Source organism: Gobius niger, assembly GCF_951799975.1.
Source record: "Gobius niger genome assembly, chromosome: 20".
NCBI classification, from domain to species: Eukaryota; Metazoa; Chordata; class Actinopteri; order Gobiiformes; family Gobiidae; genus Gobius; species Gobius niger.
Window position 1 is genome coordinate 24,885,035 of NC_136871.1, and position 121,896 is coordinate 25,006,930.

The 121,896-nt window shown below is 41.6% G+C and overlaps 2 protein-coding genes across 5 annotated transcripts; one reads left to right on the plus strand and one right to left on the minus strand.

Moving 5' to 3' along the window:
* Positions 1–17,112: 17,112 nt before the first annotated feature.
* mrps16 (mitochondrial ribosomal protein S16) lies at positions 17,113–20,852 on the minus strand. Its single transcript, XM_079578314.1, has 4 exons — positions 20,740–20,852; positions 19,754–19,789; positions 17,801–18,067; positions 17,113–17,511 (listed from the first exon to the last, which is right to left on the minus strand). The coding sequence occupies exons 2-4, from the start codon at positions 19,764–19,766 to the stop codon at positions 17,399–17,401; spliced, it is 393 nt and encodes a 130-aa protein (XP_079434440.1). The 5' UTR covers positions 19,767–19,789; positions 20,740–20,852; the 3' UTR covers positions 17,113–17,398.
* A 23,033-nt stretch (positions 20,853–43,885) lies between these two features.
* pax7a (paired box 7a) lies at positions 43,886–102,819 on the plus strand. Of its 4 annotated transcripts, none has more exons than XM_079578300.1 (9): positions 43,886–44,064; positions 45,131–45,366; positions 45,970–46,114; positions 46,338–46,466; positions 71,709–71,908; positions 83,821–83,986; positions 85,379–85,572; positions 99,117–99,366; positions 101,622–102,819. In XM_079578300.1, exons 1-9 carry the CDS (start codon positions 43,980–43,982, stop codon positions 101,735–101,737), a joined length of 1,521 nt encoding a protein of 506 aa, XP_079434426.1. In that variant the 5' UTR covers positions 43,886–43,979; the 3' UTR covers positions 101,738–102,819. The 4 variants fall into 4 exon arrangements, with proteins under 4 accessions (XP_079434426.1, XP_079434427.1, XP_079434428.1 ...); XM_079578301.1 differs by having other exon boundaries at positions 45,970–46,099; XM_079578302.1 differs by lacking the exon at positions 46,338–46,466.
* The last annotated feature ends 19,077 nt before the right edge of the window (positions 102,820–121,896 follow it).

A 121,896-nucleotide genomic window follows, 5' to 3' on the forward strand; every position in this document is an offset into this window, starting at 1 on the left:
AGCTATTGTAGTAACTGGTCCAGGAGTTGTTTGAGGAGTTGTTGGTCCAACAAGTGTGGATGCCGAAATAGTGGTTGGAGAAGACTGAGTGGTCATTGATGTTGATAGTGGACTGGAGGAAGTCTTTCCTGTTGAATATGTGTTCATATTTTTTGTCGATGGATTAATTGTTGGTGTTGACGTCACTTCATTGGTTGTGAATCTGCTTGTTGGAACTTTTGTTGTAGTTGCTGTGCCTGATGTCCCTGATGTGATTGCTGATGAAAGTGGCCCAGTTGTTGCCGTTGCGACAGGCGAAGATGATCCATGAAGAGTTGTTTTTTGAGGAGTTGTTGGTCCAACAAGTGTGGATGCTGAAATAGTTGTTGGAGATGACTGAGTGGTCATTGATGTGGGTAATTGACTTGAGGAAGTCTCTCCCGTTGAAGATGTGTTCATTTTTTGTGTTGATGGAGGAATTGTTGGTGTGGACGTCACTTCATTGGTTGAAAATGAGCTTGTTGGAACAGATGATTCAGTTGCAGTGCCAGATATCATTGATGGGACTGTTGAGGACAGTTGTCCAGTTGTTGTTGTAACAAAAGCTGAAGATGATCCATGATGTGAGGTGTAAGGAGTTGTTGTGCTGACTTGTGTGTTGGCTGAAATCGATGTTGGGGAAGAGTGAGTGGTCATGGTTGTGGAAATTGGACTTGAAGAAACACGTTCAGTTGGAGATGTGTTTATAAATGTTGTGGATGGGTGATTTGTTGGTGTTGAAGTTACTTCAAGAGTTGAAACTTTGGAAGTTAGAACCGTTGACTTTGATGTTTGACCAGATGTCACTGATGTAATTGTGGATGACAGTGGTCCAGCTATTGTAGTAACTGGTCGTGAAGATGGTCCAGGAGCTGTTTGAAGAGTTGTTGGTCCAACAAGTGTGGATGCTGAAATAGTGGTTGGAGAAGACAGAGTGGTCATTGATGTTGATAATGGACTAGAGGAAGTCTCTCCCGTTGAAGATGTGTTCATTTGTGTGGATGGAGGAATTGTTGGTGCGGATGTCACTTCATTGGTTGAAAATGAGCTTGTTGGAACAGATGATTCAGTTGCAGTGCCAGATATCATTGATGGGATTGTTGAGGACAGTTGCCCAGTTGTTGTTGTAACAAAAGCTGAAGATGATCCATGACGTGAGGTGTAAGGAGTTGTTGTGCTGACTTGTGTGTTGGCTGAAATCGATGTTGGGGAAGAGTGAGTGGTCATTGTTGTGGAAATTGGACTTGAAGAAACACGTTCAGTTGGAGATGTGTTTATAAATGTTGTGGATGGGTGAATTGTTGGTGTTGAAGTTACTTCAAGAGTTGAAACTTTGGAAGTTAGAACCGTTGACTTTGATGTTTGACCAGATGTCACTGATGTAATTGTGGATGACTGTGGTCCAGTTATTGTAGTAACTGGTCGTGAAGATGGTCCAGGTGTTGTTTGAGGAGTTGTTGGTCCAACAAGTGTGGATGCTGAAATAGTGCCTGGAGCAGACTGAGTGGTCATTGATGTTGATAATGGACTGGAGGAAGTCTCTCCTGTTGAATATGTGTTCATCATTTTTGTAGATGGATTAATTGTTGGTGTTGACGTTACTTCATTGGTTGTGAATCTGCTTGTTGGAACTTTTGTTGTAGTTGCTGTGCCTGATGTTGCTGATGTGATTGCTGATGAAAGTGGCCCAGTTGTTGTACGGATAGGCGGAGATGATCCATGAGGAGTTGTTGTTTGAGGAGTTGTTGGTCCAACAAGTGTGGATGCTGAAATAGTGGTTGGAGAAGACAGAGTGGTCATTGATGTTGATAATGGCCTAGAGGAAGTCTCTCCCGTTGAAGATGTGTTCATTTGTGTGGATGGAGGAATTGTTGGTGTGGACGTCACTTTATTGGTTGAAAATGAGCTTGTTGGAACAGATGATTCAGTTGCAGTGCCAGATATCATTGATGGGATTGTTGAGGACAGCTGCCCAGTTGTTGTTGTAACATAAGCTGAAGATGATCCATGATGTGAGGTGTAAGGAGTTGTTGTGCTGACTTGTGTGTTGGCTGAAATCGATGTTGGGGAAGAGTGAGTGGTCATTGTTGTGGAAATTGGACTTGAAGAAACACGTTCAGTTGGAGATGTGTTTATAAATGTTGTGGATGGGTGAATTGTTGGTGTTGAAGTTACTTCAAGAGTTGAAACTTTGGAAGTTAGAACCGTTGACTTTGATGTTTGACCGGATGTCACTAATGTAATTGTGGATGACAGTGGTCCAGCTATTGTAGTAACTGGTCCAGGAGTTGTTTGAGAAGTTGTTGGTCCAACAAGTGTGGATGCTGAAATAATGGTTGGAGAAGACTGAGTGGTCAGTGATGTTGATAATGGACTGGAGGAAGTCTCTCCTGTTGAATATGTGTTAATATTTTTTGTTGATGGATTAATTGTTAGTGTTGACGTCACTTCATTGGTTGATAATCCGCTTGTTGGAACTTTTGTTGCGGTTACTGTGCCTGATGTTGCTGATGTGATTTCTGATGAAAGTGGCTCAGTTGTTGTACGGATAGGCGGAGATGATCCATGAGGAGTTGTTGTTTGAGGAGTTGTTGGTCTGATAGGTGTGGTTGCTGAAATATGCGTTGAAGAAGACTGCGTGGTCAGTGATGTTGATAATGGACTGGAGGAAGTCTCTCCTGTTGAATATGTGTTCATAATTTTTGTGGATGGATGAACTGTTGGTGTTGACGTCACTTCATGGGTTGTAAATGTGCTAGTTTGAACTGTTAATTTAGTTGTTGTTCCTGATGAAAGAGTTGATGACTGCTGCCTAGCGGTTGTTGGATAAGAGGCTGAAGATGGTCCATAGGTTGTTCCAGGCGTTGTGCCCATATTTATTGTTTGCTCACATTGTTTGCCGAAGTACTCCTCAGTGCTCGAGTTATAGCACCTATAGTGAAACAGATAGACAATGGAAACACAGGGTTATTCACACTGGCTTTTTCTATTGTCAATTATTCATAAAAGAAATACTTAATGACAGTTTTGATAATAAGAAATATTTGTAAAATTATTAACTTAAATTAAAGGGTTTAATTTTTGTAAACATAAATATACACAGGTAACCTTTACTTAATATTGATCATACAACCAATTGTACTTCAGTTCGTATTAATAAGCTCTGGATTTACTTTGAGGATATTAAAATTTAAAACTGGAGAAGGGTCAGAAATTGCAGCTCCTTACATGAATCAGTCTTTGTCAGGGGCCCATACCACAGACTGTTATATTATTCTTAACTTTGATATTTTTAACTTTATTTATATATTTGTGGGTTTTACAGTCAACATTTTTTTTTTGGATTTGTTTATTTGGTTGGGGCAGGGCATGTTACTGAACACACATGATGCACATGCATGGAAACACGCCACCCACTCGTTCTCACAAATGCTCATTCTGGCCTATTGTATATGTTTTAGTGATAGAGGAATCTGAAGTACCAACATAAAATGAAAATGTTAAACATGATGGTGTTTAGTGTAATAATTGGAAAGTGATGAAGTCTACCTTGATTGGTTTCTGATTCACCAAAATCGGACATTAAAAAAATATACAAATATCACGTAAAAGCAGAGAATGTATGTTTGTTTGTTTTTCAAAAGGCTGAAAAAAATAAATATATATATACATTCAACTCGTGAGTTCCCTGTGCCAGGCTTTTTCTGTACTTTTGTGATCCAAATGATTTCTTCAACATGTTTAAAGTAACAACCATTGGCTGAAGTACATAACACCAATGGTCACCAAGAACAAAAAAGGAAAAAAGCACTAAGAAACTGAAATGGTGGGTCTATTAATCTTTATAATGGTGTTTCAGCTAATGTCCAATTACTTTTTAGCTCTGGAAAAGAGATTGTTTTTTTATGGAGCAGTAATTCCTGAACCCTTACAATAATTTAGATGTGAATACCCTCAAACTAAAGCTGAGAGGTTACACTTCAAGAACAATTTAAAAACTATAAGTTTCATTAATTCTGATGCACAGAAAAAGTTAAAAATGTGGGTCACTCTCCACATGCTTCTAGACCGAACTGTACCTGTGTGTTTAGAGGGTTTCGGAAAGTTGCATATAGTGGACTGCAAACAACTCAAGGAAAAATAATTTCCAAATGCATATTATTTTACCAATTTCTATATTAATGGTCGTTATGATTTTAAGTATATTTTATGAGCAAGAAGCGAATAGTGATCCTGAAGTAAAGCACTGTCTTAATGTGTAACTTACAAACAAATTGGTCCAGTGGAAAGATGGTTGTAGCAGTCCCCGTGGTGATTACAGTAGTTTGGATTAGTCACGCATGGCCCAATGCACTCCCAGCTCCCATTAACAACTTCAGGAGAGTAGTCAGCAAATTTTGTGCAGTTGATGTAGAGCTCCAGCTGAGTGATATCTTTAAAACAGAAATCAGGCAATTACACTTTTTTTCTATATTTAAAAAACTGACAGTCAAATAATACTTACTTGTGACAGAGGGCGACTGCAAAGTGACATCTTTTAACTGAGCACTTGAACTATTAAATGCTTCAGCAATGTTGTTGAGGTTTGCCGTATCATTTAAAATTGATGTCAGGACGGACTGTAACTGCTTGTTGATGTACTGTATTTGGGATTCGTTGTTGCGATAGGTATATTGTGCCTCAGTCTCTGCAACCACGCTCCCATTTCTTAAGTAAAAGAACACACACAAAGAATGGTGATATGATCGATAGCAAACTCAAAATTAATTTCAATGTGAATTAATAACTCACAATAGTCTTTTTACTTGTACTTGTTTAAAAGCGAGCAGATCTGCTTTTTTGCATAACGGTTCAAGCTGAAATGAAACAGAGAAAGGTGAATATGCAATCATTGGAAAACAAATAGGGATCTGTATGTTTTTACCTTTGATAATAGTATATTGATGAAAGAGATTGAATCAGGAGAATTTAAATTTGAATAGGTGCTTAAAAAAGTGGTGCTGATGGCCAAAGTAATAGTGAATTTGCCAGTTGGTAATCCTTTGGAGTCTGAAAAATAAGAGCATATGTGTGATTTAAATTGCTGTGTGGAATGGAAATATTTTAAATATTATTGTGTATTTGTATAGAACACTCACCAATAATAGGCTGGGTGTTGTTAGTACCATAAGCGCAGTTGGGACCGTATACAGATTCTTGACAACTGCATACGCATTGTTGAAGAGTTGAATTAAAAATACAAACTCCGGAAAGGCAATTGGAGCAATTTTCTTTCTGACATTGGGGAGTAATGGTCGGTGCAACTAAAGATAAAAAGGAATATTTTAATGAAGAAACAAAACAAAATGAAAAACAAAGAGTAGAAAAACAAATTTAAGCACCTTCATGAGTTGTTGGCAAAGGCGTCATTGTTGTAAAAGTTGAAGATTGTTCCACAGTTGTTGGGGTAAGGAATGTGGAAGATGGTCCAGGAGTTGTGTGAGGAGTTGTTGGTCCAACAAATGTTGATGTTGAAATAGTGGTTGTGGAAGACTGAGTGGTCATTGATGTTGATAATGGACGAGAGGAAGTCTCTCCTGTTGAATATGTGTTTATTATTTTTGTAGATGGATGAATTGTTTGTGATGACGTCACTTCATGGGTTGTGAATCTGCTTGTTGTGCTTGCTTGAACTGTTGATTTAAGTGATGTACCATTTGTTACTGGGGGGATTATTGATGACTGTGGCTTTGGTGAAGAAGTAACAAAAGTGGAAGATGGTACATGCGTTGTCGGTCTGATAAGTGTGGTTGCTGAAATATGCGTTGAAGAAGACTGCGTGGTCAGTGATGTTGATAATGGACTGGAGGAAGTCTCTCCTGTTGAATATGTGTTCATCATTTTTGTCGATGGATTCATTGTTAGTGTTGACGTCACTTCATTGGTTGTGAATCTGCTTGTTGGAACCTTTGTTGTAGTTGCTTTGCCTGATGTTGCTGATGTGATTGCTGATGAAAGTGACCCAGTTGTTGTTGTAACGACAGGCGAAGATGATCTATGAGGAGTTGTTGTTTGAGGAGCTGTTGGTCTGATAAGTGTGGTTGCTGAAATATGCGTTGAAGAAGACTGCGTCGTCAGTGATGTTGATAATGGACTAGAGGAAGTCTCTCCCGTTGAAGATGTGTTCATCATTTGTGTGGATGGAGGAATTGTTGGTGTGGACGTCACTTTATTGGTTAAAAATGAGCTTGTTGGAACAGATGATTCAGTTGCAGTGCCAGATATCATTGATGGGATTGTTGAGGACAGTTGCCCAGTTGTTGTTGTAACAAAAGCTGAAGATGATCCATGATGTGAGGTGTAAGGAGTTGTTGTGCTGACTTGTGTGTTGGCTGAAATCGATGTTGGGGAAGAGTGAGTGGTCATTGTTGTGGAAATTGGAATTGAAGAAACACGTTCAGTTGGAGATGTGTTTATAAATGTTGTGGATGGGTGATTTGTTGGTGTTGAAGTTACTTCAAGAGTCGAAACTTTGGAAGTTAGAACCGTTGACTTTGATGTTTGACCAGATGTCCCTGATGTGATTGCTGATGAAAGTGGACCAGTTGTTGTACGGATAGGCGGAGATGATCCATGAGGAGTTGTTGTTTGAGGAGTTGTTGGTCCAACAAGTGTGGATAATGAAATGGTTGTTGGAGATGACTGAGTGGTCATTGATGTGGGTAATGGACTCGAGGAAGTCTCTCCCGTTGAAGATGTGTTCATCATTTGTGTGGATGGAGGAATTGTTGGTGTGGACGTCACTTCATTGGTTGAAAATGAGCTTGTTGGAACAAATGATTTAGTTGCAGTGCCAGATATCATTGATGGGATTGTTGAGGACAGTTGCCCAGTTGTTGTTGTACCAAAAGCTGAAGATGATCCAAGATGGGAGGTGTAAGGAGTTGTTGTGCTGACTTGTGTGTTGGCTGAATTAGAAGTTGGAGAAGAGTCAGTAGCCATTGTTGTAGAAATTGAACTTGAAGAAACAGGTTCAGTTGGAGATGTGTTTATAAATGCTGTGGATGGGTGAATTGTTGGTGTTGAAGTTAATTCAAGAGTTGAAACTTTGGAAGTTAGAACCATTGACTTTGATGTTTGACCAGACGTCACTGATGTAACTGTGGATGACAGTGGTCCAGTAATTGTAGTAACAGGAGTTGAAGATGGTCCATGAGTTGTTTGAGGAGTAGTTGGTCCAACAAATGTTGCTGAAATAGATGATGAAGAACTCTGAGTCATCACTGATGTGGGTAACGGACTTGAGGAAGTCCCTCTTGTTGAGTATGTGTTTATAATTTTTGTGGATAGATTTATTGTTGGAGTTGACATCACTTCATGGGTTGTGAATCTGCTTGTTGGAACTTTTGTTGTTCTTGCTGTGCCTGACGTTGCTGATGTGATTGCTGATGAGAGTGCCCCAGTTGTAGTTGTAACGAAATGCAAAGATGATCCATGAGTTGTTGTATGAGGAGTTGTAATTTGAGGAGTTGTTGGACCAACAAGTGTGGATGTTGAAATAGTGGTTGGAGGAGAGTGAGTGGTCATTGATTTTGGTAATGGATTCGAGGAAGTCTCTCCTGTTAATGATGTGTTCATCATTTGTGTGGATGGATGAATTGTTTGTGTTGATGTCTCTTCACTGGTTGAAAATGTGCTTGTTGGAGTTGCTTCAGTTGCAGTGCCAGATATCATTGATGTGATTGTTGAGGACAGTTGCCCAGTTGTTTGAGTAATCAAAGCCGAAGATGATCCATGATTTGAGGTATAGGAAGTTATGCTGCCAACATGTGTGTTGGCTGAAATAGATGTCGAAGATGAGTGAGAGGTCATTGTTTTGGAAATTGGACTTGAAGAAGTATGATGAGTTGGAGATGTTTTTATAATGTTTGTGGATGGATTAATTGTTGGTGTGGACGTCACTTTGTGGGTTGAAAATGTGCTTGTTGGAACAGATGATTCAGTTGCAGTGCCAGATATCATTGATGGGATTGTTGAGGACAGTTGCCCAGTTGTTGTTGTAACAAAAGCTGAAGATGATCCATGATGTGAGGTGTAAGGAGTGGTTGTGCCGACTTGTGTGTTGGCTGAAATCGATGTTGGGGAAGAATGAGTGATTTTTGTTGTGGAAATTTGATTTGAAGAAAATTTTTCAGCTGCAGATGTTTTGATCATTTTCGTGGATCGGTGAATTGTTGCTTTTGAAGTTTCTTCAAGATTTGTATCTTTGGAAGTTGTAACTGTTGATTTTGATGGTGATGATGACTGTCCCCCAGTTTTCTTTGTGACAGGACTAAAAGATTGTCCAGGATTTGTTGTGTGGGGATTTTTTGGTCCAATAAGTTTGGAAGTTGAAATAGATTTTGAAGAAGTCTGAATGGCTATTGATGTGGATAATGGACTAGAGGAAGCCTCTCCTGTTGGGGATGAATTTCCATTTTTTGTTGATAAATTAATTGTTGGTGTTGAAATCACTTCATTGGTTGATGGGCTTGTTGGAACTGTTGATGTAGTTACTTTTTCAGATGTCACTGATGTGATTGTTGATAACGGTTGCCCATTTGTAGTAGAAACAAAAGAAGAATGTGATATATAAGTTGTTGTATGAGGAGATGTGGGGCTATAGTGTGTATTTGCTAAAGTAGATGTAGGAGAAGACTGAGAGGTCGTTGTGGAAAATACAGTTGAATACATCTTTTTGGTTGGAGATATATTGATAAGTTTTGTGGATGGGTGAATTGTTTGTGTTGAAGTTACTTCAAGATTTGAAACTTTGGAAGTTAGAACTGTTGATTTTGATGTTTGATCAGATGTCACTGATGTAATTGTGGATGACAGTGGTCCAGTTATTGTAGTAACAGGACTCGAAGATTTAGCAATGCTTGTTGTTGAAGCTCGTTCTGTTGTCGCAGATGAAGAATGTTGCTTTGTTGTTGAAAGATTTGTGCTGAATTCGTCTCGTTTTAAATTGTTGCGCTTGATTCTTTTCAAAATGTTGTGTTGAGTCCTTTTTTCACCTGACTTCATATCCATATATAATTTTGTAAAACCTTTTAATTTTTCTCCACCAAGATGTTTTCTTGCTTCCATTTTTCTCTCTTGGCCTCCTGAAAATCAAAATTAAAAAATTAAAGTCACACGTTTTGTTCTTATTTCCAGCACAGGAATGATAATGACACTTTTTTTTAAGCTGAATGCTATTTCTCTCTCTACTGCACAAATGGACGCAGCGAGTGCGGCGCTCCAGCCGACATGTTTGAGAAAGTGCAAATAAGACAAATAAACTTTAATCTTCGACTAAGCTTGTTTTAGTATTCACCTTATTCCACCCCGCCCAATTTCACCTCTTTTTGCTTTGGATCTGCACTTTCTTTGTCCAGACACTTCCGGTAGAGCGCGAAGTCCGTTCATTAAATAGAGAACGAGGGAAAACATTTGCCGCTAACATATGATGGTCAGTAGACGGATTTGTGTAAACTGGTCAATGTTCATTTGGACCAACAAGTCAACACTAGTCTGTTTCTGTGTGCGTTCTGAAAATGGCTTTGTGTCTGTGTAGAACTGATTTTCTCTTGACTTCTCCTGTCCTGTGTAAACTAACACGAGTGAAGGGGCAGGCACAATTCAGATGTAGATGACTACTTCAGGATTTAATGCAGGATGTCAATACGATGTGTTTACCAACGTATGCCCATTTGTCTTGAAGCTAAAGGATGTGCATTATAAATGTTAAAGTAATGCTGTGAATACTAATTTTAAGTTAATAGCTATCTAACTAGTATGCATAGAAACGTTTGTGTTTCCCATAGTTTTTATTAGGCTCGAGCGAGGATGATGTTCCTCTTTTTTTTTATTGTTTTTTTCCCCTCTAGGATAGCTGTTTGATGATTTGGATGAAACTTTGTAAATATATTGAACACAGTAAATAGCCATAAGTGCCACTGATCAAGAAATACATTCAGACTTATTTTGAATGGTTCAGTCTGTGGAGCAACATCTCCTATCACTATGGCAAAACACAGTACTTTTAAAATTTGGCCTGAAAGTTCTTTAAACCACAGCAATCAAATAAGTCAGTCAGGCCTATACTGTATCATGTTCAGGAGTGTCTGCCCTTTTTGCTAGCTGAATATATTGACAAACTAGTCCAAGATCTTTTTTAATTTACAGAATAGGCTTAAACGTGTTCAGTACCATCTAGAGACATGGATAACATAACATTAATAACCCATTTTGAAGGTTTTCCAGTTTTTATGTAATCCACATTTTTTTTAAACTGTTTTTAGACATTTTCTGGAGAAATATAGGCCTAAACTTATTTATCACATACAAATAAAGTCAAGTCTAAATCGGGTCCATATGGATGTTTATTCACAGCAGATTGTTCATGAAGCATCATGTTAGCATTCTCTGTTATTTATGTATTTATGGGCTGTTGAACCACTTTGCTCCTCTCCATGTCTTTTTATCTTTATTGAGTAGAAAACTATATTCATAATTCAGCATTTGTAGAAGTAGTTTTTCAATAATTAGAGAAAGTTTAGATTTTTCTCCAAATTGTTTCCCCCTCAATTTACAACATTTTGAATTACATTAACTAATTAATTCACAGTCACATCAGGAAGGGAGACTGTTTCTTGAAAATTGCAGTCATGATTTGCAGGCAATAGCATGCAATTCTCCCCATTAAAACTAAACAAAAACTATATTACAGTGATATCATATTTTGAATGATGTGAGCAGGCCAGGGAAACCTTCTTGCTGATGAATGCCGGCCAGGCCACTGTGATTGAAACTGGAGATGGATTTGTGAAGCCAAGGCCAGGGCAGCCGTGAGAGAGGTATGACAGGGCAAAGGCCGTTTGCAGCCTTCATTTTATTTAGCTCTTAATTTCCTTTCTTTTATTTCTTTTCTCATTAGCCTTTAGCTTTATAATAAACTGGCCTATCTTACAGACGTGTCATACGTCCGACGCAAAAGTATGCTTACCATTATTATAAACAGAAATCATGAATTAGGCTAAGATGAGAACTGATTCAATCATCTGTACCATTCCAGTCTTAAATTGCCAAGACAAACAACTAAAAGAACTGACTCGAACTAAAACTAATCATTAAGTTGCATTCATGTTCTAGAATTCTATTTCAGTTGGAGGGCAGGTGCCAATACAACTCTATGTGAGAGAAACAGCTTTGTAAGACATTTCCAAAAAGAAAATGTCCAAATGTTTCCCCTGATCAATATTTGGCAGAGACTGGATTCACAAACCTGCTACATTATTCTTATGACTGAAAGCCCTTTCTACTGACCATCATCATGCACATTTTATCCAAAATAGTCGCATTGCAGCTTCAAAAATATAAAGTTCTGAATTCAAAATACTCATTGCATTTATGTCTGATCTTCTCTCTCTTTTTTTTAAATGAGCAATTATATTATCCTTGCATTGAAGACAAGCATTTATACTGCAGATCACAACAAAAAATAAAATCTAAAGAATATACATTGAGATAAATAAGTAAATAGTAACAGGTCTCTGAGCTAACAGCTCCATTCAGTATTCAGTATTCAATATTAGCGCAGTTCGGTTAGTCCTCTCTAATTTAATTGAACTCAAACTGGAAAGACAACACTGAAGATAAAGACCCCAAAACAAAGTCTTAATTTAACATTACCAAACTAGTACGTAAATGAAAGTCAGTGACTGTGCTGTGTTGGTATGACAAGCACAACAGCAAACTGGCTTATCACAATGCGCTCGATTTCAGTTGTGACTATCTGCTCAGCATGTGTACCTGTCCAAACGGAAAAACCTTTCCATTTTTACAATAGTTGTACACACACACACACACATATATATATATATACATATATATATACATATATACACACACACACACACACACGTATATATATATATACATATATATATACATATATACACACACACACACACACACACACACATGTATATATATATATATACATATATATATACATATATACACACACACACACACACACACACACACACACACATGTATATATATATATATATATATACATATACAACTACAAAACATAACTGTAGTAAGTATACAGTTTTTCAATATGTAACAAAGTTTACTTAGATACTGACCATCTCTGTCTACAAGCACAGGATAAGGTCAAACATGGACAGGAAAATGACCTACCTTGTTCTTGTTCTTGAGCAAAAGCCAGTGCAATAAAGATAATACATGTCGATATAAATACAATAAATATCTTCCTCCATTTTGTTGATTCATTAGTCCAGCATTTCATTTTCACGTGTCTTGAAAAAAAAAGTAAAAAAAAGTTTTTTCACAATTATTGTCCAAATGAGTTCAATGCTGTCTCATCCACATGGATGCTCGCAATAAAGCCGACTTGTATTTCTCTCGTGCGCTTGTCAACCATATAAACATGTTTTCCTTGTACTGTATTGAAAGCCTTTTTAAGCATCATCAATGATCAACCAGTGAAGTGAGGCCGTCACAGCAGGACGCGCCTCCCTTGGCAAACCTTTGATGCTCAGCTGACGCCCAGCTCATGTGCCTTTAAGAAAAGACCCACATCATAGTGACGTTGAAGCTTAGAACTCCAAAAGCAGTGGGCAGAAACACTCACCAGCCACATTATTATTTACACCTCTTTGTATGCTCCTAAATACAACCCTAATCCACAAGCCGCATGTGTTTCTCAGCAGATCAAATATCCTAACGACATAATCCTCCTTACTCTCTGTAGGCTCACCTGGAGCGTCAGGGTTAAGACATTGCAACAACTTGGCAGAACGAGGTGTGGACAAGGTTTTCAGGAGAAGTCATTAATCATCCCCCTTTATGCTCCATTTTATTTCCTTTGGGCCTTAGACGGACAGGCACCTACGAGCCTGACCTAGACATTCACTCATGTCGCTGCCTTTTAACATGATGCATTTGGGGGTGGCAGTGGCTGTTTCACTAACCCAAAGGTTGGTGATTCCATTGCACCTCTGACCAGTGCATACTTGTTGTGTCCTTGGGCAAGACACCTCGTCCACGATACATAAATGTCTTCACAATTATGATCAATTTGTGTCAAAGTTCATGGCCTGGAAGGCGGTCACAGTCGAAAACGAAGATGAAAATGAAACAAAAATGTGACCAAAAAGTAAGAAAAACATGACCAAAAAAAGCAACAATAATGTGACGAAAGAGCAACAAAAATGATGACAACATGAAGATGAAGGTGAAAACATGTCAAAAACAGTTCAGAAATGTGACAAAACCACATTAAAAAATAACAATCAGTTTTCTTTCTAATGAGGCATTACACCCTCCAGTCGAGAGTTAGATTTGGGTAAGGCTGAACTGGGGAAAATGCACTCAGTTAAGGCGGGGGGTAAGGGGTTTAGACTGTGGTAAGGAAGCTCTCTGGATGGAGAGTGTAGCAAAAATATATCCGTTTAGTTGTTGTGTTTTGACCTTTTTTTTCTTCCTAAATTTAGGTCCATTGTTGAGAGATTTTTGCATTTGGACATCACCCCACCCCTGTACATAATAATAATGATAATGAATCTTTATTTATAGAGCTCTTTTAAAAAGGTGTTTTCAAGCCACACAAGTCAGAGCATAGTACATCAAGATACAAATGAGATTGCGTAAATAAAAACAAAATTTAAAAAAACATCATAAAAAGGCCTTTTTTGACGATTTTAGCTCGGCCTTTAACACAATCTGGCCGTTTCAACTCCGAGCCAAACTGCACCATCTTGGTTTCAACAACTCGCTGTGCAATTGAATTGTGGACTTTGACTAACTGAACTCAGAGTGTTAGAGTAGGCAAGCACATGTCCACACGACTGCTCTGCTTCTCTAGCTTCTAATCTCATTGTTTAATTTGCTGATGACATCTCTGAGCTCGAACTCATCAACAGCAATGAGGCAGAAAACCGACTGAAGTGCAACATCTAGCGTCATGGTGTGTCAGTAAAAACCTGTTTCTCAACATCAAGAAGACCAAGGAGATCATTGTGGACTTTCACAAGAGGAGACTCAATCAGTCTCCACTCTCTATTGGCAACGCGGTGGTAGAGAGGGTGCCACATTTCAAATTAATGAAATATCTTTAACCAAGGACCTGTCCTGGGGAATCAACACCGCCTCAGTTGCCTCAGGTAGTAAAGGCCCCGCAATGCCTCTAACGCCTGAGCAGGGGCGGATCTAGAAAAAAAGTCACAATCATTTCTGGGGTGAATTTAACATTTTACAATGTCAAATGTTTATAGTGGGGGTATGCAAGTTTTGCTTGATCGCATGGCAACTTTTCCGTTTAGATTTCCTCCCAGAATTATATACAAATAGTTGCATTGTCCATAATATAAGCAGGGGGTTTCTAACTCATGGAAAATGTAAACTTTTGTGCCACAGGAGTTTGCACCCGACTCCTTATTTAGCTATAAAGTTGTTATAATTCTTTGTCCTGTCAACAAAGTACTAACTATGAGTGAGCCTCTGTAAGCACCCAAGTAGCTTCTTGAGCACATGTGAGACATTACATGACATCGCTGGGGTGGCAAGACCTTTACTAAGGGTGGCAGCTGCCACTCTAAAACCGCCCCTGCGCCTGAGGCAACTGAGGAGTGCCATGATCCCCAAACAGGTATGGTAAACTTTTACAACTGTGCCATCAGCAGTGTTTTGACATATGTTTTTTTTAGTGTGGTACCCCAGCTGCACTAAGGCCCATCAGCAGGCACTCTAGTGGGTGGTAAAAACAGCGGGGAAAATCGTTGGGACCACTCTTTCAGAGATCAGGACCATCTACAACACACACTGCATTGCTGGATTAATTACATCTATATCCAATTCTGACCATATTCTCCCTTTCTGACGCCTTTTTGTTTTTGTAATGCCTCTTTGCTGTTGCCAAGAAAGAATGTGACTGTATTTTTGCGCCTGGAGCTACGATACTCTTGATGTGCATGTTTACACAGTGGGTATTTATTAATGGGATCTGCACACAGTTATTATGAACTTTCACAACATACTGTGTAATGTTCTAATGCACCAAAGAAATGTCACTGTTGTTTTTAAATGACAATGAAGTGTTTGAATTGATTGAGTGATGCGCTGGTGTCTGATAAAACCGGACCTGATGTGTTTTGAACACGTTGGAGGCGAGAGAGTGATTATTATATCTATTAATACTGAGGGAAGGGAGTTGCAATGATCGCTACTGAACTGTGTCATCGTGATAAAAATATGTCCAAAGATCCACAATAGTAGTTAATTAAACCACCAAGGTTAACATTCAAGTCATAAAACTTTCCAGTGATCCACACCTGTGTTTACTTTTGATTATTTCTATTTAAAAAGGAAGGCCACAATGGCAGGCTTATGGATTTGCTTGTAATAAAGACAAAAATAAAAGGCATATCAAGTGTTATATGAAGCAGAACACACCTTATGAAGTATTTGTTTTTTTATGCGCTTCACGTGACATTGCCCTGTAAGACTGCAGAGGCTACTTGAGATGCTAATGACGGTGTTAACAAAAATCTACAGATAAGATTGAAGTGTCTAATTTCCATTGGTGGGTTTGGCTGACCTTTTTGCGTTTGTGACCAAACACGGATTGATTGTTTCTTTTCTTTTTTGTTCAAATTGAAGGGTGTTGTCAAGTGTGACTTGGCTCAGATAAGTAGCTTTTATCAATACCTGCATGACACACACACACATGCACACACGCGCACGCACACACCACAATTATTGATGTTTGAAATGAGACTCCTAGAATATTCCACAAAGTTACACAAGAAATGTATGTGTTTTTTCCCTATTAAAGCTGAAAATCTGGCATTAATCTGGTCATGAGTGTTTTATTATTATTATTAATTTAAGCCAATTATACAAATATTACACGACTAACATTTAGATTACTTGCAGTAAAAATGTAAGTAAATGTTAGCTCAGCATACAGTAGGAACTAGTTGAAAATTTAAGATTGGTGGAGCTACCTTTCAATACAAAAGCCTAACCAATTATGACTTTTTATTTCCTTCTCTTATTTCCTGATGAGAAATGTGTGCGCACATAAAGGCATGGCATTGTGGAGATAAGAGCGCAGGGATGGAGGATTGAAACCAGTGAAACAATGTTTAGTTAGAATTTACAAAAGGTTACAGCAGCAATTCTACAGATTTTCATGTACCTTTTCCACGAGCCCATTTTGACTTTAAGTGCTGTTAAAGCCGTTTGAAAGAGAATTTTAGAAATGTTGAGTTATGACTGGAGGCATGGTTTTTGTTTTATTTTTTACCTTTAAAGCAGAACTAAGTAACTAAGTAACACAATGGAGATCTTTTTTTTATGTGTTAACTTCTTCTTTGTGATTCCATTTGTGTGTATTGGGTCTCCGGGTAGGAGCAGGGAAAGTTGCAAGTGTGGTTTTCGGGCCAGAGACACCAGGGGGAGATGAAAGGCCCACCCAATCATCCCACACTTTGTATTACCCCCAGAGGGAACACGAAAAGGATTTATTATGGTAAGCAAGTTACTTAGTACTGCTTAAAAAAACTAATTTGCATTGCATTTCAAACCCTTTTAGCTTCTTTATTCATGAGGCATGCTGGAATAATTTACTGCTTATGGACAATGTGAACAAAAAAAAAGACTTATATGTGGTGCTTTATACATAGTGTGTTTTAAATTGATTTGAAGAATGGGGTTGTTTAGCTCATAGTTTGTCCAAGCATGTCCAGAAGATATGTCAAGCCCTCATGGATAAATATCAGTCACAAGACTTTTTCCTGTTATGAATGTCATTTTGAGGACTTCATGTAGTTAAAATATGAAATGCTATGGCATCGAGCACCGGCCCCATAGGCTCTATGCACCCAAGTGACCCGTGACAAAAATCAACGAATAGTTCAAGGAAACATCATGGCCCTTGAGAAGTCACTGGCTACGTGTTAAAAAGACTACGTTGGATGTAAATTCTTGACTGCAGGAAACGTCTGAGCTCATTGAGGTATGACTTTTTATTTAGACAAAAAACACTTACATAGATTAACACCAAAATATCCTCCAGTGATTTCTTTGCTCCTGACGCAATGTTTTTAACATGATGTTTGACTGTCCCATCAGCAACTCACTGCCTGCCATGTAATCCTGAGCTATTTATTTATTTGGACAAGACATTGCTACTAACTAAATAACGGCACAGGAAGGGCAGCGCGGCCTGAGGATTCGCTCATGTGCATATAGCCCATTATGCAAGCACTCTATGCCCATGTATTATCTGCGATCTTCTACAGTAACAGTCCCACAAGAAGATGTCCGAGATGAGCTGCCCGTCTCATCCCTGTTCTTCATCTTTTGTTATTGACGCATCCATCTGTGCAGCTTGAGCTCTTAGGCGCTCTGCTCCTGTCACCGTCATTGGATGTAGAGGAAAGAATCCAGCTAAACCTGGAGCCAACACAACACAAAAGACATCAATCAATCTGCAGACACGTCATTGGAATACTTATCTCATTCAGGTCAGCGGCCTCATTATTCAAAGGGTGTGGGTCAGTTGTTGAGGCTTATTACATACGCAACAAGTACTTATCATGTTTTGTCTTAAAAGGTGTAACTAAAACACACATTTATGGACCTTCACCTTTGATAAACACACTGAATTGAACAACACACTTCATTTAAAAGCAAGGCAATAAAGTTGTGCAATAGTGACATTATCATGTTTAAGAGCACGAACCGAGCAGCTTGGCCACAGGTTTGGTTGGGTGTGCGCCGCAGCCGACCCAGTACTTGATCCGGTCGAAGTTGAAGCTGACGAGTTTCTCATTGTGGACATTGGGCAGAGGGTCGTAGGTCCCCAGCTGTTCGATATATTTGCCATCTCTTGCTCTTTTGTTGAATGCAGCCACAATGCGGTAGAAGGGTCTGTTTGCCTGCAGGTGACCAGCACGAGCCAGACGGAGGACAACGTAACCGCCGTGGTACTTCTTAAGGAGGAGAGATGCTGGGGGAAAATGCCAAAATGCATAATATTCATGAATTCTGACCATTTACATTTTTTTCACCAGTGTTTATCCATGCCATGAACACCTCCTTTAGCAAGTTAAGAAGGACTCAGGTTCTGATAAAGATAGATTTAAAAAATTAAAACGCACATGATTTTATTATTTACTGTGTTTACTTTAACTTCTTAACCCCTGCCTTAACCAAGTGAATTTCCTCCCATTCAGCGTTACCCAAATCTAAAAGTCTACAGCCTATAAGCCAGTGTATCGCCTCACTTGAAAGCTAAGACCCATCTAAACTCACGTTGCATTAAATTGTCACGTTAAATTGTACTACAATGTTTAGCATTTACTTTTAAAGGAATAGGCCACCGTTTTTACATACTGAGATAGGTTCTTACCTGAGCTTTGACGAGTTCTTTAGGACCTGTCTGGTCTTCACCCGTGCCTTCAGTCACGTAAACACAGCGCAGACGGCGTTAGCATTTAGCCTCTCCCTCTCTCCTCTATAGCTCCACAACAGGTCAAGATAGAAGCTACCAAGCTCTTCCACGTTTTCCCTATTTAAATATGGTTACGTGAAGTGTAACACTACAAAGTATAATTACACAAAATTAAACAATGTGGATTTTCTAAGCGGATAAAAGGGGGGAGTATATTGTAAGGCGTAATAATACCAGGAGTAGTTCGAAATCTGCGCAGTAATCTTCACTTTACTGTGCGGATGCCAAATTACTCCTATAATTAATTATACTTTGTAGTGTAACACTTCACGTAACCATATTTAAATAGGGAAAACGTGGAAGAGCTTGGTAGCTTCTATCTTGACCTGTTTTGGAGCTATAGAGGAGAGAGGGAGAGGCTAAATGCTAACGCCGTCTGCGCTGTGTTTACGTGACTGAAGGCACGGGGGAAGATCAGACAGGTTCTAAATAACTCGTCAAAGCTAAGGTAAGAACATATCTCAGTATGTAAAAACGGTGGCCAATTCCTTTAATATAGATCCCAAGATTTACATCAAGATATTCCACTTTATGTCTTGACTCGACAATTGTCTCTTTCTTTCCAAATAAGCAATATATCATAACTCTATCATAACTCTATCTTAACTCTATCAAAACTCTCTTAACTCTATCATAACTCTATCATCATGGTCCAAGGCTTCAATTTTAATTTCTGGATATTTGGGAGTCGAGCCAGGACGGACTGAAGAGCTTCCATTTCTTTCGTATCCGCCGCCATTGCCAAACTACAACCAGCAAATCGGCGCAAATGCTTGACGTCACCTACAAGCCCCGCCTCCCCCGCTCGCTGAATGGTCGGTAGAAAGTCAACCGATGTAACGCAGCCAATGAGATCAAGCCCAGACGTACACGTAGGGAAATGATAATTGACTGGAGTTTACGGATGGCTAAGGCCAGGCTACCTGAGAGCCAATAAATAAAACATTTCTCAACTGTTGGTGGTTCATAATTATTACTGAGAAAATAATATAATGTGCATTCGCTTTCAATACAGTATTGCAAGTCATTCAAATCATTTCTGCAATTATGTCTGACTTTGACCTGTGCTACATCACAGTGTGTGTAGACTACAGACAAAATACATAAATAAACACATACATGGGCCTATAGCAGATAGAGATATAAAAAAAGATATGGAAGGTCCAAACGAAATCTACTTACATAAATGAACCATGATTCTTGAATTCTTCAACAGTCCTGTGGAGGAAGAGGAAAAGTATTCACAAGCATCCGTACTGTAAAAGGTTCACATTTACTAAAACACAGTATGGACAGTGAGTTAGTAGGTGATTTGCAATGCAACTTCTGCATTTCCCCCACATTTTAAATTTGTATTATTATGAAACGCCCAATATCAATGTCATGAAATCTCTAAACTACTTTGAGGTTTCAAGCTAAGATTTATATCATTAATACATATCTATTGATGCTATGGTTTAGTTTCTCGGCTAAGAGATTGACTTGTGACATCAACCTCTTAACCCTCCTTTACTCAAATCTGAAAGCTTCATGACTGGATCTTACAGCCTAGAGGCCAGTCTAACGCCTCATTTGGAAGCTACAAAACTGATCTAAACAGATATTTTTCCTTGCGTTGCTGCCGTCACGTTAGTTTCCTCCATATTTTTTTCTCTTATTTGCCACTTTTTTATTGTGTTTTGTCACATTTTTGTTGCTCTTTTGTGGCTTTATTTTGCTGCGTTTTCATGCTCATATTCTTCTCGTTTTTGTAGCTATTTTGACGCTTTGTTCAAGAAGCTTTTAGATTGCCAAACTGGAGTTCAGTTCAGGTGAAGGTTAAGAAGTTAAAAGTTGTACATTTCGTTTTACTTCGTCACCTATCCATTATCACAGTGAATTATACATACTCAAGTGACATGTTTAGAGTTTAGAGAATCTCTACGGTGTTTGAGGTCATTACATTTAACAAATATGCGCACAACTCTCCTGAGTCCTGGCACAACATTAAAGATGACACAAATAAATGTCCCTCAAACTATAGAGATGATAGCACGGCGTGGGGCAAACAGGACATGCAGCAAACAGGACATGCAGCAAACAGGACATGCAGCTAGCAAAGAACGACAAAACAAAAGTCTCGTGACGCTAGGCAAGAAAAACAAAGACAACAGAAGAAACAAACTGACCTCTGTGATTTCGGAAGACCGTGTGCGTAAATTAAAGTTGAATATTCGAGTATCTTTGCACTAATGTCACTCGCTTGCAGCTAGTGCGCCGCCATGTTGACACAGGAAGTGACGTAGGAGGGTCAGAGCAGTCTCCAGCACTGCGGCGTCCGGACACTAGAGGGCGCTGTTGGTCCGCTCTGCATCGCGCTCTGAACCATGGCGCGGTGTTGTCAAGAACATCTCACACATGAGGAACAATCATGCAGTCAAAGTACGTACAAGCCATGCAGGGTAAGATCAGGTCTTTACTGGTGGTTTAAATGGAATTAATGTTTCTGTTTCAAATTGATGCATGCATTAACATAATGCGCTGTGAGAGCTTCTGGTATGGATTTAGAACGAAGTCCTCCTTCATCTACTTCGTCTAAAGTCTGAATAAGTTAACAGGTTGGCATAGCACGGAGAGGTAACACATGTTTTCATTAAAATTCTCAACCGCTGCTGCAGAAAATATAATGCTTTCCTTCCATTTATTAATACTTATTAATAGTATTTAACGATATCTAACTGTCTGGTTGACAAAGTGAAAACATAAATGTAATAAACTATACATATTCATGATGAATTAAACAGGCTTGAGGTGTATAATGGATTATGATAATAGAATAAATGAAGAGTTCATTTGCAAAAACAGATAAGTGCCATTGAAAAAACTCAACGTATGCTTCAACATTTCTCTTTACATAGCAGTCTTTTTCATTCCCAGATTTGTTTCAGTGCCATAACAATATAAAGTCACTTGTTCTTTAATTAAATTCACACAACTTTAGCTTCATAAGTGGCATCTGTTGCGTGCAATAACAAATATCCAAAACGATTTTGAAAAAAATCCAAAACGGAGATATCTGCTTTTGCAAATGAACTCTTCAAATATTAAATATGAAAAAAAAAATCCTATTTCAAGCCCAAGTTACTTTTCACATAGGGAGAGAAAACATATGAATTGATAATATTGTACAAAGCACAACAAATAGGACAAATACTGCAATTGTTCATCACACGATGCTTGAATAATGACTTTCAGCATCACCAAATGCTCTATCGGGTTTCAATCGACAGACATTTGGCCTCTGCAACATCAAGATATTGTTTCAGCTTGAAGTAAATATTTTGTGTCTTGGTCAGAGACACCTCAACTCCATGAAAGCAGCACATAAGCCTCAACCACGGCCCACTCTCCTCTTCCACTGTTGGAACATGGCGATTTCACACTCCAGCTGTGTAAAGCTAATTGTGGAATCAAATTAGACTAATGCCAAAATATGACCAAGTGCTTATATTTGTTCTTTACACACAAGAAGTGTATTGAAATTGTGAATCAGATGAAAGATTTGTCCTGAACCACTTTGGGCCAACGTGACCCACATGTTTTTTAAATGGAGCTGTAAGAAGGTTATAGCATCAGGCAGTTTGCTATTAAGGCTGAGTGAAATACGTTTGTTCACTGTGTATTAAGAGGAAAATGTTTTTTGCAGAACTACTGGCTGCATGAGGTAGGACCTCTTTGAATAGGCCTATTTACTGTTTGTGCTATATTATATTTGACCTAAATGTTTGTTAGGGTAAAACAATTCAGATCTTTATGTATTGAATACAGCTGTAGCATGTGAATTTGGGTCCTCCTAGCACCCACTTCTTGTTGCAAGAAATCAGTTACAATCTTAACATAAATGGTTCATAAAATTGAGCCACAAATCATAGGGTTAGTCCATGTCATGTCTATACCATTGACTGAATCAATGGTCTATACAAAAGAAAAGTAAAAGTTAAGTTTCCCTTATCAAGCATCCATCTCCCCTATTTGTGTTGGCAGGTTGGTTGCACCTCAACTTTGGCATCGTCAACTTTGGCATCGTCCCAGCAACGGATCAAACTTCTAGACTTGTACTCAGGGTCAGCAACAGTGAGCACGCAGAGCCCAAGCTGAGGTCTGGACTCCCCCACCGCTGTTGGAACATGGTGATTTCACACTCCTGTTGAGTAAAGCTTGTTTTTCCCGGGTTTGTGTGTGTGTGTGTGTGCCTATGTGTGACGAACACATGGTTTTCTGCTACGAGAGGTCACTGAAGACGCACAAAAGAGACAGGGCCTTGTTTTAGGCTTTGAAAATATCTCAGTGTCCCTGTGTGACTGCAGATAGACAGAGAGGATTTTTGACTGATTATGGGCAGATAACCTTCCAAAGCATTCCTCCAATTAAGGCTGTGGGGCGTTTACTACTGTTTTAATGGTGGCTTTCAGCATTAGTGTTCTTGTTTCCTAAGATGATTAATCAATCCAAAGTGTATATCCAGTTTTAAACTAGTTATATGATATTATATTAGCTATATAGATTTTTAAAAAAAAACTTGAATAATGAACAATTCTCTATCCTTCACTTCTGTTGCTTATTTATGATGTTAGGGTTTGGTTGAAACCATGTTCACTTGTAATGGGCCTTAAATGAGCCACACCCAGGACAAAAGGCACTTTCTGTCATACACTCGACACATTAAAAAGGTTAGTTTGGTAAATGGTTTAAATAATTATTGCCCTGTTATTTTGTGGTATAACCTTTGGACTTATATTGGTCACATTTTAAATAATGTTATGCGCTATTATATTCCAAAAATATATGAATAATGTGACAAACACTGCTATACATTTTAATGTTTATGAATGAAATAATGAATTTATCCAGAACTTGTTGATACAATGCTTTCTTACCGGCATAAAAGTCATACTAAAAACGTGTATATACATGTAAACTGACATGTATACGTACATACATACTAGAAACGATCTGCATAAGTGATGCATGCACTGCTGGAGCTGGACGAACACGGTAATGTTTGTCCATTGGGAATTTCCATGTGGGTTATTAAAAAAAAACTCAACTTCCCATTGGCTTTCATAAACCACATTTCATTAGAGGCTGTCATTGAAAAGAACAATGCTGAAAATAAAGCCATGACCAAAATAGCATACTTTGCGAAAACAAGATAGAAACTGTGACATACATATTGTGTTTTTTTTGTTGTTTCTTTTTTTGGGGGTTTCCAGTAAAACATTAAAAATTGCTTTTACCCATACCCGTTCACCCATTTGCTTTCATAAATACTCATGTTACAGGCTCATGAACACTGGAGACTTAGGCTATCTTCCTACATGTCTGAGCCACTGTACACTTATATAGAATAAAGCTGAATTTTCAGGCATAGCATAATCACATAATGCCATCAAACAATATGATACCCATGTTAACCTTAGATAATTGGCAAACAAAAAATCGCTGCATCTTGTATACACACATACAGTACATGTTGCACACATGTTTACTATTAGTTTTAGGTTAGTTAGTTAGTTCATTAGTTTTATGTCTTCAGATTATGTTTGAGAACTTAATAAATATCGGAAAGAAACCCACCAAGAGAGACAGAACATGTGAATCTAACATTGAACCTTCTTGATGACAGATGACAGAGCTCACTTTTCTCACTATACTTCCTGGAGACATTAGAGAATGTCCAGAATTTGGTTGATTACATTTAAACAGGTCAATATATGTAATAAATTTGAGTATATTGTGTAGTTTAGTCGGTCAAGTCTTTTCAAATCTTTGTAATGCATTGCTTCTCACAGACAGAAACGAAAGCTGAGCTCTCTAATCTAATTTCGTGTCATATGAGGTGATAAGGTGCAGTATTTGATGAATAAAAAGAGGAAATGACATGTTGAAATGTTTGCAAAATCAAAATGAGCGTTCAGATAACTTCATTCATAGATTGAAGCTAATCTAAATCAAATCTAAGTGACTTATTGAATACCACAATCCAAACACATACTCGCGAGTTTAATTGAACAGAATAACTGGATTACTTGGATGTTAGCCGAAGGGATTTGTGCATTACTTTCATGTTGGTGGATCTCCTTTTGGGTAACCAGACCGACTGCAAGATCGCAACTCTCTGGACAAAGGACTTTCTTCTCGAGATGCAACTCGGGGAGGAGGAGAGAAGCGTCAATGCGATGTTATGACCACGCTTTCTGTGGAAAACATCTCAAAATGAATAGAGGCCTTACACACTTAGGCAGCAGACCGAATTCATCTTACATGGTTAATCAGCAATGCGTGATTATGTGAACGGTAACATTGATTCCGCTTGTGGGCTAGGCTCTCGTGAGGACCCCATGCTCCACGGGATAGCAAGACAAGTTGTTCCTCTCCTAATCTTCTGTGACAGTTGAGTTAGAGACGCTCAGATGACCAGAGATTAGGGTGCTTCCTCGTACTATGTAAAAAAAAGTTTTTTTAAATCTGCTTTCCTCCAACCCTGCATTACATGATGCTTGTTACAGAGAAGCTGTAAAAAAAGTTTTAGCTGAAAATATTGATATTTAGGACTTGCTCAACTCTATTGAAGTTTTTACCTTTTAAGTCAAATGGCGCCAATCCAAGATTCAGACATTTTTATTACTTTCAATTAAATCAAAACAAGCTCAACTATATATGGTCTAAAAAGACTACAGTTTTGGTGTCAGGTGGTAAAACCGATGTAAATATTGGAAAATATTACTTTAGTTTAAAAGTCTTCAGTTGTTTTAAAAGAAAATGTTTACCCATGCTAACAAATGCTAAGGCTAATGCAAGAGTCCACATAAAAGCCAATTTAATTTGAAATTAGTTGCTAATGTCAGGTGGTGCAACTGCAAAAAACAGCAAATTACCATCTGAAAAATATAGGGATGCACCGATCCAACACTGGTATAAGTTATCAGAGTCAAAACTAGAAAAAAAAATCAGATATTGGTTTAAAACATCCGATACTGAACCGATCACTGTTTTGGGCTGACACCGAGCACTCTGTCCGTGGTCCTCTGGCTTTATTGCTGATTCCAGCATCAGTCAGTTACAAATTACTGATGAAATGTTCAGAGGAGAAAGGCTGTCTAAGATACACTTGGCAAAGATTTGACTTTGTACAATTTTTTTGGAAACTATTTAAATTTTAGAGAAAACTCCACCTGACACTTTTTATACAGAGAAGCTACAAATACATCAAAATACATTTAGATACTTGTTAAATGTTATTTAACAAATATAACTTGTTTAAACACAAAATTATCGACTCAAAAATATGCATGCCATCAGTTTTGAAAAAACTTTTTGAAAATATGCTTTTAGACCCTAATACAACATATCCATCCATTTTCTTCCACTTTTCCGTTGCCGGATTGTGGGGGCAGCTGTTGGAGCTGCACCAGCCCCTATGGCTCCTCCTGCAGGTGGTGGTGGGTCCACAGAAGGACGGCCTCATGGTTCTGACCGGGCCTGCTGGTCTCTCATAAGGGGCTTCTGACCCGCTCTTTGTCTGACCCGTCACCTAGGACCAGTTTGCCCTGGGAGACCCTACTGGGGCACGAAGCCTGTGACAACAGAGCTCCAGGATCATTCGATTCTATTATTTATATTTTTGAACATTATATCGCATTGAGCTAGTTCTAAATATTCTTTGAATTAAATAATATTTTGGCTACTGAATCTTTATATGACCCATAGGTGCATCCCTATATTCTTTAAATGGTAATTTGGTGTTTTTTGCAGTTGCACCACCTGACATTAGCAACTAATTTCAAATTAAATTGGCTTTTATGTGGACTCTTGCATTAGCGTTAGCATTTGTTAGCATGGGTAAGACTTTTAAACTAAAGTAATATTTTCCAATATTTACATCGGTTTTACCACCTGACACCAAAACTGTAGTCTTTTTAGACCATACATAGTTGAGCTTGTTTTGATTTAATTGAAAGTAATAAAAATGTCTGAATCTTGGATTGGCGCCATTTGACTTAAAAGGTAAAAACTTCAATAGAGTTGAGCAAGTCCTAAATATCAATATTTTCAGCTAAAACTTTTTTTTACAGCTTCTCTATAACAAGCATCATGTAATGCAGGGTTGGAGAACACTGCCCTGAAACTTTCATTTTTTAGAAGCACCCTACCAGAGATATATATTTTTACTGAGGAAAAAAAAAAAAAAGAAATCCCCACTTTGACATCAGCAAGCCTTCTTCGCATAGAGTGAGCTACAAGATGTCTGAATTTAATTGAATTATGTGGAAGATGACCACTAATGCCTTAAACACACTTTGCTTTCACTTGCATTATGTAGGTTCTCTACCTTTATTAGTCAGACAATTTTGCGGTCATGGCTAGTCTAGTTGTTACAGTAATACCATCAGTACATTTGTTTTGGTATCACATGGAATTGTGGAGAGTATACATAGGTGCTTGTATGTTCAGGTAATTAATCTTCAGAGCCTTTTCATGAAGAGTTACTATTTACGAATATGTGTGCAGCCGTACCTATTACATGCTGAAAATAATTTCCCAAACCTAGGGCTGGGTACCGTTTAAACGATACTAGTATGACATCGGAAAAAAAGTTTCGGTACTACCGGTATCAAAAAATGAAAGTATCAAATATCTTTTGATCCAAGTTCTGATGCACATATTCCCTATTTCTCCCCATTTTTTCCTCATGTGTTACCCAATTTATTCCCCTTTTCCCCTCCATTTTCCCCCAAATATTATATTTTAGTATAGGTATCGGAAAAAAGTATTGTTCGTGTATCGGTATTGTAAACCAAGTATCATTATAGTACTGGTATCGAAGAGAAAAAAAAAGTACGATACCCAGCCCTACCCAAACCTTAAGCCGAGAGTGTAAGTATTCCACGCAACCTTTGTCTATACACATTTGTTTGGCAACACAATAATGCATATTTTATTTGAATATATGTAAAGAGAAGAAAAGTAAAGTATCTTCTTGCAGTGGTTTTAGCAACAGAAGCGGAGCACAAGTACAACTTTAGTAGTACTATTTGTGGTAATGGCGTAGTATAGTTGTATTGTATGTATGTGTATTTGAGTATATCTTCATAATTAGACCCTTAGTTGAGATTTTCAAACACTGATGGGGAATTCCTGGATGACTGAGCGCCATAGCTATAATTAAGGCTGTAGTTTTGCTTGCACACGGATATTGAATACCTACCCCCCCTGATTATTAAAGTAGAAAATTCTATCCAGGATTTTTACATTACCCGCCAAATTACAGATCTAAGTGAATTTCTTGAGTCGGAGAAATGCAAACGCTTCAGAAACATTGGAAATTGAATCCGGTGTCTGTGTTAACCGCTCAATTACAACAGCCTCTTTAACGGCTTAAAACGTTTTCTGCCACTTACTTTTGACCACCATTGCTCCATCATGTAATACATTTTGTAAGGTAGATTAACGGGGGGGAGAGCTGACCGATGTGTTTGCTTAGACTAAAAAGGATTCACTATCAAGCTCCATTTGTGAAACCGTAGCTCATCATATACCAAACACTTTTAATTTTCTGAGCTAACAGTCGTGTTCCAGCGCTGGGGTATAATTCTCACATGTCTCGCATAACACAGTGGTTTGCAGGCCTTTTTGAATGAACTGAATGAACAAGTGACAAATGGGCGGTTTCCACATAATTGCGAGCAGAAGCATATAGATTTATTAGCTGGACATCTCGAAAAGAAAGTCAATGTTGTGACTGTTTAATGCCAAAGGATTTAGAAGATGTTCCGACATAGTTGAATTAGTTTAGCACTTGTGCCTCACAGCAAAAAGGCTCTGTCCTAGATTAGATCATCGGGGCAATATGGTTCACAGTGAATTCTGCCTCACTATGACATTCTATCGATCTGTAGTAGGCAGGCAAAATGTGTTTTTGGATAAAATATTCTGCTTTAAAATGTGAACTTAGCACTTAGTGTTCTGGACTGGGTTCTATATGGGCCTTTGTATGTGTTCCCCATGTCCATAAAGGGTTTCCTCATAGGTGTTCAATGTTCAATGAATAACTAAGATAACGAATCATTCATTTGAATATAGAATAAACCTACAAAGCCAGCCTCGACATTAGCAGTGAGTACCTTCTAAAACATGCTTTCCACTCTGATACTAAGAATTAACAAACCTACAATGCCAGCCTCGACATCAGCAGTGAGTACCTTCTAAAACATGCTTTCCACTCTGATACTAAGAATTAACAAACCTACAATGCCAGCCTCGACATCAGCAGTGAGTACCTTCTAAAACATGCATACCACTCTGATACTAAGAATTAACAAACCTACAATGCCAGCCTAGACATTAGCATTGAGTAACCCCGAAAACATGTTCTTCACTCTGATGCTAAGAATTAACAAACCTACAATGCCAGCCTCGACATTAGCAGTGAGTACCCTCTAAAACATGCTTTCCACTCTGATACTAAGAATTAACAAACCTACAATGCCAGCCTCCACATCAGCAGTGAGTACCTTCTAAAACATGCTTTCCACTCTGATACTAAGAATTAACAAACCGACAATGCCAGCCTCGACATTAGCAGTGAGTAACCCCGAAAACATGCTTACGACTCTGATACTAAGAATTAACAAACCTACAATGCCAGCCTCGACATCAGCAGTGAGTACCTTCTAAAACATGCTTTCCACTCTGATACTAAGAATTAACAAACCTACAATGCCAGCCTCGACATCAGCAGTGAGTACCTTCTAAAACATGCTTACCACTCTGATACTAAGAATTAACAAACCTACAATGCCAGCCTCGACATCAGCAGTGAGTACCTTCTAAAACATGCTTTCCACTCTGATACTAAGAATTAACAAACCGACAATGCCAGCCTAGACATCAGCAGTGAGTACCTTCTAAAACATGCTTTCCACTCTGATACTAAGAATTAACAAACCGACAATGGCCACCTCGACATCAGCAGTGAGTACCTTCTAAAACATGCTTACCACTCTGATACTAAGAATTAACAAACCTACAATGCCAGCCTCGACATCAGCAGTGAGTACCCTCTAAAACATGCTTTCCACTCTGATACTAAGAATTAACAAACCTACAATGCCAGCCTCGACATCAGCAGTGAGTACCCTCTAAAACATGCTTTCCACTCTGATACTAAGAATTAACAAACCGACAATGCCAGCCTCGACATCAGCAGTGAGTACCTTCTAAAACATGCTTACGACTCTGATACTAAGAATTAACAAACCGACAATGCCAGCCTCGACATTAGCAGTGAGTACCCTCTAAAACATGCTTTCCACTCTGATACTAAGAATTAACAAACCTACAATGCCAGCCTCGACATCAGCAGTGAGTACCTTCTAAAACATGCTTTCCACTCTGATACTTAGAATTAACAAACCTACAATGCCAGCCTCGACATCAGCAGTGAGTACCCTCTAAAACATGCTTACCACTCTGATACTAAGAATTAACAAACCTACAATGTCAGCCTCGACATCAGCAGTGAGTACCTTCTAAAACATGCTTTCCACTCTGATACTAAGAATTAACAAACCTACAATGCCAGCCTCGACATCAGCAGTGAGTAACCCCGAAAACATGTTCTTCACTCTGATGCTAAGAATTAACAAACCTACAATGGCCACCTCGATATCAGCAGTAAGTGCCCTCTAAAACATGCTTACCACTCTGATACTAAGAATTAACAAACCGACAATGGCCACCTCGGCATCAGCAGTGAGTACCCCTGAAAACATGTTCTTCACTCTAATTCTAAAAATAAGCCACGGTGTCATACTATCATAGTAGAACAACCAGCTATTTAGTGACTATTACATCGCTTAAAATTGTTTTACGGTGATATGCCAGGTTCACATTCACTCTCCATTGCAGTGCGACCGTCCACGTGGGCTAAATCCGTCTATGAAAGAGTTTTGCTCTATTCACAAGTGCAATGAAGGAACCTCACAGCGTTGTATAAGCGAGCCACCACACGTACTCATCACATTTCCTTCTGTAATTTGTAATTTGTAACCGATACATCTACTTACTTAATACAACAACTGTTTTTCATTTATGTATTGGTTTAGCAAGGGCCACAAGTTATTTTTCTCTTCCCAGTAACACTGTGCCCCCGTTTCTTACAGAATTCTTTTAAAACATCGATTTTTAACGCTCAAAATGTTCAATATCTGTGCCACACTTGGTCATGTTCACAGTTTGGGATACGATCTGGGTAGGCCTGACCTTAAACCTGGACCAGCATGCTTTGCGCTCGGTGAGATGCCGAATCCTCTTATTAACAAACCTACAATGCCCGCCTCGACATCAGCAGTGAGTTTCCCTGAAAACATGCTTTTCACTCGAATACTAAGAATGAACAAACCTACAACGCCCGCAGATGACCCTGAGTGCCACCAGAGTTTGAGAAAATACCTGGACGCAAGAGTGTTCTATTCATATCTCAAACAAATCAATCATATAGCTGTTTAACTACTTTGTTAACCTCTTAACCCTCGCCTTAACCGAACACATTCTCTCCAGTTCAGGTTTATCCGTTTTTGTCACTTTTTTGTCGTATATGTGATGCTTTATTGACGCTTTTTTTTTTTTGGTCATGTTTTTGTTGCGTTTTAGGTGCCTTTTTGTAACTTTTTTGTTGCTTTTTCGTCACCTTTTTTGTTGTTTTTTTAAATAACATTTCATATCAAATTTTTAGCTTTTTCATCACTTTTCATCACCTTTTTAATTGTGCTTTTGTTGCTTTTTTATAGCTTATTGTTGCTTTTTTGTCGCCTTTTTCATTCATTTTTTATAACTTTTTTGAATCAATTTTGTTGCTTATTCATCACTTTTTGTGGCGCTTTTTCATTGTGTTTTCGTCCTTGTTTACGTCTCGTTTTTGACTTCAATTTGACACTTTGTTTCAAGAAGCTTTTACATTTGGGTAATGCCGAACTGGAGAAAATGCGCTTGGTTCAGGTGGGAGGTTAAGAGGTTAAAACAAACTTCTGTCTTTATTTATTTATTTATTTATTATGACATTGATTGAGAATTGACTTCAAGTTTGCACGCGGCGTAGTCATAGATCCGGCTGATGCTGTGTCTGAGACTCATCATAAACAACAGAAGCATTCATCCATATTTAACATAGCTCTGCATATCCTTTACCCGGCATCAGTTTTTTATGATGTTTTAAGCCCGAGAAACAGCCTATGCTTGGTGTCCTGAGCTGAGTTGCCCACAGAATAAAGGCTCCTTTGAATACGAGGTGCCGTGTGACTGTGTGTCTGTGCATGCTTCGTGACGCCCCTGGCTTTTTTTAAGCATCTGTGTCCAGCCCGCGCAGAGATAGATGTTATGGTTCGAGCCAGCACCTAATGGGAAGACAGGATTCGGTCACAGATGGGGGTCAAGTGATCCGGCTTCTCTGGAGGAAGCTTTGAGATGCCCCGCGCTGAGACTAATTGTGATAGCATGCAAAATGAAGGCATTACTTTTATGTTCATTAACAAAGAGGACTCTTCTTTCCCTCATGCCTCTGCCTTGCTGATGTGTCTACTCTTGATTAGGGCGAAAATGTCTTGTGTTCTTTGAAATTAAGAGACATGTGGTTCCTGGTCCAACCCCAACACAGCTGCAGCAAAACACACTGATAAATGTGTTAATAGAAAGTTATTATGGACAGTGTTACAGTCATTCAACTTTCACTAATATTAGCAGTTTATGGTTAATGTTTAGAAATAAAGCGCATTGACAGGTTTTAATGCTTTTGTAAATATGACTTATTTAGAAGGATAACATCAGTTGCATAATTATAATTTTAATGAAGAAATGTTGTTGAGAAAAGTTATTTTAATTTGAATTTTGAAGCTGCTGACAGGAAGATAAAGGTAAAGTTCGATAGCAGTTTGACTCATTCCCCATAGATACAAAAAGCATCTCTGGAATCAACTATATGTTTTGAAGCAGTTGAGGAAAAAGAAAATGAAAAGGAGAAAAATCTAAACTTTGTCCAATTATTTCAAAACTACTTTAACAAATGCTAAATTATCAATATAGTTTTCTACTCAAGAAAGATGCAAAGACATGGAGCGGAGCAAAGTGGTTCAACAGCCCATTATTACATAAATAACAGAGAATGCTAACATGATGCGCTAGCATGTAGCATGATGCTAACGCTAGACAGCACTAGCTACGACTATAGATATCATCTAATAAATTCTAGATGTCTTAAGGCAGAGTCATTTCCGGCATAACCGGCGGCCATCTTGCCACAGGGAAGCTTTCTGGCGATTTCAAGTGAGTGATCAGCACAAATACAAATCCTAAATCTCGCTGAAATCTTGACAGATTTACACACGGTTTGGTTTCTTACAAACGTTATTAACCTGGCTATAATTCTGAATGCCGGAACATGTTTTCTTTTTTTATTCATATGTATGCAGTGACATACCTACATCTCTGATGTTTCTAACAAACCAAACTGCTTGAAAATCGGTAGAAAATTTAGCAGGTTATGGTTAATTTAAAGTACATGCACCATAAAACACAATATTACAAGTGAGCGAGCTCCCTGTGGCAAGATGGCCGCCGTGTGCGGACGTCGCCCTCCATTGGTCAGCAGCGCATACGAGACATCTAGCCTTTATTATATAATATCTATGGCTACGACTGCTGTTTTTTCACTTCTACTGAACAATCTGCTGTGAAAAAATATCCATATGGACCTGATTTAGACTTGACTTTATTTGTGTGTGATAAATAAGTTTATATATTAATATATATATATATATATATATATTAAAAGGAGCTAAAAAAATTATTTCTCCAAAGATAATTGATTGCTTTCATCTATGTCACTTCCTGTCAGTGTCCAATAAGGAAGTGAAACATCACAAACATGCAATAAATACTAAATAGTAAAGAAAGCTGGGGACAATCTTAGCAAAATCTTAAATATAATTGTGTGAACGATTGTGTCTAATGTGTCATATGCTTTAAAGACTTTCTTTTGACAAAATTGTTGTTTGCAAATTGATTTTACTGCTTATTGGCATATTCATGGTTTTGTACAATAGAAACTTTTATTTTTATGTTAGTGGGGTAATTATTATACAAATTAAATGAATGCAAGCAAAGCATTACACATATTCTAAATTTAGATATTATTAAATGAATGAAGCCAATATGCTGCACTGCTAAACTGACTATTGCCATTTCCACATCATTACCTCACAAACTAATACACATGATGCTCCCAGCGGTTAAGCTTTCCCTTGTGAAATCCTGTTTGTCTCACTGATTCCATGTTTGTTGCATATGGAATGGTAGTATGAGTATTGATTATGAATAGCAATAAGACGGCGTTTTGAAGATCAGTTCTAAAGAAAACCTCCTCTGTAATTCACCATGAGCTCAGTTTATCAGCTCGGCCTGTACACACATACTGGGGGTTTCGAAAGTTTGTAACTGAAGTTATATGTTTACCACTTCAGTCGGTTTATATTCAGTATAAACAGGGTCATTTACTTAATACAAGTTAGATATTGTTTTATTTACTCAAAGTGAAAATGTTGATCAACTTTAAAAATGCAACCGGTGTCCTGATAATTCAAAATCCTGTTCGATATGTTGTCAGCATCTCTTAACCCCTTCCTGAACCAAGCACATTTTCTCCAGTTCGGCATTACCCAGATCTTAAAGCTTCCTGAAAAAAAAGCGTAAAAAGAGCAACACAAACAGGATGCAAACGTGTCGGAACAGCAACAATAACACAATTAAAAAGCGCTACAAATGACTAAAGAGTGAAGAAAAGCAACATAAAAGCCACAAAAGAGCGACAAAAAAGTGACAAAAATGCGATGAAAAAGCAACAACAACAAAAAAGATGAAAAAGCAACAAAAAAACACTACGAAAAAACTATGAATATGATTTTGTAAACATGTAGAACTTGTAGACATTTGTGGGAAAAACACCATCCATCTAATTATAAAGCATTTGTATCAATGTCATGAATTTCTGTGACAATGACCCTGAAAAGTGACCCCTTGTGAAATGAGCCTGTATAAACTCATTCCTGTGAAGAATCGGGATATTCTATAACAAATATGTTTGGGCCACAACTAACATTTTAATTTAGTGGCTTCCCCTTTCATTGTTTTTGTAATATACAAGTTCTACACTTTCAATTTTTTCTTCCAGATGAATGATTCTTAATATTACCCCTTTTATCAACCTGCAGTATTCATTTTCTCAACTTTACTTTCAATGACATTGCAAAGGCACAAGGTCCGTGAGTTTTAAAGACTTTTCCGACTCACCTCGTCCCTCTCTATAGTCTATGAACTGCTGGCCCAAAACGTCTCCTAGAGAGGACCTCCAAATGTGCTGGACTGAAAGCTGTGTCAATGAACTTCGTCAATACACTGTTACAAGAAAGCAAATCGTGAATAGGCTCATGCAGCCAAAGCTACAGTAGTTTGAGTTAGTCGTTTCAATTGCCTGGCTCAGCTTCTAACTTCAATTTCACATTTCCCCTACCAAGATGGAGGCCTATAGCATGGGAACCACACCTCTAAAAGTCATCTAGAGGACCTCATTGAGTGCTCTTTCACCTCGTATCCTTTTTTTTCCCTCCTGCTTTTATTCAACAAGGAAAAAGTTGCTGACCACCAATGCTGTAGAACTTTGATTAAAAGTACTGCTGGGTGCTTGGACTTTCAGGCTGTATATAGCGTAAGGAGCCTTGCATTGCTGCTCTCCTCAGACCTCTGCTGGCTGCTCGGCTCACCACAGCCCCACACTGGTCGCCTGTGTGAGGGGACAAGTGGATTTGGCATGCACATCAGAGCGTGCTAGGCCAGCATTCTGCTCCTATCACATGCCACACACACCGACTCGCACACCAGCTCTCCGCAGTCCCCCGCTCGTGCAAAATGGATTGTAACACTGGCCACTGTAATAAAATGATGCCAGCCAGCCACAGTATTCCTTTACACTGCTGCCCTCGCTAAAGATTTGAATGTCCAGAGCTTGTTACAACGCCGAAGAAGAGTTTGAAGAATTGTAATGTTACCTTGTGAGTTATCTGGCAGCTGCTTGTGTGAGTGGTGTCCAGATGTTTGCAAGATGGCCCTTACATGTATTTCTCTTTTACTACGTCTAAACTTGAACTTGGAGTTTTTTTTTAAATCTGCACCAAGGAACAATTTTTGCTTTGATTTTCTCTGTTGAACTGCAAAAGTAATTAACTAGACTAGTATAAACATCTCAATTTGAGCATAATAATCCAATTTTGTGTTGTTTTGACTGGTTAGGTTTGTTGGGCATTTGTCCTAGATTATTTCACTTGTTCTGAGATGTTTCTGACTCATTTCAATACATTTCGTCCTTATTTCAGGTAATTTTCTTTGCCAATTGGGGTAAGAAAATTGTTCTTATCTCATTGGCAATATGACTTTCTTATTTCAAGCGAGATTTACATTAGAACTGGTGTGAAACGTCCTCAAACAAGCAAAGTAAACTTGGTCCGATCAGGAAAAGTGTCTAAATGAGTGAAAACCGCTCAAAACAAGATACGTTTCTTCAATTCCAGTCATTTAAGCCAATGTCTCAATGTCTCAAGCTTGATATTTACTTTTTGCAGTGTAGGATGAATAAAGCAAAACTACTTTGCACTTTGTCATACATTATTTTGATGTTTCAATGGGTTTGTAACTCTCGTGTCCTGTTGTACAGTTCTTGTCTCGTCAAATCATCATTGAAGTTGAAAAAGCCACCAATATTTTTGTTTGGGTTTGCAACTTGCAAAGCCGGCTGGTGTGATGGTGGTTTGCGATGCTATGCAAGTTGTGAGCCACTATCCGAGTCTAATCTGTAATCTTTATCAAAAAATAGGCCCCAACTGTCCTGCTCAAGGGCCCAGTCACTATAAAACTAAATGCATCACATGTTTAGTAAATGTTATTCACTTGTGCTCGGTTTAGACCTGCCCTGAACTGAAAAAAAATAATAAAAATCTGTATTTTCAGGTGATGATGTTTAGTGTTTTGGCAGTTTTGGCTAGCTGCAGATGTATTAACACACACTATTTACATGAGGGATATTAGTGTCTTGTTGCAGCTCTTCGCTGAAGCCTGGAGCCTGGAGTTAAAGTGAGGGAGGTGAGAGCAGCCTCATCTGGACGGGGGCAGGTGGAGCAGGTGGAGCCGCTGATCTGAGCCAACATGGCTGACACCCTGTCACTGCACATTACACTCTGAGGCTGTTTACTCCAAATAAAACCTTCAGAGCTCTGCGGTCTCAGTAAACTAGAGCTGTGACACTTGAGGAGAGACGGCTTCGGGAGGAAGACATTGTAAGAGCCGACGGAGAACAAAAGATCTGAACAGATAGTGAGCGTCCAATTGTTTGCACTGAGTAACATTGATAATACTTCATTGATGCATTGTTAAATCCACTTCATTGTATTGTATTGTGTTTGAAGGCCTCTTCATACTCCACAAGACGCGAGAACTTTGTTCTTGGTCTTGAGGCAAAAAGAATGAGAACAAACTTCGTCTGAGCTCGGACATTTCATACTCCACAAGACGTGTTTCTGCCGAACTGCCACGCCCCCTTTTTCCGCAGCCAAAACAAACAAGGAATGACTGAAATAAAACGAGCTATTTGAGTTTAAACTATTATAAAATGTATCAGTCACATTTTGAAGATTGACTTCATGTTTAGCCACTGGTTTATTATGTTAGAAAACGTTTTGCCATTTGCGTGTCCTTCGTAATCCTTCAGCGAAGTATTTTACTGCCGCGAGCGGTGCCGCAAAACTAGCCATGTTGTCTCCGTTTTCCGCACCGGTGTTAGGACGTAGACATTGGATTCTCGCTTCTCGCTTTCGCCAAAATAACCCCGCCCACTAAAAATCCAGCCAATCACAGCCAGAGTTCTCGCAGCCTTGCCGAAATAGTTCTGCTGAGCTAATGTGTCAGCAAGACCTGCCGAACAGGAGCTCTGGGTGCGAGAACAAAGTTCTTGCGTCTTGTGGAGTATGAATAGGCCTTCGATCTCAGTCAGAAATAACGTTTGTGATATTTTAGCTTCATGGGAGTATCTGGACCAGCTGAATAAAACTCACCCAGACAATAAATGAGCATCCAAGCACCACACAGAAAGGCTGCTTATGATTTATTATATGATTTCAAATGAATTACTCCAAACTACACATTTTGCATGGATCCGCCGTCGATCTATGACCACCTGTTTATGGTTGGAATATTTATGACAAGAAATTTCAGCCTTGCACATGTGGTATGTTGCTGCTTTCCTCTGCGCTTTTGCAATGTCTTACAAAGGCCCTGGTGCATTATCCTCGTCCCTTATCTGCCCATAGCAGAGCTCACCTATCTCCTGCTGTTTTACACTAACACAACCAAAAACGTCATTCACATGTGATGGCCTTTGTTTTCCACTAAGGCTTTGTTTATGTAAGCCCAGTGTTGTAATAGTTTAATATGGTGCCTGCTGTTTCGAGTCACTCCATGTTATTGCCAACCGCTGATCTTCGCGTCTTTGAGATTTGCCTTTAACCATTACAATGAGATAAAAATGATGTCTAACCAACCGTCATGGCCGCCCACGCTGTCCTGCAGATAGGGCTTTGGTTTAGTGTCACTTTGGTGCCACAGGTGCGCTCTTCAAACAGGTGAAGTGATGGGAGATCAACCAATTTCCCCAAAGCATCATGTCTAAACCCCAAATCTGTAAAAAGCATATACTATAAATTTCTCCTTGATCATATTTAATACCAATCTCCAGCAGTGATTCACAAGAACACGCCAAAGGTGAAGTTACAACTGAGAGCAGAAGTTGAAAATAAATCTCTCCGCAGAAGCATGTCAGCTATGTAGAGTTTGTGGGGATTTTTTTTTTTCCTGAGTTTTATTGCTCATTTCTTTCCCTCCTGTATCCTGGCGAAGTTGTTGTAGTTTAACTGTGTGGAACTCTACACATCAGCAAGAATGGCACAGTATACCCATGGACCTTTAGTGCTATTCCATAAAGAACCGCTCCATTCTTTGCAATAAACAAACACACCTGCAAAGTCCTGTAAGTTCAATGCGCCGATCTCCATCACCTTTCTTTAATCAGAGCTGCACTCGACGTAAGCCTCCCTTCCGACCAGCGATACAAGAGCGTTTTATATACGCTGACTCCATCGTGATAGAATAATGCCCATGAGGAAGTCATTACACTCGAGAAGAAATGCTGAGCAGATGTGCAAATGTTTGGACAAGGCAAAGACAGGAGTTGTCGCTGTAAGGGCAAAATGGGGCACGTCCTGAAAACCCCTTCTCTACAGGATATTTCATAAGTGGTGCTATTAAGCAGCGCTGGTGGGGCCTGCACAACACTTTAGGCGTGTGTTTAGGGTGCCAATCAAAATGGGGCAGAGCTATTGCAACATTTAAAGACATGCCGGGCCTGAAGAGGTAGATGCAGACCGAGCACTTGAATGATCTTGATTAAACTTGTTTTTGTTTTTTTTAAGCAATTTACTCTATAGGTGATGTGGACAAGCTCCAGATGAGAATCCATTATTTTTTAGACTGGCTTGACAGCAACAGTGTGGCCAGGGCATGATGCAGGTGAAACTGGGAAAAATAGAACATCGTACTTCTGTTATTCAACTTGAACTGTGAAACTAATATATGATAGACTCGTCACATGCAAAGTAAGACATGTATAGCCTTTATTTGTTATAATTTAGATTATTATGGCTCAGCTTGTAAAAACCCCAAATTAAAAATCTCATAAAATTAGAATATTTTAAAAATGGACTGTGAGCCACAATCATCAAAATTATAACAAAAAACAGGCTTGACATATGTCAATGAGTCTATACCATACATAACTTTCACATTTTAAGTTGAACTACAGAAATAAATGGACTTTTGAACAATATTCTACTTTCCCCAGTTTCACCTGTACTTAAATCATCTAACATTGTTCGTGAGTTCAAGCAAAACAAAGCATGTTGTGTTTTTTTTACTAAATACTACGCTGACAGAAAATACAAAGGGAGAGAGGGATATTGTACATCCAATTACACTATGGAGATACATTTTTTCACTCAAACTTGGCTGTAAATACTGTTTAAGTGCCTGTTAGCTTCTTCTTCGTTATTTCACTAGTGTGTATTGAAGGCTCCGGGTCGGAGGCAGGGAAAGCTGCAATTGTGGTTTTCTGGCCAGTGACACTAGGGGAGATGAAAGAACCTCCAATCATTTATTTAGTTTTAAGTGAGACAATGTACATTAATGTATATTAATGTACATTAGGACAATGTAAATGTACCCGAATAGCCAAAAGGCTAGTTTTCACTGGTAGTCCCCCTGCCAGATCTCATAAGGAAACCTATCATCCCATTTACTCCAGAGGGACTACGAAAAGGATTTATTAAGGTAAACCAGTTACTTCGTACTGGTTCAACTTCAGTCAAATATTGTATTACTTCAGTAATCTGTGTCTCACTTGAGGATACCTTTGGGACAACCAGTTAGCTGTAATAATTTTGTCATACAGTATTGCTTTGTAGAACAATGTAACATTTAACATACATTTTTGTTAAACCTACATGTTGATAAAAGCCGTTTTCACTCATTTACTCTTCACTATTTTTCTCAGTAATGTCTGTCTAATGTCTAATACAATTGTCTGTCATTGTCACACAATTGTATTATTTGAATAATAAAAAACGTATTGCACTTTTCCAGCCTGAGTTTCTCAAAGCCCCACACTGTAGTCACTCTTCAGTCACTCTATACTCGGTGGTTGTACTATTGTAGCCACAGCCACCCATTGGGGCAGACTGACGGAAACTAGGCTGTGCCATCACTGACCATCACCAACCAATCACTCTAAGTCATTCTGGCCTATTGTACATGTTTTAGTTTTAGGGGAAACGTACTCGGTGGAAACCTACGCAGGAACAGGGAGAACATGCAAACTCCACACAGAAATGCCCCCTCCAGCCAGGGATCGAACCTGTGAAGCAACTCCACAACCCCTTATTCCAAATAGTTACCACACAGACTTGAATAAAGCTTCATCAGACAATCCCACAATCTATTATTTGTCACACGTTTGTGCATCTCAGATAACGCCTACATTACATCCTCGTGAACCAAATAACCAAACAATGCGCCATTTAAAAAATAAAAGTACACAACGTTAGTCAGTTGGATCACTATGGACACAAAGAGAGTCTCGCGAATCCTTTTGTGTCAGAAAGAAGGAGAAAAGTGTTCACCTATGAGCAATAGAGAAACTTTGGTAATCGGCATAACACAAATAATGAGCAGCGATGGAAAGGAAAGCGTTTGAAGAGCGCTGCTGATCGAGATAAGATATAGAGGTCTTTATCGTTTACAAGATGGAGGTGCTTGCATCTGCACTGACTCAGAGGAGGGAGAAACAGGGGAGAGTGAATGAATTAAATATGCATGTACCTCCCCACCTCCGGGAGCATTGGAGCAGTATGTCTCATGTGCTGTTTTTTGACCACTTCTTATGCACAAGTTTGCCCTGTGTTTGGATGGGCCATACTTACACCCTAAGCTTTGTATGTTTTTGAAGTTAGCTCGTTTATCTTTAAGCGTAGTGTTTTTTTTCCATCTATATTTTAAACCTTATGAGTCCATGTTTGAGTTGATCTTGATTTAGGCTTGTAGTACTTGGAAAGTCAAATATTTTACGAGTTGATACGAGGTCAGAGAATCTGTTTAGAGCCACTGGTATTTGGCTACACTTCAGTTTTGTAAAGAACTGGACTCTCAAAGGTTAACCGAGCCAGGCAATAAAAACAAGTGTAAATGTATTTTTCTTTTTTTCTCGTATTACTTTTACTTTTTACATCATATAATATCATCAGGGAACAACAGAAACGATTCGGGCACGTGTACTGCTCAAATGAGAAATTAGTCTTTACACACAAATGGTAGGCTATGTGGTAAAAAGCAGAAGACGCCCACTAGTGGACTTATCAGAAATAGCTTCGGGGCAAATGTTTGCTTTTTTTGAATGCAATAAATGTAATACTGCATTTGTGTGTGTGTGTGTGTGTGTGTGTGTGTGTGTGTGTGTGTGTGTGTGTGTGTGTGTGTGTGTGTGTGTGTGTGTGTGTGTGTGTGTGTGTGTGTGTGCGTGTGTGTGTGTGTGTGTGCGTGCGTGTGTGTGTGTGCGTGCGTGCGTGTGTGTGTGTAGCTTGAAAAAAATCATAAACAATTGTAAAAGTATTAGGCTACACTAACTACAGTTTCATTGACATAGTTGATGATACAGTCAATGGGAAAATGTTAAGTGTCGAAAACTCAACAAAGCATGAGCTGTGCGGTCTCATAACTGACCAAACCAGAGAAAACAAGTAGCCAACAAAAAATGAAAATGTGTTTCAGAAGCTAATTATTTGCTGCACGGCGCGTTATTAGTCCTGAAACCTTGTCCATCCATCCACGTCTCTGATTGAAGACAATGCAATGCAATTATCACAAACATTAACTTCTATAAAATATCACTTCATGGGTGAATAAAACGTACATCTGCCCACAATCCAAGAGCAAGCCCGCTGGACCAGCGCCGGGCCACTTTTAACTCTAAGTGTCTCTTTGATTTCACGTTTCGACCTCCTGCCGCCTGTTGCCTTCACTCAGTGGCAAATATTTACCTTAATATATGTGAGGGTTTTTTCTCTTTTTTTTCCTCCTTTTTTCTGTAGGACCTTCGCTTTTGTCAAGGTCTCCATGTGATTGATGCCTGCCCTAATCCGGAGCTGTGTGCGTCCTCCCAGGAGGCTGCGGCGCGTCTTTTGTGCGCCCCTGTCCCATGTGAAGCGCAGTGCAGCGCCAGAGCGAGGGTCAGAGCTATTCGGCAGGGTACCAGATCCTCCCCACCGGCGCATCTGCATGTGAAATCGCCATTTCACCCCTCCACACTCCCTAATTGTTGCTAAAATTATTTGTGAAATTGCCTTCCACCAGGAGTGTTTTCCACGGCAATTGTCAGGGTTCTAAACGCGCGACGGGGCCCACAGAGCTGACACATGCACCTCGCCTGTTCAGCCATATGTGCTCCTCCTTTTATTGGACTTTAATGGCGCGGCATTATTTATTTCCTAACAATTACCTTTAAGCAATTATCCGCCGGGGCAACTCGACCTGTTGTCGTCAATAGTGGGTCGATCCAAAGTCTTGTCGTTACCGCGGAGCCTTTTTAGGAGCGATTTAGACGCACGCTGCGCACTTTTACTTGGCCTAATTGACAGGTTAACGAGCCTTAGTTACGGAAGGAAAAGAGGGACTTTTACGCAGCGTTAGGGACCAAAACATTGATTCCTGAGCTCATTTGTTTCAGAATAGCTTTTTTTTTCATTGAGAGAGCTGTGCGTAAAAGCGCACCATATAACAAACATTGCTTTAAATAGTTACTCGATCGTGACAGAGGATTGTAATTATTATTTTGCGTATGAAATGATGTAAAGGCACAGGCTATAGGTGTAGTTCACTGTTTAGTAAAATATAGTATAAGATATAAGCTATTATTAAAGCAGAGTACATATACATAATGGGAATACAGATGGGAAATACAGAGGAAACATTTCATTGAAGGAATACACAACTCGCTCCACACATTGCGTTTAGATACACGTTGTTGTGCGTTTGAGAAGCGTGATATAAATACATATATATATATTTGTATATTTTCCACCGCGGTGCTGTGCCGGGGTTTTGTTGTTTTTAAGAGGGGAGGCAGCAGTGAATTAAAAGTGAAGCGTGTGGCTCTGATTGGTCCGCGAGCTCCTGGCTAAACCCACTCTCTTTCATCCATAAAAGAAAGGCCAGGGAGCCTATGGGAGCGCGCGGTGTCTCCTCCTACGACATGAAACCAAAGTTGGCCACTTAAACTACTTCCAGGCTGCGGGCAGACGTTACACTGAACCCGAACGGCAAAACGCGCGTTCCGCTTTTTTTTGTTGTTGTTGCGCGTCCCCGGTCCGTTCAGCGTCAAGTGCATCGCCGACATCAGCTGCTCATCGAGCCTAAAGGGGCGATATTTTCCGATTTGGCATTTGTTGAGACATTTGTATTTCCTATTTTTTGGTTGTTGTTGTTGCTTTATTTCGCTCGGCCCCGCGGAAGAGGGCTCGCTCTGTGCGCTACGAAGGATTGGGGATTTCACCGCTGCTTTTTTTGTTGTTGAACACACTCATTTTTTTTATTTTTATTTTTTCTTCCCCTGGTTTGTTTGGACCATATACCCCCCCAAAAAAAACATTGTATTCTGGGTAGCTAAAGAGGAATGGCTACTTTACCGGGAACAGTGCCTCGAATGATGCGTCCTGCGCCAGGCCAGAACTACCCCCGAACCGGCTTTCCTCTGGAAGGTAAGGCAGCCGCAAACATCTGCTCTTTAGCAACGTTACCCGCGCCTGACACCGAGGTTTTCATAGCAATATGCGGCTAGTTACGGGCGACATGAGGCAAACAGAGGCGCCTCCTCAACCTCCAGTCAGTGGCGATTAAAGTTGACACGCTCCAGTCTGGTCAAATGTATGTAAATCCCCTGAAAGGCATGCGCACTGCACTTGTTTTTCCCACCAGCTCTCTGTGCTGATGTTTTATTTCTGTCACATATGTTTCATACTTTAGTCACATTTTTTTTCCAGTTCAGAAGGGACAGTCTTATAGAGGGGCTGCTTCTTCCTTTTATAGTATTTCCCCCCTTTTTTGTGTGTGTGATAAATATGCCAGTCTTAATAAATGGTTGGGCCTTCGCCAAGCAATATTGCCCTGGCTCTGAAGCGCGCCTGTAGAACAACTTCAAAGTGTCAGCCATTTTTACGCGTTAACACGTTGCTTCACGAATCTTGCGTGCGTAAAAGTGTATTTTGCCAAACCAAATAAACAACATGAACAAATGTAACAATATAACAATAATCTAAAAAAAAAAAAAAAGGAACATTTGAAGGAGCTCATCTTGTAGGCTAACATAAAACAAATCTCGTGGCTGTGTAATTCTAATGAAGATTCCACTCCAGTCGTCTGACCATATGTGCGTAAAAAGATCTTTTTTGTTGTTGTATTTGCATATATTTATGGGAGCAGTTTTCCCATTACTCCCAGTTCGTGCTCAAGTGGGCCAGACCGAAATGTACAAACCCACGCTCCCCGCGAGTGGCTCGAGCCGCGGGATTTGCTCAAGTGCCATGCTGCTGGAAATGGCACTAACACACACAGCTCAAAGGATCACATCAATATTTGAACAGCATGACTACGAATAATCAGGGCGGGAAGTGTCTGCCCGCGCTGGAGTGGCTCGCGCGCCCCATGTCTTGAAGCACGTTAGAACGCGGTAACGCGCTAAACTGCGGCCTATTAGCACAGCCTCGCGTTCTACCTGTGCCGTGTTGCTATGGTTACCCTTGTTGTCCCGTGTCCCCCCCTGTCCAGTGTCCACACCCCTGGGTCAAGGCAGAGTCAACCAGCTCGGCGGCGTCTTCATCAACGGGAGGCCGCTTCCGAACCACATCCGGCACAAGATCGTGGAAATGGCCCACCACGGCATCCGGCCCTGCGTCATCTCGCGACAGCTGCGCGTGTCTCACGGCTGCGTCTCCAAAATCCTGTGCCGGTACCAGGAGACCGGGTCCATCCGCCCCGGGGCCATCGGGGGCAGCAAGCCACGGGTGAGTGAAGGCCGCGGGGCGCACCGACGCGGACGCGCGGAGGCTCCGTCCGTGGAGGGGAGGGGGCCTCTGCGGGGCGCGTCCGGTAAACACGCTGTAATATTCAACATGTGTGCTATTATTAAAGTGGGCAGATGTGTAAAGCTAAAATAAGTTATAATATTTATACAATTATTTGACATTTTTATTTGCAAGGATCAAATTATTTTCCTATTTTTTATTTAAAATGGCGTCATGTTAATTAGGTTTTTTCCCCTAAATACCAACATATGACCATTTATATGAGCTAATAATTCTAGATCTATTTTTGAACACTTAAATCAAATTGCATATTAATAAACAAGACTGTGGCCACTTTGCTAAAATTCAGCTTTAACATTTTCCCCAGACATTTTATTTTTGTGGATTCTTAAACCTCATTCTCCCTCGCGCTCCATCACTCTCACAATAAACCAAACGCCATCATCCGAACGTGCGTAAACGAGCTTCATTAAATCCAGCTTCGTGTTCCTCTTTGTCTCTCTTTTCTGTGCCACTCTCTTACATACCCCCCCACCCCCCACCCCACCCCGGCGCGCGCGCTTCCTCATTCGGACACTAAAGCAGGTGGCGACCCCGGACGTGGAGAAGCGCATCGAGGAGTACAAGCGCGAGAACCCGGGCATGTTCAGCTGGGAGATCCGGGACAAACTGCTGAAGGACGGCGTGTGCGATAGAAGCACTGTCCCTTCAGGTGAGGCATCCTCTGGTAAGCCGCACTATTTTTCATTATTACTACGCGCACTCTTGTGTATGTAACGATGAAGGATCACATTGTTTGTAAGGCTATTCCTTTTTTTTTCTTTTCCTTTTTTTCTTTTCTCGGTTAAAACTTGTGTAATTGTTCAAGGGAGCACTGATAGGATTACTATGGGTCTTTTTTTTTACGGCTCTTAGGCCTAATCACCCGTTTACCTTCTTGTCGCCATTAGTGAGCTCCATCAGCCGCGTTTTGAGGGCGCGATTTGGCAAAAAAGATGACGAGGATGACTGTGATAAGAAGGACGAAGATGGAGAAAAGAAAACAAAGCATAGCATCGATGGCATCCTCGGTGATAAATGTAAGTTCAGGCTATTATTATTATTATTATTATTATTATTATTATTATTATTATTATTATTATTATTATTATTATTATTATTATTATTATTATTATTATTATTATTATTATTATTATTATTATTATGAAGCCTCGGGACTTGAGTGTTAAAGCTGCCCCTCCTCTTGTCCTCCTGGGGATCGGACTAAACTGTTCTAACTCAGGGCTGTTCATTCTTCTCAATTATTTATGAGAGCCTTGGCAGAAAATTAATTTGTGAAACCGAATTCCTCCTTCATTCATTCACTCTTTCACTCGGCGGTTAACGAGCTCTAAACGACAGCTGACAGTTGACCCATTTCACAATCGGTTGGCCGACATTTCAGCACTTGTCAGCTGAAGTGGAAATCAATGTAGAGATTATTATTGGCGCTGCTGTTTGTGAGGCTGACGCACGCGCGGGGGGGGGGGGGGGGGGGGGGACAGGTACGAGCTGTCAGCGGCTGCCACTTCTCACGCCGCGCAGAGATATTGTAAGTTACATGTTTGGGGGTTTAGTGTCAGTGTCACACATGTGCCATAATTAAAGCTCCACACATGCGCAGTCAAATGCAGTTTACAAAGAGTGCAGGGATTAATAGCAACGTGCAAAGTCTTATTTTTAAAACGATTTCTCACTGAATGACCTCCTGGAGCAGAATATTTGTTATTTTATTTTCAGTTTAAAAATAATGTTTTTTTTATAAGACATTTTTCAACCCATTGTCCTTCAGGTCCAAACACACAGCCTTCAAACGCTCTGGAGCTTCAGCCCTTTGAGGCCAGACGTGAGAATGAAGTTTAGATAAGGATTCACAAAAAGCTCTTTTTGTGCCATAAGTTTTGTTCAGACTTGAAGATGAACTTCACTCGCGTCTCTTTACGGACGCTTTTCTCACTCAAGGGTTCGGTACAAAAGCAAATCCAGACCCGTCCATTCTCATTCAAAAAATCTGCTAAAAGAGACAGACAACTTTGGACAAAGGGCAAGGAGACGTATAAAAGGAGATGAATTATTCAGTACGCCCCGCTGCTGCATAGTTTTGTAATTTCAGATAATGGCCCGCTGGAGCAGAATAAGTTGATAGCGTGAAAACGCTCTCATTTTTTCTGTCAAACCTTGCGTTAATGCTTGAAAAAGGTCCAACCATTTTGTTGCAAATGTCTGAAGCGTCCGAGACGCGGCTTTGTGTCGCTGCTTTCTGGGAATGATCGACGTAGCCTGCTCGGACACACGTCGTCACGCACGGCCTTTACGCACGTAAATGTGATGGTGTTATATAGTGGCTTATTATTCTAGAACCCGCACATTAAAGCTGCGCTCTTGTTTAAATTACAAGTTCTTTACATTTCTATAAATAACAAGGATACCCGGTGCGCCATGTTGTTTCAGCACCGATGGCGTTTAATAACGTTAATACTTATTAGAGTGAGCAGTGTAAACGGTGCCTGCTGAATGGGAGCTGTGTTTGTGCTGGCTGTAATAGCTCGCAGGCTCGGTACGAACTGTATTTATCCCCAATCAGCCCCTCACTCTGTGAGTTTGTGCGCAGCCTTCTGTGCAGAGGGTTTAAAGCAGATTAAATAGAGCCTTTTATTTCTTTCCACTTTCATCTCACAGCGAGGCTCACAGTGGCTCGCCCTCGGCACAAAATTCATGAGATTTTTTTTCCCGTTTACTTATCCAGATTTTAAGACTTTATTTATTTATCTATTTGTTTATTAGGTTGGTGTATTTGATTTTCTAAGAGGTTACATCATGGATTTATCCCAGCCCTAATCTAACTGCCTTCTGCGGCACCATAGTGTGCAGATATTTGTGGCGCTTCCTTTCTTTCCTTGGTATTTTTCCAAACGTGTTAACGCAGGATCATTGAAGCAGGAGTAGGAAATAGCGTCTCCATATTTGCATGAGTCTTTCTCATTCTGATGACTGTCTGTCTGCTGGTCACTGAGCGGAGAGCGGCTCCGGCCTCCATTCTGTTTGTGCACGCAGTCCATCCGTGCGCGCGCACAGAGCCAGGCAGAGGCAGCGCCGCGCGCGTCTGACTCCGCACAAACCGGGCTCATCTTTTTTGTTTCGCGCCACAAGGTGTTATGTCCATCTGGCAGTCGCGCGCGCTCTGGACAGGCGATGGACACTTCAGCAAATCGCAGGATTACCTGAGCCTCGCTCTAATTAAACACGTGCCAGGTAGGATTATTCCCGCGCCTGACAGTGCGCGACAGCCGCGCGAGGTGAGGCGAGTCGCGTCACAGCGCGACCCGGGTTCAGGTACAGATAGAAGCCGCCGCGTGTGGAATTTCTGAAGGTGTTTCATTTTTGACGCGCGGGATTCTGCTTTGTGCCACGTCTCCGGCTCTTTGTGTGCGTGTGTTAATTTCCTCCAAACACCCAATTGCAAAAATATTGTTCTTGCACAAAAACAAATTCTATATATGGCTAATAATATGCCTGGCCTGGAGTGAAAAGGAGATGAAAAACGTGTCCTTCTCTCCTCGCGCAAACACGCCGCGCGCGCTGACGCACACACGCGCACACGGCTCCTAAGTGTATGGTAATATAATGTAGCTATATTTCGGGTCTAAAGCCGTCGCTGAATGAGAAGGACAGGGGAATGAAGCGAGAGACCACTTCAAACAAATCCATCTGGAACAGTGCGCGGGAGAGATTCACTGGAAGTATGGGGAAGTTATTTAGCTATTAATAACGCTTTTTCCTCAGGCATTGAGAGTGACTCCATCTGCACTTTCTCGCAGCTATTTGGCTGGGTGGAAATTGAGGGAGACCCAAATGTTGGGCAGAGATAACATACCCATCACAGCCCAGACCCTGCGCTGTGCTTCACTGCATTAAACTCGGATTAACCTCCCCTGTCCCCGCAGCCACTCGAGCCACATTTCTCTGGAATTTACATCGGTATAGGCCGCTCTTCTCCTCTCCGCTCAGACAGGGGAAAAGAGCCTCTGAATAATAATAATAATAATAATAATAATAGTAGTAATAATAATAATAATAATAATAATAGTAATAATAATAATAATAATAAGCATAATAATAGACACATTACAATATAATACAGCAAGTTAAAACAAGGCAATAAATTAAACACAATTGTCATATTATATTATGAGCAAAATAATAGTTCTTCCCAAATGTATTAAAATAGTTTACAGTTGTATCATTTTGCGACGCCTGTTCAGGTTGAATAGTCTATTGGAAACCCCTCACAGTGATGCTCATGTGAGGCAATGAGCATTTCCAACGGGTCAGGTTCGTGCAAAGAGAGTCAAAGTGTCTGTTTCCTGTCAATGACTGATCTAACAATGTTTCATGGTTCATTAGGTGTGTCCCCCCCCCTTCCAGAAAAAAAAAAGAAAAAGAAAAAGAAAAGTTCTCATTGTCAGGCGGTGGTCGGTGTCCGCTGATGGATCACTTTACACATTTTCATTCTGAGCCCTCACAAAAAACAAAAGTGATCCTCTCCATCATGTAAACCTCTGGCAGTTTTCCCTTTCCCTGAACGTACACGGAACAACTCGGGATCAATGAGGCCGTTCATAAAAGAGTGTAGAAAATGACAACCTGTTACTACTTTTTTTTCTTATATGAGAATAGCAGGTGTGGCTTTAGAGGAAGGTTTGCTCATTAACTATTAACAAGCATTATCATTTTGGGGTGAGTTTAAGGGGAGACATTACAGGCAAAACTAAATGTTTTCGGTTTTCATTTTGGGCCAAATTGGTCTCTGAACATATAGGCTTTCTGGAAACCAAAAATATACCTAATCTTCACAATAACATGTTTCAATATTGCGCTGATTCAATGTTTCCCCATAGATGTCCATAGGAAGTCATCATTTCAAGGGCCTGTTTCTCAAAACACATTTTTCTCTCGTTGTGGCGACACTATGTCCACGTCAGCAGGACCTAAAGACAGCTTATTTTAAAACTAAACAAGACACTCAAAATCCTATCTGCAGAAGTCTTGATAACTACAAAATAAAACCATACATTTGAAAGTAGTTCAATCCATTATTCAGATTTCGGCGCCGAAAAGACGGGAACTGTTGGGCATTTTTAAGCATAAAACACCTTGTTTTTAAACGAAAACATAAACTGACAGAAAACTTGCAATATATATTTCTTTCTCACATTGATGCCGGTAAAATCTACAGCAAAAGTTTCAAATTGATATCTGTAGATTTAAAAAAAAAAAATCCCTATTCACCTGATAAGGTTAGGGTTAGGTTAAGGGTATGAATAATCGTATTATTAATGGCCTATTAGTATGTTAACAGATAAAAGCATAATAAGCAGTGTGTTAAAACTTTACAGGCATATTATTAACGCTTATTAATACTTACTGAGCACACCTTATTCTAAAGTGTTACCAAATAGCAAAATAAAGCAGCTCTGAAGCTATACAGAGAATCTAAAGTAAATATCTATAGAAGAAAATACAATAACACGTTGCCAGATCGATATTACAAAATGCTGGGATATCCACAACGTGTCCGCACCGCTGTTTGATCTTTTTTTTTTTTTTTGTAGCACCATAACGGTAGGCCCGCTGTTAATTACACATGGCTATTGCTGATGAATGTCAAGGCTATATAGGGGTAACAAATGAGCCTATTGGTTCCAGGTCGGTAACACACCGTGCAACATAATAAAACGCTCCGCACCCCTCCTCTTATTAGCACTGAGTAATGTGTCAATTTGAAGCAGCGGAATTTAAGCTGGTAGGCCTACATACCATCACCACCGCTAGCACTGGTAGCATCAAGAGCAAGACGTCTAAGTGTCAACAGCTTTATGTGTCCAAAGCTTAAAAAAAGGGGAGAAAAAAAAACATCAGAGTAGGCTTAAATTCACTCCGTGCTGGCATTTGACTTTGATCACATCACAAATATTCATGAAGCCACAAACACAAGCTATGGCACCATTATCCCGGCTGACAGTGATACCTCTCAAGGCTGTCTATTAATTAAAGTGGCGCTTACCATGTGGGACGACTTCCTATCTGGGCACAGAAATGTGTTTTTTTTTTTTTTTTTTAACCCCCCCCACTACCCCTCTTTCTCCATCTCTTGTGGGGCTCTCTCGTGAAAAAAAAAAAAAAAAAAAAGGGGGCAATCTTCTCTCTCCAGCTTCTTGTGGGACATTTTTTAAAGGAAGACATGGGGATTTCTAGCTCATTTCTAAAGACGAGTTTATAATCCTTTCCTGCTTAATAACTTAAAAGGATTCAATTTCTCCCCTCATTTATGGGGTTATGATCGCACATTGTTAGCCGCAGATAGTAGCATTTCAAGGTTAACATTTCCTGCAAGAAAAAAAAAAAATATCACTGGTATAAGCTGTAAGCCCATAGGTGCCCCTTTTGTTTAGCTTGCAATACTCCGAGCAAATTCGGAGATAGCGGGCCCCGTTTTATATGTTGTTATTATTAATGTGATAGAGAGGGGGAAAAAAAAGAAACCAAGGAAGACCAGGGAACGACAACATGCAACACAGAGCAGTTTTTTTGAAAGCGATATTTAATTATGGCACACAGTGAGAATTGATTCCAGCGCCAGGCTTATGCCGGCTCGAAAGGACCGGGGCATCTGGTTGGGGGTCCCCCCCGTGCAAGAAACCGTACGAGACAAATTAAAAGGGGAAGCGCCTGCCCTCCAGGTATCCTGTCAATTTTTAAAGCGTCCTCTGTTTTTTCCCTCGAAGTTTCCGGGCCCCTCTCGTGTTTCCTCTTATGTCAGAACAGGCCTTAGATATTTGACCCATTTGAAAACACTGTTACCGATATTTTTCACTCACCGCCTTCTGCATTTTTTTTTGTTTTCACGTTATTTAATAATTATTTTGTGGTGGAATTTTTTTTTTTTTTTTTTCGTAGCCATTTTTATTGTATTATATTGTCTCCTCTGGAACACCCTGTATCCAGTGTTATGTTTAAGAGTTTATCACCCAAATCTTTATAAACGTACATTGTCTTTCGAGACAATGCACAGCTATACTGTTATAAATGATTCGATGCTGTCGAGCCACATGAGTGCAATCTAAGTAGGTCCGAGCGGTTGCAATTATACATCAAAAGAGGCCTAAATCATATCATGGGTAAGACATAGTCTACAATTATTTGTGTGCCGGGTATAATAAGTTTGAGGAAAATTCTCTTCTCAAAAGAAAAAAAGAACCAAAGAATTTGCATAAAAAATGAACACATTCCTAATGATAATAATAAAGCTAATGATGATGATGATAATAGCCGAGCCGCTGTTGTCGTCAATATTGTCATTACGTCAGATTACACTAACTCACCCCCTGACCTCGCCATTAGCCGTGTGTGTCCCCACCAAAGCCCCCTTAACGCGTCGGCTAAATTGCCCCGGTTTGCTTTGTTGGGGGGGGGGGGCGTATAAAGTTTAATTGCCTGGAAGAAGATGAGTGAGTGTGACAGGAATCAGCTGTCCGCAAGCCCCCCCCGCCCCCCCACGTGAGTGCGACTCGGAAATCATAACGCGACCGCCTTTTCCTCCGCCGCAAAAAAAAAAAAGAAAAAAAAACACCCCGCGCCTCCAACTTGTCACATCTCATTAAGTGTTAAGCGAGCGGCGAGCACCAGCATCAAGCACAACAGTAGGTGGCTTGGTCCGAGAAGAAGGGGGAATGGGGGGGGGGGCAACCAATGGGGCTTTTGGGGGGGACAGTGGGGTAGTTCGGTGATGTAGCTGAATTGGACCACTCTTGCAGCTTTTTTCTTTCTTTTTTTTCGTCCTAATGCCGGCTATTAGGGCACCCATCCGACAGGCCGCACACACACAGGGGGCAGCGTGTGTGCGTGGACGGCGGCGGCCCCCGGTTGTAATTAGCTATGAAATTAATTAGAAGAGGCATCCAGTTAAGACTTTCTAGGTCCGGGCTCATTTTGGAGCGCACAGTTTAAAGGTGTAACAGTGGATTAGTGGCTTAAACTCCGTTATGACGTTTTATTGGATCCCGTCATTAGCGGAGCCAGTCTCGCAGGTGCCAAGTGCAGCGGATGGCAACCCATTTCAATCAAGTGAAAATATTTATGTATGTAGGAAATATAAACTGAAAATTGTGCATACTCCGGAATGATGTACAGTTTTGGTGTGTTTTCGATTGTATCCACTCAAAAACAGAACATAACAAGCACAATAAAGCCAAATTATATTACTTCAATTATGGCTCAGTATATAAATAAAAAATACTCATGCTTGATATTTTGATGAGTTTACAGAATCTACATTTCCCATTAAATAAATCAATTTCTTCACTGCAAAAAGTAATTAACTAGGTCAGTATAAACATCTCAATTTGAGCACAATAATCCAAATTGTAGTTGTTTTGACTGGTTAAGAAGTTCTTGGGCATTTGTCTTAGATTATTTCACTTGTTCTGAGATGTTTCTGACTCGTTTCGATACATTTCGTCCTTATTTCAGGTCATTTTCTTTGCTAATGGGGTTCAAGAAAATTGGTCTTATCTCATTGGCAATTTTACTTTCTTATTTCAAGCGAGATTTACCCTAGAACTGGTGTGAAATGTCCTCAAAGCAAAGTAAACCTGGTCCGATCAGGAAAAGTGTCTAAATGAGTGAAAACCGCTCAAAACAAGAAACATTTCCTCAAATCAAGTCATTTAAGCCAATACTTGATATTTACTTTTTGTAGTGTTCACCATATACTTAACATTGTGCTCATTCTAAAGTGTGTATATATATATATGCTGTTTTATGTTATTTAGTAAATCCTGACTCTTTTGTCCGGCTCTGCCAAAGGAGAGAAAAGCCCTATAATAGTCTTCAGTTGTTATTTTAAAAGGATGTATTCTCTTTTTATTTGGATGCTTTTTTCTTCTTCTTCTTCTCCTTCTTCTATGGCTACAAAAGCTGTGTGATGTCTGACAGCCCACTCCGGCCATTGTCATTTCAATAGGGAGGAGAAAGGAGAGGGCGGAGAGAGGGACCCTCTGTTATTTTGTGTGTCTCAAGACTATTTTCTGCGCAGACCATTCAAGGCAAGTTGATGAACTCCTCCAAAAAGTTTATTAAGGGACCCCGAAACAATGCGCAACTGAAGGCTTTGGGGAGCGTGGGGGTGGTGGGGGGGGACCCGGGGCCCGACAGTATATAAACTGGCTGTGGACTCAAAGGCGGATGCATGAATACTCCTGAATGGAGGCCTTCATTGTGACACGATCGGGCTGGACAGCGACACTTATAAAGGCAGACAGGGCGCTTCTGCTACCGCTCTAGCACCCCCGGACCCCCACCCCCACCCTCCTTCCCTTTTTCCTTTTAGCGTGAATGTACATCTGCAAAAGAGCTGGGGGGGGGGGGAGTGTCATGGCCATGTTGGTTTATGCAAGGTGTGCTCACAATGTAACAATCACAGCCTAAAGGAGTGCATTTCAGAGGTGGATGTTGGACTTTGTTGATCGACAATGCTTAAAGGTGCACTGTGCAACTTTTGACGTGAAAATAAAATCGTAATATTTGTGTATATTAAACCTTGCAGTGACTCAGTGACTTTATGGATGCAGCGTGACACCTTTGCTTTCCCTCACAGTGGCCTTCATGACATTCCAGGGTCAGTTGTTTTGGTGGGTTCGTACCAGAAGTTGTCCAGAAACCCCAAAACAGTTGATTCTGGAGCCACTGTGAGAGAGAGCAAAGGTGCTATCCTGCATCCATGAAGTCACTGAGTCACTACAAGGTCAAATATACACAAATATTAAGATTTTTTTATTTTATTTTATTTTTTCATTTCAAAAGTTGCATAGCGCACCTTTAAAGCTTGACATTATGGGAATCAAACCTGAATTGACTGAGTAAATGGTGAGACTTGGGTCTGTCCTGGTGTTAGACATGAGTTCACCTGCATCTTATTTGAATAATTATATTTTATTGAGTTTAAAGAATAGTTTTTGCCAGTCCATGGATATACCCAATCATTTTCAGATCTTTTTGGGAGACTTAGATTGTACTCCTCTTTGACTATTTTGTGTGTGGCTTGTTCCTTAGATGCCCTTTCTGATTGTTCCAGCTCCGTTCTGTGAGGTTTGGAGTGCAGTGGCTTGTAACCTCACGTGTCTGGGTTTACTTTGACTGCTTTATAATATTATTTCAAAAATCCAAAATGTCAAACCGCTTCCAGACATCGCCTTATAGGCGTCGTCCTTTACACTGGTAGCCCCCTCAAAACGGCCTGCTATTTATTAGCTAAACGCTGCTTTTAGTTTTGCCCAAATTCAAGCTGAACCATCACAAAAGCCATTGCTCTAATGTGCTCCACTACCACTCGCCGTATTCGAGTGTGGAAATTGCTGAAAACGGAGAGAGCGCACTGTGACAATGTTTCATGTTCAGGCGCATTTCAAAAGCTCTGCACAAAGCCATTTAAATCTTCCCTTGTGGTTTTACACACCTAAAGAGAAGCAGAAAGAAGCAGTGGAGATGGGGTGGGGGGGTGGGGGTGGGGATGCTGCGGTGCAATGTTCAGTGCAGTTCTAGCAACAAAAAAAAAGAGAAACCACTTGAGTTTATTGCGGCCTGGGATGGTCAGACTGAAAGTGTTAGATTGTGAGTTCCTATAGGCCTCTGTCTGAATTCCTTCTCAGAGCTCACTTTGTTTCTTGGGCTTATGATTCTCCCAGCAGTTCTGTTATATATCTGGTGTTGTGAAAAGCCAGCGACGCTACAACTACCTAAACTAAACTATACTTCTGTGTATATAGTCACCACGCTGGACCTTTTCCACCAGATCGAAAACCTCGAGTCGTCGATTCCGTGTCGTTCTCTTCCTTTTTTCCAGAGCTGTATATTTCTCCAGAAGATACATTATTCTCCTTCTCCCTTTCAGTAAACAATCGAGTGTCAGTCTTTATCCTCCTCCCTCCGCTGGCTCTTTAGTCTTGTGACGGCTTTGGCTGGCTGCCGCGCTACATCAGAGGGGAGTCCAGTGATTTGTGACCCCAGCAAACCCACACTTAATCTCACTAAAGAGGGGAGAGGCGGAGGGGGGCATACCCAGTTTTTTTTTTTTTTTTCTCCCTTCTCTATATTGGCTTGGAGGGCCCCCCATATATAGCCCAAGCAAAAGCAGCTCCACTCTGGCAGGTGTCAACATTAGCAAACAATCGAGCCCTCCTCCTCCTCCTCCTCCCCATGGGCCGCGTTTACCCCGAACGCCCCAAACGTTGAAAAACTCTCCGGCACTCTATAAAACACTGAAAAGAAAGCTCATATAATGGCGGCAATGCGGAGGGGGGGGTGGAGAGGAGCAGAGGGTGGGGGGGGGGGGGGGGACAAGAGACAGATTACATTCTTCAGACAGCTATTAGGAGGGATGAGTCTCTTCTAAACAAACAAAAAACGATCAATACTGCTTTAGTTTACCAAGTGGAGCCATCATTGTGGCTTTAGCCGTATTTACTTTCCATTGTCTTTTTTCTTTCTCTCCACTCCTCCCAAAGCTTCTCCCCTCGTAGTATACACACAGCCCCATCCAATTTAGGCATCCCCAAGCGGAGAAAGCCTCTCAACTTCTGTGTTATTGTTTGCGAAGGGCAAGTCAATTGGCTCTCGTAATGAAACCTGATTGCATTTGCGGGCGGTGGACACTAGTGAGCGAAATGTCCGAAATGGAAAGCTTGGAGGCGCTTATATATATTTATTTATATATATACAGGTCCACAGGGGATACAGCAGAGGAGAGGCGCACAGCTCTTTTGCCGTTCATTAGACGGGACGGAGGGAGCGAGGCTCGGAGAGGAAATGGGACAGGAATGGGTTGACGTGCTGGAGTGGTGCGGCCCTTGAGTGGATATGTGTCTTGACAAGAGGTGGCGATGTGTTGAGTTTTTTTTTTTTTTTTTTTTTTCTCTTCAAAGGCCATTTATTTAAGTCTGAGGAGCGATTCAGAGGCGCGCCGCGAGAAGAGACAAGTGTTCTCGTACAGAAGGGGATTTTAATGGGAAAACCAATAGGGTTTCAAGTAGTTAAAGGGACGTTGGCTTTATTGGAGGAAGATAACGGCGTTCAGTAAAAGGATGTGGACAAAGCAGTGGGTGGAGATGCAAACGCTTAGAACTGTGCCTTAACTGAGCACATTTTCTCCAGCTTTACCCAAATCTAAAAGTTTCTCTAGGCCTGTGTAACACCTCATTTGAAAGCTAAGACCTACGAAATTCACCTTAACTTCTTCTTTGTTTTTGTTTCCACATTTTAGTTGTTTTTATTGAATTTTGTTTATCATATTATTGTTGCCTTTTGTCTAATTTGGCAAACTTTTAGCACATTTTTGTTGCTTTTTTTTAACCACATTTTTGTCATGTTTTTTGCCAATTTTTTGTCGTATTTTTGCCACATTTTTTAAATTATTTTTGCCACATTTTTTACCTTTTTTGTCACATTTTTGACATGTTTTTGCCACATTTTTGAATCTTTTTGGTCTATTTTTGCAAAATATATGTCCCATTTTTGTTGTATTTTTGCCACATTTAAAAAAAAAAAATTGCCACATTTTTTACCTTTTTTGCCACATTTTTTACATATTTTTGACATATTTTTGCCAAATTTTTGACATATTTTTGCCACATTTTTGAATCTTTTTTGTCTATTTTTGCAAAATATAAGTCACATTTTTGTTGCTTTTTTGCCCCAAATCTTTTGCGTTATTGTCGCTTTTTTGCCAAATGTTTGTTGTATTTTTGTCACATTTTTTACTTTTTTTTGTCACATTTTTGAAACTTTTTTTGTCTATTTTTGCTAAACATATGTCACGTTTTTGTTGCTTTTTTTGCCACATTTTTTTTGCGTTACTGTCGTATTTTTTGTTGCTTTTTGTCGTATTTTTGTCCCGTTTTTGTCACGTTTTTATTTAGACCAGAACATGTAAAAAAGAAAACATAATGAGGAAGAGGTTTAGATAAGAGGTTCATGTGTATTATTGCTTCCTATTGTCAAAACGAATCTGGGAAGCTAATGCATCACTTGTGTGGTCTCCTAATAGTCTTTTTGGACCCGGCCGCTTGCCATAAACCCATTCACAGTCATTGTTTGTGAGCCCATTATTCCCCAGTAAAACAACGCAACTAACTTTCGCATTTGACCTTTTACAGACAAAAGGCGTAATAGTGGCACAAAAGCCGCGAGCTACAAGTCGTAAAATCATTACAAGCCCTCGCCGGGTTATAGCCCAAAACGCCGTCCCAGAGCATTTACGGGCCTCGGCGCTGTTTACTCCACATAACCGCAGCCTTTGTTCTATCTACAAAAACAGATAAAATGCCCAAAGACAATGCGAATATGTTTATTGAATCATTTCTAGCTGCGAGGAATTTTTTCCCGAACGAACCGTGTAATTGGGGTAAATCACAGCCACTTTGTCGAATACGTTATCTACCGAACAATATAAACGGCGAACAGGCCTGACAAATAATCTTCAGAATGGAAAATGAAAGAGAAATAAACAAACAAACAAACAAAAAAGGCAATCTCTAAACCTGCTTTAGTTTAGAGGTATAGCTCCGGGAATTATCTATTATCTGTGTTTTTGAGTCACTATTATAACAATCCTCTTTTGCCGTTTTTTTAATGTACGCATTGTGTTTTTATAGATAAAGCGATCTGGGTCCATCGTCTGGTTGGGGGAGCGCGTGCTTTTCCCTGTTGTTTTTTTGTGACCTCATTCATAAACAACCAAAATATATATCGTTGTTTTTTGCTGTACATGGGAGTATCTCCAATGGCCAAACGTGGTGCACAGTGGTTTATCTTTCACCGTTTGTGAATGAGCACTTACATGGAATCGTTTTGAACGCTTTGACTGTGTATGTCTTCAAAGTCCTTCTTACCACCCGCCTTTGCATTTTCTCCAGTTCGGCTTTACCCAAATCTAAAAGCTTCTCGACTGGAGCCTTACAGCCTACAGGCCAAACTGATCATGACATTTTTTGCCTGGTTTTTGTAGTTGCTTTGTCTTGTTGTTTTTTTGTTGTTGTGGTTTTTCTGTTGTTATTCCGGCGCGTTTTTGTTGCTTTTTTGTTGCATTTTTGTGGCTCTTTCTTTTTCTTTTCCATCACTTTTTAACCGTGTGTTTGTTGCACCTTTTTGTTGTGTTTTCATCCTCCTCCTTGAAGCTTTTTGCAAGAAGCTTTTAGATTTTGGTAAAGCCGAAATGGAGAAAATTACACCCAGTTAGTTGGGTGGTAAGGGGTTAGGGAGCACTGACCCCGTCCAAAGCCCATAGTAGCTCAACTGTACCCCAACAGGAAGCCCAAACATGTGATTTCAAGCTAAAAACAGCCCCATTGGAACCATTCAGGCCTGATCTATTGCATTCTTCTTCCTTATCATCCCATGTCAAATGACACAATGCCAACACAGGCCAAAAGGCAAATCATTTATTAAAAAGTTTCCTCCAATTGGCCGTGCTGGCACCGATTGGGGACGGTGCAACGTGTTATGGCCATCCTCTGGTTACCACGGCGATGTATTTGAAAAAAAAAAAAGGCTTTTCAGGCTAATTTTATTACAATGCAGGGACAGTCCACATAATGCGCTGGGTAATTATGTTTAGCAGCCATGTTCCCCCTCAGAGCCGAATGAAAGGCATTGACCATGGTCTGCTAGTTTAGAAATCACCATTAGCTTATGCTACTTAGAGCCAGAACATTGTACATTTTATGCTTTTGATCCTCCGCATCGGCCCGATATTAATTTGTTTTTAATTGTCCCTGTTTATTCAAGGCTTCCCTTCAAAGCGCCGTGGACCGTAACTCGATACTTACTCGTTTACTTTTTTTGGGGGCGGGAACGTATGGACTTTCGGAAATATACTTTGACTTGAGAAGGGGGGAAAGTAGACACAGTAGGACTTGCATGAAGCGCTAGCCGTACATGGTAATAGTGCAAAGTAGTAGTAGCAATTTAGCCACACATTTCACTCAAGAAGAATCTACTTTTTTCTAACTGTAGCAAGTAGTTTTTGTTGGTTTGCCTTGTTCTTTGTGAGCTGCACATCTATTTTTTTTTAACCCTTTTTCATTGGTGGTGAACTATCAGCTTAGTTGTTTTGCATTACTGTGACAGAACGAAAGTTGTAAAAGGTCAATCCGGATCTTAGAAATGCCTTCGGAAAGTTTGAAAACCACCATAACAGCTGAAAACATACACTTTCCCTCCGTTATTGTCTGCAAAGTCAGGTAAAGGACCTTTAAGCGAACATAACCCTCCATCTTTGACACAACTATTCACAAGTGCTCCTATACCGTTAAGCAGGCTACTTTGACTTCCTATCCTCGCCACATTCTTCGCAGTAACAGTACTTCGACTTGATAGGCAGCACTTCTCCCACCTCTCCCGTAGACAATAAACACGTCCGGCGAGTGTTTCGAATCAGAAATGTGGTCGTCCAAACGGTTGGGGCGGAGCCGCTTGTCCGCGTCGCCTCAATAAACAAGTAGCAAATATTGTGCCTGGCGTTTTTCTCTCCACTAATGGGCTTATTTCTGCATTGTCACTCACTCTGTCTGTGGGGAATACGTGGCACTGTAAAAAAGCCCTCAGTACAAGTAAATGTGTGGGGTGGGGTGAGGGGAGGGTGGGGATCTCCAAATGAATGCCAAACGCACACTGTAATTCTGCACAATGCGGCGGTGAGATGTTTGTTTGTCCCACAATGAGCTGAATGCCAGTGGACCGACCGTAATGTGGCGTAATGTGCAAATACTACAGGAATTAAGACGGCGGAGCATTAAAAAAGGTTTAATTCTCCTTCGTTGGAGCCCACCTCTGCCATTGAAGCGGAGACGCGAGGCATGACGAGGGAGAACGGCGGGATTGAGCCACGTGGCGAAAAGATTTGTATTGATCCGTCGCAATTTTTTGGATTACCGTTTGTTTTTTTTGTCACGCTAGAAAACAAATGCAGTTTTTGCTTGGATGTGGATCGCGGGAGAAGATGGAACTTTTTTGGGGGTTTGATCTCAACTTTGTGCACCTGTTTCCATGTTACTCCACCAAAACCCCGGCAATTAGTAGGCCACAAAAAAATGCATGAGACTTCCTGTAATGTTTAGACCTCTACAGATGTCTTCTGAAATGCAGCCGCTTCTTGTTTTGTTCATATGAAATGGTAATGCTCCCAGACTCTAAACATTGCTTCACACACTAATCACAAAACTCTTTGGGAAAACTTGAATAAGATATTTTTTCTAAAAGGGTACAGTAGGCCTTCCCACAATATCAAATTTGAAGTTCGATATATAGAGGCAGGAAAAAGTATCGCGATAAACGATAATATTGACACTGGCGATGCTGGATACTGTCAACTCTCGGGCATAAGAATGACAGTAAAACTTTGTTCTAAAAGTGCATAATCAGATCCTAAAACACAAGCTGCAAACATGAATATAATGTAACTCAATTTGCTTCAGTTAGAAATCAAAGTTTTACAAAAAATCCAGAGGAAATGCTAATAAATACATAGACAGCCAAAAAATGTATTGTTTATCTGTTATTTATCGAACGATAAGTCCATATAGTGTTTATCGTGACAGCCCTATGGTGCAGTAAGCTTTACTTAGTCTGGAAGTGTTTCTTTCAGTGTTTGTTTCCACCGAATAGTTTTTCTTATTTGATGCTGAACCAAACCTTAAGTCCACTGCAAAAAGTAATTAACTAGACTAGTATAAACATCTCAAATTGAGCATAATAATCACATTTTTGGTTGTTTTGACTGGTTAAGATGTTCTTGGGCATTTGTCCTAGATTATTTCACTTGTTCTGAGATGTTTCTGACTCGTTTCGATACATTTCGTCCTTATTTCAGGTCATTTTCTTTGCCAATGGGGGTAAGAAAATTGTTCTTATCTCATTGGCAATTTTACTTTCTTATTTCAAGCGAGATTTACATTAGAACTGGTCTGAAATGTCCTCAAACAAGCAAAGTAAACTCGGTCTTATCAGAAAAAGTGTCTAAATGAGTGAAAACCGCTCAAAACAAGATACATTTCCTCAATTCCAGTCATTTAAGCCAATGCTTGATATTTACTTTTTGCAGTGTGAGTTTGTACATATTCTTGGCGAAAGTATCTGCAAAGCCTTACATCTGACTTTATAAAAAAGTGAATTTAAGTTTCATAATCTAGTACCAAAGCATCATTTTTCATTTCGTGGTGATTCCTTGTTCTGTATTTTTCATCCGCTCAGTGTATGAGTCCAGTTTGTTGCCAACTACATGGACAAAGCAGGTGCAAAATTCCTGGAGTCAATCCCAGATGAATCAAACGTGTTCAAGCTCTTGCACTTGTCTAAAGTTCTTCTTAAAACTCTCCTAAGTGCCCCGAATGGCCCTGAAACTCCCCCCCCCCCCCCCCCTTCCACAGTGGTGGCGCTCGCCCCTGCCTCCTCGTCCATGAGCCTCCTCCCCTGGGCCCTCAGAAGTGTCCAGTGTGCATTCCTACAGCGCGTTCAGTAATCTTCTCTGGCTCTTTGTTGAGGAATGATTTGTTCCTGCAGGAGTTCTCGGCTCATGGCCCAGAGACGCGGCTGTTTGATTTCCTGCGCGGGGTTTTTAGGCTTTAGAGCGGAGGGACCCTGCTCCCGCTCGCGCACCCCCATGGGCTCCCCCCCGACGCTTTCGAGTGCACTCCGTTAATTTCACCGCTTTAGCTGTGACCTCAATTAGCAAAGACATTCGGGCTTGCGCGCGAGGAAACCCGGGGTAGAAAGTTCAGTCGTGGCGTCAGCTGCTACATGTCCTCTTTCACGGTGGTTCAGAACTTTGAGAAATTCACTTTATTTTTGTTTTATCTTTGAGATTGGCAAAAAGTTGTTCATTGCATAGGGTTAGGGAGATAACGGTTGCTGTGTATCTTCCAGGACTGACTCTTTTTCAGCTTCTTGTAACTTCGTTTTTCATATTTTTAGTTATTCTGTCTATCAGAGCTGGGCAATTAAACGCTAAACGTCCATTTAATTTCATCTACTGGCATTCTGAAAGGCAAATTAAGCCTTTGCATGCGTCGAAAAGGTTGCGGGGTGTGCGCTGAGGTTTGAGCAAAATTGCATATTGATGGGCGTTTTCCACAACACAACTTCAATACGCATTATGGCTGGGGAAGCAGAAAATTCAATAGTAAACAATATATTCTGTAATATCCCGGCATTGGTCGATGCATATTAGCGCAAAAAAAAAAAAAAAAAATAGTGCTCCCGCCCCGCGAAGCCCTTCACGCTCTCACAGTGCAAGCGCAGGCATGGGGAGTCAATATGTCAGCGTTTATGGATGTCCCGCGGAGCTGCACCGGCCTGTCAGGGGCCCATTCATGCTCTAATGGCCCCCTGAGGAGCTGCTCTCTCTGGGCTCAAAAGGCTGGGGGCCCCTCCGATGCCCTGTTGTTGGAGGTGAGTGTGGACGCGCTGGGCTTCATCCACATGACACCGGCCATAAAAGAGCATCGCATTCTCCATCCTCTCACTCTCTTACTCTCTCTCTCTCTCGTCCCAGCCCGCTTCAAACGCACAGAAAAGGGAAGAGGGGCTAATTGTTTGTTGTGAGAGCCAAAGATTATAGAGCCTCCCATCCCTCTGAGGGACGGTCCGCTTTCACTCCTTTTTTTTCTTCTTTTTTTTTTAGTACGCGTTTCTAAGGGCAGAAAGACAGGAGAAGAAGAAGAGTATTGGAATTTTCTTGACAAATGTAAAGCAGCTTCTGGACAGACTGGCAATAATGTCCACCGCCAATGAATGTGCGTCCAAAGATACTTCTACTACTTTAGCTATATCGAATCAAACACACACAGTACACTCACAGACACCTTTAGACATTGGCAACAATATTTTGGACTATACTGTTGCCATCGATACAAAACATGCTCCTAATGACCAGCTGAACACAGAAAATGCTACTTTTGCAGTGAGTAATCAAAGAATGCATGTGGATGAGAACCGAACCTGTTTAAATCTCAAATTCGGCTGACTTCAGTCGACATCTCCATGGAGACGAGCTGGAGACGTACCCACTCCAAACTTACAGTCATGTCTTAGGAGAGCTGAGCCCCTCACATGAGGCACTTTTCAATTATGAAATGATCTGTCACAAAATAAATGCTTGTATTTCATTTACTGGGTGAAATTCTACACGGTGTGGCTTTAAAGGTGCACTATGTAACTTTTTAGGTGAAAAAAAGACTTGATATTTGCGTGTATTTGACCTTTTAATGACTCAGTGGCGTTATGGGTGCAGCACCTTTGCGTTCCCTCACAGTGGCCTTTATGATGCCCCAGAATCTATTGTTTTTGGGGTTTCTGGCCCGTTTCTGGTACGAACCCCTAAAAACAATTGATCCTGGAGCGTCATAGTGGCCACTGTGAGGGAACACAAAGGTGCCATGCTGCACCCATAACGCCACTGAGTCATTAAAAGGTCAAATGTATGCAAATATTAAGATTTTTTTGTTTCACCTAAAATGTTGCATAGTGCACCTTTAATACCAACTTTGGGACAAACTTTCCCAGAAGAAGTACGGCAATTGCAGGGCAGCCCATAAGGGACCCATTCACGGATCTTGCGCTATAGGTCCATGGTCAGGAATAGCTGAATTTTGGATACTCAAATAACTACTCCTTGTGTTTTTTGATCGCTAATGACAAGCACTTGACAAAAAAAACATTGCTATAATCACAAAAACTTCCAATATAGTCCCGACCTTGTCCAAATATAGGCCTGACCTTGTCCAAACACAGTCCGGGCCTTTAAAGGTGAACTCAAAATGATTGTTTTTAAGATGGATGGTAAAATTTTAATATCCGCATGTAGAGTTATATATCACCATTCAGATTCAATTTCAGCTAAATGTCAGACTACATCCAGGAGAAGGTCACTGACATCCAGCGGAAAATGGTCATAAAACCAATATGCGGGAACCCGTGTGTCGACATGAGCTCTCTGTAATATTTTTGCGAGTTTTCTTATAACGGGCTATTTAAGCAGCAGCCTATTGCAGCCTCGCTCGCGCAATAAAAAAAAAAACAATCAAGTCCACAAAGTTCTGAACGTGACAGACGACAAAGAGCAACAAGAAAAAAACAAAGTAACTGTTTGGAAAAGTTGTTCCCGATGTGTGCTGATTGGGGGGGCGACTGAAAACGGCGCGCTGTACCTTTAAGAGTTTTTTTTTTTTGTCATCGCTTAGAGATAGAAACAGATTATAGAGTCGGAGAGAATTCATCTTAAACCCACTTTGTTATCAGCCGCATCTATCTTGTCTCCACATAAGGTTCCTATCTGCGCTACATCCCTGCGCAAACGCCCCAAATCACACGTCTGCCTCTCTAACCAGCCCTTTGGGATCGCACGAGCGCTAAATAGAGATGCCGCCCCGTGTTCAGAAGAAGAAGAGAGGGGAAAAAAAAAAATGCAAATTGCTTGAGTTGTTAGTTATTTGATGTCGCTGCCTCCTCCCTCTCTTAGCACCCCCCCCCCTCCTCCTCCAACCTCCTCCTCCTCCTCCTCAGCCCCTGAAACGTGTCTCCACTCCACAGCGCTGGCGATGGTGGCTTCGCAAGTGTCTACATTATGCAGGCCCCGAGCTGTAGCGACGTTGCGGAGACAGATGCATGTCAAAGATAGGAGATCTTCTATCAGGCCCCGCGTGCTTCGCTTATCGCGCGTCCCGTTTGCATAATTAGGCCTTTTGATATTCACCCTCTCGCGCTGACAAAAAGCATAATTGCGGCATCAGCCTCGACAAAAGGTAGGCGCAGAATAAACAAGTCAACACAAGAAAAGGCGGCGATGTTATTTTTGTCCCGTGGGGAGGGAAGAAGCAGCGTTTCGGGAAAAAAGGGAAATCTGCTGTCAGTCGTAGTCAACTGGTGGGACTCGCGAGGCTCGGAGGCTGGGCCCGTGAACGCGTGCAAAGGGGAGAAGGGAGAGGGGGAAAAAAAAATTGCAACCAAGAGGCCTGATTGTAATTATGCTGGAACTAATATGCTTTTCAAAATGAGCCATTATGAGCTAATGCACTGGCACTGGCAAAAGCCCCGTCTGTTTTTGTCCCCCCGTCTCTTGGAGAGTTTGCAAAAAAAATCGGATAACAGTGGATAACATTGACAGGTGATGTACACGAGCGCTGCTTTACAGACCCGTAGACCAGTATTCATGGCTGGTGTGTTGGAGGATGGAGTTAAGTCTGGCACCGCTGCACCAGCACTTTGAATAGAGAACCGAGAGACACCTGGTTGCACGCTGCCGGTCGGTGCAAGAATAAGAAGTGATAAGTCGTCGTAGTGGGCGAGGTATTAATTTCTTAACCTGACGAGCCACGACTTTATCATCCGATGAGTCTTTGGAACTTAAGTTGTCCTACATAGATTAGGCGGCACATTGGGGTTCGATGTCTGGATGGGCTTCCTCTAGGTGCTACGATTTCCCTACGATCAACCCAAAAACATGTGCAATGGGCTTTATCCTTCAGCAGGAAACTTTCTGACCAAGCTCTCGATCGGGAGATGGATTCCCAGGCGTCCCTGAGTTACTGGGTCAAATTCTGAGGCAGCGTTGCTTTGAAGCTGTGTATAAACCCATGGATAGATACCACAGATAGTTCGATTTGATTGTACATTCGACGCTTTGGGACGAAAACCAACAAATCCTCCTTTATGTGGCTAATAGGGTAATTGATCTATTAGGTGGCTTTAGAGGCAAAGCCGTTGTGGGGAATTTGTGGAGAGAGAGACCGAAAAAGTGGCGTCGAAGGCGAAGCCGATGAGGACACATTTTGCCATTTATCTGCGGGGTCAATGAGACGAGCCGCATTTAAAGAACCGAAGTCCTTAAACCTCAGGGTAACCTCTGAGCTACTACCTGCCAGTCTGGAGCGCTAAAACAAAGAGTGTGGTTTGTTGAGATTAATCTGAAGGTCTGTCGGGCCACGTCTAGTAGCTTTAAGTACCGTTCATAATGAAAAAGGGGGCACAAGCAGGGACCGACTTGACATTCAAGGCATGTCTGTCTGGCTATTGTGCTCTTCATATGGACTGACCTAAGCGTTCAAGAGTTAAAAGTGCCAATGAATCCGTGAACAACTTCTATTGTCTTCAAGCAAATCACCAATGTTCATATCCTAATCTAGTTAATGGAACCGGTTAAGTGCAACTGTAACATGGTCAAATTCGTCTGCAGGTATAGGTTTTCTATCCTTCCATCTTAGTTGCAGGTAATTGCAGGTAATTTCCACTCATGCCCGGCCTTATCTCTCCTTCTCTAACCAGACAAAGCAGTGACTTAACCCCCTTTTCCATTCTCATTTTTAATTCAAAATCAATATCCCCCCCCCCAAACCCTCGGAGGCCCCCTGAAGGAGAGTACACGGCAGTAATGGTGCCAACTGGATGGAGGATAATGAGATTGTAATTGGGAGATAAGTAAAGAACCTTGGCCGTGAGCGCTTCATCGATATACCCCCGCACCTCTGGATGGAATTACACCTCCACCATTATGCAGGGTTTTAATTAGGCCCCGCAAGTGATTGGCCATTCAAGCCTACGGAGGCCCCCAAAGTCAAACTCATTCATATTATGTACTACACAATTACTATTTGGCCTGTAACTGCGGCGCAATGAGCATTAGCGCGCGGTGATCTCACGGGTCAAGCTCTTTGCAAAATGTTGTATAATTCCCTTGATTATTTGACGAATTAGAGGGAGCGTCTGGGGAGAGGGGCCTGCCTGCTTAAAACGGCTGTCTCTCTGTGCCCTTGGCCTGTGCGAGCCATGCAAAACCGTTTGGTACAAAACAGTAGGAAAAAAATTCTCTGCTGCATCTGGAATGATTCTCGTTTTGACTCCTCTAGCTTAGCACACTAGCAGAAGTGCCTCATAGCTGGTGCAAATCAATGACTTCCTCTTTAAAGGCAGTGTTCAAGAACTGCTCCACTCGGACGTGCACCGAGCCACACTTCAAATGGTCCATTACAGCTGGCATGTGTTTTTACATATTTCCTATTTCTTTCCTCACCTCCAGTTCACGGCATATAGATGGGTTTTATATGAGCTTTACATCACACTCCTGACCTGTTTGCCCTTTTTCGCCGCCATTTTCCATTTCCCTTGGCTCATCACGGGCACTGCTGTTGACCTTGTGCTTGGGAGGCTTGTACCGGGGACATGTGTTGGCTCAATGGGGCTTAGCCGGGAGCAGCAGTGCGGTCTTTTGTCTATGGAGCTTTATCAGTCATTAGCTTGATAGCATGTTAATTGTGACATGTTGGTTTGCTTGTAAGGTGACTGGTAGTGCCGTCTGACATGCTTGTATAGACGATATAGCCATATGGTGTCATTATAAAAGCAGAAGTGTTCATCAAGCAAACGGGTGATAGACAACGGTTTGTTTCCGACGCATCTGACTCGAGTACCTGATGTGCAAGAACTGGTTGGGGAACTCACTCATCCTCTTTCCTTGTTGTTGTTAATTAACTATATATTATCCCAGCAGCTATAGGCCTTAAACTGTGGCAATTTGCTCTAACATGCATTGACGAACGGCTGTTAACATAGTCTATGGGTGTTGGATTTACAATAACATGGAAGACATGCGGACATTATGTAGAAAGATAGAGTACTAACCACCCTTATGTTAACAATTTGAGACACAGTCATTTGCTTCCCTGTCTCGCATGTTACCCTGAAAGACATAAATGCACAAGACACAGTAGGCCATATTGTAGAGTTAGCACCTCACTCGTCTAAAGAAAACATTTTGCCGCACGCTTTGTTGTCTCGGCGGCTGCCCCTTGTGTCTGGTGTCTCCCCACAGGACAGGGGTGACTTTGGAAAGTGATCCTTGCACACCAAGGGACCAGTCTCAAGTGTCGTCATGGCGTGTTACCGTTCCAATGGCTATACCACGTCATGAAAACCAACAAAGGGATATGTGTTGTATGTACATATTCAACTTTGTATGTTCAAGGGTGTTCTGCAGCTCCGCGCGAGCCGCGCTTCAAGAATCAATCTTTATTAAAAAAGGATAAGACTGAAGAATTGATTTAATGAATGCGGCCTCATGTCCTGCAGCCACATGTAATCCTCGGAGAACCATCGAGCTGCAGCACAGGGGGACACAAACGTTGGTGGAAGACTGCTGGAGTGGCCTGTAATGATAGTCTCCATATAATCCCATAATTCCTTGTTTAATTAAACTCTGGAGCTGGCCTTGAGACGCTGCCAGCTCTGTTGCTCTTTTGTTCTCACACTTGTTATTTGGAGGCTAGGTTGGAGTATTCTTTTGTCCACTCGTGTTGAAGGATTGGACTGGAATGGGCTATAAACAGCGATCAGTGACAATGAATGCGATGGTAGGGAGCAGAGTCATTCAGGTAGAAGTATTATAGTTCCCATTCAAATCTCCTCTTACACCCGCTGCTTCTCCTTCTTCTATATCTCGCTTTCTTTCGGTGCTCCCACACTTTCTGGACTGTTCATGATGCAATCCAACTCAGCCCGAGGCGACGCTGGCACATCACGGCGCCTTGTCAATGTCTCAATGAGGAAATTATGAAAATATGAATTTTATGACATGAATTGAAAAGGGCCATGTAGTTTGAATAGACATGCAGAGGAGGTTAAAATGATGCAATTTTCTAAATTCAGTTATAATGGTAATGCGCATTTGCTGTCAAAAATTTCCCTGTCGGCCTGGATTGTACCGCTTTGTGCTGTATCTCTGTTCCTCGAGCAAAAACTCAGCGCGGTTGAATGCCTAAAAAGTAACGTGGAATATGCGCTAATTCATTTAATGACAGCAGATGGATACACCAGGGACTGAGGGCTTTGCAGTGATATTGTGTTCTTTCTGATGCTCTTTGGCTCTGGCAGTGTTTGAGCGCTGTGCCCTGGGCCAATGGGAGAGAAAGGCAGGGTGAAGAGCAGCAAGGTGGCCCGCGCAGATTAACCCCTCTCTCTGCTCCACAGCTCCCTCAGCCCCAGGACGGCCCCAGCCTCGGGGGCCCCCTCTCAGACAGGGATTGTATATCAGGCTTCTTATACTAAATAAATATCCACAGATTAAGATAATATTCTCCCTCTGTATATTGACGAAAGGGCCGCTGTCACTTCAATCCTCTGTGTTGCCCGTCTCGCTTTCTTCTCTCGCAGGACGGCGCCGCCGAATGCACTATTGCACGATTTAGGCCCTGGTTACATGTACACAGATATTTTCATAAACACCTTTTCTCTGGGCATTTGTGCTTTCATGTTTTAAAGCCACAAAACAAAGAGTGCAAACAGAGATAAAGGAAGTTGACCGCTCAAGGAGAAAGAAAAAGTCTCCAACCTCGGGATGCAGAAGCAAAGATGAACAAACGTGGGCCTCTTATGACTGAGATAAAAGCATCGGCATGTATTAGCTCTGTCATATAGTAAGGAGGCTGTGGAGAAACTATTGATAAGACACTGCCTTACAATGAAACTCGGAAATAGATACATCAGCAATGATGCACTGATGTAATAATAGTTTCAGGACTACTAGCCAAGCCAATGCATGAATATGTTGAAGCCATGTTTGTGTGCTTTGTGTAAAGCCTGAGATAGATACAATTAAAACATGTATTAAGTTGATTACAGACAGTCAAAAGACTTCATTTCATTACATTAGAAGAATAGTAAATGTTGTCCTGTCAATGTGTTACTTAAGTGAAAGTAGTCAAGTCAAAGTGAAGGTCAGGTTTATTTCGGATCATTTAGAGTCATTACTGCCCCAAAGTGCTGTACAGGTTCAAAGTGCACAGTCCTTGGACAAACCTTCTTCCTTTGTGAGTCAGTGGTAGTAAGAGTGTAAATGCACTCTGCCACTTACTGTTCTGTACAGTTTATCGTAAGTCGTCAAACTGGACAAAACAGCTTTGCCAAATTTCTCCTTTTTAAATAAGGGACGTGTACAGAAATGTATTGAAGTATCTTTCAAATGTGAAAATATGGAGTAAAAATATCAAAGACAACTCAAATGATGCGGATTCTTTAAATCTGTGTGAACTGTACTTTGTTACTGACCACCATGTGATTCAATACGAGCTGTGATAACAGTGTTTGGCCAGTACTGTTGGAAAAGCAAAAGCCAGTGAGCGAGTGAACATCAAACCCGTGGCACCTTCGCCGACTGCAAAACTCACTGTTTTTGCGTTTCTCGTCAGGTAACCGCACAGACGAGGGCTCGGACGTGGACTCTGAGCCGGACCTGCCGCTGAAGAGGAAGCAGAGGCGCAGTCGCACCACCTTCACCGCCGAGCAGCTGGAGGAGCTGGAGAAGGCCTTCGAACGCACCCACTACCCCGACATCTACACCCGCGAGGAGCTGGCTCAGAGGACCAAGCTCACCGAGGCCAGGGTCCAGGTAAGACAACACGGTTTGTTTATAAAATTCTCGAACGATCCAGGTTTGGGTTGCTATGTTACCTTACTCCTGCTGCTATATTATTTCTTGCCAATGCTTTAATTCATAGACTCACATGGAAGTCACTGTCACAGCCTTACATCCTATTCTGCATACAGTTGACGAAACTCACAACATGCGTAGAGTTATGATGGAAACAACACACTACAGATTTTCAAGAAGACTCAAAATAGAAGAAGAGTCTTGTTCAAATTGCACATTTCTGTTCTGGATGCACAAGCGCTTGCAATATTCTGGGGTTTGCTGTTGCTCTTCTGAAGTCTTTGAAACTTCAAACAACCCTTTCTTGGACCAGCGTCCGCATCCCGTGAGTAAACATGTTTCCATTACACTTTAAGTGGCCCGACAGAACGGTCCATCTTCTCGCCTCCTTTAAACCATGTCTGACATCGGGAGTGACAGGCGCTTGTACCGGAGCGGGGCTCGCTCTGTACAGTAGAGTTATAGCAACAGCTGTTCTCTTCGCGGGACAGAGGGGAGTAAAAAAAAAAAAAAAAAAACACAACGCATTCCTGATGGATTTCTCATTTCGGCCTTCAGCCAGGATCTCATGCCCGGCACTTTCAAGCTGGCCGCCGCTTGTAAAACCCTCCACATATCACACAGGGTTCCTCATCGTCTCCCGGGACCCCATACCACCGACAACAACATTAATCAATCAGACGCTAGTAAAAAAAAAACGACTGGGGTTTGGGGCACCCCTCTCCTCTTACCACATCATTCAAACTCAAACCCCCCCTCCCTCGCCTCTCTTCGGAGTCCTTACCGCATGCTAAGTGTTCATCACAGCGCAAACATGCAGTTGGGATATAACCGATTCCACACATGTCTTTGTCCATCTCGAAGCCTCTGAGGATGTCCTGTCCGAGAGCAGCAGGCTACTCACTGGACATAAAACGGGCGCGACTCCATTTAAATGACTATTAAGATAACATTTAAGTTGTAGTAAGGTGTAGAAGAAAAGACAATCTCTCTGCTGCAAAAAGTATTTAACTAGATCAGTATAAACATCTCAATTTGAGCATAATAATCCAAATTTTAAGTGGTTTTGACTAGTTAAGAGGTTCTTGGGCATTTGTCCTGGATTATTTCACTTGTTCTGAGATGTTTCTGACTCGTTTCGATACATTTCGTCCTTATTTCAGGTCATTTTCTTTGCCAATGGGGTAAGAAAATTGGTCTTATCGTCATTGGCAATTTTACTTTCTTATTTCAAGCGAGATTTACATTAGAACTGGTCTGAAATGTCCTCAAACAAGCAAAGTAAACTTGGTCTGATCAAGAAAAGTGTCTAAATGAGTGAAAACCGCTCAAAACAAGATACATTTCCTCAATTCAAGTCATTTAAGCCAATGCTTGATATTTTCTTTTTGTAGTGTGCGGTTGCAATTGATCCGAATAGGGGATACCAGTAAGAACAATGTCGCAGCTAAATGTGTGCAAAAGTTTGTGACCACTCTAGTATATATAAAGTTTCTCATTTAGCATATTTTTTTGCCAACGCCAAAAAAAGCCTTCCCAACAGTTCAGTCCAAACCTTTATTAGCACCCATTTATTTTGAGAGGATGAGGCATCTTCCCGAGACAAGCTCCTAACTGAAGAAATAGCGGTGTCTCCTGTCTTTTGCAGCTCGATAATGGACTTAAATGATGTCATGTGCAAACCTGAGGAATTCAAGTCACGGCTATAATTTGTTAATGCTGTTATGCCCGTAATCTGATTTGGGAAGGCTTTGAAACTCTCAAAAAGGTCAACCAAAACTTAATTTTTGAGAGAGAAAAGGGCTGTAAATAACGAGACTATGCTTTCGCCAAGATAAATAATTCTCAGCTACAGTTTGATGAGCCACCGTATAAGTGGAGCATGCAGTCATCACTGGCTCGGATAGAGGTTGCATTGTGTTATTCGCAATCGTTGGTAACGCTAGATAATACATTTTTAGCGATAGTTTGGTGAATGGAGAACTTCTAAATCTTGCCTTTGCGTATTTGAGGAGTCCTAAATCGCAATCTTAGACAGTATTACTTATTGCACTATTACGAGAGGTCAGTGTCAATTGAAATGTGGCCACACAGAATGAAATCTTATTCATAATTGTGTGTAAAAAAAAATCAGCGTTCTATTAAGCTCATAGTATTTGTGTGGCGAGAGTGGGAATGTCCACCAGCTGGACCAGAGCAGTGCCCAAACGTCCCATTTCGGGGCAGGGGGATCGGACACCCTTTGGCCCGAGAGCAAAGCCTCTCCGCAACAGCTGCAATGACGCATCCTCCAGATGTCCTTCATGGGGAGCAGGGGTTTCGGAGAGGAGAGGAGAGGGCCCGGGACAGGCAAGGAGGCGTCCAGGGGTCCCGCAAAACCATATTTCACCTCACATTTGGGGGTCCACCGTCATGGTCCAAATGTTTAAACGCTGGTCATTAAACACGGCGATAATGTGGGAAGACTTCTTCGGTTATGGAGCAAAGGAGCTTGAGAAGGAATCTGGAGTCTGATGTTTTGGATAGCTAGCTGGAAGCAGTGTTTGTACTTGCAGTAGCTGAAGTAAGGTGCGAGTTGAGATGGTAGCCTTGTGCCGTAGGTGCGTAAAAGCCCTCCCCACCCCTCTGTGCAGCCGTCCCGTGCAGTAAATCACACTGCCTGTCGTCTTGTGTTTGGTTTAGCGCCGACTCGGAACCTAAACTCACAAACACCTCCACCGTTTCCTCTGCGCACTCCCCGGCTGCCATTTTGAGACCCCTTCCCCATCCGTCTTCATGAGCACCACCTATAAGGACACTCTACCCGGAGCAGCTACGGCTTTCACTCCCCCCACCCGATGGTTTTATCAGCGGCGATGACAAATACTGGGATCTGATCTGTATCTTCACAATTAGTTCCAGACGTTCTCTGTGGGAGTCCGAGCAGCCACCTTTAGTTTATCTGCGCAGCGGCTTGTGGGCGATACCGTTCACCTGATAAGCTCACGGTTGGCGCGTGCAATAGATGAGTCGATATCGTCTCTCCATAGTCGGAAGACAAGACGAGGCTTCGATTGACAAGGCAGAAGTTCTGTTGGTGAACTTTTGCTACATGACACTCAGCATGCTCCTTCACCGGACAGTCCTGTGTGTAAACAACTGGTCAAAAACAGCTTTTGCTTTTCAGATGTTATTGTGGTCTTTTGATGTGGTGTTGGCACGTTTTGGTCTGGTGGTGATAAGTTCAATGTCCCACAGTTTGCCAGAGGGGTGCCCTGTCCCAAGCACAGATAAATGTGAGGGTAGAATCAAGGAGGGCACACTACAAAAAGCAAATATCAAGCATTGGCTTAAATGACTTGAATTGAGGAAATGTATCTTGTTTTGAGCGGTTTTCACTCATTTAGACACTTTTCCTGATCGGACCAAGTTTACTTTGCTTGTTTGAGGACATTTCAGACCAGTTCTAGGGTAAATCTCGCTTGAAATAAGAAAGTAAAATTGCCAATGAGATAAGACCAATTTTCTTACCCCATTGGCAAAGAAGATTACCTGAAATAAGGACGAAATGTATCGAAACGAGTCAGAAACATCTCAGAAACATCTCAGAAACATCTCAGAACAAGTGAAATAATCTAGGACAAATGCCCAAGAACTTCTTAACAAGTCAAAACAACTAAAATTTGGATTATTATGCTCAAATTGAGATGTTTATACGGATCTAGTTAATTACTTTTTGCAGTGCATCAGATATTTTCAAGACATTGCATGAAAATGATTGGCTTTGGCAAGAAAGAAGTCAACACCTGCTTGTGTTTGTGGCTTAAGTTTGATTTATTTTGGTGGAGAGAAAAAATCTGTTTCAACGAGTACTAATTCATCTGTTTCTGATATTTCTGACATTAGCTAGAGCAGTGGTTCTCAACCTGGGGGGACAAATTTGGGGGGTCGCCAGATCATTTAGATAAAATATACATATTTTCATTAGCATATAATCTATTGTTTTATTGTAGCATGTGTTTGCTCTTTTACCAGAGTGCCATTGTTTGATTGTAGTTTGATGAATTTTATTTCAGCCATTTGTTTTTTTCTTTGTTTTTTTAAGAATGATGTCGGCTAATGTTCCTATTTTTCACGTTGTGACTCGGGCGGGGGGGTCACGAACCCCTTTACCTGTTATAATGGGGGTCGCGGCTCCAAAAGGTTGAGAACCACTGAGCTAGAGGGCAGCACTTTGGACATTATGCAATTAGCTCGCAATTTCAGTGGTGGCCATTAGCACATTGCTACTTAAGTAACACCCCAGTAATATAGCAATGTAGAATTCAGTTAAATCCACATTTTAAAACAAGACCCTATATGTAGAATGAAGCATTTTAAACCATTTGACGTCACTACTAGAGACTCGGGCGTCATTTGCTGCTGGATTTGCACATGGAGTAATCCAGGTGGTGGCACACACCTCACCGGTCCGCTCGCTTTCTCTAAATCAGATCTGATAAATGAACCAAATTACATCGGGCTCTATTTAGCCTGAAGTTTATGAAGTCTGACTCCTGGACGCTCATCACCGCAGCCCGCCCGCCCGCCCGCCGTCTCCTCTCGCTCTGCCAAATCCGCCGCATAGATCCTCTTTCATTACCAATAAACATTCTGCATGTAGCTATTATAGCCACTGGAATCTAATAAGGTATAAGCATTGGTTTTTTCACGAGGCATGAAATCAATTGGGTGAAAAGTTTCTCTCTCTTCATCTGAGTCGCGCGCGGCCCTGTTGATGCGTAGATGACGGGGGGGGGGGACTCGATAGTAGACTGGGGAAGAGAGGGAAGAGAGCACGTTCCTCGGAATGGCCTATTTTGTGAACCTCGCGCATGCAAACACACTGGTGATAATAGTTTGAAAGCCAGTTTGTAAGAAAGCTGCTCAGAAAATAATCCAATAGGGCGGTATAAGTATAATTTCCTGATATCTGTCAAGTACTAGCGGCAAAGAGAGAGAGAGAGAGAGCGGGAATCACAATGACGACTGAACCCAAAAGGCAGCTGCATCCCCTGTGTGCCGGTTTGTGTCGTTTTTTATAAAGGAATAAATAGGATTTGTGTAGAAATTGTTGCTGCCGCGTAAGAGTGAATGTTCTAACAGTTTTCTTATTATTAGAATTTAAATGACTTTCGGTACTGTGCCTTCTGTACCACTGATACTTATCAAACTAATCCCACTCTCCTCAAATTCACACTCCTAGCTACTTTAATTAGCATAGTGCCAGTCTCGGAGGCAGGCAGAGGGAGAGGAGAGAGAGGAGGAGGAGGTGATGGAGAGAGAGAGAGAGAGAGAGAGAGGCAGTGGGGGTTGCTGGTTTGCGTGGTATAGGAAAAGGATTTGCGCGTTGAAGGCTTCTTGCATCACCCCTATGTGTTTTCCGTGGATATGGAGTCAGCAAGCAGGCACATTTTGTTTTGTCATTATCTCGTCGTCCCGTATTCATCTAGCAAATGTTGCAAATTGGCTCCAAAAAGGCGTCACACGTTACATATTGAGGACTTCTCTTCTCGTCCTCATTCATGGGGGGGGGATTGTCTTTGAGGAGAGGTTTCTGAAAATATGCAACGAGGTTTAGGCCGCGTCACATCAGGCGACAATGGTCGGATGGAGTGGGAATTATCGTTGATCTGCGATAAGGCGACGCGAGATGCCGTTTGATCGCTGGAAATGAGTGCTTTTGGAGTTAAGGGTGTAGGAAAAACAATGGGGGCCGACATGATGCAAGCGGCATGAAGCAACGCGGTGCCACGGAGCGCCGCCCGAGACCGCCGTTATCCAATTAGGCATTTGAGGGTTTATTTTGCGGCTCCACTACCTCCAAAATGGGCTGCACCTTCCCACCCACAGTCATTTCCTTCTTGCAACTTTGATCTCAGAACTCTCCAAGAACTTTACTTTGGATTTTTGTACTTTCTTTGATCTTAAAATTCCATTGACACTTTTCATGTGAATTGTTTCCCTCCTACACTACAAAAAGTAAATATCAAGCATTGTCTTAAATGACTTGAATTGAGGAAATATATCTTGTTTTGAGCGTTTTAGACATTTTTCCTGATCGGACCAAGTTTACTTTGCTTGTTTGAGGACATTTCAGACCAGTTCTAATGTAAATCTCGCTTGAAATAAGAAAGTAAAATTGCCAATGAGATAAGACCAATTTTCTTACCCCATTGGCAAAGAAAATGACCTGAAATAAGGACGAAATGTATCGAAACGAGTCAGAAACATCTCAGAACAAGTGAAATAATCTAGGAAAAACGCCCAAGAACAATTTACCTAGTCAAAACAACTAAAATTTGAATTATTATGCTCACATTGAGATGTTTATACTGATCTAGTTAATTACTTTTTGCAGTGTAAAATGTAATTCTAGGGTTAAATGCTGTATATCTGATCAATTTCCTTTTCCCGCAGATCTTTATAATTCACATAAGCACCTTGAAGTGTTGTTTCATTCATTTATATATTCAGGATGTTACCTGAAAGGGGTATTTCATCAATATTTAATTAAAAGGGACTAAACAGTGTAACACATGTCCTAATGTGTAGAATGAGCTTAGACCTGTTCACCACAACTGCCTCTAAAATCCTCATGCACGAGCTTAATATAGAAGCTGCAGTTACGTGCAAGACCTGAGGTGGCAGTAGTGAGTATAAAATGACTAACTTGCATCTAGTCCCATTAAAGTTTCTACCATATTCCAACAGTCGACCTCGTATCTTAAATCTGTTTTTTGATGGTGATGTAAAAATGGAAAGATATTTTTTTGGAGCCTCAAACCATGTTTTACCATCGTCCCCTTAGAGATTTAGCTTCCCTTCGCTCAGTGTTCTGTTCTCCTTTTCACGTTGGTCATTACTTCTTACTCTAACACATCTGTCCTCCACAATATTAAGGCCCACATTTCCTCCATTTCCTTCCTGCAGGGGGCGGTCCAGCTCAAATTCAAACCACACCATGTCAATCTCTCGCTCCTTATTGACTTTTCTTATACAACAACATTTCAAATGCGGATCTATCCAAATGAATGCTTTTACGGCTCAATTATGAATGATATGTTCACTGTAATATTTTTGAAATGTCCTTTTTCCATCTCGCTCTAAAGCTGCCGCCCACCCCCCACCTTTTCCTCCAAAACTTAGTCCCACAGTTGTAGACGCAGAGAAACCTTTTAGTCCGTGAACGCGGCGACTGGAGAGAGTGAATTGGGTGACACACTTCTTGTAGGTAGACAGAGCAGCTATCGGCCTGACTCTCTGTACTGCAGGAGAATTAAATCGGATTGTGGAGAGGAGCGGTCCAAGGTGACTTTGTGATCAGGTTCCAGCGCGCAGCCTCAAATCCCAAGCTCCAGGCCATGTGTGGTGCTTATACTCCAAAAGAGAGAGAGAGAGGGAGAGAGAGGGGGGAGAGAGCTGTATGAAAAAGGGTGAGGACGTATAGCGACACTGGTATCCCAATGCAGCTTTTGTATCAGCTTCAATAAAGACCGCTGCATCGTTGTTACTTGGTGCTGTTCATTGAATTTAAGGGGAGACACTACAGGCAAAACTCAATTTTTTCAGTTTTCAGGTTTTGGGCCAAATTGGTCTCTGAACATATAAGCTTTCGCCCGGAAACAGAAAATATGCCTAATCTTCACAAAAACATGTTTAAATATTGCGCTGATTCAATGTTCCCCCATAGACTTATATGGGAGAATGCAATTTCAAGGCCCTTTTTCTCAAAACACACATTTCTGTCATTGTGGCGCCACTATGTCCACGTCAGTCGGACCTAAAGACTTCAAATCTTCCAGCCTTGGACTGAACAATATTTGGAAGATTTTTTCAGAGGGATTTTTTATTATTTAATCCCTTAAGCCCCATTTATTGAGTTTGGAATGTCAAAAAATAAGGCGAAAATTACATTTTTACAATTTTTCCCACTAAAAAACAGCTTATTTTAAAACTAAACAAGAAATCCAAAATCCCCTCTGAAAACGTCTTGGCAACTCATTCATCAATAAAATGAAAACATATTTCCAGATTTTGTCGCCGAAAAGGTGGGAAATTTGGGGCATTTTTGGGCATAAAACACCTTGTTCTTATATGAAAAGATAAAATGACAGAAAACTTGCAATGTATTTTTTTCTCACATTTATGCCAGTGATCTACAGCAAAAGTTTCAAATTGATATCTGTAAATATACATTTCTTCCCTATTCACCTGCAGTGTCTCGCCTTAAAAACAAACCGAAGTGATTTCATTATTTAGTTTGGTTTTCTGCATTGATGCAAACTAAGAACTAGCAAAAACACTGTCAAAAGTAAAAGATAACAACACATCTGTATTTCGGATAATACCTTTACTTTAAAATATGAAGCCAAGAAAAGTCAGTTGAAAACATTGACGCGATAACTTGTTGGCCGTGTTGGGTCCCCCCCCCCTGAGGCCTCAGTGACAAACGGGGAAGGAAGTCAATGGAGATGAAAGGCGGCGTGGGGTGAGTGGCTGAGGTCGGAGGTGAAGTGGCGTTGCGGGACGGGGGGACGTTTAGAGGAAAGGGGACGTGCCCGTGTGCCCCTCCCCTGAGCAGGCAGCTGTTTGTCTGGCCCCAGGAGGAGCCCAGCGGAGCTCAGAGCACGCTCCACTACGTCCCAATGGCCCGAGTTTTACTGGTGCCACACACCGCATTTGTTTCGCACTAAGTGTCGCGGGGTCTTTAGGAGCGATCAGCCGCCGCATAAAGAGCCCCTGTTGGTTTTTAACTTGTGTAATTGAGGTTTTCCTGCTACTACTCCCGCTGCATCTTCTTTAACCTTCACTGCATCCGCTCAGCCATTCGCTCGGCGTGCTCGAACCTTCCACAACTTGCAGAATTCCTGAACCTCATGATAGCGTTAGCCTTAGCTTTAAGATCATGAAACACATTATCTTAGTGCTCGGGCTAATGCTAATCTTTATTATTCACTGGTTGCCTTTTTTTCCTAGGATTTTCAACTTCTTTCAGCTCTTTTTCAATTGATACTCAAAGTGTTACTTTTTCACGGAACTGACTTTTTGTTCAAACTCTCCAGCCTTTTCGATGCAGCTTCTTTCACCTGTTTTCCACAAAAGTTTTGGCGTTTTTTGGGGGTTTTCCTCGCCTGATCCCGTCGAGCCCAAACTTCCCTTCATTCTTCTCTTCAGCGAAAAGTCAAAGTTGCTCTTTTCGAAACCGCATTGCAAACACCGTATTCAAATTGAGATCTCCCTTCTTCTTCTTTTTTTTTTTTTTTACCAGTTTATGTTTGTGCTCCTAAAAAGAGTCTACAGCCCGAGAGCAGTGAGCGAGCGGTGTAAGTCCTCTCTCAAAGTCTCTCCACCCCAAAAGGAACTGCTTAGTAGGGACGCCCCTGGCCTTTGTCCGCTCTCCTCTGTGGCGTATGGAGCAGCCTTTGTGCCCCCCTTTCAAGTGCGCTCACAATGGCCCGGCCACAACGGTAGATGAACTGCGCTGACAGTGTATTAAACTCTGATGAATTGGCTGTGCGAGCCATAGATCAATGTCCCTCAACCCCTTCTGCACACAGCCGGGCCCGGGCCTTGTCCGCGTCTATAAAGGGGAACAGGTTGCTGGCGTCTTTTCAAAAAAACTGCCTGATTATATTTGTGTTTTGTTGAAGCTTGAAGCCTTTTTAAAATGTGTAAATCTTCTGCCAGTTTCTAAAGAAGTCCAGCTCGCCTGCCTCTCCCCCCTTGGTGTCGGGGCGTTTTGTGCTTGAGTGTCTTTGCTGCTGTTCATTTTGCGGGTTTATAGACTCAAGGAGTTGACTTTGAAGTTAAATGGTTTGATTTAAGTGACTATTTAGATCCGAAAAGACTGAATCGCTTTGAAAATCTCTTTCGGTTTGGTCATTTCAGAAAGCTAAACAATCGGACTAAGTGGATTTGGCAGCGTCATTAACATAACGCATGTAAAAACAAAACAAAATAACTTTAATCTCCAAAAATACAAAAACTATTTTCAGGCACTGGAAATCTGGAAGTCGGGAAATCAATGCACATTCAGGAGGCAAGATTTTCTGAGCAACTTTGGAACAGAATAGGCAACGCAAAGAAATCATAGAAATGCCGTCAGTTATATGAGCCTGTTCCTACAAATCCCTACATTTTGTTGGCCATCAATTCCCGGGGCTGTTTAAATTGAGCATTTTATTCCCATTCAAATGAATTGGGAAAAAGACTATGAAAGTATGGTGCGGTTTTGTCCGTTTCATGGCATTTATATAATTTCTGTGTTGTTGTTTTTTTATTAACATCTTGTAAGACGGCGTTTAGTGGCCATTGGTTGTGTGTCTGATCCCACATAAAGCAGAAACGTGACTGCATTTGATTGATCATTTTAGCGTAGCACTTTTATACAAACGGCAAAGTAAAATCTCAAAAGGTCTGTACATTCATGAATGTGACAACAGCTGAAAACATCTGGGTCGTTCATTTGCGATGTTTGATAATGAGTTCAGTAAAGGAGTTTGGCTAATGCTAACAGCTAGGCCTGTATGCTAACGGACCGGCCGACTAGCTAATGTTCTATGAGGTAATGACTGTTTTCTGTGCTTTATTCCTATGATTTGAAAACTTTACTTAGGATGTAAATACTAAGACTTCTGTGTTTATAACTGGAAGCTAGCTAGCTAAAGGCTAACGTTAATTTAGCGCTAACAAATGGTTATATAGCACCACAATCTGGACAATTTTTTACAAAACACACTTGGCTTGACATTTATTTCCTTTATTTTCTGTATGGAAAAAAATATATAATGTATTATTAATCTATTAATTAAATGTATTTTTAATTACAATATTAGCAGGAAGTAGGCGGGTCTTCTCCCAGCACTGGCCAACAGGAATCAGAAGAATCAGAATCAGAATCGTTTTTTATTGCCATTGCTTGCAAACAGGTTCACAAACTAGGAATTTTTCTTGGTGCAATATTAAACATAAAAAAACATATAACACAGAGTTTAGAGTATAAACTTAAAACTATAAGGCTTTAGGGGCATGCATAAGAATATTATATTACAGTGAGACAAAAAGATCCCATCCACAGAGCCTGTTGACAGGATTTCACCCAGAAGCCTTTCATTTGCAACAACTCGTTTGCTTAAAAACAGCATGGAGGATTTGTCGGCATCAACATAAACACCTGTGCTTGAGGCCCCGCCCGCCCCGACACCGCGCGGTAGCTTGTCAAACACACTTGTGAACTGCGCTGTGTGATGGGGGGGCTAAAGAGCTAACCCTGACCTCTAAATGACTTGTTTCTCTGGAGAGGGCTTAGGGCAGTCTGTTTACACACACCAGTGCTCCCTGCACGGCCCCATAGGAACACTTGTGCTACACCACATGCACTAACACTGGGAGATTGATGACAGGTGCCACTGACCAGCACGGACGTGGGAACGCGCTTTAGAAAGGATGAGGGAGAAGAGGAGGTTAAGTTATCATAGATTCTACATTGGATGGGGGTTTGAAGGTACATAGCATGTGACCCATCGTTTAACCAAGTCCTCAGGTAACAGGCAACAGTGGGTAAACACAGTGCAGCATGTTTTGAGCCTTGAGTCTTGAACTACACAAACTAAATGACAGCACCAGCCACATGTTGTTACTTTAGGCTCGCGCCGACGACATGCAGGAGGAAAAAAATGGTAGCACATTCCTTTACAGCTAAATTGCAACCAAACACTGCACTTGATGAATAGTGCAAAGGGTTTATTACTAACAACAGACCTAATGGTATTTTCTGACTAATAATTATCTCTCGTTCAGTGTTGTTTAAAATGAACAATGAAACTAACTTTGCTCCCCTGTCTTGTCAGGTGTGGTTCAGCAACCGACGTGCCCGATGGCGTAAACAGGCTGGGGCCAATCAGCTCGCAGCGTTCAACCACCTGCTTCCTGGAGGCTTCCCCCCAACCGGGATGCCCACTCTGCCCACATACCAGCTCCCCGAGTCCAGCTACCCCGGCGCCACACTATCACAGGGTAAAAAAAAAAAAAAAGGAACATCATCACAGAATAAAAAATCAGTAAAAGAGAGTAATAGTAGAACAGACTTACCACTGTCCACTATATACATAATCTAATAGAATCGAGATTAAATTACTGCATTATTTATGGTATGCCATCCATATTTTGTAAATGAAGTTAACAGAATTATAGATGTTTGGAACTTGCTGTACAAGTTGCTGTACATTCATGGAAGCACTTTAGCTATTCAAATTTGTGCACTATTAACTTTGTTTGGCAATTTAACATTTAACACACTTTGGAATGATAATAGTTTGATGTGTTTAATCTAGAAAGCAGTTTGAATTATTTGTTGAATCATTGCAATTGCATGACTTGGCATCTTTGAGCTGTACAAATAGATTTTTCGCCACTTAGTCAAACTCCATTATTAAGATTAGTATCAATATCACTTTCATAGGCTTTATAGGCTACTCCTTTCTACCCATTTGTTGGTCTGCTCAGGGTCCAGTAACACTCGTGACATCATCAGGAATACTTAAGGCGAGACACTGCAGGCGAATAGGGGAAAAAATGTACATTTACATATCAATTTGAAACTTTTGCTGTCGATCACTGGCATAAATGTGAGAAAAAACTACATGGCAAGTTTTCTGTCATTTTATCTTTTCATATAAGAACAAGGTGTTTTATGCCTAAAAATGCCCCAAATTTCCCATCTTTTCGGCGACGAAATCTGAATAATGGATAGAGCTACATTCAAATTTATTGTTTTATTTTATTGATAAATGAGTTGCCAAGACTTTTTCAGAGGGGATTTTGGATTTCTTGTTTAGTTTTAAAATAAGCTGTTTTTTAGTGGAAAAATTTGTAAAAAAAAATAATTTTCACTTTATTTTTTGACATTCAAAACTCAATAAACAGGGCTAGGGATTAGATAGTAAAAAATCCCTCTGAAAAAATCTTCCAAATATTGTTCAGTCCAAGGCTGGAAAATTTGAAGTCTTTAGGTCCGACTGACGTGAACATAGTGGCGCCACAATGACAGAAAAATGTGTTTTGAGAAAAAGGCCCTTGAAATTGTGTTCTCCCATATAAGTCTATGGGGGAACATTGAATCAGCGCAATATATAAACAGGTTTTTGTGAAGATAAGGCATATTTTTGGTTTCTGGGTGAAAGCCTGTAAGTTCAGAGACCAATTTGGCCCAAAACCTGAAAACTGAAAAAATTGAGTTTTGCCTGTAGTGTCTCCCCTTAAGCAATATTGAACCCCTGCTCCCAAAGCAAGTCCACGTGTCATTTATCACTGGCTAGCGTGTGACGTTTATCGGAGCGCTTGTTTGTCCTGACATCGATCATCATGTCCTCCTCTTTTCTTTCTCCTCTCACCTGTATGCTCGGACAGAGGGCAGTACGTTGCACAGACCGCAGCCGCTCCCTCCCTCCTCCATGCACCAGGGCGGCCTCGGCGCAGACAGCGGCTCTGCCTACGGCCTCACGTCCAACCGCCACAGCTTCTCCAGCTACTCCGACACCTTCATGAGCCCCTCGGCCTCCAGCAACCACATGAACGCGGTCAGCAACGGCCTCTCCCCACAGGTCAGCCCTACCACACGCCTGTGCTGTGTTGGTTTACGTGGTTAGCGTTGTACACTGACTAACATTCCTTGAAAACAACGTTAAAAAGTGGGGGAAAGAGCCAATGGGAAAACTCTGTGAGATCCTACTGGTAAAATACATTGAAGACACTGTCCAAATGCTTTCATGTGAATGCTAACTGTAGCTGTAGAAAGAGGTGTTTTACCATAAAAGTGGTAAAACACATAAACGTCTGCGTCTGAGGGGTCAGTTGTTTGCCTCGCAGACTTTGCATTCCACTCACATCCCGACTTCACTCACGTAATTGTGTCTGATTGAAATGAAAATTGTTGGGGAAGAAAATATTAATCACGTTCTGCTCAATAACCTCTGGTGTGGGCTTTCATGTTCATCTTCCAAAGCCCTGGATTTCTTTTGAGCTTTTGAAAATTGCTACATTCGTAAAACAATTGGATTAACATCAAGAAATTAAAATTCATCTTGATAGTATACCACAAGTACTCGAGCCGCTTCAAAACGCTCTTTTCGACTTTCCTGGGAAATCTAAATCCTGAGCCGCCCAGTAGGAACACATGCAGATGAAATAATTAGCTAAAGCTTATAAATGTAGACACATAATCTTCTTCATGTAATTGTGTGGCGCGGTAAGACTGCGCAGAACGTCTGATTGAACGTCTTTGAAAAGCTCCACACTGACAGATCCACTGTCGACACGTAGCTTCTCAGTCAGGATTAGGCGCTTGGTCACTCTACCTGCCATTGTGCATCTGTCAATCACGCTGCCGTCGGGAAAAGGCACCCGATATTTTAATATATCACATTAATAAATGTTATAGAATGTGTGGTTGTGATATGAAGGAAAGTTAAGAGTTATAATGGATACATTTCCTGGTCTGACCTCAGACCCCGTCATTAATGGCCATTTATAAACTCTATGGTCAGGGTTAAGGTTTAAGGCGTAAAGGGCGGTGATTGAATTGTATTGATGCAAATCATGTGTGTATGGAGTGAATTATACACAATTACCCATCAACACTGGCCAGTCTTGCCCAGCCTTACCAACAAGACGTGGTTAACAGGCAGAAAATAAGATTGAAATGGTGTGTAAAGAGTTGAAAATGAATTTCAATGCTACATTTGTCCACAATTACCCTGTCGTTCACACATGTTTTATTGGGAGTTTTTTTTTCTCCTTCAAATATTTCTCAAAGCAGATTGGAAACATTCTTGGTATTACCCTCTTTCTTCAGAGAAGAAAGAATTAAGGATTTTGTGACAAAAAAGAGATTTTCTCTCCTGCTGGAGCGACGCTGGATAACATGGAGGCTCACAGCGTGTTTGATTGTTAATCGTGGCACAGGGGCTTTAACTGCTAATGCTCTCGCTGCAAACCTGCAGAAAACACCAGGAACATGGACTCATTTTTCATTAATGGCTCTCTAATACTGGCATGGGGTACGCGCTTTCCCTGCCTCTTTCACAGCCATTCACCAATGAGCCGGATATTACACATCTCCCGTCATAGTGAGGATTAGGACAGGAGCCTTTGGCCAACCACGCTGTCGGGATCTCAAGTATTCAATTACTAATCAAGTGGATTTGATGCAAATCTCTTGACAAACGCACCTGAGATGCTCCTGTCGTCTCCGCAAAGGTTAAACTGTGGATTGTTCTTTGTCGCCGCTCAGTGTCTGTGTGGTGCAAACATGGCGCTCACACTGAGCAGCAGTGAATGGTGTGAGCGCTGCAGACGGCTGTGACAGTCCCATCAGCCTCTCAGCGTGGAGAGGAGGGTTCCCACTGACTCAGAATCAGAGTTCACCCCGCGCCGCCGCGTCCTGCTGGGGCGGGGCAGACCCATTCTCCTTGTTACAAACATCCACACCACGCGCACTGCAGCACACCTACAACTTTTGTCAGACTGTTTTCCTTTTTCATTATGCTAAACAAATAACAGCTTTTTCCTCCAGTCAACACATTTATATAAGTTGGCTGTGGGTGGTAAATGCGCTCCTGTCGCTGTTTGCTGGGATGGAAAAAGTCGCACAAAGAGTTGGAAATGAGACTATGATATTGTGAGTTACAGATGGCATCTGTTTGCCTGAGATATGCCTGTGCATTGGTATGTGCGAGTAGTTTCCCTCAAGTGTCTGTCATTGCTTTTGCAGTCGCTATAAAGATTGACAAAAATTCTGTGATTCGCAGTAAATAGGCTGCGGTGGCGCGGTGCCAGGAGAGTAATGGAGTCCTGCAGAGTCCAGGCATCCCCAACAGGAGCCTGTGTCCATCCCAATCCCATAACCTTTCCCGACAGCACGCATTTTCCCATTACAGCCACTGGGAAAGCCCTCAGACAGTGGCAGGGCCGCGCTATGGGCCGGTGGAGGGAGGCAGTGCATTAGTGGAGCTGACAGTGGAGCTGTGCATGACTGGGCAGAGGCAGAAACACCAGAAGTGTGTTTTTGTCGCTGGTCTTGATTCATTTGGCAGCACAGCAGGTGGTGTGGAGACGGCAAGGGCACAGAGGGCAGGAAACAGCTAGTTTAGATTCTGTAGGGTGTACTGTAACTCCACAGCTTAATACTAACTATACGGGTCTGACCAAAACATATCTCCAAAGGATGCAAGTCCAACTGATCTTTTTGAAAGCTCTGCCTCCATAGCTACACCCCTACATAACAGCTTTTTATATGATGTGTGATTTGCTGTGGCCTTTCAATGACCCCAAATAGGAAAGTAATTCAGTCCGAGCACAGCTTTTCATGGCACCGGCGCTCATTACAAGCCTTTTAACAAGCTTTTCTGGGTAACATCTACTGAAACATGGCTGTTGTGTTCATGAGAAGGCATTTGGCTGACAGGGACACCTGCTGGGAGAGGAAAGGAAACAACTGTCCATGTGGTCCGCTGCAGTCAGGGGGCACTGCTCGGGTATCAGGAAAGAAGTATCAGCAGAGAGCATGCTGGTCACTGTGTGGAGGGAGCACTGTACAAATGAGCGGGAGGCATCAGGGGCTTCTGGTCAAGATAGATTATTATTTGATTTTTTGATTGTTTTTAAAGAAGCTTAGGCACACAGACTCGCTCTGCATAGTTCGGTATATATGGAATAGGAATTTTGAGATCTTTTAACGTTGATTTTTAAGTGAGAAGATTTCTTGTTGCAGCATCATTTTGGATCTTTCTCGAAAGACATGAGCCAGTGGGAAGAGTGTGTGGAGGCCTTACGCCTATCTGAACTTCGATAGGACTGTGTTGCAGAGCTGATGAAGGTTTTAAAGTTATGGGGTAACTTTGGTTGCAGTTGAGCTCAGTGTTGTGTTTTGGAATGACAAGGCGGTGTGCAGCGGGCCTCTGGGCTGAGTGGGCCGCTCTTGTGGAGGATCAGAGCAGCGCGCTCTCACCCTGCTCTTTGAAGTGTGTCCCCAGGCCTGCAGCCCGCGCAGCGCTGCACCATCCACGCACGCTGACACGGGCACCAGCCACTCCTGCAACTGTCTGACAGAGATAAGCCAGGGGAGACTCCACCACTGCTGCTGCCGCTCCATTAGCCTGCACAGACGCTTCTTTTAAAAACGGATGAATTATTTTTAAGAAGCAAGCTCCGCCGCTGCCAAAAAATGTGGAGGGAAAAATGTAGTGAACAATCTGGAGCTATGGCTGATTCCGCCTCCCTCCCTGACTTCTAACAAGACTCTGTGCACCTGAATACCAATGAGAGGGGGAGAGCATGTAGTCCCCCACATTATTAAAAGTTGGGCATTAAGCCTCTCACCGGGCACTGTGTCAGCTGGCAGCCTCCACTGACAACAAATCAAAGGGGATGAGCACATAGCCTGCATTCACTGCTCCTCCACTCGCCGAGCAAGAGGGGGAATACATAGTGGTTAATTAGAACTCCCATTAAAACAAATACTGTTTCAATTTGGCAAGTATAAAAAAAGATGTAAGAGGCTTTGAGAAAAAAGGGACCTGCTGTTGGCAGCTGCCAAGAAAAGGCAGCGACTGTAAATCATATCCAGTGGCGATACTGTTCCCGCGCAGATTATTAGTGTTTGTTGTTGTTTTGCAACACTTCTGAACTCTGAGGAAATATTCTGCGTCTGTGACACCAGAATGTACATCCTGCAGTCTGCTCTGCAGTCATGCTGAGCGCGGTTTGACAGACACTGCACTGAATAAGAGCGCTGCTCATGTTAGCATTTACTCAGCTAATGCTTTAGCTCATTAGCTCATCTTTACACCTGAGACATTTGTTGCACTGTCTCTGGAGGAGCCAAGTAAAGCCATTTTCTTTTTCATTCCAAAATATTTTTGGTTGGGGGGCTTTGTGTATTCATAATCTATTTTTCACCTACCAACCTTCCTTTCCTCCATTTGGCTTTTTGTCATCCCATGATGCCTTGCCAATAGTGCTTTGCACGCTCTCTCTCCCCACCTTCCTCTCTTGCTCCAACTCTCTCCCCTGGAGAGGCAGCTCTTCTGCCTGCGCCCAGATGAAAGGCTATGGCGGACAATAAAAATGCTATTTAAATGCAAGGGTGTTTGTGTGCGGGTGAGAGATATTTCCTGCTGAAAGTGAGCTGCTGCATCCTGATAAATAGTAAATATAAGGGAATGTGATTTACATTTATCTTGCAGAGGCAGCCAATATGAATTTCAGTAAATCCCAGAAGATGGGGATTTAAGGAGAAAATAAGTGAAACTGATTCACATGCTATGTGTCCCACGCAGTTGAAATGCCTATAAAGTGGAGAGGGCTCCTGCCTTTATTAAAGTATAGGCCTACACATCGATTCTATCTAAAATAGCTATTACACACAGGTATACAGTGCGCCACATGCTCATCAGCATGGCAGCTCAGTCCACCACTTGAAGGTGACTTCCCCGGCAATGACAACACGGCTAATCTGTGAAGTGTACAGTAATAAAGCACCGTGAGGGTGTGCTGGACAGGTGACGCGTCTGCTGGACACATGTGCACTGACCCGTCTCCTCAGGGTCAGAGTTCATGGAGCAGGGGGTTATGGGACGGCGGGGCAGGGGATCGGAGGATGTTTTCTGGAGAAATGTGCTTCCCGTTAGTTCCAGATGCCACTCTGACAGGTGCATCTCTGTGATTAATACCCACACTGACTCCTGCTTTAACCCACATTTTCACATCGACCCCCCCTGCCCCCCCCGCTCAGCCAGCCGCTTCAAGCAAGTCATGAAGTTCATAAAGTTCAACTCATATCGCTGTAGTTTTCAATTGCATAGTTTTATGTTACTTTGCGGATCAGAAAGTGCCGACTTCATCTATTCAGTGTAGCATCACAGAAATAGACAAAACAGACTCTTTCTTACCAGTCCCAATTCTGAATAAATGAAGTGGCATTTGGAAGAAAGCCACATAAACTGAATTCAGTGTCAACTTTCTTTGGTGAAATCCAAAATGACCAAGTCCTTTCCGACGCCTCAATCAATCAGCTACTCTTAAATTCCTCCTGACCACGTCCACATGCGCCGCGCCCCTGTGGACTCACAAACCTGCCCCGGCCCTCTCTCTCCGCTTTCTTAGCCCCCTCGAAATGCTCCTGCTTCATTGGCGCCACGGTTCAGTGCACATGCCTCGTCTCCGTGTTGCCTTTCTTCCTCCTGACAATCAGGGCAGGAGATGGGTCCTCAGCTGGCTGCCCCGCGCCGCATCGCTCGCCCCGCGCCGTCTCCAGCTGCGAGCCATTTCACTATTTATTTACATGTAATTATGGCTATGAGGCGTAGATATTAACACTGTCAAGAACAATTTGACCTGACATTTTTCACCAGACCGAGCCCCTGCTGCTTTGAGCAAACATCCCCCTTCAGAGCCACTCATCCCTGTCTATAGTCTTCCCACCTTTGCGAAAGGAGGGAAAGTAACGTAGTGGAGAAAAAAGAATTAGGTGCAAGTGTGCAAAATGAAGGAAATCTAACATATCTCTGCCCCGGCCACTATATGCACCTGTTAACTTGCAGTACTTCCTGGTCATACGATGCGTTACATTGTCTTTTTTAGCGCTTAGTTTTGTAAGATGAGATTTTGGCTTTTTTTCCTCCTATTTTTCCTCTTTACTTTACGACACAGTAGTAACATATTAAAAGGATGGAAATAGCATGTCAATTACAAAGGATTACGCATTTCGCAGCTCTACTTACTGTGAAATGAATTAGGCTATTTCCATCCTGTTTCCACGCTATGACTGTGCTTAAACACAGTTCTGCAGTTCTATTGTTGACGTATGTTTCATGTCTCTATTCCACTAATGGCAACAAAACTATTCTGCAACATGATTCATCGTGGTCCAAATGCTCTTTAACAGTCGTTATTACCAAACCCGTCGGATGCAGGGTTGTAGTTACAACTCTACAGCCAAGGGGTGCTACAATACATCAGCAAATACTTCAAATGTACTTAGATTTCACCCAATAGTGCTGCAAAAGAAAAACGAAAGAGAGAGAGAGAGACAACATTGTGAGGTGGAGGGAGCTGCGAGTCTATGTGCATTTGGCGGCGCGCTTTGAAGGGGCCTCTCTCTCTTGTTCCCAGTGGCTGAATCCATCCCACAGTTACTCAAGCATATCACTAGCACAGAATGGAGAGGATTGCTCCCCACACGTTCTCCAATTGCAGCCCAATAGACGTCATATTAACCTTTAGTGAGCGCGGGGCAGGGCTGATAGCTTATACAGCGGGAGGCTGAGAGGAGGTCTTTAAAGCCCCAGAAGCCGTGTGTGTTAAGGTTAGGAGTCTACACGTCGTGGTGCTAGCGTTTAGTGCATTAGTGCTTTTCCATTAAAGATGTTGTAATAGGAAGTAAAAAAGAATATAAGCAAATTTAACAGAGAAAGTAAATGTGAACTGTGTGTCTGTTATAGAGATGGAGTTTGTGCTGCCACACTATTGTTTAACACAGAAGGAACTGAAGTCATGCTTTGACAAGCCAATTTTATGCAACTTGATATTTGGCCATCCCACCAATATCAGTTAATAGATGATAATATGATTGTGGATAGGTTTGCAGAGCGTAATAGGCAGAGCACATATTGAGAAGCCCAGTGCAGCTCCATGTTGTGACTGTGGAGTGACAGCTTGTTCCAGCGGCGGCTAATCGCCCTCATCTGCGCCTGACGTGTCACTGCCCAGATTCTGTCAGTGCCAATCAGACACTTAATTGAACACAATTAGCAGCCCCCTCCTCCTCCTCTGCTCATATTCTTCAAAGCCCTCCCTGTAGCTTAGCCCGCTGTTTCTCCCCGCTCTCTGCCTGTGTCTCCGATGGTGCTGTGGAGGACACTTTTCAGTTTTTATTAATGTGCCGCGGCCAATTAACGCAGTGGCATTCGGGCCAGAGCTCGTCATCTGCTGCCTGCCAGCGGCCTGCTGTCTGCGCGCCCCGCGCCACCTCCACCGTGACCAAGACGCTTTAATTCAATTTATGCAATCAGTGTTATTTTTAAATAGTCATTTTGTCTGCTCAAATGAGGGGCCTCGCTGCCCGCTGGGCCGGCCCTCTCATGTGAGTGCGGGGGGAGGGGTGGGACAGGCTGGAGAGAGGCTTTAGGAGTGGACTTATTTACTTTGCTTATTCGGCCTTTATGTCGGAGTGAGATACAGAGAAACTTTTCAAAACAAAGGCAAACAAATCAAGCCTTTTGAGTAAATAGAATCAGCAAACACTTCTCATTGTTAAAAGTCAAAATGAGCTGCGATTAACTCACACTTCCGAAACATAAGGAGGAGTCAGCTTTGCATTGTAACAGTGCATAAAGTCTCTCAACCACAGAATACTTTCTTACCAACACTTTTTAGTTCTTTCTCTTGTCAAAGTCACTCACTTTTCTGACTCTTCTGGGACTCTCAGATTTCGTCCTCTGTGCTGAAATCACCGCCGCGGGACAGAGAGACAGCCCTTCAAATATCGATCTAAAATTCAAGTGTCATCATCAGGGAGGATCTTTAATCATGCGCGGATGAAGCCCGGTATCAGCCCCCGCGATCGGCTAAGGTGCGAGCGAGCCCATTCTGCGGCGCTCAGATAACTTGCACCCGCCTCTCTCTCTCTTCCCCCGCCCCGGCCCGGTGACCTCGGCCTCACTTGAAGGTACATCTCGGGGGCATTCGATTTGGGCAGAACGGAGAGCTATTGGTGACAGAGGACCTAATCCAGTGGTGCGCAGATTAGGAGTATTTGTGGAGAGGGGAGAGTTGGAACAGAGGGGCCCCGTATCAGCTCTGCAGGCAGACGACAGCCCCGGGGCCAGCGCAGTCCTACAGAGGCTTTGTACCGCGCTAAAGCCGCCACTCTCCAGCACTAGATCACTTTCTCTTTGGGTCACTCACTCTCATCCACTATCTGATGCTATAAAACTGTGTCTATTAGGAATATAGGCAGTAAGTATTCAAAATACCGCCATGAAATATTCTTTTGTTCGGGTTTAGACACTTTAGCTCAGCGTTACATCCGGGTTTTGTCTTATTTTGTTATTCTCATTGCCAGAAGCCACTAGTTTTAAACTAGTTTGGCCATAGAAGGGCTGAAAATGTACAATGTATAGTAGGCCTGAAACAACTAATCGATTAATCGACAACTAATCGATTACTAAAATAGTTGTCAACTATTTTAGTAATCGATTAATCGTTTTCTAGTAAACACAGAATAAAATAGAGCAAAAAAGACATGACTATTATGTATTTTGGATGAAAACCTACTTTGTTTTTATAGTTAGGGTCTGCAGTGTTTTTTACATTTTAAATTTCATAAGTATCTGTCTGTGTCTCATCCAATCACAAAGCAGCATTAGCACAAAGAGCCTCCTACAAACGTTTACTTAAAGTTTACTCCATCAACATGTCCTCAAGCGCCGCCACTTTAGCTCTATGTGATTAAAAAAATTAGAAAAAAATACTATTTCCATGCACCTTTCATAGCCAAGCAATTAATCGATTAATCGTAAAAATAATCGAATACCAAAATAATCGTTAGTTGCAGCCCTAATGTATAGACCAATACTGTATTGCTGTATTGCATATAAGCAAAACATTCAAGCAGAGGTTTTGAGACATTGACTGTTGGTCTACATGGCGTGTCAAATAATGCCTTCGAAAACAGTATTGAGAAGCAGCTTTTCCATAAAATTTGTGAAGAAAATAGCTGAGAACAGAATGAAAAAGTAGAAGACAAGGATTGTCTTAGAGATCGTTTGGGGATCACGAATCGAACAGCATGCCATGTTGGTCTACACTAAAGAAGCCTTCACTTTTTCTCCACTCTCTCTTGTATTGAGCAAAAACCAACAAAGGGCCACTCGTCGTACATTCGCCCCAAACAAAAAAAAAGTAATTTGTCTGTTGCAGAAATTACGGCAGACTGAAAGGGTCTTTTCTGTGTCCCCAGTGTCGCTATTTATTTATCTAAAAGGATGCACATTGTATCAATTTGCACGTCCCCATTCACGTCGCCACAGGCTGCGGGGCTCAGAAGTTGCGAGAATTAATTACTTTTTATTATTATTTATAAAGTAATCTATCTGGGCGTAGAGCGAGCGGTGGGTGAAGGGAACAGCCCCGAGCATTGTCCTTTAAACTGGGTCCTGGCTCGCATTATCTCCCAGCAGCACTCGCTGAGCGCACAACAACAAACGAGCCGTGTGGGCCGCCGCTACTGCTGCCGCGGCGGAGGACGGGGAGGCGAATGTGGGAGAGGAACGCAATTGTCACTTACTGTTTCTTTTGGGCATTTGTTTTACCTACTCTCGTGCAGAAGTAGGGGATGTTTCAATCCCAGCAGCTTTGTGAGCGGCGACAACTTATCACGACTTAACCGGCAACCCAACTTTACTCTCAGTCTATGCTGTGGCATTATGTGCAATAAAGAAGGAGAGCTTGTACTGGTAAAAACATCAGCATCAAACTAAAACGCTGTAGAGAAACACTCAACTTATGATAAGCTACATGACGTGAAATGGTGTTTGCACAATTGATCCAAAAATGTAACTCAACCACTTAGTTAGAGCAAGAGTAAATCAGGACTTGGACTGAGACATCTGAACATCGATTGTAATGCGAGTGGTGTGCTAAAGTAATATTCATTCATTGTGTTGATTCTTAAGGTCCAGTATATCTGGTTCTTGTCGGTAGGTTTTATTAAATACAGACATTAGAGGCACAAGAGCAATAAAAGAAAAACGAAATTAGTCAACGGCAATAAACGACGCTTTTATTGCATCACAAAGTATCATTTCACAAACGAAGGACGAGCTTTACGGGCCTGTAAACCTTGCGCCCTTCTCGCAAAAAAAGAAAAGAAAACAGCAACCTTAAAAACACTTGTCAGGGCCTTCACTGCAAAAAGTAAATATCAAGCATTGGCTTAAATGACTGGAATTGAGGAAATGTATCTTGTTTTGAGCGGTTTTCACTCATTTAGACACTTTTCCTGATCGGAACCAAGTTGACTTTGCTTGTTTGAGGACATTTCAGACCAGTTCTAATGTAAATCTCGCTTGAAATAAGAAAGTAAAATTGCCAATAAGATAAGAACAATTTTCTTACCCCATTGGCAAAGAAAATGACCTGAAATAAGGACGAAACGTATTGAAATGAGTCAGAAACATCTCAGAACAAGTGAAATAATCTAGGACAAATGCCCAACAACATCTTGACCTGTCAAAACAACAAAAAATGTGATTATTATGCTCAAATTGAGATGTTTATACTAGTCTAGTTAATTTACTTTTTGATTATCTGATCATTTCTGTTTCTGCCGATTATTCTAAAACGACAGAGAAAATGTTTTATTGGTAAATAACTTCATGAATGTGCTTGGTTCGCGTCCACTGAAACCCTGATAAACTCCTCCGTTCAGATGACCAGACTTGTCATGTGGTGCGACAGAGTAATTGGCTAAAAGTGCAACATTGATAAGAGTCATTTTCTCTTGAAGAACTTGAGCGCGGACGTTAATTGGCAATTCTATTTTCTAAGAAGTTATCTATCTTTTATGAGCCAATGACTAAAATGGACTTACGGCCTGCGGTCTTTTTACGGGGCACTTAAGACGCAAGGCCAATCTAAGCGTGCGATAAGAATACATTATTACTCCGGAATATATAGACAATGAAACTGATTCCACATTAAAAACTGACATTCACCACAAAGAACTTTTTTACTTGAACGGCATTAGTGTAGCAATATCGTCAATATGCGCTTTGAGCCTGTGTGTATTTTCCAAAAACGGTGCATTCAAATTGACTATGTTTTGCCTTTTTGCCATCCCAAAATTTGACCTTGCAAGATCGACACTGAAATCCCAGATAGCCTAGCATGTTTTTCTAATACTGTGCATGCCTAGTTTCTGAAGGGTCCATGAATCTCCCTGCTATAGCCCGTGTCACATGCTTGGTGCACAGATGTATACGGCGGGGGTTTCCACGCTGATAGAATTAACATGTGGAAATCGTTTCTACGCAACATATTTCCTGGGCGGCCATTGCTAAAAATATGACAAATCTACAGAAGATGGTTAATTTTTCCTCTGTGGGATATTTTTGGCTGAGTGAATAATTTGTGGACCGTCCCGGGCCGGCCTCTATAGCGTATGTCCGCGTGCGAACGTTCATGCGCGCTGTGTGCACATGCTAACGGGCTGTGTGTGTGTAAGCACCTCCGCGACGGGCTAATTGGTTTAGCAGCCCGCGGGGGTCAGGGGTCAGTGCGGCATGGCGAAACTCAACATGAACCTGATGTTGAGAGGAAGGTTTGGAGGGAAAACCATGTGGAGGACAATTGGCTTTTTATCGACCCCCACTTTCCCTTTTCACGTCAAGAAACCGCATTGTAGAAGAAAAAAGGCCAGGCCACAACACAATACAGGTTTCAATGGACAAATTAGCATTAGCACAAAAAAACAAAACTCACGCATTTTGCATAAACTAAATGCTTTGGGGAAGAGGAAACTAAATACGTAGTCAGCGTTGTGGTCGGGAACATTAGCAAGTGGCTAAACAACTTAGCGTAATTGATAGTCTGAGCTAACGTCAATACAGTCAAGTATAGGTCTGTGATAAAATGTGTTGCTTATGTAACTTTTTCCTACCAATCAAAATGCTAAATGTATTAAATCCTACGCAGATTGTCAAAAATGAATAAATGGCACTGAATATATATGACAGAAGGGCTCTGGCAAATACCAAAAGTGACAAAAGGCCGCAAACGTGAATGTTGATCAGAGGTAACTTAGAGTCAAAGCTATAGCGCTAAGCTCTAAACTTCACTTCAATATATGTTTTTGTGCCGGTGAATAGGTCCGGTTTTGCGCGATTTAAACACAATCAGAAAAGGTTGAAATGTTATTGTTGCCGTCGTAGGGTGGGGTTGGGACCGTGACATGAGGAAATTTGTGCTCTACTGTCGCTCCGACACATTTTGAACCCTTCTTCGGACCAGTGTCACAAGCTATTACAATAATCTGGAATATTGAATGGGAGGCTTTCTTATGCGCTCTGAATGATACAGTGTGTGTAATATGCAGCCCAGACCCAACCTGCACTATCAGCAGCCCCTCTGTTGGGTTTGCCCGGGCTGGACTTTGTGTGTGGATCTGAGAGGATCATTTACCCGTTCCAACCCCATTACTATTCATGAGATGGGTAGGCTAGGGGCGCAGGATTAGGGACTCCCTCGGTGCTTGTTGTGCTGTAGGCTGCGGCTCAGGCCTCGGGGTTTCTGGGACGGGGGGCTGTCTGGCACCAATGGTGAGTCTATTATCACCATGGGACCCCTCTTTCCCAGAGCAGAGCACTTACTGGCACCGGCGGCTAATGGAAACAGTCTCTCTTGTTCAAATTCTCCTTTTTTTAACCTCGTCACCCTTCACTGCCTGCACTGTCCTTGTGCCATCCTCCCTTCCTTCCCCCTGCACTTATGAAAAAAAAAAAAAAAAAAAAAGGCGATGTGGAAGTTTCCCTATTTCGAAGTTGAAATGGCGCATTTCTATTGGCATCTGCACCGTGAAGCGCTGGGATGGGTGCTATATTTGCAGTGAAAAAGTACTTTCCCATAACTCAGTAGGGGCTTTGATCCTCAATTTTCCAAATGTAACACCCACAGTTCCCCCACTGCCCCAGGAGAGCAGGGTCGAGTGGTCTGCACTGAGCATGCTCCGAGCTGACCGGACAAATGTCGCGCAGAAATGTGCAAACAAATGGGGATAAAGAAGACAACAGTTAATGGGCGAGAGATTGCCTTCCTAAAACAGAAGTTGATGCATTATTTAAAAATATGAATACACATACAATACACAACAATCAATTACACACCAATTTTTTAATTTCCTTTATTTTAAATGTACACATTAGGAGATAGAAATCCAAGTCTCTGTCTGTATGGTCTGTAAGCATCAAGTCTAAATGAAGAACTGAACTGCAGTTTGATGTAAAGCAGTAGTATGTGGTGTAGACATAGTAGATCTTTCTCTCGGATCCAAAGACACAGCTAACCTCTCTCTTCTCCCGTCCCGCTGCAGGTGATGAGCATCCTGAGCAACCCCAGCGCGGTGCCGTCCCAGAGCCAGCACGACTTCTCCATCTCGCCGCTCCACAGCAGCCTGGAGAGCTCCAACCCCATCTCCGCCAGCTGCAGCCAGCGCTCGGACACCATCAAGAGTGTGGACAGCCTGGCCTCGTCCCAGTCCTACTGCCCCCCCACATACAGCGCCACCAGCTACAGCGTGGACCCTGTCGCCGCCGGATACCAGTACAGCCAGTACGGACAGAGTGAGTGGGATTCAGAATTGTACTTTTTCTTTTTTTTTTTTTCGAAATCACGGCTGCAGTTCTAAGCTGAAGTGTGCAAGAAGAACGCAACTGCATAATAGCGCACAGATAGATGATCAAGAAGCCTTTACAAGTGATGCCCAACTTTGAGGAAGTGCCCCTTGCCCTTTGCCCTCTGCGCTAGTGGAGGAGAGACACGTGCTCTTGATAAAAATTTAAGAAAAAAAGCCTGCTATTGGCTCCAGCTCTGTGTTTCTGAGAGAGGAGCGGTCACACCCCGCTCCCCTCGGCCCGGGACGTGGAGAGGGGACACTTCAAAGGAGGGGAGACACCCGGAGGCGCTGCAGTGTCCTCTGTCCCACCTCTGTCTCTGTTCACAGACACACACATACAGCCGCGGGGCAGGAAAAGGAGGGCCTTTATTAGATTAGCATAATTGACTGATGCTGTCAGGGCCGTTCATGGGGAGGTAAGAGGAAGCACACTTTGACCAACGAGAAGGCCGCGCCGCACATTTGTTTGGCTTTACGCGAGCAGGGATTCACCCGTCGAAGAGAGGGCGGGAATTTGCTTCGTTTTTGCCTCGTCTAAACGGCCGCAGTCCCTCTCCACTCCTGCCGTCAACATCAACAGCTCACATATGGCATTACTATTCCTAAATATACTGCTACTACTGCGAAGTCGCCGAACACATGTGCTCAAAGTTGTGGCCGTGTCCTGAGGCAAAGACTCTTGGCGAGTGGATCGGGCTGAGGGTGCTAGCTTGTTGTTGTTCTTGAGCCAGACACTTCAGGAGTTTGACTAAGATAGAAATTCCGTTTGCTGGTTAATCAGTCTTGCTAGGTGTCTGAACTCCGCATGTAGATCCGGAGACTGTTCCCACACGGCTGCCGCTACATCCGCAAGTCTGCTTTCCACACGTAGCCTTTATACGCGCGTGTGTGTGTGTGTGTGCGTGTGTCACGTTTTGTCATCCTCGCGGGGAAAGTGATGGGCGCGCGGATGCGATCTGAAGTGAGGTTAATTGAGACGCTGATTGAGCACAGTGGATGTGTAATAAATGAAGGGGAGAAGGGGAAGAGAGCTGCCGTCTGCCGCCGGAAAGTGACGGTCCATGTGGCGGCGCGCGGGGGGGGCATGAAATCGGAGATGCCAAGTGTAATGAAGACTGGCACGTCCCGGAGCACACGGCGACCTGCGTGAGTGACAGCGCCGTGCCACCGCCGTGCCAACCTCAGACAACGGACGGAGGGGGAGGGGCTTTGTCTGCTACTCTCTACTGCCACAACTTATTTCAGCCTTAATCGGGGGAATGACGGGGGAATGAATGGGGCATATGTCGGGAGAAATCTGCTACCTGTCTGTCAGCGCGTGCGCATGCGAGTGATGCAAGCGGTGGAATCAACACATTTAGACCTGTTGTGGAAGCGCCGCTCTATGGGCGTGTCAATCACAAGCCGAGTCACATGGTCAGCGAGGGCATCCGGTGTGAGTCCCGTTTAAAGCAACTTCTTTCAGCTGACGAACTATTTGGCTTTATGACGTTAGTTGCTTAATGTTCCCTGTCCATTTTTAGTCTAAAGTCTGCTAGATTCTTCAAAGAGCCAAAGGGAACAGCTTTCATCGTCACAGCAAAGGAGAATTTAGAAGTGCAAGGATTCAGAGATGTGGCGGCATCGGATTAGCATTCGGTTAGCTCCTACCGTTCCGTCAGGCTGTGGTTAGCGCTTTCTCAGTCCCTTCAAGCATTGCTCATTGGTTTTTGGTTTTTGGATCGAGCATGTGAGTTGAGTTCAGGGCTTGAACACATTTTAACGGGTGAAGCCGAGGCGCAGTAATGCTTTCGGAAAGCAGTGATTGACCAGCGGGGCGCTAGCGTCCTTTAGTGAAAATTCCATCCATCCATTTTCTTCCGCTTTATCCGGGGCCGGGTCGCGGGGGCAGCAGTCTCAGCAGAGATGCCCAGACTTCCCGATCCACACACACTTCCTCCAGCTGTTCTGGGGGGACCCCGAGGCGACACCAGGCCAGCTTGGAGACATAGTCCCACCAGCGTGTCCTGGGTCTTCCACGAGGCCTTGTCCCACTAGGACATGCCTGGAACACCTCCCGTGGGAGGCGACCAGGAGGCATCCAAAACAGATGCCCGAGCCACCTCAGCTGGCTCCTTTTGACGTGAAGGAGCAGCGAAAATTCCAGTAGTCTCTCATTTGGTGAATTTATGCACTGACCCTACTTTTTCTTTTCTTCTCCAGCTGCCGTCGACTACCTGGCTAAGAATGTGAGTCTGTCCACTCAGAGGAGGATGAAGCTGGGAGACCACTCGGCCGTGCTGGGCTTGCTGCAAGTGGAGACCGGGCAGGCCTACTAAACATTAACACTAACACCATCGCCAGCTAACACGAAGCTACATCAAAGGCTTCGGCTTCAGCGCTGACTCGTTTCCAGGAACCGGGAAGACATACATTTCTCACGACCACTGGAAATGTCAGCAACTTTTGGGCACATTTGTCTGTCTACTTGCCCCGAACTGAATTGCTGAAGCGCACACAAACTTGGTTGGTCACTTTTGGACGACTACAGGCTGCGGTCCCGCACTGAGCCACTGATGACATGTACTTTGCTGTTGATAGTAACTAACAAAGCCACCTTCTCATTTCCTTTTTGATATTGTTAAAAATTGCTGGTATATGATTATGGTGATTTCCGTTGTTCCTTGATTCACATTTGTATCTCTTTTCACTCTTTAGTCGATGTGTAAAAATACTGAATGGATGGGACCAATAGAGAGTGTGTGATGCGTGTTTGAATTGGGCAAAAAAAAAAAAAAAAAAAAAAGATTGTTTTTCAAGCTGCTCTTCTCCAGCCCGTTCCCCCGAGCTCCTGTGAACGATTTGACCTTCTCACTTACAACATTTGTCCTGACATTCCTAAAGAACTTGGCCACTCGGTGGGAAGTCTGGCTGGAAAGATCCTGTTGGGAATTGAAGCAATGTTATTGGCCCGACGATAGCTTTTTCTTTTCTTTTTTTTTTACCCCTTGCTAACCTCCATCCCATCCTTAGCCGCGGTCCTTAGGGAAGAATGGCATTATTTTGCAAAAGGATTGGGAGAAAAAAATTGCGTATTTTGTTTGGGAAATGTGCACCATGCCAAAGAGGGCCGAGCTCCGTCCTCTCCCTGATCCCAAATCCCGGGAATACTGGGAATTGCGTTTGTATTAAACTGTGTAAAGAAGATTAAATCGCCCAAATGTAATGTACGAGCTAATTGACAGTGACCCTCTCCATTATAAGCCACCAGTAGGAGGCCGGTTTTCTTATTGTGTACATGCACTTTTAATTGAACTCTACTGCTTCCAACGCATTCCACAGCCATATTGTGCTGTAAGAAGATTGTCTACATGCACACATATACTGTGCACAAGTCCTTGACACATTATCAAGGTCATAAAACTAAATAATGCAATTGAGCTCAACATCGGTAAAAATCGTGTTTGACATTAATACCTCAATATCCGCTTTGAAACCTGAAAGTGCATAGAATTAGGTACTGATTAATGAATGTGTGCATGAATAAGACCAGATCTCTAGTTTTCAATGATATTTCTGTTTACTGAGGAGTGTTGACAATGGAAGAAAGTCCTCAGTAATGGATTGTATAGACCACACAATCTGGGATTCCAGCGTATATCTCTATTACACGGAAATAGTTTACCAACATATAGACATTCCTGAACTCTTAACATTACCAGATTTAAGAAGTGCACACGCTGCAGCATTCCCATACACTATAAAATTTCACTTAATCGGGTCCACCGCGGACCCCGGCACCTCCGGTTTGAACCCGACGCCCCGCTAATCCTCGTCATTCACAGCGATGTACAATAAGAAAAACATAATAGTCGAGACATTTGTGTAGCACTTGTAGTTAACTTTCCAAAGATTGGGGCTATTTTGTGGAAATTGTACAGTAGGTGGAGCAGCTTTTTCTATAAAAAAGTATGTGTCTTTTTTTTTTCTTTTTTTTTTAAACCATGATGAGTGGACGGTGAGCAAAGATTTCTGAAAGTAGATGTCTTATTACCTTATTTTTGACTTACTTTTCTTGTATTTTTCCATTCATTTTTCAAACTGTTTTGGTTTCGGGCCCAAGTTAAGAAGAATGGATCATTTTGTAAAAAAAACTAGTCAAAGTATTCATTCATTGTTGCTATAAAATTGTACAAAAGAGAGACTTAACGGAAAAGACAGCCTCCTGGACGCAAGGACCACTGTATATTTTAAAAACGTGGCTGGATGCTCACGATAAGTTTCCACAGAGGAGGATTTTGGGACCAGTGTTGCCAGAGCGATGGACAAAAAGGACCTATCTCGCAATCGCTCTGGCGCGAGATGCACCGCTATACAGCCGTGGACCAAACGGAAACGTGGGAGAAAGTGACGCCTCACCTGTGTATATTTTAAATACAAAGGATTTTAGACTTAGTGTGACTCCTCATTTCTAACACGACAATAGACATTTGGATATTTAAGCCACTGAAAGTCCTCCCCCGCCTCCTGTTCTCAATGTTAACCTGTTGGGTTTTTTTTAGTTGCCTTCTGACACCTGTGCTTTTTGCCTTTCCGTTCGGCATGTGTGTATATTCCCATGGTATAATTTATTCTGCTGTATGAAGTATTAGAAGTAGTGGGAAACTTGTATTGGTATTTACTACCTTCAGCCTGTTGGTGTGTTTACTGTAACACTGGCGTAACTGTTATCAATTAAAGATTAAAAACAAAACAAAAAAAGGCTGGGTCTTTGTTTTGGTCCGTGGATGGAGTTGTGAAGTGTGACGGCCTCTGAGAAAGTCACGGTCTGGTCACACATATATGCATTTTTAAAAAAGATTTTGTAGCTGATTATGATTGACTAGCATCATGCTCTGTAAAAAGGGTCCATAGTAGCTGACTCTGTCCAAAACTTCAAATCATGACTTCCTGTTTCGATCCAGCGCGCCAAAATAAAAGCACACAGCTCGTCTCGTCTTACAAGAATATAATTAAGTACACACATTTTAAGTGTTTTGTCGGTCAATAGTTTGGCAGAAAGAAAGTTGAACTAATGAACTGCTGAACCAATGAATGAGATGGTGCTTTTATTTTGGCGCGCTGGTTCGAAACAGGAAGTCACTTCTTGGGCGGCGTTGTTATGATTTGAAGTCACACAATGAGTCGATTGCCTCTAATGAAAAAACTCCTGGATGGTTTTGTCTTTGAGAGCCTGTACTCAAAAGCAGGGCCGGACTGGGACTGAAAAACAGCCCTGGACTCTGACCAGCCTGGCCCAAATTAGCGTATTTGTGACTTCCACAAATACATATTTTAACCTCTTAACATTAACGAGTGCATTTTCCCCAGGTCGACTTTTTATTATTATTTGTTTGATTGGCATCATCAGCAAAAAGAACTGGAAAGGCGGTCGTACAAACAGAAGCAAAATCATTAATATAAATAATAAATAATAATGGCCCCAAAATTGAACCTTGTGGTGCACCATACTCCACGGAATTCCTTTTAGATTCATGCTTTTTTTATACTGGGCTTTACCCAAATCTAAAAGCTTCTCGACTGGAGATCAACAATGTAACGCCTCATTTGAAAGCTAAGACCAACAAAAGTGATGGAAACTTTTCGTCACGTCGCCACATTTTTGTCATATTTTAATTGGGGTTTTTTTCATAATTTTTTCTATCATTTGTTTGTGTTTTTCTCACGTTTTCGTTGCCTTTTCATCACATTTTTTGTCACTTTTTTGTCGCTTTTCCAGCACATTTTTGTTTTGTTTTCATCCTCTTTTTCTCGCTATTTTGATGCTTTTCTTTTTAGCTTTTAGATTTGGTTTGGGACCGGTGGCCCTAGAGCCGGTGGCCCTTCTGCGCTCTTCCAGAATGGACATATGGCCAGTCCGCCCCTGCTCAAAAGAAAATAAGTGAAAAACATAACAACAACAACAACAACAGCGTCGAGATATCATTGAAAGGGCTAGGTTCAGAAAGTAGAGCAGGTGACATTTTTTCAATCGTTTATATATTATCTTCAGAAGATGTAACTGGAGAGAGCGGCATTTTTAAACAAACTGTTATTTTTCATTTTGCTTCAGTCATTAAAGAAGCTAAAATGTACGATCTCTTTAATTTAGGTTGTTGAAACGATTTGAATATTGTAATGAAGCACACACACTTTAATCTCACATAGCTCGCCAATGGTAGCTCCGTCTGTCATCATAGCTAACAAATAGCAATCCGCCTCGCCGCTATAAACCTGCGAAATACTAAATAATTCAATATAACAAACGCAGCAGGTCACTGTTCACGTCGCCCTCCGTCCTGTCCGTGTCGGAATCAGCTCCGCTAATGATAAACGGTGGTTAAAAGGTGCAAACTTTACGAGCGTCTGGTTGCATTAGCGCAGCATTAGCGTAGCATTAGCAGAGCGCGCGTGTGTTCTCCATATGTGATGTGATTAAGGAGTGATGAGTGCTCGACATGACAGGGCTGCAGCTGGAGGAAGTCATTCATTGGACCAGCTGACCCCTCCGACGCTCCAGCCCCGATACGCCAGGGCTGTGAGGGCCTGCATGGGGAGGGGGGGGGGGGGGTAGGAACATAGTCCTGCAAAGCCCCCTGGTATGGTGTCGATGTGGCGGGGTGACAGGAGATATATGGAGGCATCCACTGAGTCACATGCTACACAGGAGGTATGGCAGATATGTCCCGGGTGAGTTCATGGACAGTGGGGAATTTTGAAGGTGCAGTAAAATATTAAAACGAGGCAATCATGGCAAACAGAGGTGATCATTCAGTGTCCTTTAACAGATTTGACTGTGAAGTTGTACCAAGAAAAGATCTATACTCAGTCCTGCGGTCATTGAGCAGATTTTTAAGCTTTTCCACGGGAGAAAAGGTTGTGACCATGATGGTTTCCCTGTAAAATAAACAGTTAGGTCATGTTCACCTTATTTCATAAAATCACTGTTTCATTTTGAAATCCTCAGTGAGAATAGGAGAAAGGGCGCTCCCAGATAACTTTTGCTGTCGATCACTGGCATAAATGTGAGAAAAAAATACATAAGTTTTCTGTCATTTTATCTTTTCATATAAGAACAAGGTGTTTTATGCCTAAAAATGCCCCAAATTTCCCATATTTTCGGCGACGAAATCTGAATAATGGATAGAGCTACATTCAAATTTATGGTTTGATTTTATTGATAAATGAGTTGCCAAGACTTTCTCAGAGGGGATTTTGGATTTCTTGTTTAAATAAGCTGTTTTTTAGTGGAAAAATTTGTAAAAATGTAATTTTCGCCTTATTTTTTGACATTCAAAACTCAATAAATGGGGCTTAGGGATTAGATAATAAAAAATCCCTCCCTTGTTCAGTTCAAGGCTGGAAAATGTCAAGTCTTTATGTCCGACTGACGTGGACATAGTGTCGCCACAATGACAGAAAAATGTGTTTTGAGAAAAAGGCCCTTGAAATTGCATTCTCCCATATAAGTCTATGGGGGAACATTGAATCAGCGCAATATTTAAACATGTTATTGTGAAGATTAGTCATATTTTCTGTTTCCGGGTGAAAGCTTATATGTTCAGAGACCAATTTGGCCCAAAACCTGAAAACTGAAAAAATTGAGTTTTGCCTGTAGTGTCTCCCCTTAAAGTAATATAATTTTAATTGACCAGTTAATTATATAAAATAGCCAGTTTTAGAAATGTATAGTAATTGAAATACATTCACCCATATGAAATGACCAGTATCGGTATCGACAAAAAAGACCCCAAAAGTATCGGTATCGTATCGATTCCAAAAAATGTGGTATCGCCCATCCCTACTCTGAAGTACAAATTCCAGCCGTGCCCTATAGTATTTGTAACTTTTGCTGTTTTGCTCTGTTTTTTCAGATACTGTGGGGTGGGTTTAGCAGCTGCACTGGTGCACAGCTGTGGTGGGAAAATAAACGTGGTACAACGAGACAGTTTACGTTTCAGAGCAGGGCTGGGCGATACATCGATATTTAAAGTGATAGTCTGGAAGCTTGAATGTTTTACAAATTTAATAAAATGTGAAAATCGTCCTCCTGCTCTTGCATTTTGATGTGAAGTAAGCAATAACACAAATATAGCATTTTTTGTAAGGTCCCTCCTTCCCGGATCTCAGCAAGTCATCAGAGTCTAGCATCCTCCCGCACTGACCAATGAGACGGGCTTTTCCTGGGGGCGGAGCTTGATAGTTTACTTTTGAAAATTCTGTTCCTGCTCTCCTCATTTTGCAAAACGGAGAAGGGGTTTCTGTTTTAAGAGGGGAGGGGTTTCACCTTCACATTTCACTCTATCTCCTCACTTTGCAAACTTACAGACTATCACTTTAAGATATATCGCTACATTTTTTAGATGAGACATGGAATTAGACCATATTGCATATATCGATATAGTTCAAATTTGCCGTGTAATACTTATTTTATAGGCTATTATTATTAGAGATATTTTTTTTATTTAAATGTACACCTTACGGAGCTTTGTTATACAGTGTTTATGTTTACATTTTATGGTGAGTTTTCAATAAAACTACATCGGATATATATTGTATACAGATAGTCAACCTAAATATATCCTCCTCCCATCCAGGAGCTTTTTGAACACAGGAAAAGTCAGTACAACCTCCGAGGAACTGCTATTTTCAAAAAAGCAAAAGCTAAAAAGAAAAAAAAGAGTGGATGTATTTCTGTAAGAGGTGTTAATCTGTGGAACGACCTGGAAGATCAGTTAAAACAGTCCCAAACAGTCAAAACTTTCAAGAAGTTGTTTAAAGCTGCTAAAATTCAAGAATATATAAGCTTAGGATGAATAAAGTAAGAAAAAACTCCAGATACATGCTTATTTCTCTTCTGTTTAACACTTGATACTGTTCATTATTAATGTTTGTGTTTGGTTTTTCTCTCGTGGAAGTCTGTAAACTGGGTTAGGCGTTATAAGTTTTCACTTCAGCCTAAACCCTTTCGGTCGTGTTGTCCACAAAGAATTGGAAATGTATTTACGTTTAAAGGAATGAACTGACCAAATAAACTACTACTACTACTAAACTACTACTACTACATATCGGGATATGACTTTTAGTCCATATCGCCCAGCCCTATTTTAGAGCGAAATGAATGATGAATACACTTGTATCAGGTTTGAGTCAGACTAATGTTTTCCATTTATCTGAAGCCTCGGTCTATAAGTTCTGCCCAGTTTCATTGAATCATTCTTTGAAGACAAATCTCTCTGAACATATGCAATGAGAGAACAGTAACTACAATGATTCAGTGTCGACAACAATGACAAGTGGATCACAAGAAATTTGAACATGTTGTGCCTGTGACGTGGCCAAAAACAGACCCGACTTTAAAGCAACAGTCACACCATCATCAGCATCTAATTGTATTGCCATTGTTGACGAGAGCTGCTGATGCAAACGCTCGTCCACAACTTTTTTTGCAAGATGAAGTAACTCTTACTCATACTCAATCTTTCAAAGTTAACTGCGCGATCCCGTCACATGATGTAAGTTTGTGTGCGTGGGAACTCCTCTGCACTGGCCCATTGTTCCGAGGCTCAGTGTCAGGCCTCATACACTCATGTGCAGTTCTGCTTGTCCGGGATCAGGCTCTCCTTGTGCCACGGCTGTCCCCCTCCGCTCGCTCCGTCTCCCCCCCTTCGGCCCGCTGTCATTCAGGTGCCCCTCTTTCGCGTCTCTATGTGTGGGAGAGCTTTGTGACACTTGCCTCATCTCCCGCTTTGATCCCCTAATTGATTGACTACAGAGGTATAGGGATAAACAGTCACCCCTCTGCAGCGCCTTAGATAAGTGAAGGGGGCCCGGGCGAGTGTGCGCTATTTGACTATTCGGACGCAAACACAGAGGCCATTGAAGGTGCCTCTCCTCCACGCTTCTTTAGCGCTCCCGGGCTGTGTCCTTAGGGTTCTGGTGGCCGAGGGGGCTGCAGACTGGAGGTAATGGGTTTGTTTAGATCACAGAGAAATGGAAATGTGGAAAGCCTCCCGAGTGTAGCGACCAGGAGTCTTCAGCAAAAGGTCCTATCTCGAGCACAGGGAGGCAGCAGGAGCGACAGATAGAGAAGTCACAGCCTCAGCCTCGGTGCATGGGCATAGTCCGAGCAGCGTGGGGAAAATAAGCTGTGGAAATATGGTATAGCCGTGCCGATTCTGATCACATTTACAAGCAGAGAGGGGGGAAAGGAGGTCGGGGACAGATGAGGAGCCGGGGAGAAAGTCCACCGGAAAGGGTTCAAATCATTAAAACGGCACATTTTGAAGGCGAGACGCTGCAGGTGAATGGGGGGAAAAATGTATATTTACAGATATCAATTTGAAACTTTTGCTGTCGATCACTGGCATGAATGTGAGGAAAAAATACATTGCGAGTTTTCTGTCATTTTATCTTTTCATACAAGAACAAGGTGTTTTATGCCTAAAAACGCCCCCAAATTTCCCATCTTTTCGGCGACGAAATCTGAATAATGGATAGAGCTACATTCAAATGTATGGTTTCATTGGATTGATGAATGAGTTACCAAGACTTTTTCAGAGGGGATTTTGGATATTTTGTTTAGTTTTAAAATCAGCTGTTTTTTAGTGGAAAAAAAATAATTTTCGCCTCATTTTTTGACATTCAAAACTCAATAAATGGGGCTTAAGAGATTAGATAATAAAAAATCCCTCAGAAAATATCTTCCAAATATTGTTCAGTCCAAGGCTGGAAAATGTGAAGTCTTTAGGTCCGACTGACGTGGACATAGTGTCGCCACAATGACAGAAACATGTGTTTTGAGAAAAAGGCCCTTGAAATTGCATTCTCCCATATAAGTCTATGGGGGAACATTGAATCAGCGCAATATTTGAACATGTTATTGTGAAGATTAGGCATATTTTTTGTTTCCGGGTGAAAGCTTGTATGTTCAGAGACCAATTTGGCCCAAAACCTGAAAACTGAAAAAATTGAGTTTTGCCTGTAGTGTCTCCCCTTAACCTTTTAGTAGTAATAGTAGTAGTATAAACAATTTATTCATCTGCAATAAAGTCAGTCAATAAGTCAAAATGATGTAAGTTCATGCTGTTATTTTAGGGAATACTTACGATACTTACTACTGCGAGTTAATAACCCAAACTGTTTCGTATTTCAAAAGTGCACTCAAATAACTCTCGGGAGTGATTTGTGGCAGATATGATAATGATATTCTAATTCTGTAAAGCTGTCGTCTTTGGGGCGAGTTGCGAGCCGTGTGCAGGTATGCTAAGAAATGATTAAGCGATGCTCTGGGGGTCTGGGTTTTTTATTCTTCGAGATTATGTGTCACAGGGAGTAAAAAGCTCCCAGCTGTCTCACTGAAAGCACTTACAGTATAATAATCCCGCAAATCCTGTAATTATGCCAGCATACGGCGTGTACCTGAGCCCCGCTTTGTGCTCGTCACTGCCACAGACACTGGGGCACAGCTTGCGGCGCAGCAGATCTGCTCCCAGCTGCTTTGCATAGGCAGCAAATCTTATTTTCAGAACATTTGGGGTATTTCCGATTTCATGCTTGGCCCTCGGAGGAATTATTGATAGATCGTCTGCGGCGGCGAAGGGGGGAAAAGCAATGAGGGTTTGTCACAACTCCATTACAATAAGTTCACATATTGGGATTATTGATAGAGACGCTCTATTCATTTTGAGTCGTGTTGCGTTCGGGCATAATGAGACATTGTTAAAGGTTGTGTTAAAGGTATACTATAACAGCCTGAACAATACACAGTGTGTGATAACAGCATCCTGTAGCCACCACAAATACTGTAGGTCCAATAGGTATAATAACCTAAAACATATATATGAATGAGTAAAAAAGAGTTGTGCAAATCTTATGTTTAAATGTGCTGTTATTTAACTTCTGCAGATAAGGGGAGACACTACAGGCAAAACTACATTTTTTCAGTTTTCAGGTTTTGGGTCAAATTGGTCTCTGAACATATAAACTTTCACCCGGAAACCAAAAATATGCCTAATCTTCACAATAACATGTTTAAATATTGCACTGATTCAATGTTCCCCCATAGACTTATATGGGAGAACACAATTTCAAGAGCCTTTTTCTCAAAACACACATTTTTCTGTCATTGTGGCGACACTATGTCCACGTCAGTCGGACCTAAAGACTTCACATTTTCCAGCCTCGGACTGAACAATATTTGGAAGATTTTTTCAGAGGGATTTTTTATTATTTAATCCCTTAAGCCCCATTTATTGAGTTTTGAATGTCAAAAAATGAGGCAAAAATAAAAAATTTGCACATTTTTCCACTAAAAAACAGCTTATTTTAAAACTAAACAAGAAATCCAAAACAACTCGTTTATCAATAAAATGAAACAACAAATTTGAATGTAGCTCTATCCAATATTCAGATTTTGTCACCGAAAAAGATGGGAAATTTGGGGCATTTTTAGGCATAAAACACCTTGTTCTTATATGAAAAGATAAAATGACAGAAAACTTGCAATGTAGTTTTTTCTCACATTTATGGCAGTGATCGACAGCTAAAGATTAAAATTGATATCTGTAAAAAAAAAAAAAAACCTATTCACCTGCAGTGAGTAGATAAAAATAGCTGTAAAATGACACTTGTTATTCATACAGTATTATTTAAAGCTGCACAGCGTAACGTTACACACAATAAATGCATGTATTTATTTTATGACAGATATTTGTATTAATGGAAAGTACCTTCTAAAAAACATGTATGTTTGCTGTGAGCGGCTCACCTCTCCTAAGACCTGACTGTAACTTTTCTGGGAGCGTCCCCGTCTCCAGCTCGTCTCCATGGAGATGTTGACTAAAAGCAAATATGAGCTTTTAGGTCCTCGTCCAAATCCATTCTTTGATTGCCAGCTGCAAAAGTAGCATGTTCTGTGGTCATTAGGAGCATGGTTTGTGTTGGGAACAGTAGAGTCCATCATGTAACGCAATGTGTCTTTAAGTGCGGAGAAACGGCAATATGTTAATGACATAGTTTATATCAGAAAAAGCCTTTTAAGAACTGTACGTTTGATGGAGTCACACTTTGTATAAACAGTCTAATGCTGATGTAATGTGTTATAAAATGAAGATCACTATCTATCAACATCTATCAACGACAGTTTAAGTCCCAGACCAGATCATGACTGCAAATCTTCTCCATCCAAACTGTGGCTGCAGATGGAGGTGTTCTCCATTTAACCAGGCTTGTGACTGGCACACACCTCTCTGGATGTCAATTACACATAATGTAAATGATGCATTGTTTTTACGGCGAGACACTGCAGGTGAATAGGGAAAAAAATGTATATTTACAGATATCAATTTGAAACTTTTGCTGTCGATCACTGGCATAAATGTGAGAAAAAAATACATTGCAAGTTTTCTGTCATTTTATCTTTTCATATAAGAACAAGGTGTTTTATGCCTAAAAATGCCCCAAATTTCCCATCTTTTCGGCGACGAAATCTGAATAATGGATAGAGCTACATTCAAATTTATGGTTTCATTTTATTGATAAATGAATTGCCAAGACTTTCTCAGAGGGGATTTTGGATTTCTTGTTTAGTTTTAAAATAAGCTGTTTTTTAGTGGAAAAATTTGTAAAAAAATGAAATTTTCGCCTCATTTTTTCACATTCAAAACTCAATAAATGGGGCTAGGGATTAAATAAAAATGTGTTTTGAGAAAAAGGCCCTTGAAATTGCATTGTCCCATATAAGTCTATGGGGGAACATTGAATCAGCGCAATATTTAAACATGTTATTGTGAAGATTAGTCATATTTTATGTTTCCGGGTGAAAGTTTATATGTTCAGAGACAAATTTGGCCCAAAACCTGAAAATTGAAAAAATTGAGTTTTGCCTGTAGTGTCTCCCCTTAAGTTGTTTGTCTTTTTGCATATTCTTAGTAGGGCTGAGCAATGAATCGAAATTTAATCGAAATCGGAATCTGTACTTTGGTCAATAATGTCAATAATCGTCACAGGGCTTTATAATCGACAGGTTTACAGCCATTTCTTTGGCACAAACAGAACACAATAGTTTGGACGAGACAATGGAAGACTTTTGTGTGTTCAATGAAACTGGGGGAAAGCATTTGTTTTTGCTTGAGCTGAAGTTTAAATAAAAGATGTATCTAATTTTATGAATCAGCAAGAGGTATTTAATTTATTATGTAAAAATAAAATCGAATCAAAAATCGACATCGATCAATATGGGGGGGGGGGGAAATCGTGATTTTTTTTTTTTTTTTCAAAGTCACCCAGCCCTAATTCTTCGTCTGCCTCGACCAGGATAGAGCCCATTTCTGCACCAGTCAGTGATAAGTGTAGAACATATATAGAACATATATCAAACATGATCTATTTTAGGTACACACTCATTTCATGTTATATTTGGAAATAAATCCATTACATTCTCAGTGATGTTTGAAGAGACTTTCACAATACGCATAAAGGGAAAACAATGTCGCAGTCAAGTGATAGTCTAAGAGGAGAAAATGAGATGGGTAGATAAAACGCCAGTGCCATTTTCATTGATAGTCTGCGCTGGTCTCAAACTAATTAATATTAATAAGAGAATGGAGATGAGGCTGTGAGTCAGGCTGCTGTGTGCAGTCAGTCAGGAGCTCATATAGCTCAGCCCCTCTGCACAAGAGGCTCTAAACAGGCGTGACGCAGGGCCACGGACCGCTATACACACACACACCATTTTTATAGATAATAGCCTATCACGCAGGATACAATTTAAATTAAAAAATGCAATTTTCACCTTGAAATGAACAAATGATTACAATTTCTATACAAATTAAGGCATCCAGGCTGCGCCTCAGTACTGTGCCAGGGCCATGAAACCTAACATAATTAGCATGAAATACATTTTCAAATATTTGTATTTTGTCCATCGCTTTAAAACATGCTCCTGTGCCTTCAGTGGGTTTGTGATCTCACCTTCAGGGGGAAAGACATAAAAAAGGGGGAGAATCGTGTGAGATGAAAAGCTCTTCAACAGGAGAGATAAAAATGTGTAAAAAAAAAATAAAAAAAACAACCTCCCATACACAGAGCAAATCAGCGGCGCTCAGCCCGGGCCCCCGCAGCTATCTCTAAAAGCCAAATTACTCTGTTATCGGCGGGATCAGATCGGCGTTATCTGCTCCGGAGATAGGCCCCTCTCTCTCTCCTTTCTGCCTCGCGCTCATCGCCAGAACGTCTATTTATTTGTGATTACAGACAGCCTTTGAATAAAAGATGTTTGTGCGGCAGATCCAAAGTTTGGGCGTATTCTGAACTCTAGCGGAGGTGCGGGCAGGGGCAGACGGGAGCAGAACACCTGATTGTGGGCGTTGCTGCGAGGGCCGGTCTGCCGCTGAGCCCACGATCAAAGTGTAGCCGATGGGAACCAGGAGACAAGAGCCAAAACTTCTCCGACTTTTCTTCAGATGGTGTGTGTGTGTGTGTGCGGCTTTCTGAAGGGCTGGGAGATAGAGAGGGGTCCGACCCACTTTGAACCACAATGCATATAAAGTTTGCTCTATGTTTGTCACAGGCCAAGCAGGCTCTGGATGAAAGGTTCATTTCAGGTTTATTACTATCGGTCATTTTTAGTCCATGTGACAGATTGGACGACGAAAACACACAATCGTTGAATCTGATATAAGGGTTGATCTTGCAAATTGTCCATTGTTCATTTTGGCAACAACTATTTATTCTTTAGTTTTTAATAATCAACACAAAGCTACATCTTTTCATTTTCAGGGGAGGACATTAAAACCTTCATCGGGGCTTTCTGTTTTTTGAAAGTCAATTCTGTCTTTTTTTTTGTTTTGTTTTTTAATTCAATGGTTATAAGAGAACAAAAGTATCTCAACCGACTTTTGCTTTTTGTTTTAGTTGCAGAAATGTGTGATTGATCAAATCCATGACCGAATGTATTATTTGCCAAAAGTAACATAGCATCCAACAAGAAACACAGCGACTTTTTTTTATTTTATTTGTAACCATTTTTTGGAAATGTAATTTTGTAATAATGTGCCGCATTTTATAATCATTTCCCCATTTCGCCATAACTCACTATAATGTGGTAAAGTGTAATGTTATTCATATGTATTATTCCAAAACGTAAAAAAGCCTTCCAGTATTTGTTAATCATTTATCAGGCGTTTGTTGCTCACATCATGAGTATGTTTAGAAACTATAAATCAATATCCAAGGCAAGGCGAGGCAAGTTTATTTGTAGAGCACAATTCATACACATGGCAATTCAAAGTGCTTCACAGTTGCATAAATATAAGAAAACAAATACAATCAATAAAACATCAACATAGAATTAATCAATTACAGTAAGATGCAAGAGTGTAGATAAAATACTTTCAGTCATATGCATTTTTAAGTCTTGTTTAGATTCGCTCTGTCTTGAGCACTATTTTTAAGTCTTGTTTTGACTCGCTCTGTCTTGAGCACTATTTTTAAGTCTTGTTTTGACTCGCTCTGTCTTGAGCACTATTTCACTCTGTCTTGAGCACTATTTCGCTTTGTCTTGAGCACTATTTTTAAGTCTTGTTTTGACTCGCTTTGTCTTGAGCACTATTTCGCTTTGTCTTGAGCACTATTTTTAAGTCTTGTTTTGACTCGCTCTGTCTTGAGCACTATTTCGCTCTGTCTTGAGCACTATTTTTAAGTCTTGTTTTGACTCGCTTTGTCTTGAGCACTATTTCGCTCTGTCTTGAGCACTATTTTTAAGTCTTGTTTTGACTCGCTTTGTCTTGAGCACTATTTCGCTTTGTCTTGAGCACTATTTTTAAGTCTTGTTTTGACTCGCTCTGTCTTGAGCACTATTTCGCTCTGTCTTGAGCACTATTTTTAAGTCTTGTTTTGACTCGCTTTGTCTTGAGCACTATTTCGCTCTGTCTTGAGCACTATTTTTAAGTCTTGTTTTGACTCGCTTTGTCTTGAGCACTATTTCGCTTTGTCTTGAGCACTATTTTTAAGTCTTGTTTTGACTCGCTCTGTCTTGAGCACTATTTCGCTCTGTCTTGAGCACTATTTTTAAGTCTTGTTTTGACTCGCTCTGTCTTGAGCACTATTTCGCTCTGTCTTGAGCACTATTTCTGTCTTGAGCACTATTTTTACTTGCTCGTTCACACAAAGTTACCTAACCTCTGTTTTGTCGCTCCTTCTCCTCTGGACATCAACATGAAATGAATCAATTACAGTAAAAGGCAAGAGTGTGGATAAAATATTTTCAGTCATATGCACGGGCAAAAAGAACCTGGATTTGAATATTGTCAGAATACTGTCAATATCCAAACCCTTTTCCAATATCAACAACTTTTGCCTCCTCTCAACAGAAATGGGGTCACATCCGGATCTGTGGGTGCTTATAAAAGGTAAACAATGGAAGTAAAGTGTAAAAAAGTGTTTACCAATGCATGACAAACTACGTAATAATGCAGTTTTCAAATCGAGTACAAAACGTGATGGGAAGTGGATATTGAGTGGATGTTATAGGCCTTGAATCCAGAATCTTACGATCTAAAGTAAACGATATTCACTGAGACACTGTCATCAATTGTAAACGATGTCAGTTGCTAATTTCCTTTATAAACTTTAAACTTTCCCTCCGGTGCCTTCGTCCCTCCTCCTCCTCCTCCTCCTCCTCCTCCTCCTCCTCCCCGGCTCTATCTGTTGCCGGCGAGTCGCACATCAGATTTCAATAGTTGACCTCCTAATGCCGGGGTCAGCGCGGCACCGGCGCCGATTTCACACTCAAGATGAAAGGGAAATGAACAGCGAGGACGAGGGGTGACACGGAGGGGCTCGGAGGAAAGGGTGGGGGGGGGGGGCAGCTGACCAGCGCCGGGGGACGTCCCAGGACTCTCCGCTCCACTGGCCCTCCTCTCCACCTCTCAGGACGGTCCCGGGAGCAGAGAAGAGAAAGGACACGCTCAGCCACCTGTGTCACAAAGGCTGGAAAAACCACTGGCCAAAGAGGGATCAGCGTCCGGCGGGTTTTTGATGGCGGTTTGGTGACGAGTGAGCGCGGCCTGAGGGGAAGAGGAGAGGCACGTGGTCAGGGGCTGCTGGTTAGGAGACCTTTTTCTCGTCTTGATATGGCTGGCATTTTCACGGGCGTGATGGGAGAGTGTTTTAGGCTGCGGCGTATAGTCCATTACGGTTGTGTTCACTGAATCGGAGAGCTCATCTCTTAAAGCATTTTCTATATTAACACCTAAGCCCCGCCTTTCCTCCAGTTCGGCTTTAGCCAAATATTAAAGCTTCCTGAATGGAGAGCTGCAGTGTAATGCCTCATTTGAAAGCTAAGACCTACAAAAGCGACAGTAACTTTTTTTTCATTGCTTTTCTTTGTCGCTCTTTTGTCGTTTTTGGGTAAAGCCAAACTGGAGAAAATGTGCTCGGTTAAAGAGGCAAAATATATATATATATTCAAGATTCTTTTTTATAGCTAGAAAATGAAGAAGTTTATCACATAATGAAATGAACAAAACTGTATGGGGAAAATATGGCCAATAGTGAAGTCCAAGGGTTCAAGGTTCAATGAGCGAGAATTTACTAGGCTGCACAGAAAAATGCAAAAGTATTTTTCATATGCAACAAAAATTGCCATTTTAACTTTAACTTTGATACTATCTGTTAATAACGTCAAACACATCTTTATCCCCAGCCTCCCCCTCTTGCTCCCCCTTGCTGCACAGCTGTTTCAATAATGAAGAAGAAAAAGCGATGGCAAGTGTTTTTACTCTAAAAAAGATTCAACTTAGCAAGAGATGTGAGAAGTGAGGAAAGTGTCGACGGAGCTTCTTGGGGACAGGGGGGATTTTTCGCCGCTGAACAGCCACCGATGAAGATTCAAAGATTACTCAAAAGAAGCAAAAGAAACGCACAATGTTACATGTGGCAAGGTGCTGCATGAATCCGAGACGCCATCATTGAAATGAAGTCCCGTTACCACATGCAAAACACTTTACGGAGAATCAAAACTGTGCTTCGGTCAGTCGGACCTGTCATGGATCGAGACTCTGCTGCCTTCTCCCTAAGAGGCTGTGAGATGCTCATAGTATCTCCCTCTGAGATCACCCTGTCTGTCTGATGGGCCCTGATTGTCGTTGATAGGGCTGCAACTAACGATTGTTTTGTATTCGATTAATCTATCATTTTTTACGATTAATCGATTAATCGCTTGGCTGTGCTGTAGGGAAATTTTGTTTTTTCAATTTTTTTTATCACATTTATCACATTATAAGTGGCGCTTAAGTGGTGTTGATGGACTAAACTAAAGGGAAATGTTTTTTGAAGGCTCTATTAATGAAATTTACAATATACAAAACACTACAGACCCTAAATATAAAATCAAAGTAGGTTTTCATCAAAAATACTACATTTTTGATGTCATTTTAGTCTGTGTGAACCAGAAAACAATTCATCGATTATTAAAATAGTTGTCGACTATTTCAATAATCGATTAGTCGTCAATTAATCGATTAGTCGTTTCAGCCCTGGTCGTTGAGCCAAACACATGAATTCCTCCTGTTCAGATCGTGCTCCTCCTCACTGATCACCCAGAAGTCGCCGCACACCTCTGCCGCTTCGATCGCTCCCACTGGTCCTTTCGGTGAGTAAAGCCCCGGCCACTAATGGACAGTTTGGAGCACGGGCGCTGCGGGCCTAATGTCGCGCTTAAGTACCTGTCAGCGGAGTAGAAAGGAAGGAGCGGAGTGTGTTAGTGTGTGTAAATAGAGTGTCAGATCAGGACCCCGGGGGACCCGAGGGGAGCAGAGGTGGCTCTCGGGCCCCGTGCGTATGTATTTGGCCTTTTGTTCATTGATGCATATGTGTGTCCCGTAATGATCATTTAAGCCTCCTCAGCATTCCCCTGGGCACTTCCTCCACCCCTCTCCCCTCTCCCCTCTCCCCTGCCTCACTCGCCTGCCTGCCTGCCTGCCCGCCCGCCGCTCACGGCTTCACGCAGTTGGGTTCCCGTGCTCCTTATTCATTCATGAGAGGAGAGGCGGGTAAATAAAAAGCTTCATTACGGCGTTAAAGTGTTACTAATGACGTGTACCTGCCACTGTGCACCTCCGAAAATCTAATGTGACACACCGGAATGGAAAATCTATTCTGCCGCGCGCCCGGGCCCCTTTTCGATAGCGCCGCTATATGGAAATTTCTCCCTCCTCTTTCTCCCCGCGCGCCCTCCAATTGTGTCTCTCTAAAAACCAATATTTACAATCCCGCAGCCATTATGTCGTACTACGCCCTCTGAGCCGGCAGGGGCGACCTCGACATTAGCTGAAAATTGGGACTTTGCGAACTTAGCAGGGGAGCGGAGAGAGAGGAGGTCCGGGATGAGAGGGAGGGGGCCCATAGCAGGATGAGGTGGGAGCACGCAGGAGTGGAGGAAGGAAGGTTATGGCACAGAGAAGTTGGGTTTGGGTTTGGGCACATCCTTATCGTCAAAGCCACGTTGATGCCAGTTTGATATTCCTGAGTAAAAAAAAAAGAGAAATAGCTTTAAAATCCAAATTACAATCTGAACAACCACACGTGAAGCACAGAGGTCACATTCATCATCAGGCGTGATTGTTCTTGCCCAAGGTCAACAGTTTAGAGGTCAGTTCATCTTCAAAATATACTGGTCTGAGCAGAAAACATTTCAAAAATGTAACACGAGGTCAGGTTTTTATGTGACTCAATCTAAGCTTGTCTCATGTATGTTTTCAGCCACTGCAAATTCTCACAAGGACAATAAAGTTTCTATTACTATTTTGTTATTTAAGGGGAAAACTCAATTTTTTCAGTTTTCAGGTTTTGGGCCAAATTGGTCTCTGAACATACAAGCTTTCACCCGGAAACAGAAAATATACCTAATCTTCACAATGACATGTTTAAATGTTGCGCTGATTCAATGTTCCCCCATAGACTTATATGGGAGAACACAATTTCAAGGGCCTTTTTCTCAAAACACATTTTTCTGTCATTGTGGTGACACTATGTCCACGTCAGTCGGACCTAAAGACTTAAAACCTTCCAGCCTTGGACTGAACAATATTTGGAAGATTTTTTCTGAGGGATTTTTTATTATCTAATCCCTTTTGAATGTCAAAAAATGAGGCGAAAATTAAATTTTTACAAAATTTTCCACTAAAAAAAAGCTTATTTTAAAACTAAACAAGAAATCCAAAATCCCCTCTGAAAAAGTCTTGGCAACTCATTCATCAATAAAATGAAACCATACATTTGAATGTAGCTCTGTCCATTATTCAGATTTTGTCGCCGAAAAGATGGGAAATTTGGGGCATTTTTAGGCATAAAACACCTTGTTCTTATATGAAAATGACAGAAAACTTGCAATGTATTTTATCCTCACATTTATGTCAGTGATCGACAGCAAAAGTTTCAAATTGATATCTGTAAATATACATTTTTCCCGATTCACCTGCAGTGTCTCGCCTTAAATACCTCTAAATGTTGAATATATATGTTTAAGGAATGTTTTTGTTGCATAATTCTGCCGCCCTATTGCAGGTTCGAGATGGATGCAATTAGACGATTGAAAACAAAAAGGAAACAGATGTTTTTTGCGGGGCCTGCAACCGGTTGCCACGGCGACATGTTAGAGGAGTTAACTCAAAGCATGCAGATGAGGAACTCAATACACACTTTAAACAAACGACAGAAAAACACAAAAATGTCTCACTTGTGTGCACATGCTGTACCTGTACATACATAGATGCACATTATGTATATCTACATGTGAATATGCACATACGTGTACATACATAAAAGTCTGCTACTGCTTATTTGAAGTACATCCATTTATAAGTTTAAGCTTTGTCTCTTCTTTATTATTGTTTTTGTGAGACATGCTGATTGTGTCACTCCAGTCTTTAGTTTTTGGCAATTTCATCCCTTTTCAGATTCTGTTTCTCTGTTTTAACGCTGTTATTCAGAGAACCCAGAAGAGATATTGCTTGGCTCTTTTAATTTTTCCTAGTTGTTGTTTCCTTGTGCTCCTAATACCTGCTTTGATTTTCAATCTGACCTCTGTCCAGAAATGTTGTATTTTAGAACAGGCATAGACCGACATTTCCTCACTTTTCCCTATTTTGAAGTTATTAGAGGTGTTCTGAAAAACCTTGAATGAAACTCCTGCCAGAATGGTGAGTGTAAATGAAAAAAGTTAGCTTTGATGCTGTACTATGTAGAGTTCTTTTTCTTCATTATTTATTATTGTTTTTGTTTGTTTAATTATACAGTGGGGAAAAAAGTATTTGGCCAAAAAACAATAGAAAGTCTATGGGAAACAGACCAAATACTTTTTTTCCCCCACTGTATATATATAAAAAAGAGATAAAATAAAGGCCATTTAGAATCCTGTAAAAATTCAAACTGGGATTGAGTGATTGACACAATAAAG

What these genes read in the sequence shown, in the direction of transcription:
- mrps16 (XM_079578314.1), bottom strand. An exon ending in ACCTGTGGCCAAGCTGCTCG is followed by an intron (nt 17,512 to 17,800) that starts GTTCGTGCTCTT and finishes TGTTGGCTCCAG; the next exon opens with GTTTAGCTGGATTCTTTCCT.
- pax7a (XM_079578300.1), top strand. Translation starts at nt 43,980, where the DNA reads ATGGCTACTTTACCGGGAACAGTGCCTCGAATGATGCGTCCTGCGCCA. An exon ending in TCACCGAGGCCAGGGTCCAG is followed by an intron (nt 71,909 to 83,820) that starts GTAAGACAACAC and finishes CTGTCTTGTCAG; the next exon opens with GTGTGGTTCAGCAACCGACG. An exon ending in GCAACGGCCTCTCCCCACAG is followed by an intron (nt 85,573 to 99,116) that starts GTCAGCCCTACC and finishes GTCCCGCTGCAG; the next exon opens with GTGATGAGCATCCTGAGCAA.